This window comes from Falco peregrinus, chromosome 8, assembly GCF_023634155.1.
Source record: "Falco peregrinus isolate bFalPer1 chromosome 8, bFalPer1.pri, whole genome shotgun sequence".
NCBI lineage: Eukaryota > Metazoa > Chordata > Aves > Falconiformes > Falconidae > Falco > Falco peregrinus.
Window position 1 is genome coordinate 59,102,791 of NC_073728.1, and position 133,658 is coordinate 59,236,448.

At 56.9% G+C, this 133,658-nt stretch overlaps 10 protein-coding genes across 17 annotated transcripts in view; 5 read left to right on the forward strand and 5 right to left on the reverse strand.

The window, feature by feature from the left end:
* Positions 1 to 1,210: 1,210 nt before the first annotated feature.
* On the forward strand, positions 1,211 to 16,046 carry TNIP1 (TNFAIP3 interacting protein 1). Of its 4 annotated transcripts, none has more exons than XM_055812505.1 (18): positions 1,211 to 1,363; positions 7,012 to 7,182; positions 8,186 to 8,308; positions 8,604 to 8,686; positions 9,161 to 9,229; positions 11,255 to 11,446; positions 11,578 to 11,672; positions 11,748 to 11,829; positions 12,075 to 12,167; positions 12,413 to 12,478; positions 12,635 to 12,770; positions 12,852 to 12,976; positions 13,491 to 13,613; positions 13,931 to 14,056; positions 14,385 to 14,465; positions 14,646 to 14,840; positions 15,081 to 15,171; positions 15,532 to 16,046. In XM_055812505.1, exons 2-18 carry the CDS (start codon positions 7,041 to 7,043, stop codon positions 15,555 to 15,557), a joined length of 1,848 nt encoding a protein of 615 aa, XP_055668480.1. In that variant the 5' UTR covers positions 1,211 to 1,363; positions 7,012 to 7,040; the 3' UTR covers positions 15,558 to 16,046. The 4 variants fall into 4 exon arrangements, with proteins under 4 accessions (XP_055668480.1, XP_055668478.1, XP_055668481.1 ...); XM_055812503.1 differs by having other exon boundaries at positions 15,537 to 16,046; XM_055812506.1 differs by having other exon boundaries at positions 12,078 to 12,167.
* Positions 16,047 to 16,662: 616 nt separating this feature from the next.
* Positions 16,663 to 19,686, reverse strand: GPX3 (glutathione peroxidase 3). The gene is made up of 5 exons (XM_055812507.1): positions 19,486 to 19,686; positions 18,205 to 18,358; positions 17,851 to 17,968; positions 17,552 to 17,651; positions 16,663 to 17,465 (listed from the first exon to the last, which is right to left on the reverse strand). The coding sequence occupies exons 1-5, from the start codon at positions 19,570 to 19,572 to the stop codon at positions 17,229 to 17,231; spliced, it is 696 nt and encodes a 231-aa protein (XP_055668482.1). The 5' UTR covers positions 19,573 to 19,686; the 3' UTR covers positions 16,663 to 17,228.
* Positions 19,687 to 23,995: 4,309 nt separating this feature from the next.
* Positions 23,996 to 26,559, reverse strand: SMIM3 (small integral membrane protein 3). Its single transcript, XM_055811992.1, has 2 exons — positions 26,351 to 26,559; positions 23,996 to 25,692 (listed from the first exon to the last, which is right to left on the reverse strand). Exons 1-2 carry the CDS (start codon positions 26,542 to 26,544, stop codon positions 25,512 to 25,514), a joined length of 375 nt encoding a protein of 124 aa, XP_055667967.1. The 5' UTR covers positions 26,545 to 26,559; the 3' UTR covers positions 23,996 to 25,511.
* A 1,467-nt stretch (positions 26,560 to 28,026) lies between these two features.
* On the forward strand, positions 28,027 to 41,419 carry DCTN4 (dynactin subunit 4). Of its 2 annotated transcripts, XM_055811990.1 has the most exons (14): positions 28,027 to 28,232; positions 29,905 to 29,975; positions 30,406 to 30,584; positions 31,508 to 31,551; positions 32,319 to 32,426; positions 33,027 to 33,047; positions 33,981 to 34,054; positions 34,398 to 34,510; positions 35,838 to 35,947; positions 36,991 to 37,064; positions 37,484 to 37,538; positions 38,014 to 38,121; positions 38,515 to 38,612; positions 39,346 to 41,419. In XM_055811990.1, the coding sequence occupies exons 1-14, from the start codon at positions 28,098 to 28,100 to the stop codon at positions 39,557 to 39,559; spliced, it is 1,404 nt and encodes a 467-aa protein (XP_055667965.1). In that variant the 5' UTR covers positions 28,027 to 28,097; the 3' UTR covers positions 39,560 to 41,419. The 2 variants fall into 2 exon arrangements, with proteins under 2 accessions (XP_055667965.1, XP_055667966.1); XM_055811991.1 differs by lacking the exon at positions 33,027 to 33,047 and having other exon boundaries at positions 28,029 to 28,232.
* Positions 41,420 to 41,638: 219 nt separating this feature from the next.
* RBM22 (RNA binding motif protein 22) lies at positions 41,639 to 50,003 on the forward strand. 2 transcript variants are annotated; one of them, XM_013294752.3, is made up of 12 exons: positions 41,639 to 41,788; positions 42,505 to 42,558; positions 43,511 to 43,540; positions 44,572 to 44,704; positions 44,978 to 45,078; positions 45,246 to 45,418; positions 45,980 to 46,180; positions 46,694 to 46,858; positions 47,275 to 47,363; positions 47,924 to 48,055; positions 48,770 to 48,926; positions 49,789 to 50,003. In XM_013294752.3, the coding sequence occupies exons 1-11, from the start codon at positions 41,735 to 41,737 to the stop codon at positions 48,898 to 48,900; spliced, it is 1,263 nt and encodes a 420-aa protein (XP_013150206.1). In that variant the 5' UTR covers positions 41,639 to 41,734; the 3' UTR covers positions 48,901 to 48,926; positions 49,789 to 50,003. The 2 variants fall into 2 exon arrangements, with proteins under 2 accessions (XP_013150206.1, XP_005231858.1); XM_005231801.4 differs by having other exon boundaries at positions 48,770 to 50,003.
* A 778-nt stretch (positions 50,004 to 50,781) lies between these two features.
* MYOZ3 (myozenin 3) lies at positions 50,782 to 57,969 on the reverse strand. 2 transcript variants are annotated; one of them, XM_055812809.1, is made up of 7 exons: positions 57,642 to 57,969; positions 56,600 to 56,682; positions 56,033 to 56,187; positions 55,689 to 55,763; positions 55,433 to 55,580; positions 54,968 to 55,139; positions 50,782 to 52,075 (listed from the first exon to the last, which is right to left on the reverse strand). In XM_055812809.1, the coding sequence occupies exons 2-7, from the start codon at positions 56,628 to 56,630 to the stop codon at positions 51,913 to 51,915; spliced, it is 744 nt and encodes a 247-aa protein (XP_055668784.1). In that variant the 5' UTR covers positions 56,631 to 56,682; positions 57,642 to 57,969; the 3' UTR covers positions 50,782 to 51,912. The 2 variants fall into 2 exon arrangements, with proteins under 2 accessions (XP_055668784.1, XP_027634609.1); XM_027778808.2 differs by lacking the exon at positions 57,642 to 57,969 and having other exon boundaries at positions 56,600 to 57,622.
* A 98-nt stretch (positions 57,970 to 58,067) lies between these two features.
* SYNPO (synaptopodin) lies at positions 58,068 to 73,237 on the reverse strand. Its single transcript, XM_027778807.2, has 3 exons — positions 72,763 to 73,237; positions 61,650 to 63,547; positions 58,068 to 60,403 (listed from the first exon to the last, which is right to left on the reverse strand). Exons 1-3 carry the CDS (start codon positions 73,235 to 73,237, stop codon positions 59,624 to 59,626), a joined length of 3,153 nt encoding a protein of 1,050 aa, XP_027634608.2. The 3' UTR covers positions 58,068 to 59,623.
* Positions 73,238 to 93,709: 20,472 nt separating this feature from the next.
* NDST1 (N-deacetylase and N-sulfotransferase 1) lies at positions 93,710 to 116,107 on the reverse strand. The gene is made up of 15 exons (XM_055813180.1): positions 115,940 to 116,107; positions 103,169 to 104,077; positions 102,079 to 102,561; positions 101,777 to 101,864; positions 101,394 to 101,548; positions 100,064 to 100,249; positions 99,551 to 99,679; positions 99,192 to 99,374; positions 98,760 to 98,856; positions 98,483 to 98,606; positions 97,820 to 97,994; positions 97,426 to 97,596; positions 96,439 to 96,548; positions 95,484 to 95,586; positions 93,710 to 95,370 (listed from the first exon to the last, which is right to left on the reverse strand). Exons 2-15 carry the CDS (start codon positions 103,676 to 103,678, stop codon positions 95,251 to 95,253), a joined length of 2,634 nt encoding a protein of 877 aa, XP_055669155.1. The 5' UTR covers positions 103,679 to 104,077; positions 115,940 to 116,107; the 3' UTR covers positions 93,710 to 95,250.
* A 4,439-nt stretch (positions 116,108 to 120,546) lies between these two features.
* On the forward strand, positions 120,547 to 124,172 carry RPS14 (ribosomal protein S14). Of its 2 annotated transcripts, none has more exons than XM_055813185.1 (5): positions 120,547 to 120,695; positions 122,069 to 122,219; positions 122,545 to 122,706; positions 123,198 to 123,274; positions 124,060 to 124,172. In XM_055813185.1, exons 2-5 carry the CDS (start codon positions 122,071 to 122,073, stop codon positions 124,125 to 124,127), a joined length of 456 nt encoding a protein of 151 aa, XP_055669160.1. In that variant the 5' UTR covers positions 120,547 to 120,695; positions 122,069 to 122,070; the 3' UTR covers positions 124,128 to 124,172. The 2 variants fall into 2 exon arrangements, with proteins under 2 accessions (XP_055669160.1, XP_055669159.1); XM_055813184.1 differs by having other exon boundaries at positions 120,654 to 120,699.
* Positions 124,173 to 129,673: 5,501 nt separating this feature from the next.
* The window catches only part of CD74 (CD74 molecule), a 4,581-nt gene continuing 596 nt past the window's right edge, over positions 129,674 to 133,658 (forward strand). The window contains exons 1-9 of the mRNA XM_055813183.1: positions 129,674 to 129,822; positions 131,205 to 131,380; positions 131,491 to 131,570; positions 131,677 to 131,730; positions 131,959 to 132,057; positions 132,312 to 132,402; positions 132,799 to 132,987; positions 133,322 to 133,411; positions 133,614 to 133,658. The exon at positions 133,614 to 133,658 is cut by the window's right edge and continues 596 nt beyond it. Of these exons, the coding sequence (XP_055669158.1) occupies positions 129,752 to 129,822; positions 131,205 to 131,380; positions 131,491 to 131,570; positions 131,677 to 131,730; positions 131,959 to 132,057; positions 132,312 to 132,402; positions 132,799 to 132,987; positions 133,322 to 133,407 (846 nt within the window). The 5' untranslated portion in view covers positions 129,674 to 129,751 and the 3' untranslated portion in view covers positions 133,408 to 133,411; positions 133,614 to 133,658. The remainder of the gene's footprint in view (positions 129,823 to 131,204; positions 131,381 to 131,490; positions 131,571 to 131,676; positions 131,731 to 131,958; positions 132,058 to 132,311; positions 132,403 to 132,798; positions 132,988 to 133,321; positions 133,412 to 133,613) is intronic.

Sequence of the window (133,658 nt, forward strand, 5' to 3'; positions counted from 1 at the left end):
CTCTGGGATAAAACAAGCCCTTTGGGGAACAAAAAGGAAGACCTTGCCTATGCGTGGGGTCCTGCTGCCTCATCCCCTGTTGAGACCTTGGACACAAGGACAGCTGAAGAGCACATCGGAGTCCCAGCACCCATCGAGCTGCCTCATAACCCAGCTGGGCTGCCAGGGCAACACCCTGGCTGAAGGGCGGTCAGAGAAAGGAGTTCAGGGTTTTTTTGGTTTTTGGCGTGTATGGGGTTTTTTATTATTATTTTTACAACCCAAAACAACAAATCACTGAGCAGCAGTGGAACTGTCTGAACAGGGCTGGGACAGCCAGAAACAGCATGACCACCAGCAAAGGCCACCTCCGCAAGCCCAGCAGCGGCCACCCAAGGAGGGAATGTCAGTACAGACAAAGAGCAAGCAGCACATCTGCTCACAGAGCTGTCTTTGCTTCTGGTTTGTTGGGTTTATGTATAGAGTTATATATAAAATACACCTTCCTTGTGGCAAAACCAAAACAAGAAAAAATCAGATAGCTATGGAGCAAATCCCAAAGAAATCCACGAAACCAGAAGGCGCTCCCTGTGGTTCTCAATCTTCCGGCCCATTTTTATACATGAACGCACAACAATCAATGCAGCAGCACAGAGGAAAACGATCCCCTATAATAAACACTCCAGCTAGGGGTGCTATTTCCTTGTGTAACATTAACTCAAGGAATGCAAGACTCCATGGCAAGCTCCCCTCGCCTCAGCTGCCGAAGAGGAAGATCTGGTAAGCCTCAGCAGGCCCACAGGAGCACACCAGCCTGCTTCCCTGGGCACCGGGGAGCGCCTGGGGCTGCCACAGCGGCCGAGGGCCTGGGCCCCCCCAGCACAGCCTGCCCTCGGCTATCCCTGCACCCCCCGAGCGGCACCAGGGGTGCAAGGCGGCTCCCCCGCGCCCCAGCAGGACGGCGCCGCGGCCGTGCCCTGCCCTCCCCTCGGCCCCGCCATTTTGTCTCTCGATAAGCCAGAGGAGCCGCTGCGGGCTCAGGCTCGCCACTCCCCAACGAGCCCAATCCCCACCCCGAGGAGGAGGCAGGCCGGCTCTTTCCGCCCCTCGGGGCCCCCCACGCCCGGCGGGCCCACGGGACCCCACGCAGCCCCACGGAACTCGAAGACGGCCGCAACACTGAGACCACCCGCCCGCCATCACACAACACCCTACCCTGGCGCGTCCCTCCCGCCTCCCTCTTTATACCCTCCGCTCCGCGCCGATTGGCTGCGGCGCCTGTCCGTCAGGCTGGGAATTTCCCAGGGGCGGAACCGCCGACCACCCCCAGCTGCCCGCTTCTTCCCGTGTTGGCGACGGAGCGGAGCGGCCCCGGCCCCGGCAGGTGAGCTCGGGGGGCGCGGGGGCCTGCGGGTCCGCTGCCCTCAGGGAGGGAGTGGGGGGTGGTCGCGCCACCCCAGGGCAGGGTCCGGTGGCGGGGCGGGGTTGGCGGGGCTAGGGGCTGCGTGTTGCCCGTGCCCGGCCGGTTCCGGGGCTCTCGGCGTGCGCGGGTGGTGGTGGGGAAACCCTGAAGGGGGTCGGGACCGCGCCGTCCCCTGAGGGTCTGCTCCGGGGCCGGGCCGGGTCGCGATAGTCGTACCGGGCCTTAGTTTCCCCTGTCCCGCGGCAGGGCAGGTGCTACCGACTCCCCTCGCCGCTCCCGAAGGGGCGGGCGGCGGCAGGGCGGCCCGGGGGAGGAGAGGGGCTCGGGGGGTATCGGGGGTGTCCCCGGCCTAGGCGGGCTCGGGGTGCTGCCCCCCGGCCCGGCCGGCGTTTTCCCGGGCCCAGGCACCTGCCCGCTGGCTGTGCCGGTGCCGTGCGTGGGTCCCGGCCGGGGGCCGCGGCCCCAAGGGGCCTCCAGCCGCTGCTGCTCCCCGACCGCTGCGGGTCTTTCGTCCCCATCCTGCCGCTGGCCCAGCGGTGCGGGTCCGCCTCGGCCGTGGGTCCGGAGGCTGGCATAGCCAGCGCAGGGCTAGCAGCATCCCCAGCTGCCTCCCCGCCTCCTGTGGGGAGCGGGTGCATAGCTTGCCGCCCCATCTCCCCTGCATCGAGTCCAGGCTAAGGCCCCTACTGAGGGTAGAGTGAAAAAAGATGCAGCCTGTCAGCCCTGCTGTTGGGTGAGAACAGCTTCAGATGGGCCGTGGTGGGATGTGCAGCCTCTCAGGGATCTGGCTGTCCTGCTCCCAGTGCCTCTGGGTACTACGGGCTGCTCCCGGTATCAGGGAAGCCGAGGCAGCCTTTCCCCTTCTGCTTGTTATTTCCATCTGCTGGGGTGAGTAAGAGCTGTTCTGCTGCCACAAGCTCTTTTGGAGTGCAGACTTCATTGACAGCGCTGGCAAAGTCAGCTGAAGCGTGCTGGAGCTGGGAGACTGGACTTCGGGCGCTGGGGCAAGTCCAGGAGGCAGGAAGGCGCCAGCCAGGCACATCCTTGAGAGCCATCTCTGTGACGAGGTGAAGTAAGCAAGAGGAAAAGAGGAGAGGCTTTTTGCAGCCTTTGGCATCGTTCCTGGCTCTGCAAGAAAATCCCACAACGCCCTTTCAGCCTGACCTCCACCAGACAGACCTATTTAGCACAGGGCCATGGGTCATTGCTTGCCAGCAGCTGGTACAAAGCAGTCGTGGGTGGGTAAAGCTGAACCATCTACTCCTGTGGCATTGCGGATCTTGTTTTAAAGCAACAGTTCTTACGCTTTGGGTGACAGAGGTAGCTTTGCTGGTGTGGTTTGCAATGCCACTATTTTCTGCTGCTTGGTTGTTGCCTGGCTGAAGCGTACCAGGTTGGACAGGAGTAGCCTGGGTTGCGCTGGAGCTGCAGGGACAGGGGTGGCTGTGCCTTGCTCTGCTTTTGAGTGCTGTGATGAGCAGCCATGATGCTACTGAGCTCTGCAGGGGGGAGGAAGCAGAACAGGCAGCATGAAGAGAGATGTCTTTGCAGCAGAAGACAGGGTATTGCGTAAAACATCACCATGTTGCCCAGAGAAGCACCACCACCAGGTCTGGCTTCCTGTCCTGCCTGCGCTGGAGCTCGGATCCATGGCAAGCTCTGCAGCTGTGTGTGGTTACCCGTGTTTGTAAACCTGGCTCCAAATGTGGAAATGTGTTATTTTCCTTGTGAGCAGCCTCACCGGAAGCAGGTTGTTTTGAGAAGCCTCTGGGAGGTGGGTTTCTCAGACAAGGGTGGGATTTCTGGCCAGAGGACATCTGTAACATCTGCTGCATTTTGGATGGGGCTTCTGCCTTTCCCACCCTTTCCCTGCAGCTAGCCAGGCTGGGAAGCAAAATGCTACAAGTGGAGGTTCAGACCTTTCCCTTTGAGAACTGAGCCTTGCAATATCTGCTTTCCTCTTTTATTACTCCCAGCACAGTGGACTGCAGTGCCCAGAAAGTCTCCTTATTATTGCTTCCTCTTAAAGGCAGCTCTGCTTTTGCTTCCCTGCAAATCAGACCAGCCCAGCAGCCCAGGAATGGTTCTCCTTGGTCTGGGGAGCTCCTGGAACTTTGCAGAGGAAAAGGAAAGGGGCTGGTGGCTGTGGCATTTTCTTTCCAGTAAGATGATCAAACAAAAAGAATCCCTCCATAAGGTCTGTCTGAGTGGCTTTTGGTTTTCCGAGGAGGAGGGATGCCAGGGGCCTGGCAGCTCTGGTCATGGGAAAATGACGCTGGCAGTCTGCAGGGATTTATTCATGCCATCCTGGTGGGGAGGAGACTTCCTGGGAATGTTGCACGATGGGGCAAGGAAAACCCCGCTCTCCTAAGGGCTGGGCCAAACCCCCACCATGGATTGCAGGATGGGATTTGATGGGCTGCCAAACCTATGGCTTCGAGAGGCTGGTCTCCACCCCGGGGCTCGCTGCCGAAAGCAAGCCTCCAGAATGCCAGCCCACTCTGCACAGGATTTGCATCCTCCGCCTTAGTGTCTTCAGCTGTTCGGAAATTTTAAAACGGGGATCGTTTCCTCCTGCCACTTCTGCGTGGCTGGCGCAGTGATGTCTGCGGTGCTGGTGGCTGAGGCGGTGATGCACATCTTCCTGGGTGACAGCAGGGACCAGCCTGGCCATGGCTACGAGGCTCCAGCTCGCTCTCAAGCCGCAGCACAGCTATTTAAATACCACCCTGCTTTCATCTTCACCTGGGAGTCTCCCCTGCCTGCTTGCTCTCTCATTCTCTCCTGTTGCCGAGTTGTCATAAAAATTTACTACCTAAAGGTCTCGGTGCCTTGCTTGCAACCAGCAACGCCCACAGGCGACCATGGCATCTGGCAGCCTCTCCCGGTGGCTGGATATGGAGCTGGTGAGCTACAGCTGGGCAGCTATGGTCAGTGGCTGGCCCTCAATCCCTGGGGCTGTGAAATACCATCAGATTAGCTTGGAAACTGTTGATTGGCAAAAAGTGTTTTCTGGTGGTTCAGCGGTTTCTTCTGGAGTTTGTGGTAGTCATGTTTTCTTTGCGTTTCTGACCATTGTTAGGTGCTGGTCTGTAGTCCTCTCTCTCCCCTGGTGTTTTTATTGAAACATGAGATTTTTTTCACTGCAAATCTCACCTTTCAGAACTCCTAAGGAAAAAAAAACAAACCCAAACCAACAAACCAGGACTGGGAATAGTGACCTGGTCCAGGGTCCTGTCCCCAGGGTGACAGCTCAGTGCCAGCAGCCCTTGCAGAAATGGGGCTGTTCCTCCACCCTAGGCAAACCTGCCCTGATGCCAGCAATGGGCTTGGATGCTGCGGAAACCCTTTCCCATTGCTGGGTCTTGCTTGCTGGTGAATTAGTGGCTTGTCTGTGCTTCTGTCAGCTAGAGATAGTTCAGTTCCTCTCCCCGGCTGCTGTTTGAAAACAGCTCCCATGACCCCTCTGCTGGTGGGGTGCAGATCCTGGGTAGAAAAATCCTTGATAAAACCTTGAGAACTGGGAATAGCAGGGGCTTTTGGTGGCTCCATCCAGCTGGAAGAACATGGGATTGTCATGAGTGAGCTCTGCTGGTCAGCAGGGCGGGTGGTCAGTGCAGCTGGCTGGGATTTGAGTGTTCTGTGCAGGAGTGCACAGGGGCAGGGGACCTCCTGTGGGTGCTGTGGGGCAAGGCAGAAAACCTCCTGGCTGGGGGTCTGAAGTGCAAGAAAATGGGGGCTGGGGAAGGGATGCCACGTGAGGGGGCAGCTTGTCCCCACGTTCCTCAACCCACACCTGGGTTCGTCCCACTGGAGGACACGGATGCCCTGCAAGGTGCTCACTGCAAGATCACTTTGTTCACCAGTTCCTCCCAGAGCTTCAGGGTTGGGATCTGGAGCAGTGTGTGGTGACTGGACACCAGTGAGAAACAGGCTCAAGTCCCCAGTCTGCCTGTGACACTGTCCCTGTCCTCCACCAGGCTGGCCAGGCAGGTAGTATGGCCACAGGTGACAGCATTTCCCTGCGGAGGAGGTGCCATCTGGTCCCTGGGCCACATGCATGCCACCATGCTGTGCTCTGTCCTGCCCGCCAGCAGGTCTCTACTGGGAGTTTTCCTCATCCCGTGGCTGGGGGCTGGAGGGAATTTCATACCGGCTGCAGCGATGCTGCCCGACACCAGGATCCATGGCACAAAAACTGCCCCGGTTCTCCTGCAGTTTCCCGTCAGCTGCCGTGGGCTCCAGAAATAGCTGCTGCTCAGCCCACCCTGTGCTGCAGCTGGGCTCACCCAGTGCTCACCATCTCCAGCTGCTTGGGATGGGGTGCTGGCCCCCCAGAAGGGGACACAGGCGATGGGGGGGCTTGGGAGCCCCCACAGAGCAGGGGGACGGTGAGACCTGCTAAGGGTTGCATCTCCCAAAAGCAGAGTGCTGCTGAGGCCATGTGTAATTACCTGCTGCTGAGGTGGATGTTAATTGCCGCTCTAGTTGCAGATGATGCCAGGTGGCAGTTGTCATCTGGAAAGTCCCAGCCGCTCCCTGGCAGGCAGGTCATCTAAACTGGTGATCAGCCCAGATCGCCTGTGGCGTGAGCATTAGTTTGAGGTTGAGATGGTTTCGGGTATGGGCTACCCCCCTTCCCCTTTCAGAATGCCCCCCGTCGGCTCCCTCCCACTCATGAGCACCCGTTTGCCTTGGCTGGGTGGAAGAGCTCTTGGGGGTCCCCCCAGGCAGCACCCCAGCTCCCCCTGGCATCATCCCCTGGGGCCATCTCAGCTGCTGTGCTGCTCCACTGTATAACAAGGTAGCTTGGGGAAGCAGGGGGGGATATTTTTGATAAGTTGTTCTGTGATTCACAGCAGCTGCTTTATCACCCCCAGGAGATGGGTGAGACCTGGAGCCAAGATCCTGCCCAGGTGTCCCTAGGCTAGACCTCAGGCTCTAGGGCACCTGCAGATGCAAGTAATTAAAAAAGCAAATAGATGCTGCATGCGGGTAGTTCTTCAGCTCATACTTTGCTCGCAGCCTGCGTATGCCATTGACAGCTGTTTTTTGTGGCTAAGCTGGAGGGAAGAGCAGGCCCCTGCCTGGCTGCTGGGACTCATCACCCCTGCTGCTGCCCAAACCACCTGCTGGCTGCAGGTTAAGGCTTTTTGGAGCTGCAGATGCTGCCCCCCCCCCAAACACCGCCCCAGAACCCTTTCAGCCCCCCAGAAATATTCTGTGGTGAGCAGGATGCCCTGGTCACAGTGCCCAGGTCCATGCTGCTGGCTGGATGCTCCTGGTCTGCAGTGGCGGGCAGCTGCAGCCTCTTTGGAGACTCCTGTGCCCTACAGGGATGAGAGCCAGCCCTGGCTGCTGGTGATGCCTTTTCGCATGACATTTCTCATGGCCATGAGTCACCCCAGCACATTCACCCCACGCAGGGTTGGGGGGGGGGGGGGGGGGAAGTGCCTTCACCTGGGACACTTCTTCGTTGGCTGGCGAGCAGTGAGGCAGTGCTGCCTGTGCTGGCACAGCACCCCAGACCCCCTCCCTGGTTGGGACCGGGGGACTGCAGCATCGTCTGGAGCCGGAGGAGGGTGACGCTGTGCTCCATTGCCTTGCAGGGATGCTCAGCTGGGAGGTAGGCGCCTGAATGGCAGGCATGGAAGGGAGAGGACCTTACCGCATCTATGACCCTGGTGGGGGCTCGGAGGAGAATGGATCCACGGCCTTTGAGCGGCTGGTGGAAGAGAACACCCGGCTGAAGGAGAAGATGCAGGGGATCAAGTCTATCGGTAACTGCTGCGTGGCTGGGGGATGAGGTTCACCTTTGGGGCAGCTCAGCCTGTGCACACTGAGCCTGGGGGTTTCTTTCTCTACTTAGTAAGGGTTCTGTAAGAAGCTGGGGGTCTCGGCACTGGGGCAGCAGTAAAGCTTTCCCTGTCCTGGGAGGTCAAGCAGGATGTCTGGGCTTTTTCACACAGGATTGCAAAGGGAGCAAGACTTTTGCTGAGCTGCTGGGGTGCTTTATGGTGGGATAAATGGCTGGAAAAAGAAGGCAAGTGATGGGGCAAGGTCAACTTCTTGGAGTCCTTCAGCCCCAGGTCACAGATGCTGGGATCTGTTCTGCTTTTGATGAAAGCCTCCACCTCCCGCAACCCCTGTCAGGTCAGGGGCTTTTCTGAAGTGCTGCTCAAAGACCTTGGTGTTGGGTGCTCCCTGCAGTGGCAGAGATGTGCCAGCATTGAAACACTCCGGCTGAGTTGTGCCACCCCCTTTCTTCTCCTTGGCCACCTTCCCCCACCCACCCCTGGTTTTGCTTTTGGTCTCGTGACCGAGCTTCCGCTTTCGAGTCCTGCTTCTGCAGCTGAATTTCCACCTGCCTCATGATGCACGTCGTGTCACCATGCTCTTACCTGGGACTTGGGACCCACTGGTGTGGGAGCAGCCACCTGGGGTGGGGAGAGGATTGCATTGCTGGTGCCAGACCCCACAGCAGGCAGGCTGGACACCTGGGTCCACCACCTAGGCTTAAACTCATTTCTTCTGGGAAGCGGAGGAGACCTCTAAGCAATGCAGTGCTGCCCTTATGCCTCCTGTCATCTGTGCGTCAGCGTGACGGACTCTGCAGCCAGTGAGCCACTTATATAGCTTTGTCGTTGGGTCCATTGTGTCTGGACAGAGAAGGACCATGCTAGGCACTTCTTCACCCAAGCAGAGCTTGGTGTTGGTGGATGGGGCTGCTGCGGGACAGGTGCTTGGGGAAGGAGGTGAGCATCCTTCTGTTGCCCACAACAGGAGAGCTGCTGGAGGAGTCCCAGGTGGAGGCATCCAAGCTGCGGCAGAAGGCAGAGGACCTTGTGAAGGACAACAAAATGCTGATAGCATCTTCTTCCTTGGAGGACCTGCTAGAAACTGGAGGTAAGAGATGCAAGGCTTGCAGGGGAGAAATAACCTGATGGCTCAGGGGAAGGAAGAGGGCGTAAAGGAGACTTTCATAAAGGTTTCTTTCAGCTCTGTCATCTCTGGAATGTATCAGACCACTGTTGTCCTCCCTTCTGGAGGGAGGTTTCTGTCCCATCCCCATAGCTGGCATAGAAACCATCCATCAGTGCCTGACCTTGCAGGGTGTCTACTCTCTGCATCCCCCGCACCAGGCAGGGAGAAGCCCTGCTCTCCAAAAGGCTCATAGCTACATCCTCTCCCCTCTCCGCAGCCATCGGCCCAGATCCCAGCTCCACACAGCCTGCCCCAGGCAGCGCCCAGCCGGACACGGAAGCACGGAAATCTCCTCCAAGTGTGAGTCTGGTGAATTTGAGAGCTGGTGCTGGCATGGTCGGAGGGAGAGGCTCTCCATCTAGTTAAACTGAAAGAGGGTAGATTTAGATTGGATATTAGGAAGAAATTATTTACAGTGAGGGTGGTGAGACACTGGAACAGGTTGCCCAGAGAAGCTGTGGATGCCGCATCCCTGGAAGGGTTCAAGGCCAGGCTGGATGGGGCTTTGAGCAAACTGGTCTAGTGGAAGGTGTCTGCCCATGGCAGAGGGGTTGGAACTAGATGGTCTTTAAAATCCCTTCCAACCCAAACCATTCTATGATTCTATGAAAGCAAAAGGAGGCAGCATTTAGCCTCTAGAAATGGGAATAAATCTGAAGGGAGGCATCAGGTTTGCCTGCTCTGCTCCCATCCTGGCAGTCCCTGCCCTCGTGCAGTGAGCATCCTGGGTTGCCTTTCCCCAGGGAGACCTGACCTGGCTGCTTCCCCTTGCAGGGATCCTCTTCGGAGTTCGAGGTCGTTGCTGTTGAAGCGCAGGGCTTTCCCCAGGAGAGCGGGAGAGTGGTGAGTGGCCCTGGTGCCTGTGGGATTTGGTGGGGGGCTGGTGGAGATGTGGTGTGGTGGTGGTGCTGGGGGTGTGGGAGGGTGTGCGGATGGGCAGCAGTGTTCCCAGTGGTGTCACTGCTGGCAGGCACAGGCAGGGCTGGGGGACCCGTGTCAGGGCAGCCCTTGGGCAGACTCTAGAGATGGGATAAACTGCACCCAAGCATTCCCAGAGGAGCAGAGCCAGCCCTACATACACCCCCCCAGGACAGTGCTTGTGCTGCGGTGGCCAGCCTCTGCCAGTGATGAAGGTGAGGGGACATGGCTGGTCTGCAGGCAGGAGAGAACCACAGAGCCCAGCCCTGTGGCTGCTCCTCCCCATGCCTCGCTGGGGCCAGAGGGCTCAGGAGTGACAGCATGTGTGCCCCAGCGTGTACCACTCCTCTTGTCTGGCCAAGGCAAGGAGAGGGGACAATGTGCAGGCTGCTCTCCAAGGGCAAGGGCTCCCCAGTACCAGTGACCTGGGCATGGGCCAGCAAAGCAGCCCCAGTCAGATGGAGACACTGGTGTCTCCAGATGCCACGTGGCAGTGATAAGAAGGGCTGTGACAACTCCAGGAGCTGTCATCAATGCTCTGACACTCCCCTTCTGATGCCCCCACTGGGTGGGAGGACCAGATCTCGAAGCCCTGTTGCTGCTGACAGGGTCTGCCCCAGCCAAGGCACTTCCATGTGTTCCGTTTGCTGCCACCTGAATGTCTCCCCGGCTGGCACTGCCCTGTCCCGTACTGCTTTGGCTTTTTGTGTGTGCTGGAAGGGAGGGGAAGCGGGACTGGGGAGCCCAAGAGGGTCAGCTTGTACCACATGGTGCCAGTAAGGGGACATGCTGTTGGTGCACATCCTGGGACAGAAAGGCTCCAGGAGGGGTTGAGTCTTGCTGGACCCTCCTGGGGTGCAGCTGTGGGGTGGTGGAGGATGGGGTGGCATCTGCTTGGCAATTGGCTGCTGGCATCTGAGTCAAGCGCTAGTCCCATGCTTGCACCCAGGATCGCTCAGGTCCTCACTGCCTCCCCTTGCCAACCGGCCATGCTGTGCCCTGCACACACCCTCCCGTGGCAGTTTTGGGGCTGTAAACTTGGGGTGCCAGGGACACACTGGACTCCTGGCCCCATGTGGCGCTTCCTGGGGCATTCCCATGGGTGGCAAGCTGAGTCAGCGGGGCTGGGAGCAGAGCAGGTGAAGGTGTGCCAGCATATCCCCGCCTCCTCCCCAGCAACGTGGCATGTGCCAGCTGGGCCTTGTTGTGCCAGCAGTGTCTCCTGGGCAATGGAGGAGTTAACCAGCCACACCAGAGGAGGACAAGCCTGTTGGGGACACCCTTCATGTGTGGGTGGGGGTGTGCCCTCACCTGGGCTCTCCTAGCCAGCATTTAAGTCCTGTGCATCACCCTCTTGGCTGCTGCTTGCCAAAGATCCTGGGTTCCTGGCACCTGGCGTGCTGCAGCAGCAGGGGAGCCACAGGCAGGGGATCTGCAGAGGGAGGACAGGAGGAAGGAGAAGATGGGGACTTGGGTAAGACCACCCCTCACGTGGGAAACCTCTGCTCCCAGTGCACACCAGGGAATCCGTGGAAAGGACAGTCTCTGTCCAGAGAGGAGCTGGGATTTCTTGTCTTGGTGGTGCCAGCTGGAAGGGCTTGAGGGGGAAAGCAGCCAGGGGTAGAGATGCCTCCGTTACTATCAACGAGCCAGGAGGGTGTTCTGCTCTAGCTGCTGAAGGGCACAAGGACTGGATGGACTGGGGGTGCTGCTGTAATGTCCCCCTCCACCTGGGCACTTGGTGTCCCTTGTCCGGTGGCTGGGAATCAAACCTTCACAAAGCTGACACAAATTTTTCAGTGTACCGAGGGCTGTTGCAGAGTGTCTTGGTGCTGACCCAGCTACCCACCACAGCTCTGGATGGGAGATGAGGCTGACCTGCCCTGAGAGGGAACTTTGTGATGCTGCTTGAACTGATATGACCATGCTTCATCCCTTCCCCATCCCCAGGACTTGGAGCAGCCACCAAACGAGGATGCCAACCTGCTGCCCCAGCTGCAGCAGCTCGAGAACACACTGAGCGGCTGTGCCAAGGAGGCCAGCAAGGACCAGGTCTTCGTGCGCATGGGCTACATGGCCTCTGAGCTCAAGCGCCTGGCCTCCAAGGTGCACAAGAACGAGCAGAGAACATCGTTCCTGCAGGTGAGTGAGGGCTAGCCTCACCCCAAGGTGGACACCCACCTCCATGCCAAGTGGCATGGTGGAAGGTGGGTGGCCAGGCAGGCTGCTGGGGCTGGCCATAGTCCTCATGCTGCCGGCGTTTCCCCCCCCAGACACTGTGTGAGACGCTGCACACTGAGAACAAGGAGCTGCGAACCAAGCTGGAGCGGGACCTGGAGCAGAGAAACCAGGCGCTGGAGAAGCTCAGGTGGGGGTGGTTGCTGGGGAGTGGGATGTTGCTGCCTTGGGTTCTTCCTGCTGACCCATCCCTCCCTGCCTGCAGGTGTGAGAACCAGGAGCTCCGGAGGATGGTGACACTGAGCAGCCAGGACAGTGGGAAGAGGGAAGCTGCTGAGCTGCAGCAGGTGAGGAGGCAGCATCGCCCTCAGAGAGGGCTGGGAAGGAGGCAGGGAGCCCGCCGCTGACACATCAGCAAAGGTGGCCTCATTTTAATTGAGCCCCCAGTTTGTCCCAGTATGACCAGCAGGATTTCTCAGGGTCTCAAGGGGATGGGGGAGGCCATGGGAGGGGAACCGGCTCGAGTTTAGCCAGCCTCGGGCACAGGCTCCACAAAAGCCCTGAGGGTCCCGTCCCCCACGTGCGCGTCCAGCAGAGCGGGGCCACGGTGGAGAAGGCGCCGGGCAGAGGAGAGCTGGAGGCCAAGGAGAAGAAGGTGAAGATCCTGGAGCACCAGCGCAGGGAGGTGAGGACCAAGCTGGGAGGGAGGCACCACCAAGGAGGGGGGAAGCGGGCAGCGGGTGCTTGTGGCTGGGACCGCACAGGGAGACTGGGGCAGGGCTGTGGAGCTGCAGGGAAGTCCTGCTGGAGCTGGGATCTCCATCCAGCTGGTCCCTGAGGTGCTTTTGCAATGGGAGGCTGCTGGGGACTGCCATGGCTGGCTCGGGGCAGGGGTTGGGCTCTCATTCAGCTATCCGTCTCTGTCCGCAGCTGCTGGAGGTGAATAAGCAATGGGATCAACACTTCCGAGCCATGAAGCAGAAGTATGAACAGAAGGTAGGGCTGGGTGCTTGGGGAGCGCATCTCTGCTGGGTGCTGGCTGGGGGTCCTGGAGGAGACCAGGTGCAGGGGAAGGTTTTGGGTCTGGCTGCTCCTCCTTCCCCCCAGCATGAGTCCCTCAGGCAGGCCGACATCCCCGCTCCCTCCTGGCAGGTCACAGACCTGCACCAGGAGCTGGCCGATGCCCGCAGGGCAGTGACTGAGCTGGAGTCAGAGCGGGAGCAAAAGCAACGGGATTTTGACCGCAAGCTGCTCCTGGCCAAGTCCCGGATCGAAACAGAGGAGGCAAGTCCCTTGGGGAAGGGTGGTGGGGAGCTGCTGGCCCTATCGCCCTGCCCTGGCTGATCTGCCCTCTGGGTCCTGCAGGCAGAGAAGGAGAGGCTGGCCATGGAGGTGAGGGACCTGCAACAGAGGATGCGGTTCCTGCAGGAGCAGCTGGCTCCAGTCACCAGGCAGCGGGAATACCAGGAAAAGGAGATCCAGAGGCTGAACAAGGTGGGGGCCAGGGTGCAACCCCTCCTTGCAAAATGTCTTTTATGTTCTCCAGCCTTTTCTCTCTCAAATCCAAAACTGACCCTGATCAACTCCCTCCTGCCCAGCTCTTTGCCCAGGCAGAAGCTCTTGTCAGACAATGCCCACCACATGCCTCTAGGCTCCCAGAAAAGGGGGTTTGGGCTGGGGGTGGAGGGGTCTGTAGTCCCTCTTGCTGTTTGCCCATTTAACACCCACTTCCCACACTGGGCATATGCCCGTGGTCCTGCAGAGATGCGGGCACAGTGCCTTACTCTGACTCCCCCTCCTCTTCCTCCTTACTCTGACTCCCCCTCCTCTTCCTCCTTACTCTGACTCCCCCTCCTCTTCCTCCTTACTCTGACTCCCCCTCCTCTTCCTCCTTACTCTGACTCCCCCTCCTCTTCCTCCTTACTCTGACTCCCCCTCCTCTTCCTCCTTACTCTGACTCCCCCTCCTCTTCCTCCTTACTCTGACTCCCCCTCCTCTTCCTCTCTAGGCACTAGAGGAGGCCCTGAATGTTCAGGCTTCTCCGCCACCCATCTTCACCAGTGCCATGGAGCTGGCGGGGAAGATTCCGCAGCAGGAGCTGCTGACCCAGAATGAGCTGCTCAAGCAGCAGGTAGGGCAGGGCATAAAGCTACTGGAGGAAGGGAGGGAGCTACCTGTTGTGGGCTTCCCTGGCAGAGCCTGTGTGGCCAGGAGCAGCCCAGCAGCCCTGGTGGGTGTCAGTGCTGCAGTGGTGGGGAGTGGGGGAGCTGAGCTCAGCATCCTTGAGACCTTCAGCTGGAAGGACACAGCCATGGACCATCATGCCAACCTATGTGCCTGGAGCTTGGCATAGCTGGTGGGGTCAGGGATGATGACAGTGACAGGGGTGCTTGGGGGGGGGGGGGGGTGTGTCCACCCTCAGCCAGGTGCATCCTTCCCTTCTGCCAGGTGAAAATTTTCGAGGAGGACTTCCAGCGGGAGCGGAGTGACAGGGAGAGGATGAACGAGGAAAAGGAAGAGCTGAAGCAGCAGCTGGAAAAGCTGCAGAAGCAGCTGGTCCTCTCCAACAACCAGGTGAGCAGTTCTGGGTGCAACCAGCAGCACTCGGGGAGCCCTTTGTCTGCCCCAGGTGTGCCAGAGGTGCTTGTCCCCAGCATCACAGCCCCCATACCCATCTCAGAGCAGGGGCTGAGGGGGACAGAAAGGCCAGAGAGGTGTTTTTGCTACTGCTTGTCCCTGCCAGAGCATCACCTTTCACTTGCACCTTCCTTCTGCACCTCGCCTGGGGGTCTGAAAGGGTGGGAACCAGTGCAGACATTACTGCAGGACACTGCAGCAACCCTCGCCCCACAGACACAGGAGGTGGCAGGGTGGGCTCTGCACTAACACCTCTTGCTCCCAGCTGCGAGCCTCCAAGGACGACTGCCAGAGGGAGAAGGAAGAGAAGGAGAAGCTGAAAAAGCTGCTGAAACAGCATAAACAGGTAGAAATGGGGGAAAAACCTGGGTTTTTTTGAAAAACTGAACAGGTGGAGGGGCTGGGGGCTGCAGCCTGGCCCCAGCCCATTGACTCCCATTGTGGGGGCAGCTCCAAGCCAGGCGATGGTGGGTGGTGGTGGGCTGCCCTTGGGGGTCTCCTCAGCATCTCCCTTGGCTCCTCGCAGGCTTCTGGAGAGAGGCTGCACCCTGAGCCACTGCCGGGGCCGCTGCCCCCTGCCTGCCCCATGTACCAGTACCAGTACAGTCCCCCCATGGCTCACCCCATGTACCACGGCTTCGAAGAGTGGCAGCAGATCCGATACCCACCAGCGATGCCAGGCGAGCACACACCAGGACAAAACTTCCACCACTTTTCCCCAGTGAGTATCTACCTGTACCAGCGTGAGGGGGAGCAGGTCTGGGGCTCGCTGCTGAGCGAGTGGCTCCTCCAGGGCCACCGAGTCACCAAGCAGGGAGCTAAGCACATGTCCTATTGGCACATGAATACTCAGTCCTCTTCCTCCCCCTCCTCCTCCTCTTCCTCGCACCCCAGCAATTGAACACGGAGCACAGCCTCATGTTTCGCATCCCTGGTAATTCTGTTCCTTCTCCTCCTGCAGCCTGAGTACCCTTGGCGCCCGCCCTGTGCCATGGCTCGCAGCCAGAACGCCCAAGCAGTGGCTGGGGTGAAACAGGTCCCCAAGGACTTGGGTAAGGCTCAGACCCTCGGGGAGGAGACTGCCTCTGTCCTTCGCCCTGAGACCCTGGGCGGTTGGCCAAACGTATGTGGGAGGGATGGGGGGGCAGCTTGCCAGGCAGTGGCCATTTCCCTTCAGCCCCCACCTCTGCTCAGCTGAGGGGATGGTTCTGCCATAGGATCAGTCACTGCTGCGTCCCCTGCCACCCACCCCACAGCATTTGAAGACAGGTGCAAGCCCCAACAGCTCGTGGCGTTATGGCAGTCAGTGCTTGGGGGTCATGGCCATCCCATGGCTGGCATCCCCTCCTGTGGGGCTCGTCTGGGCACAAAGAGCCACACTCACCCCATGCCACCCCTCTCTTGTGTCTCAGAACAGGCAGGTCCCAGACTGCCCTAATGCCAAGGACCGGCTGTGCTGCGCTACCAGCAGAAGAGGAGTAGGGTGTGTGTGTGTGCCCGTGTGTATATATCTAGAAGCTTCCTCCGGCTGCCTATGCCTGTGCACGGACATGTGGGGGATGTGGCCGCATCCCTGGCCTGGACAGTTCGGCAGTGCATCCCCACAAGGAAGGTGTGAAGGAAAGACTGGAGGTGCCATCGTGGTGGTGGCCAATGCAGGGTCAGTCCCCTGCAGCCATCCCCTTCCTCGTGAGGCATCAGGCCTGGCATCGCTGTGGACCTGAGCCAGGTCTTCAGGGAAGAGGAGCTGGCATTTCCCAGGAGCTGCCCTTGTGCCGGGGCTTTGGTTCAGCCCTGGAGGAGCAGGTCACGGCAGGGACTCTCCCCGAAGTGGGAGCGCCTGTGTTCCCAGGCTGGTGCCTCCTGCAGCCATGGCCCGGCCTGATGGTGGTTGGTGTCTTTGTATTTATTTAAGGACTGAAGTGTAGCCGAGTCTCTCTGGTTTTATCCTGAAGGCTGCCGCTCCTGGGGGGCACCCTCTGTGTGGGGCCTGGGAGGGATGCCAGGGCTGCTGGTCCCCCATGCTCAGGTATAGCTGTGGGGCCAGAGCGAGCACAAGGTGAACCTAGCACTTGTGTGAGCACCCCGGCATCTGTTGCCCCAAGTGCATGCCCCCTGCCTCCTCCCCCCAGCCTTTGCCAGGGCAGGGAAACCCCTGCTCCCCGCTCTGCATTTCTCTGTACCACTTTCAAATTGCACAGAGCAAATCTTGCTCCAGGAAAACAAGTCTGCAGGGTAAAAAAACAAAACAAGAAACCACCACCCTCTTTCTGTAAACGTGGCTGTCACGTGCGTGACCGCAGGAGACATGGCACCCTAGCTGGGGGCTGGTGCCTCCTTGCAGCCCCTTGTGCTCTGCACTGATGCTACCCCACCACGTCCTCTCCCCCAGTTCTGGCCTGTGCTGATAAATCCATGTTTGCAGCTGCACTGCAAGAAAATGGCATTTCTCCAGCTGTGAGCCATCCCTCCCTGCTGCTATGCCCAGGCTGGCTGCTGTGCCCCCCACTCTTTCCCCCTGACCCATGGCCAAGAAGCGGGTCTGCGCATTTGCAGAGCCTTTATTTGGCGTTTCTGTGGTGGGGGGGTGAGAAGCCGGCTGCCCCCAGCTGGGAGAGGAGCACATCTCTATGCCAGGACCACGGGCAGCTTGAATGCACTGAAGAGCTGCTCCGTGCATGGCAGGATCAGGCCAGGCCCGCCCCACACCGGGGGCTTTCAGGCCAGGTCTTCATGGAGATGTGGTCCTCTGCTCTGGGGGCGGCTGGCCCCTGCATCCTCCCACTGCCCAGCAAGGCAGATGGCGGAGCAGGGGGGCAAGCTGGGGACCAGGAGGAGATGTCACTGCTGGGGGTGGAGGTGGGACATATCCCCCCCCCCCTCCCATCACTGATGTCTCTGCCACTGGGTTACCCAGCCCAGCATGCTGGCTGGGGGGTGCCAGAGATGGGAGTGATGGAGGGGGCAGCGTGCTGGCTCAGCATCCGGCTCCTGTTGCTTGGGGAGCATCCTGGGAGGAGATTGGAAGGGGAGCATCCCCGAAGCAGCTGGGGTAGGGGTGATGCCAGCAGGGGCGAGAAGCTACCCATCAGGCTGGCAACCCTAGCCTCTACTGTTCCTCCTGCTGTTGCTGCTGCTGCTGCTGTTGCTGCTGCTCCCTCATGTAGGCGATGATGTCGTTCTTCACAACAGCAATGTTGGCACGGTGGTACCAGCGCATGACAGGCACGCCATCGGGGCCCACCAGGAACTTCTCAAAGTTCCACTTGATATCATGGTTCCGCAGAGGCTCCCAGAAGAGGTTCTTGGGGTTCCCAAACTCCTCTGCCACTGGAGGACAGGCGTTCTGCAACAGAGGGCCAGTGCATCACTGCCTTGTCCAAAAACCAAGCTGGGTGCTGCCCTCTTATCCCCCCTTGCCATGGCACCCACCTTCAGGAAGGTGTAGACTTTCTGCTCCTTGGCCCCATTCACGTCCCCTTTCTGGAAGAGCTGGAAGTTGGGGACAAAACCACCCCCTGGCCGGACATACCTGCAAGGGGAGAGCAGGCAGAGCGGTTGTGCAACAGGCAGCTCTTGGTGCTGCACAGGGGTAGTGGGGGAACCCCAAACCCCATGCTTTCAGGGGCCACAGCCAGCAGAAGCTGCAGCCTGCACACCCACTGCCTGGCTAGGGACCCCCGCACAGCCGGGGCAGGCAGGTCCCCCACAGCCCCCACCGTAGTACTCACTTCAGCGCAGGGAGGATCTCCGAATTTTGGCCAGGTTCCTGCTTCCCAAATTGGTTGGAGGGGAAGCCCAGGACGACAAGCCCGTAGGGCCCCAGCTCATTTTGTAGTGCATTCAGTTCTGCATGCAAGCAGAGCCAGGGATGGGTTAGCAGGGGACCAGGCTTACCCCCACACTAACCCCCTTGGAGCATCCTTGGCCGTGCCAGGTCCTGGGGTGCAGGTGTTAGACCTTCCCCCAGCTCCCCAGCGCAGGATGGACCATGGGGACCTGCCAAGGGCCACATGCCTGGGTGATGCCACCCTCAGCTGGCTGTGCTGTCCCTCCGGGGTGCCTGTGCCCCACGGGACCCTTACCAAGGTACTGCAGGGTGAGGCCTCAGTACGTGGCCACGTTGACGAAGAGCACCATCTTCCCTGCGTAGTTCCTAAACGGGACATACTCATCCCCATCGATGGTCAGGGCCCCGTAGTCATAGATGGTGCCCTGCACCGAGCCGTAGCATTTCACCTGTGGAGCAAGGAGCACCCCATGGGACCGGGCTGGGGGCTGCCAGCTGCCTCATTCACCCACCCCACAGCTGCCCACACCCACTGGAGCAGCAGGTCCGGCCCTTGCACTGGCTGGGATGGCAGCTACCAGTGTTGTGCCTCCTGCCCCGAATGCTGCTGGCAGCAGCCAGACTCCAGCACGCCAAGGTCACGGTGGTGGGACAGGCTGGCTTGTGCATGCACATGCGTGTGCACACCCACCCAGCGGGGCTGGCCGCAGCTGGAGGGATGTTTACCCGGCCAGGATCAGGCAGGAAGGCGAGAGGCTGGAAAACAGCCTGAGCTGGCGTGACCAGCACGGGGTGGGGGGGGACACACCAGCCCCAGCCTCCCCGGGGCCACGGGTGGCAGGACCCCGCCACCCCTCCGGGGCAGGGGCAGCCGGGGTGCCCGGGAGCGGCTCCAGCTGCTGCTCCGTGGCCAAGCTGAGCCCAGGCAAGGCAGGGACCGGGGCTGGATGCGACCCGTGAAGGGAAGAGCTGGGGTGCAGCGGCCTCTGCTTGCAGCACTGCAGGGGTTAACCCAGGGAAGCCCATCTCCAGTTCCCATCAGGGGACCCAGGCTCACCCAAGTGCCACCAAGGGGCTATTTAGCGAGGTGACAGGAGCAGAGCCAGAGGGGCTGTGCCGGGGGGGGGGGGGGGGGGGGGCGGCCGGATCCCGGCGACAGGGCTCTGCCTCGCCCTCCGGCGTGGGGGGCAGGCGGGGCTGGGGGGTTACAGCGGCCCCTGCACCCCCCCAAACATGGGTGTGTACCCCCCTGGACACCGCATGGAACAAACCCCCGTGTTCAGCCCCTATGGGAGTCACGGCGGGGGGCACCCACGCTGTCCCCCTCTGTTCCCCAGCCCCAGGACGGCAATTCCCCCTTTGCAAGAACTAGCTCAGAAAAAGACACACACACACCCCCGCGATCCAGGCACCAGGACTGGGGGGGGGGGAGGTGGGGGGTGTCACAGGGCCACCGTGCCCCACTCCTGCCCCTGGGAGCTCTGCAGCCAGCCTCGGGGACAGGCGGGTCCCCAAGGTGCCACATTCCCCCCTCCCCCCAGCCCCCACGGGGGTGTCTTTCCCCCCCCCCCCTTACCTTCTCCCTCTCCTGGCTCTGCCCCGGCTGGACGAGCCCAGCCAAGAAAAGGGGCAAAATCCAGGCGCTGCGGGACCAGCGCCCCATGGCCGGGGCGGGGGCGGGGTGCGGGCACCCTCCTCACAGCCCCGGGGGCGAGCGGCGGGACGGGGGGACACCGCTCCCGGTCCCTTCTGCCACCTCCGAGCCCGGCAGCCGAGAAATAGCTGCGGGGCTGCGCGGGGGGAGCCAATCGCCGGAGGAAGGACGGGCCGAGGGCTGCGTTAACCGTGTGGGCCCTGGGACGGAGCCGGAGCCGGCGCCGGTGGGGGGGCCGGGGGCGGAGGGGGTGGCAGTGCCATGCTGGCACCTCGGCCTGGCAGGGGCCTGGGGACACCCGCGAGCGCACGGGGCAGACGCGTGTGCCCAGGGTTTACGCAACGTGTTACATGAGCCAAGGACCTGGAGATTAAAAATCCGCCAGGGTGGGAGAGGGGCCGGGCAGTGTCCCCACCCTGCCCGGCGGTGACATCCACCCCGGAGCGGGGTGCTGGGACCCCAGGAGCAGGGACCGAACGCCCCAGCAGCATCCCCTGGGAGGCTGGGGTCCGCCACCCTCCCCTCCATGGCTGTGCTGCTCAGGGCTGGGGAAGGGCTGAGCAAGCTCCTCTCTGCACATTAGGGTGCTCCTAGGAGTATCTCTGGAGTAAGGGTCCCTCCCGCGGGGGCTGTGCTGGGGTTGGGGGGCTGTAGCCCCATGGTGACCCCACTGTGGCCAAGGGCAGGGCACGGCTGTCCCTTAGCCCTTCGTGTCCCCAGGGGCAGGAGGTTCCAGGGCCCTGTTTGCATACCCGGGGAATGTAAACATTTACCCTGGGCTGGCTCCAAGAGAAATAGCCATGGTGAGGTGTAAATTCCCTGAAATCCTGCAAAAAATTTATTTGATGGGAGAATGAACTGGATGGAGAGGGGCTGCGGTTTGGGATGGGAGCTGGTCTGGGACAAGAGGGCAGGATGGGGTGGCAGCGGGTGGGTCCCAGGAGGACCATGGGTGCCAGCACCAGGCTTGGCTTTACTAGAAAGCAGGACCAGCTCTGCCAGGGTGCTGTCACCGAGCCGGCTGCCGGAGATGCCGCCAGGGAAAAGAAACAGAGGACTGTGGGCTTGGGGCAGGCTGGGAGCAATCTCCCATCCCATGTCCTTCACCAGCAGAAACGCCGTGTCCTGGGAAAGGCTGATGTTGTTGGGCTCCAAGTGCAGCCTCAGCTGGCATGGAAAGGCTGAGGGTCAGGTATGTCCCCCAGGCACCTGGGGATCCCATGGAGCAGGGGAGCTGTGGGTCACTCTGTCACAGGCAGCATTTCCCAAAACTTTAAACCTGCACTTCTATTGGAGAAGTGGCTTAGTGGCCCTGACATGGGTCCCCAAGTGGTGTGGGGTGCTCGCCCAGGCCTGGGCAAACCCCTGAAATGCTCAGCCGCTGCCTGAGGACTGCCCAGAGCCCAGCACAACGTGCCAACAGCTGGGCTGGCCACAGGGGTGCCCTGGTCACCCCTCATGGATGTGGCTGTGGGTGGCATGAGGCAGCTCCTTGCCAAAACCAGGGAGCCTGTGGAAGCCAAAACCAGGGGCTCGACCCTCCCCACCCACTTCCCAGGCTCTGGGGAGATTTAGGGCCACGGGGCCATAGGGGTGCAACTCCTGGCCAGCACACTGCTTGCACTTCACTGCATCCTGAACCTGACAGGGACTAGTGTGTGCCCAGCATGGTACCACACTCCCCAGCCAGCTCACACTGCTGACCCCAGCCAGGGCTCAAGCCACCTCCTGGGACTGAGCTGGGACTAAGCCAAGGAGCTGCTCAGGGCTGCACTCCCTGCCCTGCGAGTTCCCACCATGAGAACAGCCACCCGTTTCTAATTATATCCCCTAATTGCCTGCGTTGAGCTTTGGTGACTTTCCCGTGATTAATAGGGACTTGAGGGCTGGGGGGAGCAGTGTGACCCATGCAGTGCTGGCACAGTGTGGTTGTGTCCCTTCCACATATCCTGGATCCCTGCCATGCACAGGAAAGGCTGAGCCACTCTTCCACTGTGTTTTCCTAAAACCAAAATAAAAATAAGGGACCTGTTTCTCCAAGTCACCCCTCCTTGGGTCCAGGCACCAAATCAGCCTTGGCAGAGGCAGGGAACAGGGAAGGATTTAACGAGCCACAGTTGATGGACCCCATCTCTGCCACTGAGCTTCCGCGGGACCCTAGGCATGTCACCCAGTGTCCCTGCCATGCCATACCATGTCAGAGGCAGCATGGGAGAGCTGAGGGTGCCAGGGGCTCCAGCAAGACTCTCCGAGGGCAGCATGCTGCTCTGCCCTGCTGGGCTGGGGTCCCCCATCCCAAATGGCAGGCATGCTGGGCGGGCTGACCCTCGCATGATCCTCCCTCCTTGGTTATTTTTCCACAACAGCTGAGCTGGAGCCAGTCCCCGCCTGCTGCAGATGTTTGGCAGCAGACTGGGAGCGGAAGGCCAGGCGCTTCCAGCCCCCTGGCCACCATGCTGCCACTGCCACCAGTCTCCCCGGCTGTCCCCAGGCCACAGGCTGGGGGCTGCAGAGACCTTGTGCCAGGCTGCAGGGCTGTGGTGAGCACAGGGAACTTGAAAGCAGCGATGGGGACCACATACTGCTGCTGGCTGGGGTTGTTCAAGAGCCAAGTGAGGAGCTTCTTCCATGCAGAGTGACGGGGACAGCGCCAGCAGTGTGCCAGGGAGGGCAGCGAGGAGCTCAGGCAGCAGCAGGCAGCACTGCCCTGGCTGGCAGCAGCGCTGCTTTCCCTTTGGCAGCCTGGCACGGCATCAATCCTGGGGCAACCTCTGAACTTTTGTTCTAGGTGTGCAACAGGAGGCGAAAGCAAAACAAGCTCTGTCAGGCGAGAGGCCCCAGCTCCCCCAGCACCAGGCTTCCCTCGCGCTGCTGCCTGCACAGCTCCACAGCCCTGCACCAGCCCCTGTGCTCCCGCCTGTGTGTTTGCCACAGCCTCCCCGCTGGGCATGGTGCTCCATTTGGAGTAGAGACCCCTGCTCCCCAACTGTCTCCACACCCCCAGGCTATGGCTGCAGGTGCTGTCCCCTTTGGCATCCCCATCCCTTCCTCCCCCAGGCAAACATCTGCCCCCTGCAAATGCCCCTGGGCTGTTGCCCCCCACCCAAGGGGGACAGAGGCACACAGGACCTCCTGCTGCCAAGCAGTGGAGGGGAGATGGGTGGCTGCTGAGTGCTGCTGCCCTCCCCTCCAGCATGAGGAGCCCACCGAGTGCTCTGACTCCACAGAGATTTGTTCCTCCTTGAGGCTGGGGAAGGACCAACCCACTGGCCATGATGTTTGCAATGTGATCCTGGAGACCCCACTGCAGCCTGGAGTGCAGAGGGTGGTTTGGGACCCCATGAGCCTCTCTTTGGGGCCACGGGGCTTGTGTTTGGGTCCTGTATCAAGAGTTGCTCCCAGTGACACTTCCCTCAGAGCACCCACGATGTTCAGGGTCAGCTCCTGCTACACCATTTCTGCTGGGGCTCCCCACAACTTTCCGGATGAGCCACAGGGTCTGCGATGTCCTGTCCAGCAGGGATAAGGCAGCCAAACAGGGTGCTTGCATCCCTGGCATGGCTCATCGCTGCCCAGAGGCGAGGTGAGAGCCAGCACCCTGCATCACCTCCTCCCTGCTGGGGATTCCAGCATCTGCCTCTCCCAGCAGCAGTCCCCGCGGCTTGGCAGCCGGCTCCCACCACACTCCAGCACCCGCTGGCGCTGACAGGGAAGCATCCCGGCAGATGCTGAATCACCCGCATCGCGCCTGCCTGCCGCAGCGTCACCGCTGCAGGACCCGTTCCCCAGTGGGCAGGAAAACGCTGCCTCCGAGCCTCAGCACTGTTCAGGCACTGAAGCCAGGGCCACGGGGGGATTTGCTCATCTTGCTCAGTCTTGGAGGAGGAATTTCCAACTCATCAGTCTAACTCCATCCCCCTCGATTTTCATGCTTTAAGAATGTCCCGGCTTCTCCCTGCTCTCCCCCCACTGCCATTTCGCTCCGTGCCGTTTGTTGTCAGGAGTAAACCTGTCTTTCCAAGGCTTTGCAATGCCTTTCCTGGAAATGTTTGCCACAGGCTTGAAACTTCCCAGAAAACTCCTACCATGAAAGGAAACCTCTCACACACCCCGGCTGCTCATGACAAGGGGCAGGGGGAGGTGGGAACAGCCACTGGGCATGGCTGCAGGGACTGGGGGGTTTGCATGCTTTTCCTCAGGTGTTTTGCTCCAGATCAGGCCTCCTTCTCAAACCTCTCTAGTATTTGTGGCTTCTTCCCTATTCCTCTCATAGTGAAGATGTTCAGCTCCAGTTCGGTGTCCCCAGGGAAGGGATGCCGGGGTGGAGTGCAGCGGGGAGGCAGAGCTGGGGCTGCTCCCACCCAGCACAGCCATGATCTCCTCCAGCTGCAGCCACCATGCATGCCAGCGAGGGAGGGAGAGAGAGGGAACAAAAGAAAAATAACTCTGTTTATTTGCTTCAAGTTCTGCAACTTGAGAGGGGGGAGAGAGAGGCGATGGCTCGAAACAGAAATTTATTTTGGGGCCAGGCAAGGAATACGTGTCTGCTCCTTCCCTAGTACAACCGCAGCCCACAGCTCCAGCGCAGGCGTTTCCGTTCCCGGGGAGCTGCGTCCGGGTGCTGGGCTCCCTCCCTGGGGAGGGAGGCGTTAGCCCAAAATCCTCCTCCCCTGGGAATCGCCTGCCCCTCTGGCCCCAACACCAAAAGCAAACCCAATACCGGCTGTCACGGATCAAGCTGCACGGGGATGGCATGAAGGGTTTCCAACACTGCAGGGCTGGTTGCTCTTTCCAGTAGTCAAAATGGGATTTAAACAATTCCCACCAGCATCACCATAACATTTCCCCATATCCCAGCCTGATTCATCTCATTATTCATGACCTTTCTCACCGTGAGTCACCAGGACGCTGTTTCAGCCCCAGGACTCCTGCCACACACTAGAGCTCAGCGTGAGGCTTGTGGCAGGGAGCAATGCTGGTCAGCCGAGCGGGAGAAAAGCAGTCATTGCTGCTGTCAGAAAGATCCAGGGGATCCTTCCCGCTCGCTGACTGATAGTTGCTGCTGCTATCACAGTCATATTCGGATTTGCACCTCCAGAGTGTGGGGCTGGGCTGGCAAATGTGCCTCCTGCGGGGCTGTTGCCACCGGGATAACAGGCTGGGCCAGAGCCCTAGGGACCTTGAGCCAAGGCAGCGCAGGATGTCAGCACACGGAGGGCTCCTGGAAATGCTGCAAGGTATCTCCCTGGACACCATCTGTAGCGTGGACAGATCTGCACGAAACGCCCATGTGTAGAATTAAAGTCCATTTATTTCACAGCAAAGGGCAATGTAAGAGCTTGCATAGTCCCTTGCCACTGCCTGGGCACAAACCCCTCTGCTCCTCCTGCTTTGCTGGCCCAGGCGAGGGGAGCACAGACCCCTGCAACGGGGTCAGTGTGCTGGGGGTCCTTGCCATCGGAAGGAGCGCCGAGCACAGCTGGCCTGCAGGCAGGCAGGCTGGCAGGGGCTGCCCACCCTCCTGTGCTCCACGAGACCCAGAAGAACCAAGCGCCCCATAGGGTCTTCCTACAATTTCGGCAGATATCTGATAGAGGAGAAGCCGGTGCCAGCTGCATGTCTGCTGTGCTGCCAGGACTGCCTCTGTCTGTTACTGATGCTTTTAGCCGAGTCTCTGAACCCACAACCAGAAGCCACATCCATCTTGCTTTGACCCTTCTCTCCTGACCACCCTGACAGCTGGGACTCCAGAGAAGAAGTAACTTTGCCAGGCATTTCCACTCCTTGCTACTTGCCTGGAAGGAGACAGGGTCACCAGTGAAGGTGAGACCAGCCTGCCTACCTCATGGGAGCGAGTTGTTTCTAGCTGGACACATCCACAAAGTCACGCATCTCTCACAGCTGTGGCCACCCGACCAGCAAGCCATCTGTCCCTCGTTGCCTCTGCCTCACACGATGCCATTGCGCATGGGGTGAGTCCGTACCCGGTAGATGATGACAGCGGTGGCTGGGCAGAGCACCATGGCTGTCATGATAAGGATGGTGGCCAGGATGATCAAGACAATGACCCAGATGTCCAGGATGTGCTTGGGGAGGGCGGCAGGACTTGCAGAGTCAGAGAAGTCCATCCTGCAAGAGAGGCAGAGAGGTGATGGGGCAGCCCCCTCCATCCCTCCCATAGCCAGAACACCCCCACCACGGTGCACCCCGCTGCTCTCTCCAGTGAGATGCCAACGGTCACGTCCAGCCTCCTCCTTCGAGAAGCCCCAGGATTTATAGAGTGCTTTGATGTAGCTGGATAAAAGCCCAGGGAAAAAACTTCCCTATTAATTGCTATTGTTGTTAAAGGAGCTGATAAAGCAAAGTCACAACCAGGCGCCCCACTGGTCACTCACAAGGGGTCATCGGGTGGGGAAACGGTGGAAGCAGGGCTGCTGGAGCCCCCCGGCTTCAGGGGAGCCTCGCACCACCCGCCCACCCCCCCACCCCCGAGGTGCCTGCTGCTGAGTCACGGAGTTAACGGCTTAATTAGCAGCAGAGCTCGGGGCTGAGGGGCCGGGCTGCTCCCCCCGGGTCCCGCAAATGCCCTCGGCCGGAACGGGGCTCCGGGCAGCTGCGTGATGCGACCGACAGCACCGGGCTGAGCCCCCTCCCCGTCCCGCTCGCAACCGCCCCAGGCTCCGGCGGGCCGGTGGGGCACAAGCCCCCGCCGCTGGGGGGAGGCGGCGGCAGCATGCCTGCCCTGCCCGCCCTGCTCTGCCTGCATGCCCTGCCCGCGCCCCGCTACCTGCGGCGCTGCCCGGCTCCGGCTCCGGCTCGAGGCGGCGGCAGCGGCAGGACCCCGCCGGGGGAGGGAGCGTCCGCCTGGCCCCGCCCGGCCCGGCCCGGCCGGCGGGGGGCGGCAGGGGAGGGGGGCCGGGAGAAGGGAGGGCGGGCAGGCAGGACCTTTTTCTTGCACCAGGATAAAGGACTGCGGCTCATGGCCCTCCAGGACGGGGGTCCCACCGGGTAAAGGCCACTTGGAGCAAACCCGAAGGTCTCAGGAGCCAGGGAGGCACGGGGGGGGGGGGGGGGGGGGGGGGATGTTTCCCAGCATAACAGCTTAATGAAGGGCTTTTCCTCTCACTTGTTCCCCTCCCGCCTCACCACCAGCAGGGCTCACATGTGCCCACTTGCCTCTGAGGCCCGGGGCAAGAGAGAAAAGTAAAACCACCAAAAACCCCAGCAGTGAGGTGCCAGCCAGCGCTCCCCGGGGCTTCAGGGCAGGACTGATTTAGAGAGACGCGGGTGCAGAGCGTCTCTAGGGAGGCAGCAGACCTCAGCCCAGCTGGGAACGGCGCATCCGCTGCCCAGTGGAATATTCTGCTCCGCTCATGATGCTTAAGGGCAAAGCCAGCAGCAGCTATTCCTGGCCGGCCCCAGAAAGCAAGGTGGGATGCTCAGATTATCCCACTGGGACACAAGCCTGGAGTCACCCACAGTGGGGCCCACACACTGCACCCTTCACCCCTGTTTTTCCTGGGGAAAACTGCCGGATTCCTCTGCTCTCAGACACCCCTGGCCTCCCAGCACACAGTTCCCTGCTGCCCTGGGAGCAGCGCACCGGCAGGCAGCTTCCTCCTGTTACTGAAAATCGTAACCAGGAAAACTCCCTTCATTCATCAGTTTTGACAACTTGACAGGGTGGGTGATTTGATGACTTGGAAGAGTGGGTCAGAATGACCTAAATTTTGTGTACATACTTTTTTTTTAACATACAGTTAATTTGGGAATTTAGGCAACGCTCCCTGCCTTCCCAACAGTGCATCCCCCTCCAGCTGCTGCTGTTGGATAAAAAGCACGTGGGTTTTTATGAGGAACGGCGGCAGATCCTCGAGGGCAGGGGTTTCCTCCGGAGCGGCCGGGGCGGGCGGCGGGCAGAGGCCGGGCTGGCAGCCGGTGCTGTGCAGGGACAGGCGTAGGGTGAGGATGGGGCAGCGGTGTCACAGGCCGGGCGGTGATGCCGGGCCCCTGACGGGCTCGCACAGCGTGCCCAGGGGCAGGCCGGGGGCGCTTTGCTGCTGCAGGCTGTGGGCTCGGGACACCGTAGCGGGCCCTGGCGCTGTGCTGCTGACCCCACGGCACCGGGGCGGTTGTTTCTGCCGGGATCCTGCCTCAGCGACTGGGGAAGAGAAACCACCTTTGGGGATGAAGAAGGCTGGCCCCATGTGGGTTCGGGGGAGCGCGGGCAGCAGAGCAAGCTCGGGGAGAGGGAACGGGGAGGGGGGCGCAGAAACGCGCTACCGGCAGCGCGGGGATGTGCGAACGGGCCACAGGCGGGCGGCCCCGGCGGCTCCGAGCGCAGGGCGGTCCGGGGCCTCGCTGCGGGCACTGGGCTGGGCCCGGCCGCTCCCTCACGGCCCGGCGGGGCGGGCACCGGGCAGGACACGCGGCACCGCCCCGGCCCGCCGGGGGTCACGTGAGTAGGGCGGCGCGTGACGTCTGGCGGTGACGTTTGACGGCGGCAGCGCGGCGGCGGCCGCCCCCCTCCCAAGATGGCGTCGCTGCTGCAGTCGGAGCGGGTGCTGTACCTGGTGCGCGGCGAGAAGGAGATGCGGGCGCCGCTGTCGCAGCTGTACTTCTGCCGGTACTGCAGCGAGCTCCGCTCCCTGGAGTGCGTCTCGCACGAGGTAACGGCGGCCGGGCCGCGCCGTGCCGGCAGCCCGGGCGGGACGGGGCGGGACGTTGCCCGCTCTGCGCGCATCGGTTGGGTGGCTCTCGAGCCGCTCACTCGTCTGTGCCTTGCTATTGGTTGGTACGGCGGCGCAGCGGTGCTACCATGGAGTGGGGTGATTGGCCGCGGATGAGGGAAGGGGCGGTGTCTTGCGCTGGATTGGCTCCGCACGCCTGTCAGTCGAGGGAATTCGGGCTGTGATTGGCTGAGGCATGCGCACCAGCGGTGGGAGCTGCCGTGAGGGGCGGCTTTCCCTCGGAGGGGATGTGCCCCACAGTGGGGCCCGCCCGGGGGCTTCAGGGGTTCTCCGCCCCGCCGCGGGGCCTGGCAGGGGCGGACGAGGCCCCCTACGCACACACATTTCCCCGTGGCGGCCCAGGACCCCCTTCCCACACGTATCCCGGCCGGGCGCGGGCGGGGAGCGGCGGGGACGCCCGCCGCCCCACACCCCGCCGTGCGGCCCGGCCTGGGGCGAAGGCCGAGCAGGGCCGGGGGCTCCGTTGGGGCCGGCCCTGCCCCGCAGCGGGGGGGCCCGTGGGCGGCCCGCAGCCTGGCTGGGTGCGTTGGCCTTCGCCGCCGCCACAGCAGCACCCCCGGGCTCTGGCAAGGCTGCGTGCTCAGGCCAGGGGGCGTCGCGCCCATTGTGAGAATGGAGACGGGGCTGGGAGCGTTGGCTGTGACTGCATTTACCCCCGAACAGGCCTTTTCCCCACGTTATCCAGTGGGATCTCTGGTGCGGAGGGCTGGCTCTTTGTCCCGAGTGGCTGGAGCCTGAAGCTGTAGATTAGCATCAGGCCAGAGCCATAGCCTGGTGCGTGGGGCCTGCCAGGACCGCTGCTTTTGTGCGGAGCAGAACACGGGCAAGCCTTCATCCTGGGGCTGCTCATGTCATTTCACAGCCCTCGTAATAAAACTGATTAAACTGATTCGGTGGAACTCTGGTTGAATGAAGGAATTATGATAGGTCTGAAAAGCCTGAGAAGAATGACCGTGCAACCCAGACCTCAGAAGAGGTATCTCTGCACAAATGTTGAAGCCTCTGGAGAGTAGAAAATAGATTTCTCACCAGGCTGCATCCATCATTAATTCACTTTAGTGTGATGAATGTAGTCATTGTGCATTTCCACGTTTAATAACTGGTGTGTTTTTCTCTTCACGAAGGGGACGGCCTTCTTGCTCCTGTTGTTTTAATTGACAAAATTAATTTCTGACAGCAGACAGATACAAGCGTTTTCTGAAATGTGTATATATCTGACCAGGGGCAGAATCTATTTAGATATAAATGGAAAATAACATACTAAAAGCAGTCGTTCAAACTGAAAAATGAAATTCTGGTAACTGCAAAAGGTCAACACCTGCCTGGTTGTCCTTTTCCCATTTACTAGGCATAGTTGTTTAATTTATCCTGACTTAAGGAACCTTCTGACTTATATTATTGAAGACCAAAATCTGGCTGACATGGGCTAAGATTCCATGTACCAAAAAATCTGTGGAGTCTTCCCTGGCTTCACCTGTCTTGCCAGACACAAAGCCTCATTAAATTGTGGGGCAGAGTTTCAGGCTGCTGCCAGCATGTTGTCTAGACAAATGCGTGTCAAGAAGTGTGATGTGACCGTCTTGTTCATCAGGTGGACTCTCACTACTGTCCCAGCTGCCTGGAAAACATGCCTTCAGCTGAAGCCAAACTGAAAAAGAATAGGTAAGGTTGTTCTGACTTTTTCATCAAGACTCCCTATTTTAAACAGCTCTCTCCTTAATCGACACCTGGCTGTATGTATCTGAAAGTCTTAAAAAATTCCATCACTTCTTGTTTCTTTTTAGTTTGTTCTGGGGAATAAGTGTCTTTCCATGAGGTATCATGTGTTCTTCACATTTTAGTTTTTGTGATGACCTGCTCCCCTAATAGAAAGGGTTTCTTAGTATCACCCAGTATTTCTCACTGTTGCCATTGTTCTGTTGACTCCGAATCCCTCCTGTTCCTGTTGATGGCTCTGTTGCCCATTTTCGCTAATGCTGTTGCATAAGACGAAAAGGTCCATTGGTTTAATCTTGGATTTGCTTGTGGAGAGCATTTTCCTTGGTCTGGGACTTTTTTCAGAGCACTGTCTTACAGGCCTTCGTCTTTACAGGTGTGCTAACTGCTTTGACTGCCCCTGCTGCATGCATACCCTTTCCACCCGGGCCACGAGCATTCCTGCTCCACTTCCCGATGACCCGGCCAAGACTACCATGAAGAAAGCATATTATTTGGCTTGTGGATTTTGCCGCTGGACTTCCCGGGATGTTGGCATGGCAGACAAGTCTGTTGGTAAGTGACAGTCAAAGGCAGAAACCCGAATAATAGCATGAGCCCAGTGTGTGTTTTGAAGGTAATAGATAATAAAATTAGTTTCTGGCCATACGATGTATGTAATGTCTGCCAAGGTTTTGAGTCACGGTTGGAAATCCACAGGAAAATGGTTTGTTGCTGAAGTCTCCTCTGAAGGGCTGAGATGAGTTAGTGGAACATGTGACCCACTTCCATGCTTTTGTTACTTGACTAGTGAGAAAGCTGTCAGATGAGGGGCTCTTAGTTGGTGTGCTGTCCCCATAGCTGGGATCTTGTTTGTGTACATTCAGAGTCTTTGAAGCCACTCAGTCTGACAGCATAAATATCTTAATTTATTTTCCATCACTTTTGTTTGCTTTGGCTTATTCCAGAGTTGCTTGTCAGTGTTTGTACTTGGTTTTTCTTTTCATGACAGCACTGGAACAAAGCTTTCATCTATTTCTTGGTGCGTGAGGTGTGCAGAAAAATATCTGTCGGGCTCCAGAAACGGGACTGAGTAGACCAAGCAGATCTTCTGATTTCTGGTGTTGATGTGACTGAAGTCTGGGAGCTGAAATTGCAGAGATGTGGGCAGCCACTAATAAAGAGACCATTCTTGTATGCTCACGTACCTGCTGCTGAAGTGACTTCTAGGTGCTGTTCTGAGTATCTCTCGAACAGCAGTTGTTTAAAAACACAGTATAAAAGCTGATGAAGGTCCTTCAGGCCAAACTTGCCTGTGAAAAGCTTTCAGATGTGTATATTTGTGCAGGCATGAACTTACAGAATTGCAATGGTAAGTGTAGCAAAAATAGGGAATGTCATTGCATGAGTAGAACCAAGGTAGTTGTGTGTTAGATGTGATTTCTGTGTGGAGTCTGGAAATCTCCTGAGGACTTTTGTTTTTTCTCTTTTTCATGCAGCTAGTGGTGGCTGGCAGGAGCCGGAGAATCCTCACACGCAGAGGGTGAGTGAGGGGGAGGGTCATGCTTAGGCTGAGATGCATCAGCTAGAAAAAGCTGTTAGAGGCACCAGGCCCTCTCAATTACTTTTTCTGCATCTGTATAATCCTTTAGATACCAGTTGCAGTTCCTAATCTCCACCTTGACTGAATTCAATGGAAGGAAGGCCTCTTAGAGGCTCTCCTGTGGATATCACAGTATAAAATCTCCTTTTCAGAAGAAACTCAGTTGAAAACGTCATACCTAATAGTGCTGTTAAAACGACACCAGTGAATATGCTGCGTATGTATGTGAAAAAAGCTGTTTTCCGATCAAGAGTGTGTCTGGGATCTGGAAAACAGAACTGCACCTTTACTACCCTTCCCTGTCATCAGTTAAGGCTCTCCACTAAATACAATCAGCCTCAGTGGGGGGAAAGATACTGTTTGCTCCACTAATCCAAATTGCTCAGTTTTGGCTGTATGATACTACTCTGTCCAGTCGTGGCAAATGCACAAAGAAAGTCTCAGTTGCCTAACTGCAAAGTGATAATTGAACGCTGCTCTCTGACAGACATCATTCCCAAAGGCAGTTCAGTTTGTCGCCCACAGTGTGGGCTAAGCTATGTTAAGACGCACAGGCTTCTGTAACATATATAATTCAAAATGCAGCTAGTGCTAGGAGCAGAGTGAAACAAGTAGCAGGAACCCCAGCTTGTTCACAAGAAAATAATGCAGCTGATCTGGTATTTGTTCCCCTTTCACTGGGTATCTGTTCCTTTTCATCCCTCCAGATTAACAAACTGGTTGAGTACTACCAGCAGCTGGCTCAGAAAGAGAAGATCGAGCGGGACCGGAAGAAGCTGATGCGACGCCGCAGCTACGTGCCCCTAGCCTTTTCGGTGAGCTGGGAGTACTGTGCTCTCAGAGCAGGAAAAGTGATACACAACAGCCTCAGCGTGGAAAATTAATTAGTTGGTAGTGCAGTAGGGCTGCTCAGCTTCTTTTTATCGAGAACAACGTGAATAAATTTGCTAGGGCACATGGGTTTCTTTAGGGACAAGTAGTTTTACATCCGTTATTGTGTATTACACTGCCTCTCTCTCTCACAGTGCTCTCTGATAATGCCTGAAGGGTTTACACTTGCCATGCAAAAGAACATGTTATCCAGCAGTGAAACGCAGTGCAGCCAAGTCACGATAGCAGGAGTAGCTCTTTCTTAGGACAGTTGCATACCACAGCTCAGTAACAGTTAGGATTGGGATTGTCTGGCACTTTTCTGCATGAAATCTCAACTGAAATTAACCTTAAGACTTGGTTGTGGCTTGAATGACTTGTTTATTGTAACTGGCAGGTAAATGCTTACTTTGTTTAGCTGGGTGACTCTGCATATGCTTGCTACTTCTCAATTAACTGTGCTTGCTTTGTGCCCTTGCTTGTGTCTTATGGCTGCATTTTTTGTCTCCGTTGCTACCTGCTGCTATTTTGGGGGCTCTCCACAGCAACACACTATACACGTAGTGGTAAGTCTTTTCACAGTTTCTGCTGGTGTTAAAGGTCTCATGGTACCAACTGAAGGGGAGTAACAGATCCTACTCTTCATCTTGCCTCAGGGCCTCTTAACTGGGCTGTGTCTAGAACAAATGCACATGAAGGCTAGTTAGTTAGAGGGTAACTTACAAAAAAATTATCTTTGTTAGTTTACAAACAAGGCAGTGTCTTCAGGTAAGTAATGTACACTTGAAAAGCAGTCCTTCACAGAGCTGGGCTGAGACACAGCCGTCTGTCTGCCTGAAGCAAATGGCACTACATTAATCTGATCCTTGAAAAATCACCAGGGTAGGCTGATGCTCAGATTTCTTGTTTGGTGAGAATTCAGATTTTCAGTCCTGCCCAGAAAGATTTCTGCCTCCAAGCACGCTGTGTACAGTTCAGCTGTAGAAAGCTGAGGAGTAGCTCAGCTATTCCTGCCAGCTGGTGGTGCCTGGTAAGAGAGACCTGTAGGCAATAAGGTCTGCAGGAGATTGAACCTTCCAGCTGCTTCTAGCAGTGCTGCAGAGTGTTTCAGATGGATGCATACCCATGTCAGCCCAGTTCTTTTGGTAGCTGAGCTCTCATTCTGTACTACCTGACATGCAGTTGCTCTGAAGAGAAGATCAAGGGGAAGTGTGTCAGTAGTGCAAGCTGGTGACTTAAGGAAAGAGCAAAAGCTTTGTAAGCAGGAGCTGCATACATCTGTCTCTCCCCGTCTGCAGTGCAGTGGCAATTGTTTTCTCCTTACTAACATTTTGAGCAGAAAAAAAATATCTTGGAAGGCATTGAATACCTTCCCCTGTTTGCTTTCCTTTGCTTGTCTCCCTATGCTTATCATGCACCTCAGAGGATGAGTTTGCAGTAGGTCTTTTTGTCCTGGCAGGAAGCAAACCTGAAACTGACAGTTCCTTTTTTCCTTGTAGGACAAATATGGCCTTGGAACCAGGCTTCAACGCCAGAGGCCAGGAGCACCGATCAGCGCCCTTGCTGGACTCTCGTGAGTCTCAGGATTGGGGTTACCTTTGTGGGAAGGATAGGAGGTGTAGGCAAGAGACCAACTTCAGAAAAATGACAAACGTATTAGCAGATAGCAGTGAAAGGAGCTTTCTTCTTTGGAGCTTTAGAGAGATGTCAAATCCTCAGGCATCTCTGTGCAGCAGCTCTAGATGTTTTACTTTCTCCTCAGAAAAAAGTGATTGCTCACATCTTTGTGCAGTTGCTATTGTCTTGCAGTCTCAGCTCTCACTGCCTTCTGTGTTACAATGCAGTCCCTGCTGTTGCTGTCCGCCAAAGCATGTGTGCCATATTTTATGACCGAGTTGTCTCTCGTTTTGCTTCAGCCTGAAAGAAGGAGAGGACCAGAAGGAGATCAAGATTGAGCCAGCTGATGCAGTGGAAGAAGTGGAACCTCTTCCTGAGGATTACTACACAAGGCCAATCAATCTGACAGAAGGTAACACCATAATATTCTGTCACCTTTTGCCCTTGCATTTTATAACATGAGCAGTGCCTCGAAACTTGTCCATGGGGTTCCTAACGGCCTGAGATTTTAGTAATTTTTATGCTGGGATTGAAACGGTGGGGAATTTGTGACTAGATGGTAACTTTGAATGCAGCCTCAACTTCATGTTGTACATGGAAAGCTCAGAGCTAAATACATCAAGCCTCTTAACAATTATTTCATTTTCTTGCTGACCTTACTTTCTTTGCATGTCAAGTGTCAACTTTTGGATGGAGAAAAGAGCTGATTCCTTTTTCAAATAATAGCAGGAATTAAGGAAGTAGCTGAGCTGCTGGGGGAGTTGGAACCAAAACTGGCCTGTTAAGTAACAATTGCGCATTACTTTGACATCAGCTTGGACCAGCTTGCGTACACTTGCCAGTTATTTAGCTGGCTCATGATTTAATCAGCAAATATTGTAAATTGATCAATCCATCTTGGGAGTGAATGGGATAAAAGAGCAGATACAGGATGCATTGTGGACTTCCTGCTGAGGTGGCTTTAAGTAGGACAGATGTTCTCGGTGGTCCTGCAGGCCTATAAAGTCCGCCAATATTAATTCATTCATGAAGGGTTTATGGAAGGGGGTAGATCATCTTGGTCTCCTTTTCTCATGAGACTGTCAGCATTGTGAGAGTATGATGCTGGTAAAGCAGACAACTTTCATGGTTCCCCACAGTGAGGGAAATGGTGCCAGGTGGCTCACTGCATCTTGAACACTGGGAAGAGTGAGGAGCCTGGGTTTTTTGGGAAAAGTATGGGAAATTTTGGCTGCTGGAAGTTCCTTGCCTTGGGAACTATGTAGTCACTAATTCTATGCGTGAGTCCAAGTTCTGCAAACTCCTTGCTGAGAAGCTGTGTATTGTACTTGTGCAGCACCCAGCTGTGAGCGTAACAAAGCTATGAAAATTTATTTTCCCTTGGGGAGGAAAAGAACTTATTTTCTAGATGATTACAAAATTCTGTTTCTGCCCCAGCTGAGCTTTGAATAGAGATCAGGGTGCCTTGTTTCTCCTGGGCTGGCACTGATGTTGCAGTTGTGTTACTGTGCCCCATCAGGGCAGCCCTTTATACATCTCTTGCCTTCCATTCATTCATTCACTGCTATAAACAATGATACTTGCCAGTGGCTTCTGAACTATTGGGTGCAGGTGAAATTAGCATTTCGGCATACAGTGCGAGGCATGCTTGCTCTTAGGCCAGTGAGTGTGTAGAATCTAGCTCGAGTTTCCATGCCTGAATGAGACATAATTTGTCTTGCTTTCTGTTGTGCACCCAGTGACGACTCTGCGTCAGCGTCTGCTGCAGCCTGACTTCCAGCCGATTTGCGCTTCCCAGCTCTACCCACGTCATAAGCACCTCCTGATCAAACGTTCGCTGCGCTGTCGGGTAGGTAATTAAATATTAAAAAGTCTTTTTTCATGTTTGCAGAACTTGGGTTGTGGGAAATGGGCTGTGTATTTCTTTTTAAAAGAAACTGCTCAAATGCTTCTAGTTGTTGAAAGTTCTCAACCAAATTACTGGTAACAGCACTAGGAGATGAGGGAGGCTGTCCCATCTCTGATGTGATAAAGATTATGAAAGGGGGACAACATCATCAAAGGTACATAAAGATACAAAGGTGGATTTACATCAGGGTCTTTGTGCTCTGCTTAGCCAAGGAATCATAGAAGGCTTCCAGTATAAATCATAGAAGGCTGCCAGTATAGTTGGAATTAAAAAAATATTCTGCTATTGCTAAAGACAAAAATCAAGTCAGCAAACAAAATATTAGTGAGAGGCAGTGCAGAATACTGAAGATTGTCCTTAGAGTGAAGGCAGAAAGAGGATATTTCAGAGAATAAAAACGGAAAGTTGGGAAGTGAAGACAAGCAAGAATTAAATCAAAGCTGGTTTGACTACACGGTCTTTAAAAAGCTGTTTGCTTTCTCAATGAAACAGGAATATTTACCTAGCTCCCAGAGTAACAGAGCAAAATTCTTGTATTTAAGATGCAGAATGCTTTGCAAATGCAGAATATTTTCTCAGAAATAAGTAATGTCTGGCTGAGCCTGTATATGAAGAGTAGCTTATGAGATCAGTCTTGAGTTCCAACAGTTTGGGATTTTTTATGGATTCTGGGAGCATAAGTCAAAGGGCTTGCAGGTATTTGTGCCTTCTTCCAGCTGCAGCCACTGAGTGTCCAAATGTTTTTTAAGTCAAGTTCCAGCTGTCATGTTTTTGAGATTGCGCTGGTAGTGCTGGGTCATCATTTTCTGAGTATCAATAACTTGACACAATGATGGCTACACGAACTCCAAGGTATTTTTTTATGTGCACTGTGCTAAAGGCTGGTAATGTTGTGGCAAGTGGCACGGTGCTCACAACTCTGATTTTTCAGTGTCTGACTGCATGCTGTCTTTTGGTGCTAACAAAAATATTTTTGTCTCTAGAAATGTGAACATAACCTGAGCAAACCAGAATTCAATCCAACATCTATCAAATTCAAGATCCAGCTGGTTGCTGTGTAAGTAAGATATAGGGACTGGGGAGAACAACTGCTTATCTGTGCTTGCTTAATGCCTTCTATTTTAATTTCTTTTGTACTCTTTGATTTGACTTCTTGTATGGGTGTGTCATTTCTTAGGATGGTGTAATCCCATTTTTAAATACATTTAGTTTATCTGTAATAGGTTTGCGTCCTGATCTACTAAAGATTTCAGCAGTTTGAAAAAGACATTGCATGCTGTGACAGCCCCACACTGTAGTAGGAATTTGTAGGATTAAGCTTATATAGCAAAAGGGCACTTCATTTTTCTGTTTGACATAAGCTACGCTCTGATAGTATCAAATGAGTTGGATGTCTGTGAATACATCCTCCTTCAAGAGGTAGGTTATAGGCAGCAACACAGTCAATCACGGTCACTTGCTTTGTTCTTTTTGTAGTAACTATATCCCTGAAGTGAGAATCATGTCTATTCCCAACCTGCGCTACATGAAGGTCAGTAGTTTTTCCAGACACTCTTAGGGTGAGGCATAGCCGGGAGGTGTAAATGTGGGATGTTTTTGGAAGATGACATGATGTGATGATTGTTCCCTGAGGGGTTTGCTCGCTCTGTTTAGAGAGGGTGCAAGCTTTAAGGGAGTAGTCAGAGTAACACTGCATGTACTTACCACTCTGCAGGAGTAGATTACCATGCAATGTGACGTCTGGCATCCCAAGCACATGCCAGTACCTGAAGAATAAAAGGTGTGGGGTTGATCTTGGCTACGTTCCAAAGATTTGTATTTCTTCTGTTAAGAGAGTGCTGCATGGCATTGGCACGTTTCCTGCAGACTGGGGGTGTTAGCTATCCATCCCTTAAGTGTATGTGATGCAATTTTTGAAGGTGTTGACACAGAAGATGGAGGTGCTAACAGTAATGATGAATTTTAGAATAATTGCTCCTTGAACTGTGATTCCTGAATCTCCCCAGGAGAGCCAAGTCCTTTTGACTCTGACCAATCCAGTAGAGAACATCACGCATGTCACGCTGCTGGAGTGTGAGGAGGGAGACCCTGACAATATCAACAGCACTGCCAAGGTATTGTACCCTTCTGTTGTGTGAGCCTAAGCCTCTTCAAAGGCTTACTACTGCTTATCCTTCCACAGGTCATACTTTTCATATGTCCTTCAGTCCCTGCTGACTGTGTTGCATTTTCCTCCTTGGAGCTTAAATGACTGTTACCAATGTAAACATCAATTCATAAAGTATTTTGAAATGGTGACTGTTCATTGAGACCCAGAACCCAAGGGAGAAATAACAGTCTTTCACTGGCCGAGTGGTAACCAGGTGGTACTGGAGGAAAGCTGAGGGTGATTCGCTTTTCCGTTAAACTGTAGTAAAGCAGCCCTCAGAAGGGGAGGGTGCTCTCCTGGTTGCAGCATAGGTGGTGATCAGTGCTGAAAGGCTTCTTCTCTTTGTGTTCTGTTTCAGGTGGCTGTTCCTCCCAAGGAGCTTATTCTGGCTGGCAAAGATGCTGCAGCAGAATATGATGAACTGGCAGAGCCTCAAGACTTTCAGGATGACCCTGAGTGAGTGTTCTCTGTCCTGCGGGGATTGTGTCCCTTAAACACTTGGCACTTCAGCCAAGGAGCTTGCTCTTCTCTCTGTCTTTAGTGTGTTTTGCTGGTTTTTTTTCCATGTTTTCTTGGGTGGGGCGGTGGGGGTTTTTGGTGGGTCAGAGATCAGCAATGGAGATCTTTCTTTTTGTGGTTTAGACTGTTCAGGAGTCTTTTCTTCCCTTTGAGGCAAGGTGTGCCGTTACAGCAGTTGAGTTGTAGGTGGTGGTACTAATTCTCCCCGGGAATACTCTGTGTGATCCTTTTGTTTTGCAAGCAGAGGGTTCATGGTAGCAGTGAGAACTACACACCAGGGTGTGTGACAGAGTTGCCTCCAGCCTTCACAATGGAATATGTTCTGCTGCAGCCTCTTACAGAGCAACTTGACCTGTGTACCATGGTCCTTCACTGTTGCACAGCTGTGTACATAACTCCCATGGCCAAAGCAAGCATGTTCTGTTTGACAGATGTGTCAGCAGCCGTCAGCATAAAGCGGGTGCTGATGTTCTGATCATGAGGCAGAAAGGGTTGTGGGCCTCCTGCAAAAAGAGCAGCAGGGACTAAGCTAGAAACCGGAAACCAGGGCAGCTGTTCTGGCAGGGCATATTCAGCCATAAACTGAGTCTCTCTCTCTCAGAACAAATCTCTCAGAACTACTGCTTGAAAATTTGGCTGACCCAGCATTCTTTTGTTTTCTGCCTTGCAGTGTTATTGCCTTCAGAAAAGCCAATAAGGTAGGCGTTTTCATCAAGGTCACCCCACAGAAAGAAGAGGGCGAAGTGACCGTGAGTTTCAAGATGAAGCACGAGTTTAAAAACCTCGCTGCTCCAATCCGGCCCAGCGAGGAAGGTGATCATGCCTCAGAGGTCATCTGGCTCACCCATCATGTGGAGCTCAGCCTCGGTCCAGTGCTCCCATAAACGCTCCCAATGCTTGCGCCCCGACAGCTGGCCGCAGGATGGACTGTCACAGTGAAGAAAGCACCTGGTGAAATGTTCTGTGAGAGCTCCTTTGTGATGTGTGGGTGTGTGCCACAGGCCCCGGCCGGGTCATGAGGAGGTGGTTGAGGTGCCGTGGTTTGGGATGGTTTGTTCTCTCTCTTCTTGTTGTAGTGCCCACTAACTACCGCTCTGCTTCCCCACACCGCCATGGGCTAGTTTAACTCGCAGCACGTGTTTCAACACAGAGAAAGATCTCGCTTTCTCCAGATTTGCACTACACCTGGCTGAATTTGGTTTTATCAACACGAGAAAACCCTATTGTTTATTTCTTCATGTCAGCCCACAAACCTGATGTTACATGCTCAATAGTGAACAACTTCTTTGCACGCAGAGCTATGTCCTTCCCAGACAAACATTTTAAGAGGTGGCCGTGTCTGCTGTGTTACTGGCAAGTTACTGGCAGCAGCACGATGCTTGCTTTTGGTTTTCTGCTTCCTCATAGAATACTTCAGCTGTGGGGGATTGGGACATAGAATGCTGCCACTCTGGCATACATAGCTTGCTTAGCCGAGGTGATAGATCTGTTATCACAAAGGACATGATCAGTTTGCATTTAAACTCAAACTGTAGTGTATTGTAGTGTTCATGGATTTGACTGGCAGCTGAGCTTGCTGTCAGCCTGCTGTTGTGCAGGTCGATGTGATGGCATGATGCGCTGCAAGCTGGGAATTCAGGTTCTGCTACAGCTCTTGACTGAGGCAGGCATGCTCCAGAGGCTGCCTGGCAGTCTTCACACCAGTAAACCTGTGTTAATAGGGGTAGTGATCAGAGTATGAAACCTGGAGAGTTACGATTAGGTCTGGTATACATAAAAATACAGAAGCTGTTTGAGTTCATACTCTTTTTTTCCTGTTAGGGTGGGTGGCAGGGAGGTATAAAGGTGGAAGGACAGTTATATGTTAACTAGCATACACTGTACTGTTAGGTAACTCTTCTAGGGTGTAATTTGGCTGTAGTCCAAGCTAAAATCAGTAATTAATAGCAGCGTATGCAGGGCACTGAATTACTAGTTACTGCATAGCTTAGTGCAAGCAGGTGAGATCTCTCTTCCTGCAGTGCATTCCCAGTTCAGACATTGACCTTTGTTAAACATTTGTGATGGGCTTTGATGTGCTGTCATGCTGCGAAGGGTGTGAATAGCAGCCGGTTCTGCCAGCCTGGGTCTGCGCATCCTCTGCTCGGCCGGGCGGGATGTGACTGCCTGCTCTTGGGGGAGGTGGTGCAGTACCCGAAAACCTCTCCCTTGGTGCGAGGAACCTCGGTGTGCCCGGGGTGGCACGCACCTTGCAGCCTAGATCCTGCAGCAGGTCTCTGAGCAGCGAGGCGTCCTGTTTACAACTTCACGTAGGTGACGCGCAGATGCACAGCATGAGTTTAAGACTTGTAGTTCGTAGTTAATGTGTAGTGCTAGCCCCTGCTGCGGCTTTACCTGTCCAGGTAACAGAGCACTTAACCTTTGGCCGCCACTTTTCCTCTCCAGTAGCCGAAACAGGCGCTATACTTGTGACACTAATAGGGAAACAAGTTTTCCAGGGGCGAGCTGGGCCTTTCTCACTAGGAATAAAAAGGTGCATTGATTCATGGTATTCTGAGAGGTCTAATTAGCTCGGTGAGTTGTTTTTTTCCCTTCCCGTAGGTGCTTGTAGGCGACAGGAAAGGTGTCGGCATGTCCCTGCTCCCTGGCGCGTGCCCCTCCGTCTGCCCCTTCCCGACAGGCGGCTGTTGCCTTATGCTTGACGTCGTGTAGTGACCCTCAATAAAGCAAACGTGGCTCTCGGATTCTTTGCGCTGGTTCTTACTTTGTGGTTGATTATAAAATAAAATTCCCCAGTGGTCTCGCCCGTCATCCCCCCAGCAATGTTCCCGGCAGTTTCACCCGCCCCGGCCGTTCCCGCCCTTTTAGCCCAGCTCTATGGTTCACCGTGCCTAGCGCGCCCCCTGACCCGCGGCGCGCTGCTGATCCGGCCGCCGCACGTCGCTAGCGGAAGTGATGTCACTTCCGGCTGCCGCCGCCTGCCGGGATCGAGGCGGAGCGGCGCGAGGGCTTCCGGTGGCTGAGGGGAAGGGAGCGGAGCCGAGCGGGGCCCAGCCGCCATGTCGACATCGCTGGGCTCCAACACCTACAACCGGCAGAACTGGGAGGACGCGGTGAGTCCGGGGAACGGCTGGGGAGAAGCGGGGCGGGCCTCTGCCGGCGGGGCCCTCCGCTGCCGTGAGGGAGCGGGTGGGGGCGGCAAGGCCGTAAGGCGAGGTGGCGCGGGGCGGTGGCCCCGGGGAGCTGTGTCCCTGCGGGTCCCCTCGGCCAGGAAGGGGCTGCCGCGGTGACCTGGGCGCTTCTTATGGGCAGCGCTGGCTGGGAAAGGAAACGTTCGGGTTTGGGCGCAGCCCACCTCCCCGCTCCCCCGTCGTTTCCCTGCCGGGGGTTGGGGTGTCCGGTAGCTGGGAGGGCTGAGCTGGGCCGTCGTGCGCCCCTGGCTGCGTTCCGTAGAGCTGAGGCCTTTCTTGGGTGGGCCCAGGGCAAACAATAGATGCTGAGGGATAGTTGGGGGGGGAGGGTGGGGGGGGTCATCTGCTGCAGTCAGGTCGCTGAAGAGGTAAGATGTCAAGAGTACGGTTTTGGCTTGTTTGTTGTTTTAAGTTTTACTAAAGACTGGAATAGCTGGTAGCTGGCAGTTCTTTCATAGTACGGGCCTCGGGTTATGGCTTGCAGCTCTCCCAGGGACTTTTTGAATGAGGCTTTTTGCATCTTTCAAACGGTCTGATTAGTTTAACTTGATAATGTTAGTTCAAATGTGATTTGAATGCGGTTGTGGTGATAGAGTTTGTTGCAAATTTCTGATTTTCTTTCTTTTTGCTCTATTCAGGATTTCCCTATTCTGTGCCAGACATGTCTTGGAGAAAACCCATATATTCGAATGGTATGTGCCTGTTTGACCATGCAGTCTTTTCTTCTGTGGTGGCCCTAGAACTGTTGGGTTTCAGGGACTAAAATTAGCCTGGCTACAGGAGGAGATGCTGAGGTGGGCATGCACTGCTAATTAGATGGTTCTGCACAACAGGATTTTGTTCCAGCCATTGTTGGTATGTGTTATCATGGCATTAGGTATGTGACTTAAGAATAGATCAGTCAAAAAGTAGAGCTATATGGTAACAGTCCAGTGTCTAGAGTGCAGGAAATACTAGAAAACAAAGCTTTAGTACTGGTAAATCGTGTGACATGGAGAACATTGAGCTGCTGAGACATTAAATAGCTTTGTAAAATTTCTAAAATGTGAAGAATATGCACCTGTAAAAATAAGTTGAAACTGGTTTATGAAGGCTGTCCGATGGTAGTTTCAGTCCTTGTTTACCTTCGTTTCCTCTGTGCAGGGTGAGTCAGTCCATTTTATGTTGGTTTTCTCTGTGCTCAGTCCAGTTGTGTATGACCTACATTTACGTTATCTTCCCTTCACGTTTCCATTCCACCAAGTTTGTTGAAAGGTGATGATATTTTTTGTGAAACATAACCCTAATGCTGGTATAGGTAATATTTCAAAGCCTGCTTATTTTCATGGACCTATTTCCTGTAACATCATCTTTGTTTAAAAATAGCTATTAATATTCCATTTAATTTTCGCTTTTCATCACTACATGACGTGGGACTTCCAATACTGTGTCTTAATGAATGTTTCTAAAACAGAAATGGATTGAGAGTTTTTTAGGATTTTTTGTCCTGTTGACCTTCCAAGGTGTAAACCCAAAACACAAGAGTGGGTGAGTCTAAATGCAGCATAATTAGGAGAAAACCACTGTGCTGTAACATCAGTGATATGTTTTATGTTGAATTGATGATATTTCATATTTTGTTTTATTTTTTTAATTATATTTCAGACCAAGGAAAAATATGGAAAAGAATGCAAGGTATGTTTGTTGTCTTTTGAAGAAAGAACATCTAAATTGGTACACATCTAGGAATAATACATTTTAACATTAAAAAGCCTGTCAGCTTCAGAAAAGTGCTTGTCTGGGTTAACAACTTAAAATGTTTATGTAACCACAGACATTTTTAGGTCAGCCTACTGTGTGCTTTGTTAGACAAAGTCAGTTGGTCTTAAAATAGTAAAATTACTGAAGACTCTTCAGACAGACTTAGGATTTGCTCATGTTTATCGGAATTACTTTTTGCAAATATTGTACTATATTTGGAGGTATTTCAGCATTTTACGTGATCTCATATGTTCTCTTGCAAGTTTGTTTTTACTTGTAAGAGGTACATAACTGGAATTTAGGTTTTGCTATGAATATGTTATTTGTGGCTGTGTGGTGGTTTGTGTTGTCTAAGAAATAAGCCACTTCCATTTCTGAGAGAGCATGAAATATTTAGTGTTGTCTTGACTGAGGGGAAATTAAAGGAGGTTTTTTTGCCCCTTTTTATCAATTGCCATCTGAGGAAGGGAAAAGGTATGTGCTGAAATCTTGCTTCCCTTCCTCAGACTGTACATGCAACAGAAGCAGATCATCGCTCTACCAGATAAGAGAGAGCAGTAGTCTTCTTCTGGACCAAAAGTCTCAAAAACCCTCTCACTGGGCTTGCTGTTATGTTCGTGACTGATTTACACATAATTGATAATTTATCTGCAGTAGCTCTATACTGACATCACCTGGAATGGAGGAGAATTTGTTTTTACTTGGTGTAGGTCTGCTTTCAGCATTTGTGTTACTGTAATAAATCAGAAAAACAACAAGAAAAAAACACCTTCCTAAAACTTTCTTCTGTCAAAGTAAGGCACCAAGTAGAAACAAATATTTCTTGAGGTCTGAATCTTTGCACTAAGATGAAGAAGTTGTATTTATGGTTTAAAGAAATTAGATGTGTTTGGATGTCATGTTTCCATTTAATAACCTTCATTGCTGCATGATAGTGATACAAGTGTTGACTTTCTGTCTTCCAGATTTGTGCCAGGCCTTTCACAGTGTTCCGCTGGTGCCCTGGTGTTCGTATGCGTTTCAAGAAAACAGAAGTATGCCAGACATGCAGCAAGCTGAAGAATGTCTGTCAGACCTGTCTACTTGACCTGGAATATGGTGTGTACCAAAAAATGTACACCAAGAGAAGAAGGTGGTCTGCTTGCCTCTGAAATGAAAGTTGATGAAATGTCTTTAAATGTGTGCATGTAATTGGCGTGGTTGTCTGGACAGTCTTCAAAAGGAACAGGTCTTGACCACATCTCTTCTGAGGTTCAGGGGCAGCGTGGTATACCTGAGTAGTAGATGAGTTATGTCTGGCTAATGAAGACTGCAATAACTATTTCTGCTCTTTCAGCTTGTGCTTCATACAGATTTGTTGTTTCATTCTAGGTTTGCCTATTCAAGTCCGGGATGCAGGACTTTCCCTTAAGGACGAAATGCCTAAGTCTGATGTCAATAAAGAGTACTACACCCAGAACATGGAACGGGAGGTAAGAAAGTGTAGTTCTAATCATGCTTTCTGTGTGTGGATGTGTATGGGGGAGGAAACGGGAAGAATGACCTAGCTTATCTTAAAATCATTTTCTTGCTCTGATTCTGTGCATCAGTTTTCAATGGTGATATATACATAATTATTTGTGGTTTAACTGCTGTTTAGATATCCAATTCTGATGGCACTAGACCAGTTGGTGCACTAGGAAAAGCTACTTCTACCAGCGATATGCTGTTGAAGCTGGCTCGGACCACGCCTTACTATAAACGTAACCGTCCTCACATCTGTTCGTTCTGGGTAAAAGGAGAATGCAAGAGAGGAGAAGAGTGTCCCTACAGGTACAGATACAGCTTAAACAGTGAATCTGTTCACTGGGGTCAGAGACAGCTGCTCTTGGGGTTTGGGGAACAGGAAGCGCTGCAGTGGACAGGAGAGGTAGCACTGCGATTGGGGTCAGCGTGAAGCATGCTTTCAGTTGACATGCAGGGCCAGTGAATGAATCTTTGTTGTGGCATGTTTGTGAGGAATTAGCTGTGTGGTCTTGTGTAGTGTTTTGCTGAAGCAGTGACTACATCTCTTCTCTTGCGTAGTTCATTTTTTCCCCTCGTGGCATCAGTCCCCTCAATCAGAGATCTTTGTATTTCAACAAGAGGCTGTTTGAAATCAAGCTCTTGTATTTTGTAGCGTTGAATGCTGAGCTGTCAGAAGTGCCATTCATTCAGAACTTAAGGCAGTCCTGGCTGCAGTTTAAGTTCTCATGGCTTTTTGTTCCATTTTGGGATGTTATGTGACTAGGGTTAAGCATATAAAAAGAGGCCTTGAGAAGGGAAGGCAGCAGATACAGTCATAATCTGATGCAGCTACGACTGGTGTGAAATGCTGTGTTTGCTGAACCTTAGACATGAGAAACCTACAGATCCAGATGATCCTCTGGCTGATCAGAACATCAAAGATCGTTACTATGGAATTAATGATCCTGTGGCTGATAAACTTCTGAAACGAGCATCAACCATGCCTCGTCTAGACCCCCCTGATGACAAGACTATTACTACACTGTATGTTGGAGGGCTTGGAGATACTATCACTGAATCAGATCTCAGGTGTGTTGGTGAATTTGTATTGCCCTGGCTTTTTATTTGACAGTTTGATTACTGCTCATCTTCAAGTGAGGAAATCTCTCTTGCAAGGAAAAAAATAAATCTGGCTTTTAGTTTTTCCTTAATGGGGACTGGTTGGTGGGGAAGTGCAGAGGAGTGCCAGCTTGTTGGAGAACAGATAACCAGGCACACTTCAAATGCTTTGATTAAAATTTCTCTCTTTAAAGATGAGTCATCCGTCTGAGCTGTTGGGGTTACTCTGTTACCCTTTTGACAAGAAAGTCCCACAGCCTCCCTCTAGCTAGCTGCTGAGAAAAGCTGCTGCAGTTTTTATTGCTCCTTAATTGCACAGAGGGACAAGAGATCTAATTTGTCACGGTTAGTCTGAACCGGAGACAGAGAAAAGAAAGGATCTGAGCATATCTGTTTCAACATGTGATGAGATCCTCCTCCGCTGTGCACCCTGCAGCTAGGAGGAGTAGTGTTTCATAATAATTTTTTTTTCCCCTGACACAGAAATCACTTCTACCAGTTTGGGGAGATTCGGACAATAACTGTAGTGCAGAGGCAACAGTGTGCTTTCATCCAGTTTGCCACCCGGCAAGCTGCGGAAGTGGCTGCTGAGAAATCCTTCAACAAACTCATTGTCAATGGACGCAGGCTCAATGTCAAATGGGGAAGGTGAGTACGGCAGGGAGGAAGCCTTGAGGATACTGCCACAAGGTTCTTCTCTCTTTGTGCAATGATGACGAGCAGGATTGGATATTACACTGGAGTAGATACTGATTTGGTAAATAGTTGGGGTCCTTTTACAGTTTGGTTTTCTTTCAGCAGTGGGATCTGGGTTGGAGATTACACATTTGTGTAGGGGATTTCCTGGTTGAGGGCTATGCATGAGTTTCTGTAGTTTTACTTCTAATCTGTCTCCTGTAAGCACTGTTTGCACACTTTGTACCAGCTGTCTCTGTTCTGTGAATTTTTCATCTTTGGCCTGAAGCAACAGGTGCAGATTAGATAATGTGAAACTATTGTGGTATGAATATCTGCTTATCCTGCATTTTCTCATCCTTGTTCTCAAACTTTTTATCTGGTTTTAGGTCCCAGGCGGCAAGAGGAAAAGAAAAGGACAAGGAAGGTACTACAGAATCTGGGATAAAGCTGGAGCCAGTTCCAGGACTTCCCGGAGGTAAGTGAGCTGGTTTAATCTCTGAAACTTAACACTGACCTCACCTGCTTCCATGAGAGGGGCTGATGTTAAACCTTTGAGAACTGTAACATTGCTCAGGACAGTAGAGGCACTGGTGAGCCCAGAGCAGGCAGTTACTACTGTAGTAGTAGTAGGTTTGCAGCAGATCCAGCAGGGATGGAAGGCAAACTTTATCTAGAAGCAAATTCTTGATGATAAAGGGAGTTCTTTATGTGGTGAATGAAAAGTTAAAGCTGAGTTAAAGTGACTGAGGTCTGAGATACTGGCAACCCATGCTTTTTAAGGCTTGGTTAATGTTTTCCTAATCCACTGAGTATTGTATGATTGAAAAAGCAAGGCTGGTTTTGGGTGAAGAAAAATGGTGACTGGTTCTGGAGTTTCAGTGTGGTCCTGCTTCTCACTCTGGTTCATATGTGCAATAGTAGCAACAGTTTGCCCTTGTGGAAGAACTGATTGTGCCTCCTCACTGAAGGCTTACACCACCATACAAGCTTATCTTGACAGAGACTTTTCATAACCACCATGTACTTTTTCTGCAGCTCTCCCTCCTCCTCCAGCTGCAGAAGAGGAGGCTTCTGCAAATTACTTCAACCTACCTCCAAGTGGCCCTCCGGCTGTGGTTAACATTGCCTTGCCACCTCCTCCTGGCATTGCTCCGCCACCACCTCCAGGTACTTGTGTTTCACCTTCAAGTGGGGGTGTCTGACTTGGTGTTAGACTTTCTAGTCCTCTTACTCGGCTGTGTTGTAGCACTGAGGCATGCCCTGAGTTGATTTTCCTCGTTCCCTGATCATACAGTGTAAACTGATGATCTGAAACGAGCTGTCAGCACAGTTTGATTAAACTGAGCTGCCTGCTGTGGTATGTATTCACTTGCAAACTCTCAGGCATGTCAGAAAGCCCTGTTACTGGTACTGAGACCTGCTCAGTGCTTTTGCTGGCTGTGTAAATGCCACATTAACCTGAACTTTAAAGGTTAATTTTGCAGCTGGTTGAATGCCAGCCTGTTTGGCTGTGTGTATATATATCTGTATGGAGGCCCTCTGTTTTTGTGGGGTTTTTTTCATGGGACATCAGACTCCTGTGGATATATTTGCTTTGCTCCACAGTTCAGTAGGAAGCATTTAGACTGGCGTTACAGACGCGTGTCCAGTCCCCCCTACCAGCTTTTATCTGTGAGTAAGGTTGTATGTTGGGTAGGGATTGCTTCCAGTTGTACTGGCAAGAGGAGGAGGAGTTTGGGGATTTGAAGATTCATGGAAGATGTGCACCTTTCTAAGGCATAGCTGTAAGCCAGCTGTTATCTGTGAGTAGTTTCAAGCAGCAGTTCCTGTGCATTGGTAGTTCTGTTCCTCTGTCTGAAGCTGCCAACATTGTTTCTGCAGGTTTTGGACCACACATGTTCCATGCCATGGGGCCCCCGCCTCCCTTCATGAGAGCCCCAGGCCCCATTCACTACCCGTCTCAAGATCCCCAGAGGATGGGTGCCCACGCGGGAAAGCACAGCAGTCCCTAGCACGTCGTGCCACCGTCATCGTTTAAGTACATGTTATTTTCTAGTTACCATGGTAGCACCGTATGTTGAGCTGTGGGTGAGCTAGAGAAGCCTTATTTCCCTGCTTGCAGACACTGGGCAAGCTGAGCTCCATGTCTGTGCTAGCTAATCAGATTGTTGATACATCCCAGGTCTTTCATTTAGTGTTGGGGGCGGGGCAGGGGGGCAGACAGAAGGGCTGTTAAGGGTCTGTGGATCAGCTGTACCAGAATTACAGTGCTCTCAGTGTATCCTGTTTGCACACTTTTGAAATAAACTTCTGGAAAACCAAAACCAACCCCCTTTTCAAGCCCATTTGATATCTTCAGTCTGAACACTGTGGACTATTTAAATGTAACCGGAGACTCTTCTCTGTCATGTAACTAATGACTTATTATTTTAATGAGATATTAAACCAGGACTGAATAAGAGCTGAAAAACAAGCTTATCAGACATGCCAAACCCATGGCTTTGCTTTACTATTGCCACAGAATTTTTCTCCCCCCTTTTTTTTGACTTCCTGTTCAAAAAACCAAAAGCAAACCCTTTTTGTTGCTTCATTTCTGATCCTGCACGTCCTGAGCAAGACAAGTGTTAAGTCATGTGAGCAGGCCCCAGGTAGTGCAGGCAGGACATGCAGCGGCCAGTTCTAGCCCAGCGAAGGCCCCTCCGTGGCCCCGGAGGCTGGGCTTGTGTGCTGACAGCTGCAGGGGGAGGATGCAGTGCAGCTGCAAGCTTGTCTGGGGTATATTTGGTGCATGATTGGGGCTTTTGAGGCCTGTGGATGCAGTCTCCTCTTAAACTGTGAGATGGATCCCGCTTCATCCTGTTTTAAGACCTGAAACTTTTCTTTCTGTGCCCCAACTATAGTGATTGCCCAGGAGCAACCATGTCCTGCATGGAGCCTACTGTTGAGTAAGATCTATGTGCACGTGGCTGAAGGATTTTAAGTTTATCTGTATGTCAGCTGCTTTCACGCAGTGGATCTGTGGACATCTTTCTGTAAGCAAAACATGATGAGACCTGTTCTGAAGCTTCATTTGCTTGTTTTAAAAAAAATACATTAAAATATTTGAATTTTTCAATGCTTTGCTTAGACTGCTTCCTGGAGCACAGTGTCTGAGGACTTTCATTTTTATTTGGCTGCTGCTGAAGCCAGGGTGCAGAGTGGGCAATGACAGCAGGTCTATGTGCTGTATAATGCCACTGGGTCCCGCTGGTGCTGCCAGCCCTGCCAGGCTGTTGGAGGTGGCATAGCACATGTGGCACAAAGAGCTGGCAGGCAGGCTGGCTTTCTCCAGAGAAATTACCTGCTTTGGGCACAGGTAATTAGCTTAGCATTTGTCAGGTGGGAGCCATCCTAGGGCAGTGCTGGAGGACGGGCAGAGGCCTGCTGGTGCGTGGGGGCTGCAGCATTTGCCACTGCTCTGGGTCCAAGTCTCTTTGGCTGGGGCCGTGAGTGCTGTGCAGACAGATCTCAAATGCAGACAGGCTTTCCGTTATTGCAATTTATTTATTGTTTCCAGCCAGGTCCCCAGGGGTACATGGGTTCTTCAGCTGATGGACAAAGAGGAGAAAGGTGGGTTTGGAACAGGACATCAGTTGAGCATCGTAAATGTTTAAGGAACAAAACTTTTTTCTTTCCATTTGCTTGTTGCCTCCTGCTTCTGTGGGTAGAACAGAGCAATGAAAGCTTCCTGCCTGAATGGTGTCTTATGGCAGCAGAATTCCTCTGTGGGATTTGCTCTGTGCATCTGTCTGCACAGCATTACAAATACGCTTACAAGTAAAGCAGCTATTAACTGCATTTTTACCACAAAATTTACTTTTCTGATTCTTTTCTCATCACTATGGTTAAATCTTTTATGCTGATGCTCCTGCTTTTGCAAGATTAAATTAGGGTAACATTAAGAACCTGACAAAAGCCGTTGTAGAAAGCCTCTGTTACGGTAGAGATTTTTGTTAGCTGGGTTTGCTAGATGTTCTGACAACTGTCCTATAGACTGTTAGCTGCGCGTCCCACTGTGTGTCACTGCTGAAAACGTTTGTGTAGGTGAATCCTCAGGTCTGATTTTCACGTTGATGGGGAAGCCCGTGCTTGCTCTGGAGTCACGGCTGCACTGCTTTTCCTTCCCGCTGATGCTGAAGTTACCAGAATACCCTGGCAATATCTTCAGACTGGTGCAATTCTGCAGTGCAGCAGGTTCAGACAGAGCCTGATCCTTGATGACCAACTATATGAAGCAAATCTGGCTTAAGTCAGTCAAAAAACTTAGATCTTTAAGCAAGGCATGCAAATAACAGTAGGAAGGGGAAAATATCAGCTGCCAAGTGCTAGCCACTAGCTTGTGGAAAACAGAGCACAAGTTTCAACTCCCAGTGTTCCTCTCCTGTATGGTTGTGTTGTGTTGGTAAACGGGCAGATTCCCAGCTCCTCATTAGTTTCTGTTGTCCAGCCAAGCCCAAGGTAACTGCTTTTTAATGTGCCAATGCCTCTGGTAACTTGTTCTGTTGCTGCTCTTCAATTATCACCTCCTCTCGCTGTCCTGACTGGAATGACTGATGTAGAGTTGCCCTGAAGATGGAATTTCCTTGCAAAGGCCTCAGCTGTTGGAGCAGGTCTTGTGTGTCAGTGAAAAAGCAGTGAGACAGCTTAGTGTGGTACAGCTGGTGGTCCTGCCATTTTCCATGAGGCCGGGAAGAGGACAGGCTGTATGGGATGTTTTGTACGGGAGCTTACAGGGATCTGCCTGTGTTAACGATGAGAACTTGGCTGGTTAGCTTAGCACTAAATGCCCTTGTGACAGTGGCTGGTATGAGGGGAATTCAAAATGGTCCCAGACTTGAGCTTCTTCAAATCCTGTTGAAGATGACAACCCGAGACCACTAGCTTAGCTTTCACAGAGAATACTTACTCCCCTCTCCCCTACCGTGCGAAGTATGTTTGAGTCTAGCGAGAAAAGCATCCGTGGCGATGGGGAAGGGAGACATGTACTACAGCTCATCACTTTCTGGCAGAATCCGTGCCCAGCCCTGTGGCACTCTGTTGAAGTTGCGTCTGTGGGAGATCACCTCCAGAGCGCTCAGGTTATCCAGCTCTGTGGCAGGCATGGAGAACAGGTCGCTGACCAGTGCTCTGTCAAATGGGGTGGGATTCCTGCAGCACAAGAAGCGGGAGACACTTAGCACAGCAGGCGGAGAGGTTATGCGTGTTGTGAAAATGATAAAAAAAGCAGGTCTGGATTTACTGACTGAGCCCAGCAGCAACCTGGCCATGCTTATAGCAAATGACAACCCTCCTCTTCCTCCTTGGGACACTGTTAGAGCCTCTGCTGGCTCAGTGAGGCTCTTCTCCTGTACAGAGCCAACCTCAACTCAAGCTCTGGCAAGCCTGGAGAGTGGGGTTTGGTGCCTGAGCGTCCGTTGCCCTGCAGGGGAGGGAGGAAGCGTGTTGTTACCTTCACTGTAGTCTCTCTTGATGGGCTCCACCAACAGCAGTAGAGATGTGGTGCACGTGAAAGGGGCTAGATTAAGAGAGCAGGTGACAGTGACAAACGCCCTGGTCTTTAGAAGGTGACTTGTCCACAGCTAATGTGTTCTGCAGAGGGCTGAGGCTGGTGGTGCTGCCTCCTGATCGCTCTAGCACATGTGCGGCAAATGTCTTTCTCTTGGCCCTGGCTCCAGTCTGCCTTTTGGGACAGCTTCTCTTGAACTATGACTAACAGGAGGAGCAGTGCGGGGGCAAGAGCTGTCATCCCTTTCTGGAGAAATGTGAAAAGGGACCAGGAACAGAGTGCCAGCCCCCGAAAAGCCAAGAATGTTGGTTTTGGAGCAGCACATGGAGGCTGAGCTATCCATGAGGCATAGCTGGGAGTGTTTGCTTTGGGAAGTGCTGCTTGAACATGAGTAACGTGGCACTGTTTTGCAACAGAGGAGAAATAACGGGGGGAGAGGTAAATGAGAGGTTTATTCCGGAAACTTTCTCCCTTCTGGGAAAAGACAAGTCTTTCAAAGCTTGGTTTTCACTCTCTATTAAGGCAGCACACCTTAGCAAGGTGGCCAAAGGTCTTTGCACTGCAGCCTGCACATTTAAACTTGGGAATAAATCAGTCTGCGTTAACAGAGTTGCTGTTGAGATGGTGAGCTTGCCTTTGCCCTGTGACCCATGTGGGCTGTGCTGGGATTCACCTAGCTTTAGGCAAGATCACTGGCATTTTACTAGCCGATTTGTTCCAAAAAACTTGTTTTTCTGCAGTCTAGTACTTGATGAACTGAGAAGTGATTTAAAAGCCAACAGCTTGCAAGATCATGACAAGCCCAGTTAGAAGCAGATTGGCTCTCTGAATCTTCATGCCTCAGTGAAGAATTAGAGGAGGTGGCAAGAGGCTTGGTGTTAAATTAGCATCCATCTGTATTAAATAACAGTTCAAGACTTTAAATAGAAAAGGCGCATGTGAGAAGGGAGAAATTGTACGGGGTAAAGCATTATTCAGAAACATGCCCTTGCTTCAGTCCCTGTCCATAAATAAATATTGAGGCAGGAGCATGGCTAAATATTGAAAGAAAAGAGCCAAGTGTCTGCAGCAGCTCCTTGCTCTCCCCCTGCGGCACCTCCTCGGATGTTACTACGCCGGGAAGGCTCACGATGGCTGAGTACTGGGAAGGAGACCCTGAGCGAATAGCTAATGCAGCCCCTTTGCTTCCTCGGCTTGCCTGTGCCTGCCCGTGGGGTTTTGTCCCTTCTGTTAACCCTGCCACCTCCTTTCTCTCCCCCTCAGCCCTACTCCAGTGCAGAACCAGTGCAATGTCATGCTTTCACTGGTATGGAAGGGGGAATGGGGGCTGGGTGTGCGGCAGCCTTGTGCTGTGCATCTCACCAAGTCTGCTCAGCAGAGCCGGGGGGCTGAGGGAGAGGAGAGCAGCAAAGGGATGGTGGGACCGTCTGGGACGCCGTTCCCATGCGGAGGGGTTGTAGTCCCCCACAGCCCCTTCTGCCAAGCATTCAAAGCACAGCAGTTGTGTCCCCCACAACTTAAATCCGACCCTGGTGTGGGCGCAGGAAAGCTGCCACCTGCAGAGGCCCAGCTCCGTGGCAGCTGGTCTGATGGGCAGCAGTGCTGTGCCCTGGGAGGGAGCTCCGCTGAGAGCTTGCCTGCTGGAAGGTGGCTTTGGCCAGGCCACCATGGCTAGTGGACTTTCATCCTCATGAAAGAGGCTTTCAGTGAGGAGGAGAGCCAGGACCTTGGTTTGCAGATTGCCCGGCATGATGTTCAGCTTACAAGTTCAGTTCTCATTATTCTGCCTTGGGCTGCTGGTGCTTCACTACCATCAGGTCCCATCCCCTGGATCCCCACCAAACACCTTTCCAGAAAGGAGATTTTCCTTGGCAATCTCTGTTCCAGGGTCCCAGCCTTGATCTCGGTGTAATTTGGAGGTGCAAGGAGGCATCCACCATGCTCCATTGGGAGCAGCCACAGGGCATGGAGCTTGCCAGCCTGAGCCACCAGAAATGCCCCAGCCTGGAGACTTCAGTCTCAAGCAGGTGTTTGGAAGGAATCTGGTGACCTCTTGGCACCCTGTGGGAAGATTAACCTTATACCCCTACCACTTCCAGCAGCTGCTTGGATACCTTAAGGAAACTAGGAGAGAGGCTTGGCACCATCTGTGTCATTCCTCCACCCAGCCCAGAGCTGAGCCCAGCTGGGAACAGCAACAATTCCTTCTCCAGGACCATGTGCGTGAGATTTAGTCCTCCCAGGTTTCATCCCTGTGGTTACCCAGTGCGATCAAGCTGCTTAGGGCTGTGCAAGCCAAGTGGTGGAGCTGAGGGGAGATCTGGGGAGCTGCTGGAGGTAGGGACCTTTGCAGAGGAGCCATGGAGGAGCTCCTGAGCTGGAAAAGAGCAACCTGAACGCTTTCTGCTCCCCTGTGGCGTATAAAGAGGGCATGGACCATTGCGTTTCCCTGGCAGGACGGTAGGTGCTTCTCGAGGATGAGGGGTTTGGCCAGGGGGTGGACAGGTTGTCGGTGCCTGCTCAGCCAGGATTACCTGTTGAAGCTCCTGAAGTCCCATGGAGAGGGTCTCATGGGCAGCTGGTTCTCACTGTGCACAGCATTGTCCTTGTCACCGAGGAGCTCATGCCACGGGGAGCGGTAGCCCTTGGGGATGGCGGTGATGTTGAACTTCTCTGGGGGAACTTCTTTGAGGGGGCTCGAGTACCCTGCACAGGGGGAGGGGTGATGTGGGCTGCTGTGGCCTCGGCTGGGCTGGGGCGATGTGCCGAGCAGGGGAGAGGGGGCTGGGAACAGCCCTGCCTTCGCATGGCCACGGAAGACCTGCTGCTGGGGGCAGGATTACATATATATAACGAATATATGTTATGCATTTATATACATTAAAAACTCTGAGGGAGGATTTTGGGGAGGACCCCTCGGCAGGCAGCAGTTTGCTGCCTCCAGCCCTGTGTTCCTGCCGTTACCATGGTGTTGGCTTTGGGGTGTAGGTGGCATTTACCTGGGGCCAGAGCGTCAGGGTTGAGGACTTTGCTCATCTGCAAGACTTTCTCTGTCTTCTTGGGCACTTCAGGGGGGCTGCCCTGGGGTGATGCTGCCACGTGGAGCTCAGAGTGATAATTCTGCTGGTCCCCAGCATCCTCCCCTGCCTGCAGAGGGGAGAGTCAGTGGGCAAGTGGGCATGGGGAGCTCCCCCTGCCCTGGTCAGGACTCAGGAGGCTGTCAAAAGTACTTTGGAGCTTCCTCCACCTACTCACCATCCACTCATTTGCAGTTCCGTCCACGTCACCTTTCTTGGTGCGGTATGAGCCACCCGCTCCCGGCCCTGGGAGCTGCAGGAGGTGAGGAGAGGGGTTAGCAGGTGCAGAGGAGGACCGGCGCCATCCCCGTGTTCTTTGGTGGGTGCTGAACCCGATGCTTGCCTATCTTGATGCCCAGGCCACCAAGCCATCTCTCCCTTCATCTCAGTGTAGCAGGCAGCTGAGCGCGGCTGCCCTGCTGAGAGACTCCCAGCCCTGCCAGGAATTGCTTCCCTGCAAAGGCTGTGAGAGACAGGGCATGGCGCTCCCACTCGGAGCCGAGGGATGAGCTGCAGACCCACCTCCCTGTAGTTGCTGGGGTGCTCGATGATGAAGCGCTGCATCCGCCTCTGGCGCTGCTGGAAGAGCTGGGAGCCACGGTTGTTCCGCAGGGAGAGCTCCTCAATCATCAGGTCCTGCGATGTGCTCACCTTCTTGCCCAGGTCCAGCTGGGGCTCTGGGGAGCCCAGGGAAGAGCACAGCCACAGCTGAGGCTGCTGCAGCGCTGGGGACCCCCATGCCCAGCGCAAGGACAGTGGGTCTCCTCATTGAGGTCCCACTTGCACAGCTCAGCCATGCACCCTCACCGGGAGCTGTGCCAGGCACTGGTATTTCCTCAGTGGGGGGATTTCTCAGGGAATCATCTCAGCCCCAGAGGCTCAACCAGCCTCCACTGCCCCTGTGCACGGACCCCTCCAGCCTTTGACATGCAGTTGCCGCCCCTTGGGGCTGTAGCGTAAGATGGGACCAAGAAAGGCACAGGGTCCCTGGGGAGCAGGGCCAGTGGCCTCAACCAGAGCTGGGTCTGGCCCCTGGGCAGGGCAGGCAGTGCTGCCCTGGGGCTGGCAGCACTCCTGGCTCTCCCTTACCGGCTTCAGGGCCCGGTCTCATGATGGTCATCACTTGCTGCCGTGCTCCTGGGGCAGCTCTGTGGGAGGGGGGTGAAGCCTGCCTGGACGGAAGAGAGAGGCAGTCTTAGGGTGACACCAAACATGGGGATGCATCAGCCCCAGGCATGCCATGGGGAGAGGCCAGGCTTTGGCTGAGCATCTTCCCTGGCCAGCATCATCCCTGAGCATCTCCCCTCAACAGCATCATCTCTGTGCTGCTCTCCGTTCTCTTCAGTGGATGTAGGGAGATGTTGCAAGCATGCTGCCACTCAGCCCTTGCCTTGTCATATTTCCTCTCTGCCTTTCTTTAAGGCAGAAAATGTCCTCAGCTCTATCCTTGTCCGCAGCAAGCTGGTGTCCTCGTGTCCTGAGCCCCCTCGGAGCAGCACCCACTGCCTGCCGCCTGCTGGGCAAGCAGGGGCCCTGGCTGCCACCCCACCAGCACCCCCGCCTCCACATAGCTATTTTCAGCTGCTGGCCCTGAGGGTGCAGGAGCTGCAATGCTGACCCTGCTGGGGAGCTGGGGAGCCTGGCCAGCGGCAAGACAAGATGGGGTGCAGGGCTGCTGGGCTGGGTTGCTCCTTTGCAGGGAGAGGGCGGGAGACCAGCCCTCAGCCCCCCGGGCTGCCCACCCTCAGCAGCACCCTCCTGCGCTGCTGAGGTGTTTGGCTCAGCAAGCACAAGGAGCAGGGTGGTGGCTTGGCCCTGTTCCGTGCATCTGGCATCCCTCAGCTCAGCCTGATGCTGTGCATCTTCCCCTAAGGTCCCTGGGGAGCAGGGGGGCCCGTGGGGCCGCAGGTGCCTGGCATGCAGCTCCCTGCCAGCTCCGAGACCAACATTCACCATCCACATGGTGAGCCTGGGACCTGTGCCCCATCCTTCCCTTGACCCCCCTCCGGGGTGACCATACCCTGACCCCCCCGGTCGTGAATGTCCCCACCACCAAGGCTGGGACATCCCCAAGCCCAGTGTACCCACCCGTCAACCCACTGACCGCAGCCTGGGACCTCACCTCACCTACCTGGCCAGGGGACGCCTCAGACGCTGGGGACTAAAGATGCTCTCCTGCTGCACAGAGGATGAGGCCAAAGACAAGCTGCAGCCACCAGTGCTCGGTGGCCCTGACTGGCCCTCTGCGGCACCCCCGGGCTCCCTGCTGCTCGCCCCAACCCGTGCTGGGCTCCAGCCCAGATGCCAAGGTCTGTCCCAGGACAGCAGTTATTTCTGGCTGAGAAAGGGGGCGGAGCAGGGCTGACCCTTGGGGACCGGGATGCCGTCACCCCAGCACGGAGCAGGGCTGACCCTTGGGGACAGGGATGCTGTTGCCCTGGCATGGAGCAGGGCTGACACTCAGGGACTAGAATGGTGGCTGTGCAGCAGCAGCAGGAGGTGGCCACATGCCACATGTGCCCAGGCCACCTCGGGAATGGATCAGGGCCAGGCCGGGTGGGATAATGGCAGTTTATTTCTGAGCTGGGTATACAAGTGTGTGGCAAAGGCGAGTCGTGGTGCCTGGTGGAGTGAGGGGGAGTCTGTGTCCTGGGAAGAGCAGGCTGTGGGGTGCGGGAACCTGGGGAACAGGGATGGGCTGGCTCCAACAGTGTGTCCTGCGGAAAGGGAGGGGGTGACAGGGGCTCCCTGAACAGGGAACATGCCAGAGCCCTGGCAGCACAAATGCATCCTCCCTTCCTGGTGTTGGTCTTACTGGCACCAAGGCTGTGTCCTCTGGGTGGGTGGCTATGGTCACTGCCATAGCGCCTCTTGGCACCCCAGCCAGCTCCTGCTCACTCCGGGGTGTGACAAGTGTTTTGGGGACCCATTTCCCTCCCTGGACACCCGCTGCTCTCCCCAGGCTCTGCCACATAACTGTGTCCACCGTGATGCCCTCCTCTCCCCATCGCTCCCCCGCCCCAAACCTTCCTCTGACACTGCTGCCCTCAGAGGTGCCTCTGCCCACCCCCCAGCCCCTTGCAGGGCTCCCCATGGGGACAGCAGCTCGTCCCTGAGACACTCTAAGCATTGTCTCCTGCACTGACACCTTCTTCAAACCTTCTGCAACCTGTACCACTTCCTTCAGCCCCCCAAGAGCTCCCCACCTCCCACCCGCCCTGGCTACCACAGCACCGACTGGTCCCTGTGTGTCCCTCCCCTCCAGCCCATAGGAGTGGGGACAGGGATGGGGTAAGCCTGGGGATGGGGACAGTGACACGGTAATGGGATAGGGCTGTCCCTTTTAGCTTGGGCAGGGCGGGAGGGCACCTGTAAACGGTCCCCTTGATGTGGCAATAAATAACTTTGGCTCTCTTTTTGGTCACCAGGGAAGGATTTGGGGGAATTTCTTTGAGAAGAGGTCAAAAGTAAAAAAAAAAAAAAAAAGCCATGAAGATCTGGGGGGCTGGAATACAACATTAACTTTTCCTCTCTGAAAGCTGGTTCCAATTGTAACCATCCAGATCTGGAGGCTGGGAGAGGGTGCCTGGCCATGGCATGCACTTGGTGCTGTCCACCCCTGCCAGGTACACCATGACCCCCCGGGCAGCAGCAAACAGAGCTGCGGTGACACCCTGGGATGACACCTTGGTACTGGGGGCAGAGGGCTCACGGGGGACCGCCGAGTCCATCCCCATTGTGGCTGTGTGGCATGGGGCCAGCTGATGGGCAGGGGCTGCAGAGGGAGGGGGCTGTGCTGGGGGCTGGCTCCCCCCATGCTGCCTGCTCTGCCTGCTCTGCCTGCTCTGCCTGCTCTGCCTGCTGACCATGCAGTCCTGCCCCAAAAGGTTAAGGTGGTAAAAATAGAGCGGGGGCATGGGATGGCAGGCAGGCAGGAGGCACCTGACCCTGCTGGCATGCCAAGGGGCTGTGGCAGCTCCTCCGGGGACTGAGGATACGGGGTTTTGGAGACCTCAACCCTGAGCGTTGGGGTCTTCCCAGTGGGGATCTGTGGGTGGCATCACCTGGGCTGGTGGGGCTGGGGAGAGGGTGGGCTGGCCAGAGATGGCTCGTCTAGGAGGTGCAGGGGGCCCCTGAGGGCAGCCCCCCTGGCTTCAGCCGCAGGCTGCTGGTCCAGCCCCGGGGGCAGAGGTTGAAGCTGTGGATGCCCGGGCTCTTGGTCCCCGAGTCTTCGGAGTCAAGGGAGACGTCCGAGTCCGTTGGGGACCGCGAGGTGCAGCGCTTGGCCAGGGCCCGCCCGCCCACCACGGGGGATGGCAAGGGGCTCTTGGGGCTGGGGGACAGCCGGGGGATGGGGCAGGAGGACATGCTGGGTGGCAGCACGAGCCGGCGCCCCTCTGCCCAGGCAGCTCGGGGCAACCCAGGGGAAGCACAGAACTGGGGGCTGTCCGCCCGGGGCGATCGCAGGGGGCTTTTGTGGGTGGGTGAGGGGCTGCCCAGGCTCCCCGGCACACTGCTGGCAGCCTGCAGTGCCATGGCTCTGCAGCCCTCCGGCCGCGCTGGCCAGGGGGACTGGGGCAGACTGGGGGGGCCGGCAGGGATGGGGGTGAAGGGCCGGGAGCCCTCCGGCCCCACGGCTTTGGGAGAGGAGCTCTTCCTCCGGGCAGCGTTGATGATGTTCCTGGCGAGCCGCGCTTGCATCTGCCGGCTGGCCCGGGGGTCGGCGTCCTGCCGCAGTGGGGACAGGGACCTCTCGCTCCATGGAGGGGACGTAGGGGGTCCCTCATCCAGCTCGGGCACCGAGGCCGGGCTGGCCCAGCCGTCCAGGCTGCCCGGGCGCCGCACCAGCCGGGGCATCCAGGTGGGCGAGGCAGGGAGGGACGGCCGCCTTTCCTGGAGGGGGACAGACAGCGGGTTAGTGCCGGCACTGCTGGGGGGGGGTGAAGGGGGGAGAGCAGAGGGACAGGAGCAGGATTGGTGCTGGGGCAAGCTTCGTGCTGGCTCAGCCCCACAGGAACTGGGGATGTATTCTCACGCATTGCACCCCCTGCAAGGGCTCCCCAAAAATGCATTTGCCTCTGCACCCCATCACCGACCAAGGAAGCTGGGTCAGGCTGAGCCTGCAATTAATCATCCTTGCCCAGAATATCACCCTGGACCTCTCACTACCTGCGGCTTTCCAAAGCCTCCCTCCAGGTGATGCACAGAGACCCCCGTGCTGCCCCAGGGATCCATCGCCCAGCAGCTGCTCCCCAGCCAGCAGGAAAGAGAAGAGCCAGGTCTGACAGCGCAGAGAGTGTATTCAGAAAGGGGGGGGACAGGAAGAAAAATGCAGGAGAAATAAAAGCATAGTCGAAAGGCAACTCATTACCACGAGGGGAGTGGTGGGAGCGAGGGATGACAGAGGCACAGCTGGACCAGGAGCATCAGGCCAAGCATCAGCCAGCCCTGCCCTCCTCTGCCTGGCACATCCCTCTCTCCCGGTCGTGCCAGCAGCGCTGCCTGCCCCCAGCTCCAGCACTGAGCTTGGGAAGGGACAGGGACCTTGCACTGTCCCTGGTCCCAGCACCACGGCGCTCTGCCATTCCCCCGGGGATGCGGCTCTTCCTCCACAGTGTGGAAGAAAACGAGGACAGATCCCAAAGGAGCAGCAAAAGAGAGAGGAGCAGGCACAGTGAGGCAGAAAGGCGAGGTGTCCCCTCCGGGTTTGCTTTGGTAGGAGGCCGATAGGAGCCGGCAGGACAGAGGGACTGCGGGTCAGCGGGCAGAGCCGGCGGTGGCTGGCTGCGAGAGCTGGAAAGGCAGGAGGCGAGGAAAGGACAGAGCCAGCGATGCGATGCTCCATACAGTTTCCAGGTGAGAGAAGAGAGAAAATGCTGGCAGCCCCACAGGACGGGCAGGCTCCAGATGGCTCTTTGGGATCCCGCGGGCTCTATGCCCCCTCTATCCACTGTCCCGGCACTGCAGCCTCCCAGCTACTTCTTTTTTCTATTTCTTTTTCCCCTCTTTTCTGTGGTTGGTTTGGCTTATGGCACACCTGTGAGCAGTTAGGGAGGACTCGGCCAGTGCAGAGAAGCCTAAAACCCCCATGTGTTTCTCTCTGCCACCACTACTTGTAATAAAAAGAAGGTTTCCACACCTGCGGCTCGATGCCGGCATTCCTGGTGGAGTAGGAGGGTCTGGGTGCCTGGAAGCCTCCCTTCGCTCGGGGTGGCAGCAGGCGGCATGGGGAGGCCAGCAGCACCTCGGTCGGGGCTCCAGGACCAACATGGCTGCTGTGATTCAGGGCCAGAGCCCCGGTGGTTCCAGGAAAGGGGCTGGAGTTGGTCTGGCCGGCACTGGGCACAGCGGGAGGATGCCAGACAGGGGAAGGAGGCAACGGAGAGGTCGGGCAGGAGGTTTGCTGGGGGTAGGAGTAGGCATCAGGAAGAGAGGGTCTGGGTGGAGGCATCTCCCGGGGCATGGACCTCGCTGGACTCTTGGATGGAGAGAGGATGAAGAGCGAAGACTGGAGCTGGTAGGGCTGGTGCTTGGAGATCTCCAGCTCCTTCTGGGAGACCTCGTTCTCCATCAGGTTGCTGCTGTACAGAGAAGCTGGGGGGGTTTTGGAGGGTCTGGAGGGACTCTTGGAGGGGTGTCTGGAGACCATGGGTGACAGGCAAGCACTGGCATCATATTTCCAGGAGGGAGGCAGGGACATTGTGGGTGATGGGGACCGCAGCAGCTCTGGCTGGGAGGGAGCCTCAATGATAAACTTCTCCATCCTGGACTGCCGGCGGGCAAAGAGCTCGGCCCCCTTCCCTCTTGCTTCACTGAGGTTGTGGCTGGGCTGCGGCTTCGGCTTGGGCTGGATGGTGGGAGACTTGAGGCAGGAGGACCATGCTGGAGCATCATCAGCTGGCGGGATGTGCTGCTCACCCCTGGCTGTGCTGTTGGGGACAAAGTTGGCAGCTTCAGCCCCGAGGGCGAAGGGCTCATCCTCAGCACTGGGCTCCCCCTGGTCCTTCTGCTTCTTCCTGCTGTCTGCACTCTGAACCAGGTCCAAGAGATCAGGGTTAGGGCCCAGCTTTGGCTTCTCAACAAAGGTGAACATGGACTTTTTGCCAGCTCTCCGGGCGGCTGACTCCTCCAGGATCCCCGTTTTGGGCAGAGGGTTTGGTCCGCTCACCCCACAGCCCATGGGGGGACCTGGCAGCACCTTCTGCTCCCGGGGTGGGTACAGGGCTGAGTAGGCAGGGGGTGAGCGGACACGTGTGAGCGGCGGGGGGCTGCTCAGCGTCTCTGCATAGGTGGGCGGTGGGGGCAGGTCGGCGGCAGGGGGTCCCTCTGTGGGCTGGCCACTGGTGCGGGGTGCCTGGGTGCCAAAGGGTCTGGCCGTCCGGTTCTTCACTGGCTTGGGCTTGGCCAGGGTGAGATGGACCTCATAGTACTGCCGGCCCTGCGTCCCGTTCTGCCGCTGGCCAGCTGGGGATGCCATCCCTGTGGCTGTCCCCACGGGTGCACTGGGCACCTTGCCAGGCACCTCGCTGTTCTTCCCTTCCTCGGGGCTCTGCGGCAGGGCAAGAGCCACTGTGCTGGGCCCCACAGGGGCTCCCGCATCCCTGAGCCCCTCCCCCCCACTCTCCATCCCACTGGCCACCCTCTCCTGCATGCCGTTGGTGGTGGCTGATGCCATGTTCTCCTTCAGGTAGACACTAAGCGGGACCTGCTGGACATCAGCAGGCGGCTCCCGACACGGGGAGGCGTTTGCCTGCAGCCCCTCTCCTGGCGCACTGGGCTGCTCAGGCTCCGGCTTCATCCCAGGCCCCTCGCCCTCCTCCATGGCTGCTTGCTGAGGCTGGGGTGCGGGGCTCAGCGGCAGGCCCCCACCATGCCCAGCCCCGGCGAGCCCATCGACGCGCTGCTTGCGGCGGTTGAAGAGCAGGACGCCCTTGGAGCTGGGGCTGGGTGCCGTGGTGAGCTGCACCGCGATCCGCCGGCTCCGTGCCTTTGCCTCCTTCAGCTCCTTCTCAGAGAGGCTGGCGCTACGGGAGAGACCTGGGCAGAGGGGAGAGGGCAGTTAGGGGGACTCAGAGGGGACGTGGGATTTTAGGCCTCCACGCCAGCACTGGCAGCCCTTCCTCCAGGTATCCCCCAGCATCCCAACCCCTTCTTCCCCAGCAGCTGGGTGAAGGCAGGAGTGATACTCCAGAGCTGGGGTACCCAGGGGGGATATCGTAGTCCAAGGGTGATGGGGACCCAGCGCGGCCCCCGCCAAGATGCTGAGCTGCAGCTCTGCATGCTGGAGGGACAGATGGCAAAGCCCAGGGGACACCCAGGGGCACACAGGACCTTTTCTCCCATCCCGCCCTGTATTTTGACTGGGTTCTGCAAGCCCACTGTGGTGACCATATGGGAAAGGAATTTCTCCAAGGGTTTCAGCAGGTCTCAGGTTGCAGCTTGCATGGTTTTGGCCCCTGGCTCAAAGAGGCGGTGGGCAGGGAAGGGGTCAGATCGCGTTCCCCAGCCCCTTGCCCTGAATCCCGGCACGCTCAGCCCCAAACAGGGCAGGAAACAAACCCAGTGTCAGCCAGAAGATGCCAGCCCGCCATAACCTCATGGCAAGACCGGTGGCCAGCCCCATCTGGGGACTGATTGATGGAGCAACACGAGATGGCAGCAGCCGACAGAAGCTGTGCAGATCCTGACCTGCCGGACACAGACACAGCCCACAGCAAGGAGCCAACCTCATGCCTCGGGAGCCTACACAAGTGCTAAAAGCAAAGTGCTAAAAGCCAGGAGAAAGCCCCGCAGCAAGCAGCCAGAGTGCTGCTGCGCGTCTCGTGTGCTGGCCAGAAGGTCAGGGCACCAGCCCTTCCCGAAGGCCAAAAGGATGTGGAGCTGCCAGGAACGCATTTTCTCAGGGTGAGCAATTTCCTACAAGCTCACCCTGAAGCACCCGCGGGAAGGGCAGTGTCCCCAGCCCTGCCGAGGCCACTGCTTGGGGACAGACACCAGTGCGGAGCACCAGCACTGCCCCAGTACCCACCAGGGGTGCAGCCCCCTCCCCAGGTGATGCCGGGGTGGCTGTGATGGGGTGTTCCCACTCCAGCTCTGGCCAGGAGGTGGGTGGCCAGGGCTGCCGGCCCCGAGCCTCGCTCCCCCAAGCGTTGCCAGCACCCGCTCCCCTTCCCTTCCCATCCCTTCCCTTCTTCCCTTCCTTCATGTGTTTCTCATTTTCTTGCCTTCTGTGCCGCTTGGGAGCCTTCCAGGATATTTTCAGCAGTGGCTCAGCCTAGCAGCGAGGGAAGGGATGGATGACTAAGCCAAACACTTCCAGCAAGCCCACAGTAAAGCGGGAGGGCTGCTGCAAACTGGGTACCTCTTCTTCCTCACCATTCATCCCTCCTGCCTCCCTCAGCACCCAGCAAGTCCCAGCCCTGGCCCCAGCACCACCAAAGAGTGCAGGATGGCCCTGCCTTCCCCAAGTGGCTAGAGAGGAGGAGGAGAGTGGATGAAGCCTTCAGGCTGCCCGACAGGAGGGTTTTGGCTGTGCACGGTGGAGAGAAGGCAGAGATGCCAGTGGAAACTCTCTCCTGGAGACAAGGAGCCTGTCCACAGTGGCGACGCCGGCGGCCAACATCTCCCCCGGTTAGCGCCCGGTATTGTTTAATGCCCCATTTCTATTTGCTTTGGCGGCAGCACAGAGCGGGGCCGCGGTTTCCTCCGGCCGGGCTGGCTGGAGGGCAGCCAGCACCACAGCTCCCACTCCGCGGGGTCACCCTCACCGCCTTTATCTCCGAAAAGGAGGAGAAATACGGCCAAGGAGCTGTTGAGAAACAAGCCACAGGCTCCAGATGTCTGCAAATTTCATGCTCCTAGCCGAGCATCCCTGCTTCCTTGGAGGCCGAGGCCGCCTAAGAAGCCGAGCTCTCGGCGGAGCCATTTCGCAGCCTCTCACTCTTGCTACTGCCTTTTAACAGCAACGGAGGGGCCCTGGGGGATCTTGTCTGTGCTGGAGGGATGACTCAGCTCCTGGCCAGCCAGTTCCTGCTTGGACTAGCCGCCGGATACACTCCTGTGTAGCCAGGATCAGTGCCGGGATCTCTCCGCCAGGATTTTGCCCCCAGGTATCCCCATCCCTTGCTGCCACCCTGGGCACAGGCATCCCCCTGGGCCAGGGTGTGCTAAAGGGTGGGAGCCCCCACCTGAAATCCCCCGCCTGGCATCCATTCTCAGCATTGCCTTGTGGCACCCCATCTCCTACTCTCTTCCAGCAGCCCCTCTGCACCTGCCTACCTGGTACCCACCATTCCCTGCTGGAAATGAATCTCTCGGGATACTAATGGGGATGCTGGGGGTAAGAAATGCTCTTCACATGCAATTTTTCTCTCACAGATGGGAAGCACCAAAGCCTCCAGCAGGCCAGAGGAAATTGCAGAGGCCAACCTGAACACTGCCCTGCTTGCACAGCCACACACAGCCCAGTGGACAGACGGATGGACAGATGGACGCAGGCACCATTGCAAATGTGGCTCATCACTAATCAACCGGGGGTGACGTACCATCCCCAACAAAAGGACAGAGACCACCTCCCTCCCCTCTCTGCTCCAGCCTGAGCCGTGGGATCAGCATATTTGACCTGGTGCAAGAGCCTTTAGTCATCTACCATGGTGGCCCGAGGGACCCTGTCACCCGGGGTGGCTCCTGCACCCCTCGCTCCCCTCCCAGATGGAGGGAACATCCCTTCATCCTTCCCTGCCAGCCAGGGAGCCTTGGGCGGGCTCCGGCTGGGTGCTTCCTTCCTGATGAAAACATCCAGGTGCTGTGGAGGAGAAGGAGGGGCACAGGGCCTAAGGCAGCCCAAGCAGCACAGGGAGGAGGCGAAAGCAAAACTGTGCATGGCTGAGGGTGCCAGGAGCTTGTGCAGCACTGGAAACTGTCTTCCGCCCATTAACGCCAGTCCAGCCCAAAATCCGAAGGATAACCGGCACTTCTTGCGCTCTTCCACTCTTCCTTCCTTTCCACGCCACGCACCGGCTCGCCACCACGCTGCCCTTCGGGAAGGAAATGTCTCCCCTCTCCAAATGTCCCGGCTTCTTCCAAGAACAATGAATCCAGCCACGCCAGCCCTCTCTGCTGCTGCATCCCCGTGTTGGGGGTCCCCTGGCAGCCCCCAGCCCTCTGGTCCAGGGATGCTGAGGAAGGAGATGCTCCCTGTTCCTCACAGGACTGCTGGACTCCTGGCACACATGAGCAGCCGGCCAACAGCCCTGGAGTGCTAATTCAGTGCAATACACTCCAGCTCTGGCCAGAGAAGCCTATAGATATCTATATATTTATATAGGCACTTGCTCTATAGGTTTGCCATTGCTCATGGGGTGACTTCCAGCAACATCCCCCAAGTATAGATAGGGCTTAACAGCTTCTTACCAAGCTGTCAGTCATCCTTCCTGCAGCAAGTACTGTGCTTTCTCCTCCAGAGTGAGGATGACGAAGGTGATGAAAGGCATTTCTGTTGCTCTCCCTTCCTGGCCAGATTGGGGAAAAATAATTCCTTCCAGCTCAGCTTTCCGTGCAAAGGATGGGTCCCGCCCCACAGCACTACTGTAGAGCATCTGAAGTCCAGCCAGGAAAGGCTGGAGTCACCATCCCACCCCCAATGATGGCAAAAGATGTATCAGACCCTCCTTGTGTCCCGCCCTGACCTGCCATGGACTTCAAGAGCTGGCATGACATGAGGATTGGGCCCCAGATTGCAGGGAGAGGAGATACCCAGGGCTCTCTGAGGCTGACAGATTCAGTGGAAGCTGCTGGTCTTGATGTGGCTGGGATGTCACAAGAAGAAAAACAATGACTTGGAAGCTGTCACCTTGCAGGTGTGGGTGGCTGCAAGCATCAGGCATGGTGGTGAGAAGCCCTTGCATGGAGAAGCCCAAAGATACCAGAGTCCCCGTAGGGCCAGCAGGATGAAACAAGCCATGTGAAATCTCGGCCTCAGGGCTGGCAGGCGACTGCAAAATCTTTAGTTTGGGCTCTGTCCCTAGCCTGCTCCTGGTCTGGATGCTCGGCCATCCCAGTGCTGCAGCCCACCTTGGCAAGTTCACAGGAGGATGCTCAGGGTGTCCCGCTGCCCCGCCCCCCCCCAGCTCCCCGGCTGTCCAGGGCCAGGCAGAGCACGGACCAGAAACCCCAAATCCACCTTCGCGCAGTGCAGCAGCTGTGATCCATAAGGAGCAGGAACCTTTCCCCTTTTCCCAAGCAGTTTCCCAAGCCCAAGCAGTTTCTTGGGCTGCTGTGGGTCAACTCAAACGGTGCCTCTTTCTGGCAAAATCCCACCAGCAAAACCAAGAATTAAACCAAGACAAACCCATTTCCAGAGGGATGCATGCCACCATGCCACCTCCCTGCCACAAACCCAAATGCAAATCTAAAGCCAGGCGGTGCTGGGGAGGGTAATCCAGTGTTTTCACCCAAACACTGCGGGCTTTGGACACCGAGGAAATGTAAGCAGGTTTTTTGGCAGAGAAGCCAACTGGCCTTTTGCCCCAACTACAGCTGTGCAGGATTTTTTGCAATGTGCACTAACTCACACACATTTAAGTCTGCGCTTCCCTCCCGCTCACAGTTATCCCAAATAATCTGCTGCTAGGAAAACAAGGAGGGTAGCGCAGACATGCAGTTGAGCTAGCTAGGAACAGATACCATTCAAACACATGGATGAAAAGACGACAATTTTCTGCCTCGTTCCCAGCTTCCAACTCTCTTATACCCCAGATATAAAACCTCCATAAAGTTTTTATCCATGCTACCCCTCCAGACCCCAAAATCCCTGGCTCAGGCAGTGGGTGCTGTGGTGGGGGCAACCTCGCCTGCCTGGCAGGACGCGCTGTGCTGGGCCTCCCCTCGCGGGCGCCTTTGCCAGTGACAAAATCTGGCACAGCGAGAAAATTCGATGCGCTTGCAAGTTTTCCCTGTGCTCTGTTTGCAAGGGCTTTGCTGGATTTGGAGCTGTTTGCCTCCCCAAGCTCCTCCCGGCTTGCAGCTGTGCCCCTGCCTTGCCTAGTGCTCAGCACCCAAATCCTGCTGGAAATGGCCCCACAGTCTCCAAGCAGCAAGCCCTGGGGCACCCATCTCCCATGTGGGGGAGGAAGAGATGGGGCTGGGGGCATTAATATTGAATGGAGGCTGGCTGCCCCTGCCCCAGCCCCACTTCCCCAGGCTCGTCAAGCCGAGAGGATGCAGTGAGCAGCCCCAGCCCTGCATGCATCCGCAACGGGGAAGAACAGGCTGCTGCTACTGCAAAAGTGGAGGCAGCACCTTCCCCCAGCCAGCCAAAATTAAGCTTTTAGCTTTGCAAAAGAAGGCTGGAACCTGACAGACTTCCTCCAGGCTGCTCTGCCATCCATCTGCCCAGAGCGCAGCAAAGCCAGCCCATCCCATCACCAGGTAGTATGGGGACCCGATCCTGGCTGGCAAGTGAGTCCCAGCCCTGCTGTGCCTGCTGGTGCTTGGACTCGCTGCGACACATCCCAGGCGGTGGGGCCCCGGTGACAGCCCTGCCAGGCTGGTGCCACGAGCCAGAGGCGCTGGCTTGGCAAGAGAAGGTCATCTGGCTTGGCTTGTCCCCATGGGATGGACGGAGCAGGGAGGGCAGTGGGATGAAACGGGGCCTTCGTCTGTCCCTTGCACAACCCCCGAGGGATCCATCCTGCTGGCTGCCAGCCCCAGGGACAGACCTCGTGTCTCCAGCACCGGGTGGCACGGCCAGGGGAGATCACGTCCCAGTCGCAGGGGTCAGGGGACATTGCCTTGGGAAGAGGCTCTGCAGAGCTGGAAGGTGCCACGCTGCCGAGCCCCCCACGTCCCCCCGTGCCGGACCTCCGAGGGTGGGCAGAGGGAACCGGCACCCACCCGGCTTATTTATAGAGAAAGAAACGCTGCCTGCCCCGCTCGCCTGCCCTTTGCCCACAACCGGCACCCCTCGGGGGGTTCCGGCCGCCCATGCTCCCCTGCCACCTCCATACACCCCCAGACCCCCATGCACCCCCAGCACCCCCCGTGCACTGCCAGCCCCCGCCACCCCCGGACATCCCCAAACACGGTACCCCCCTGGCACCCCCTGCTGCCCTCCGCCCCCCCGCCCCCCGCTTGTGCACTGGCACCCTCGTCCCCCGGCCCCTGCCCCGGCCGCCCCAGCCCCGCAGCCCCGCCCGGGGGCAGCCCCCGCCTCCCCAGCCCCGGCCCTACCCGCGGTGCCGGTGCCGGTGCCGCCGCCGCCCCTCGCAGCCCGACTGCACCGGGGAGGAGGCGGCGGGCAGGAAAGTTGCGGCAGCTCCGCCCTCGGAGCGGGCCCAGGGGGGCGGCGGGCGGGGGCCGGGGCCGGGGGGTGGCGGGTCCCGCCGGCCCTGCCCCTGCCCGCCGCGCCCGCCCGACCGGACGGGATGGGTCCCCCTCCCCGGCGGCACCGGCAGCCGCCCCGCCGCCCCGGCTGCCCCCCGCGGCCCTGCTCTGCCGCTTCCCGTCCCGGCTGGGTCTGCCCTGAGCCCGCTGCCAGGGTGGGAGCAGGCGGGGCATCCCCCTACCCAGCCCTGCGCATCCCCCTACCCAGCCTGGAGCATCCCCTTATCCAGCCCTGCGCATCCCCCTACCCAGCCTGGAGCATCCCCCTACCCAGCCCTGCGCATCCCCCTACCCAGCCTGGGGCATCCCCTTATCCAGCCCGGAGCATCCCCCTACCCAGACCTATGCATCACCTTATCCAGACCTGTGCATCCCCCTCACCCAGACCTGTGCGTCCCCTTTAGCCAGCCTGGGGCATCCCCTTACTCAGCCCTCACCCCCTTTCCCTCCTCCCAGCAGTGCTGGGGACCTGCAGCACCTTACGTTTCAGACGCTGGCAGGGAAGCAGGATCTCCCCTTGCTGCCAGTTTCCCCAGTGCTGAAAGGGTTGGGGCGCTTGGAACAGGGCAAAAATCTAGCACTGGTGTTACCACCCTGGGGACCCTCCGGGAAGAGCACCAAAAGCCCTCTGCCAGGAGTGGTCTGCTCCCAGTGACAAGGGGACCACAGCCCTGGGACGGATGATTCCTGGGGAACCAGTATCACCTTGCACCTCCACCACCCTGCTCCTGCTGGGGCTGCAGAGTCCTTGCTGGCTGCAGAGCTCCCAGGCACTGCTGCAGGTGGGACCAGCCTCACCCCCTTCCCTTGCCTGTCCACACCACAGGATGAGCTCTTGGCCTTATTTTTTGCTTTTCTAATTTCCTTTCTGCCTGTCCCTCTTTGCTTTTTTGTGCTTTTCTGGTTTTTGAGGGAGACTGGCGCTGGCTCAGCAGCCCCCGGGGTGTGAAACCTTCCGTTTATTTGCACACCAGACAGAGAAACCAGTCCTGCCTCCTGCATCTCCCAGCTGCTGCCTCTACCCGGGGCTCCTGCGCTCCCCAGCCTGCCCCGAGAGGTGCCAACCAGCTTGGGCCGCTGTGCCAGATATTTGGGAGCAGCCAGCCTGGCCTTGGGCTGCTGGACGGGGACCAAAGGGGAACCTGGGACCTGCCTGGGTGGGTCTGCAGCGCTCGGGGGGCACCCGCTTGGCTCCCGGCTCTCAGGGCCACCCCTACACAATTGTGGGGGTGGGTGGATGCACCTCTTTCTCTTGCAAGAGCTCCATGGGGTTGGGGGTTCCCGCACCCAGGACCAGCTAAGGAGAAGAGGAGCAAATCCCTGACATCTCCTGGGGATGCTCCTACAAACATCCTGCTGCAGAGGCAGCCCCGATGCCACCTGCACGGGGACCTGCCCTTCCTTCCCTCTGCCGCTGTCCCTGCTCTGAATTAAACCTCTCCTTTGCAAACCTGCAGGGTTTTTGCAAGGTTCTGGCGCTCCTCCCAGTGCTCAGGACCCTCAGTGACATCCTGCCCGGAGGCTCTGGAAAGTCTGACGGGTCCCGCAGGCAGTGGCTGGTGGTGATCTCACTTGAAGGGGGAGGAAACGGGACAGACAAACTCTTTCCAACAAACCTGTTGAGTTACTTTAAAATTCCAGGCTGGCAGCAAAAGTGCTGGATGGCGGTGCGGGTTAGGAAAATGCTGAGCCTGGACAGAATCAGGCCTGACCTTTCCCTGCCACAGATCTGCCATCCCAGAGCAGAGTGAGAAATGGGAAGACTATTTGGGTCCATCTGGTTTGTGTGCTGAGCCCTGAAACACGACGCCCGTACGGCCGAGCGAGCTGCTGGGGCAGCAGTGAGCCAAAGGGCTTGGCTGAGCTTCCCAGCCCTTGTCCCATCCAGGGAGCTGCTGGTTTTGAGGATGTCTGACACCCCAAAAAGGCGAGGGGATGGACTCTGGACACCAGGTTCATGCTGAGCATCCCCAGCCGGTGCCGTCCCTCCTCATCCTGGGAGCTACTTGGGGAAAACCAGGCTCTGAGCAGAGCAGCAGCATCTGATAATGCCATCCCATGGGGACAGTGACACACCTGCCTTGGCGCCGCGTGGCAGCTGAGATAACAGCTGGGCAGGAGGAAAATAGAAAGAAGGGTGGAAACAGGGTTTAAAAATGGGTCTAATGCCTGTAAAAGGATGAGTCTAATCCTGTGGGAGCATCTCCCCTGGGTGGGGAGGTCCAGGCATGGGAGCGGCCACAGTAACCCTAGATATGTGCCTGTGCTTGTGTCACCATGGCTGAAGGGACAGTCATGGGCAGAGAGGAACGGCTGCGAAACAGGGCTGTGAAGCGAGGCGATGGCAGAGAGCATTGTAGGAAGCAACCAGCCTGAAATAAAGTGCTTAATTTTTAAACCAGGGGCTGAAAAGAGATGGATGGCCCCAAGCCACGTAATGAATGCTTGTCCATCGCCACCCCAACTGAGATGTCCCTGTCCCAGGCAGCACCCCAGGAGCTGGCCCTCATCACCCCCCCTTTGCAGAGTCCTGGCAAGCCCCACGGCCAGGATGAGGGGTGGGAAGCCCACCCCTCTTGTGCCCCACTTGGGGTTTGGTTGAACTCGGAGATCACAGGAACCCTCCCGCCGTCTTCCCACCCCCCTCCCGAGAAAAGCCACAGATTCCTCCTTATTTTCAAGGCCAGAGAGATCATCTCAGGCTAAAAAAGTCCCAGCGGCTGGGCCGGGAGCCTGGAACGTCTAATCCAGCGGCGGCCCTGGGAAGAGCCAGGCATTCCCACCACCATGCCAGGCAGCGGCAGCCCTGGCCCCAGCGGCACAGCAGCACTTTTTGGGAAGGGGGGGTGGCCAAAGGGGGTTTCTCTTACCCACTTTCCTCGGCTTGCTGGCAGGGTTGATGAGGACCTGTTGGATCTTCACCACTTTCCACTCCTGGCTAGGGTCGGCCGTGGGGCTGGCTGCTGTGGGGGGCAGCTCTGAGGCAGAGCTGGAGCATTCTGGGGGGCCTGTGGGCTCAGCCACCAAGGCCAGGTTGCTGCCATCCAATGTGGGACCCGGTATGTCCCCACCGAGCCCCTCAGGCCCCCACTGGCAGCTCCTGCTTGCCTTCCCTCCCAGTGGCCCTGAACATCCCTCTTGCTTGACCGGCTCAAAGGCAGGGGCATCCCGGAACTGATGGCACCTCTGCTCCCCTCTGCTCCCCCTCTCCTGCCAACAGACAGTGTCCCCCTCGGGGTCCCCTTTGGCCGCCCCACAGACACGGGATTTTTGCACAGCCTCGCTGGGTGTGGGGCAGCCAGGCTGGGTTTGCAGACAGGGCTGCCGTAGCCTTGCCTTCAGCATCTTTGCAGCTCTCCTTCACTGGCACTCCATGGACTTTCAGACCAGCTCCGCATGGCCAGGGGGCTGGCTCCTCCCTGGCAGTGTCCCTCAGAGCATGGGCAGTGTCCAAGAGGGAAGATGGCCACACGCTGGGCACGAGCCCAGCTTTACTCCTCTTGCAGGCAGTAGGACCAGGCACGATGCCACAGGAGCAGGCAGCTTTCAGAGACCCAGCTGTAGGGTTCTGCCCAGAGAAGACACATCAGCAAGGAGGATTTTGTAGGAATTTCTCTTTTCTAGGCAGGCACACAGAGGAGCAGTGTCCAAGGACCTGTGCAAAGGAAGGAGGGGGAGCATTGAGGATGCTTGTTCATGCACTGGTTTCCTCTGGCCACAGCTAGCAAAGCAGCTCCCGGTGTCCCCAGTCTGGGCTCCAGCCATAGCACTGCTCCCTGTGAAGAGGGACCCCTGAGATGCAAACACTCCCTAACAGATCATTTGGAAATGCCCCCTACCCCAGCCCCCTTGCCCATCCGTCCTCCCCAGAGCCCGATGCCCAACTCCCTTTGCTTTTGCAGCCCAGGGGTGGCTGTGGACACCCTTGTTTGTGGCCAGTGCTGGGGGACAGTTGCTGCTCAGGAGGTGGGAGCATTTAAGGAAGAAACCCATTCCCTGTGTAAGAGTTTGCTCAGGGTTAGCAGGAGCCCTGGCTCCCACCTCCGTCCCCTGGAAAGAGAAATTCCCAGCATCCAGCTAACAAAGCTGTGTTTAACCATTGAGTGACTCACACGGCACTGGGACAAGCGCAGACAGACCTGCTTCCCTTCTGCCGAGCATAAATCTTTCTGAATGACAAATGCACGCACCAACACAGCCGAGAGGCGAGGTATCAGCTGGGAGAGGGGGATGTCATCACTCCCAGGACAGGATACAGATTACAGCGTATGGGGGAAATTCCTGCGCTGTGAGTCCTCCACAGCCACTCAGCGCAGCGTCACCCACCCCCGCTCGCTGCAAGGCTGGGTCCCAGTGAAGCACCCACTGAGCATCACTGCGGCCAGGAGACCCACAGCACATGGACCATGGTGGATTTCCCAGCCTAACAGCTAGCCAAGGAGGAAAAGAGGCTTCTGCTCAACCCAACCCCCTCCCTGAGTTATTGCAAAGTTTTTCAGTGAGATAAGAAGATGCACCAGGTTCAACACCACAGGCTGAGCTCAGGCAGGAATACGACCTGCAGCTCCATCTGGGGCTCGCATAGCTTCTCCTCAAAACTTTTCCCATCCTTAGGAAAGTTATTTTGGAAATGAAGGCAGGTTTGAAAACAGCCAGTGAAAACTTTGCTGCTGAACAGGCACTCAGGCATTTCCCAAATGCAAGGCTGCATTTTTTTGAGAATGCCCAAAGGAAATCTTCTGCCCTTTCTGAAACCCTTCCTCCCGCCTTGCTCTGATGCAATTATTCAGTATGGATTTGCAAAGAGATCCTGGAGGGAAAATTTCAATGTCTCTCTCTAAAAAAGGAATCTCACCCTGCTCTTTACGTAATTCGGGGCCCCAATAGTTGCGGGAAGCCACCCACATCTTTCCTTAGAAACATGGCAAGTTTTAGGAGCTGGAGGGGGCTGGCTTATCTCAAATGAGGACAAAGAGAAAGTTGCTGAAAATAGCCCCAGCCCAGCCCCGGTCAGCAGAGATCCTCTCGGAACGACTCTGCCGTTTCCCCACTCCCTTGCCCCATCCTTAGGGAGAAGGTTTCTCAGGCAGCACGACTCCTGTCCATCCTACACCGGAGCTGCCTTGGCAGTTTGCTGGATGAGCCCGTACCACTCTGAAAACCACCTTCCAAAGCCACCCCCTTCCATTTCCGGAGCGCTTTCTGCAGATGGGCATACCCCGGCGAGGGCGTCCACGATCCTGGCGCTCCCCAGACAAACCCCTCTTTGGCGAGACCCGAGTGATGGCGTTCCCCGAGGACATGCTGCTGGGATGGGGCCACCCACGCCACCGAAATACCGAGTCACACGTCTTCTGCCTCGCTGGGGGCCAGTCTGAGCCCGGCACGGTGGCGGGGGAACGGTGGCAGAGCTGCTGGCAGGGTAGCCACCTCCCTGGGGGACACAGCTCTTGGGCTCTGCAAGCAGCAGAGGAAGGGAGTATTTATGGGTAACATGCAGCTTTACAAAGCTGCGGGGCTGATCCTGTCTGCTCCAAGACCGGCTGGGTAGGATGGGTATAAATGCCCCGGATGCATCATTGCACCAGCAAAGAGGAGCAGCATTACCAGCCACGTCCATAAAATCAGGCTGAGATAACAGCCCACCTGTGCAGACCCCTGCCTGCAAGATGAGGCTGTAAAGGAGTGTGAGGCTCATTCTGGGGACCACTTCAGGGGTGCAGCACCAAACCAACAGGTAAGGGATGCCTGAGTCAGGCACCAGTGCCCAGCTCAAAGCCCCAGCAATCAGCTGCCTACTGTCCCCCACCCAGGGAAGCACCTCATGCTCCCCAGCAGCAGTGAGTCCCTACGAGAAGCTGCAAAATGGTGCCAGGGGAGGGAATAATAATAAAAAACTATTGAATTCACAAAGTGCTGAAATCTGGCAGCAGGGAGACCTTTTGCTCAGCTTCTTTCCCTGCCCACCACTTGCTGACGGGTGATGCACAGCCCCCCCACCTGCCTTTCTCACACCCTGCCACCCCCATTGAAAAAAGGAAAACTAAAGTTAACTTAGTTAACTCCCACACAAATATTTTTGGCAGGCGTTGCTGGCATTCAGGCTGATGAGCCCAGGGGAGACAGGGTCTGCAGAAAGTCTTCATCTCCATCTGCTCCCGACACCTGCCTGGGGGACCACAGTGCCTGGGCTGGTCCTGTCCCAGCCACAGCACAGAGGCAGAAGGTGGCACAGCTGTAAAAAGATGGGTGCACCTCCAGGACAGCCCTGGGGACCGTGGGTGGCCCAACCACAGGGACGCCATAGAGTTGGGGCTGGATCTGCACCCAAGCCTGGGCTCTGTCCCTGGTTTCCTGTGTTGTCCCCAGCCATGTCGCTGCCCAGCGCTTGGTTTTCATCATCGTTAAACAAGCTGGGACGGGGTGGGAAGGGGTGCGAAAGCTGTCCTCAGAGCAGTGGGGGCTCTCAGGTTTCCTCGAGGTCAAGCAGCAGGTCGCTGTCACTCAGGCAGGACCCTGATGTCCAGACTTCCAGTCCCCAGCTCCAGTCACAAGATCAGCTCTGTCCCTTTCCAAAATAGCCCAGCCACAACGTATACATCTCAGGATCTTCACACCTTTCCTGTGCCAGCAGCTGAATGTCCCCCTGGGGGAGCTGGGCACCTTCCCCCCCCGTGGCACCTTCGCCTTGTGGCACTGCACAGGGCAAGAACCCTGGGCCAGTTGCATCCCCTGGGCCAGCTGCATCCCCTGGGCCAGCTGCATCCCCTGGGTCAGCTGCATCCCCAAGGGGCAACCACATGTCCCTGGGGGGCCCCGTGTTTCTTTAAGGGAGCGCTGCCTTTGCAGATGATACGGGAGATGTCTTTGAGGTTTAGCTGTCAGCTAGCAGCATTTGGAGCCACGCCTGGGCCACCCTGTGCCCAGACACTCTCCCATCTGCTGCAATCCAATATCCCCCCCCAGCCCCCTGGGTACCTGGCCAGGACGTGCTGCTGAGCTGTGTACCAGGGAGAGGCATGGCTGAACTGCCCCCCCTGCACAAAGACCCCATCACTAAACCCCAAAGGGCTGGGGACATCTCGGTGTCACTCCATGCCACCCCAACATCCTTCCATAGGAAAGCAGGACTGCTTCCAGCAGGGAGGGATGCAGCTGGGCTGTGCAGGATGGATGGAGGGAAGCCTACTCCTCGGGGGGCCAAGGGCTCTCTGTGGGGGTCTAAGGCCCAGAAAAGTGGCACAAGTAAACTGTGATGTGATGTGATTGCTTCCCTTGGCACGACAGGTCCCCAGCCTCCCCAGGCCAGGATGGACTCTGTACCTGGAGCAAGCCCTGGGATTGCGGGCAAGGATGGCCGCATCCTGGCTCCTGCAGGCGAGGCAGGGGCTGGCAGGCATAGCAGCCAGCAGCATGCTGTGGAAAACAAAAGCCTTTTGCAGTGCTGATTTACTACCTTGATGGAAACCAGGATGGAAAAAACAACATTCCTGAGTGCCTGTCCCCATGCAGCCCCCGCAGTCCCTGACACCCCAGCCTGCCTGTGGAGACATGGGCTGCCAGTCTCGGCACGCAGGTGCCCACACTGAGCTGCGCCCTCATCCCTTGCCCACAGCTGGTGGGGAGAAGCAGCAGTAGAAATGCTCCAGGACAGCACGGGGGCTGCGGGACACCAGAGGAATTGTCCTGATTAAGCAGTGAGGAGAGCAAGGAAGAGGAGGATAGTGGTATCCTGGACAGCTAGACCATGTCCTTTCCTCCTCCACCCCACGCTGGAAGCAAGGACTGGACGAGACTGTAGGGGCTGCTCTGCACCCCCTTGTGCTGCTCTGCATCCCTTTGCACCGCTGCCTCACGTAGGTCCTGGTTTTGGCCCTCCACATCCAGGGAGGACAGGAGTCGCCCTGGGTAGCTCACGTCTCTGCTCCCCAGCACCGCGGCAGCTGGCAGCGGGCTGGGGAGGAGGACAGGGGGCTGGGGAGGGGGATGCCTGGCCCTTTGCGGGCAGCATGGTGTCAGCTGGGCTGGGCTTGGGTGAAATGTGTTTTGCATCCCAGGACAAACATCCCATACCAAGCCCGGGCGGGTGTTTGCAGCCGCTCCACCGCCCCAGCTCCCAGGAATGCTTTTGGTCAGGTTACAGCACCCAGCAAACCTGCTCCCTTCCTCCCCTGCTCAGACCACCTCCTGGCCCCAGGCTGCGGGAGGGGGCGGTCCAGCAAACTCCAGTGCTCCACTGAGACTTACATCCATTGAACATCACCTGTGCACTCCAGCTAAGCAACACTGACCCTGCTCAGCCCTGCTGGCTGGATTCAGAAGTCACCTGACCCCCTCCCGTCATCCCTAAGGGGGGCATCTGACCCGGGGGGTGCCATCCAGACCACCCCAGGAGCCGCCTGTGCCCCGGCTGCACAGCACAGCCCTGCGTGGGGCAGGTCCCAGCCTGTCCTGCCCTTTGCTTCTCTCAGACCCTGACTTCAGCTTCAGCTGCTGCGTTCCTGGGGGTGAGGACAGCCCCAGCACGGCTGTCACAGCTGCCCCGAGCTCTTCTCAGTGCAGTTTCAGGGAGCAAAGCAGCAAGATTGCCACACGCTGCAGACCCCAGGCCCCACCAGCTGCAGCCCAGTGCAAACCCAAGGTGCCACTGAGACGGGTGGCTGTCCCCAGTGACCCCTGGCCAGCTGCTGCTTAGGGACACAGGGCCATCAGCTGTGGGAAGCCAGGGATGAAATTGAAGCTCTGCCTTGTCAAAGATGAAATAAGATGTAAAAAGCAGGGACGTCTGAGAGAGAGGACAGCTTTGAAGACTAAGCTCAGGGCTGGTGGCAGCCGAGGCAGGCAAGCCTGTCCCCGCTGCTATAAACCTACTCAGGGCTGAGTGGTGAACCTGGGGCTCCTTCCAGCCCCTGGGACACACAAAGCGGAGGCAGCCATCCGGGAGGAGGCAGGGCAAGGAGGCTCACGCTGGTTTGGGTCCAGCAGCCTGGCTGGCAGCCTGGCATGGCTCTCCCATGGCTGGTACCACCGCGGATGCAAAGCAGAGCCTGGCCACGCCAGAGTAAGCCGGCTCGGCAAGCTGGGTACCGGCAGTTCCCGGGCTCCCAGGCTCCCCACATCCCTGCCTGCCCCGGGCAGCTCGTCTTCATTACCCATCACACGGGATCAGCTCTGCCTGTGCAGCCACCGGCTCGCCGGCACAGCAGGTCCCACACCCAGATTTCTCCATGGAGCTCCAGCAGCAGATGCTGGAGGGAGGGCTGGCACGACTGCGCCTTCATGCCTTTCCCAAGTGATACCACTGAACGTTTTCTGGGGAGTGATGACGAATGCTCACTCATTAAATTAAATCCCAGTACTGCAGGTGAGCACAGTGGGGATGGGGTCACCCCCAGCTGTCAGGGTGCTTGTCTGTTGTGCCAAAAGCCTGCCTGGGTGGGGAGGGCAGGCCAGCCTCCTGCAGCAGGGTTGGGACTTATCCCACAGCAGGGTTAGGACTTGTCCTGCAGTGGGGTTAGGGCTCATCCTGCAGCCGTTAGCCCCAGGGAGCTCAGCCTTACCAGATTTAAAATAGGACCCATTAACTAAACCCACAGGGGCTGAAAAAGCCAGTTTAATCAACCCCTGTGCATTCAGGGCTGCCCAAGCTGGGACAACCGGCAGACAGAGCATCGCAGCCTCCCAGGGCCCAGGGGCTGCGGAGCTTCCTGGACCATCCTGGGGGCCAGCGCAGCGTGAGCCACTGCCTGACTTCACAGCCGTGATTGCCACTGTTGCAGCCCCACCATCTCCCCCTGAGCAGACAAACAAGGGACCACGACCCAGGGCTGCGGGGATCACAGCATGCGACCTGCCCACGCATAGATGCAAGGTCAGCGGCAGAGCTGCAGGCTCAGCCAAGGTTTACCGAGCACCAGCAGCTCTGTTCTCCCAGCAGTGACCTGCCCCTCCAGGCATCCCTGAAACCCTAAAGCCTTGAGGAGGCAGATGGGGAACAGGACCATGCTGGTAAGAGAGGGGGAGCGGGTCCCCTTCAGGTCCTACAGCTGCAGCCCTGACCGGTCCCTTGGTCCCCAGCTCTAATCCCAGAGAGGCAGGATGGGACCTGAGAGTAGAGATAGCTGCACACAGCCTGGGGACTGCCAGGGCTCAGATAAAGGACATTTTAGCAGCACAGTGAGAAGACAGTGACTGAGCACAGCCGACTGCAGGGTCTGGCCCCTCTCAGCCCCACAGGCAGCACTCGGGTCAGTCCATGGGAAACAAAGAGCATCCCAGGGAGGGAGGTGTTTTCTTTCCAGCCCAGGAAAGCAGCCAAACCCCAGCACATGCCCGTTCCCAGGCCTTGGCCCCAGCAGCACAGCAGGCTGGTGGCCTTGGGACACGAGGTTTGCTCCCATCTGGCTCGCCCGAGGCTGCAAGCCCAGCCAGCACAGGCAGGGTAAGGACAGGCGAGGCGGGAGAGCAGCCCTGCTGCTGGGCTGGGCTCTGGGCGTCCCGGAGGCCAGGGCACAGCCACCAACCATCGCTACTCAGAGGGGTCCCCGTGCATTTTGTAATGCAGGGGGAAATGGGCAGGAGGTGGAAGAGGAAGGGTGCAACTGGGGAAGCATTTTAGGATGGGGCTGTGCATGCATGGCGACAGCAGCAGTGTATATGTGTGTGCGCAGCATGCTCAGCAGTCTGGCTCTCGTTCTGGCAAAAGTGCTTGTGCAGTAGGAATAAACACGCTGAGGACACATCCAAGCCAGTGCAAACAGCCCCCTGACCGAGCTGCTCTCTCCCAACCCTCTGTTTTCTTTCTCTGCTTTTCCTCTCTTCTCTTAACCCCTTCAGGAGCCCAGGGGACCAGTGCCAGCAGCCCTGGGAGCTGCTAGAGCCAAACCCTGCAGACCCCCAGGGGACCAGCCAGGATGAAGGGCTGTCCCTGTGAGGAGACACCGATGGAGTGCCGGGGTCCCCCCAGGGCACAGGGCTGCCTCCCTGGGCTGGCTCTGATGCCACCAAGCCCCCTGCCCGGTGCTGCTCTCCTCCTTCTTTCCCCATCTCATCTCTTCTCTCCAGCACAGTTCCACAGCAGCTCATCCTATTCCCGGTGGTTCCAGGGGGTCCTAGGGAAAAGGTCTGCTCCCGCCCTCCAAATCCCCAGCCCTCCCGGCCAAGGGCCGGCTGGAGGCTGGCAAGGAGGCACCCCATCCCGCATGGGATCGAGGAGCCAAGAGAGCCCCCATCCTGGGGAAAACATGCCAGGGGTCTTGGGGAAGCCCACCTCCACCCTCTGCTCTGCTGGGAGGCCCCTCCGTCCTGGAGTCTGCCGATGCTCGTGCCAGAGTATGTCCTGCAATGTTGCTCTGCCCCAGCCGGCACTTAGTGCCATCCCCGGCCAGCATCCTGCTGGGACGGCCACGGAGCCCAGGGCAACCCCGGTAAGCCCGGGGATGCTCGTACTCGCCATGCTCACCTCTTTCCCCTTCCTTTTTCTCCCGTGGGGAAGCAAAGCTTTCTGCTCTCCATGTGCTCCAGCTGGGCCGGGGGGGGGGTGGGGGTGTGGGTGTATCAAGCCCACGCTCCCCCTGCCGTGCCCAGAGCCCAGGGTCCTGGCTGGGAGCTGGGGGCCAGCAGAGCCCAGGTCTCCTCGCCTGCTCTCCTCCAGCCGCGCTGCGCAGGGCAGGGTGTACAGGGGGAGAGGGGCGGGAGGAGGGGAGTGGGGAAATGAAACTTTAATAGCACAGAGCCCCTTTTGTTTCCCAGCATATGGGATATTTCATACATGCTGAAGGCATTAACCACCTATATTCTTCAAGCGCTCGCAGCGGCTGGGAGCACAGCCCCACGCTCGGCTCTGGGGCACAGTGCCTGTCCTGGGGGGCTGGAGGCGGCAGCAAGTGTCCCCTCTGCCCCGGCACCCCTCCCTGCAGGGGTCAGGGGGGGAACCCTTAATTACAGGCTGGAAAACTGCTTGGCTTCACTGGGATCACCTCCCTGCATGATTTTGTCCCTCCAAAAGAGCAGCCAACCCCCCAGACTCAAGGCCAGGAAAGGGGGTCCGTGTTTTCAGAACATGTTGCATGTCCCTGTTCCGAGGTGGGGGGAACTGGCCCCACCGTGCCTGGGGGTCTGAGACCCCAAACAGCTGTCCTGTCCCGGGGACACAGCAGAGCCCCATGGTCCCCACAGATCTGTGACTAACAGTGGCAGAGAGGGGCTGAGGAGGGTTGGCAATGTGGTCCCTCCCTGCCTGCACCCTGAGGACACAAGACCATCCCTGGGAGCAGCAAGCAGGCAAGGTGCCATCAGGGAAGGGATGGAAAATATCCATGTTGCTAACCCTCATGCTGTTCACCCATTTTCCCACTCCATCTCCCTTCGTGGCACCCGGGTTCAAACCATGGTGCCTGTCAAAAAGGGTGACACAGCTTTTGCAAGCAGGTAAGGGACACCTCCAGGTCCCTAGAATAGAGGACGGCTGGCACTGCTCACCACTGGCCACCTCAACGTGGGATGGGGACATCTGGTGTAGCTAGCGTTGCATCCCTCCCTTATTCCCATAGAAGAGACATTGGCTTCAACCTTCTGGGCAGAAGAGGACATCAACTGGTGTCAAATCTCCAAGCAGGGGCTGAGACAGAGGGGACCACTGATGTGCTCTGTTTTGGCCAGATAGGGTGGATCCTTCAGCACTTGGGGCCCTTCGGTAGAGCCCACCACCTGCCCTGGCACCCCCTGGGGCTCCTGAAGCAGGTTCCCCTTCCCCAGCCCTCGGGTTTTTGGCCAGCCGGGGTGGCAAAGGCATCAGTCCAGCTCGGCCAGGGTGAAGGACATGTTGTCCATCCCACGGGACCACAGTTCAGCCTGTCCCAGAGCCCCCAGCTCTGCACTGTGCAGGGTTGCCCGGTAAATCAGTACTTTGTCCGGTGTTTATCCAGTCACACTCTAATTTGAAATAAAAAACGCAGCCAGTAAAAGGCCTTTATAGCTCTTCAGAGCTCATAAACCTGCAGCGCCGGCGGATGGGGGCCAGCTGATTGGGGGCCGCTAGGAAAATTTATTGCAGATTTTGGTAAGTTAAACATTACAGGTCTGTGAGCCCCGGGACTGGTTTGCTGAGCAGCTCCCAGAAGCAGGGATGGAACAAGGGATGCTTTATTGGGGGAGGGAAGGGGAGGGCTTGCAGGTCTTGCCCAGACCCACAGTTAACACCAACCCAATTTTAGACTGGCTCATTTTTAAAGGCGAGGCAGGCTTTGCACAGCCTGGATCCATCCTCGTGCCAGGGCTTCTGGACACGAGGCTGCATCACCCCAGGAGCAGGCAGTCCTTGCAAGCATCCCCAGGGCAATGGTGAGCAGGACTATGCTGGCACCTCTTCATGCCACAGCCCCCCCTCGGTGGGCAACCTCGCATCGAGCACTGCCACAGGGCAGGAAAAGCCGGGACGGGACAGCTGCGTTTGTCGTGGGAGTCAAGAGAATTTGGAGAGAATGAGAGGAAGCGGTCGGGGCGGGGAGCATGCGAGGGAAGGCGGGTAGCAGGAGGGAAGGCATTTTTTCCTTGCCAATGTCTTGGCTGCTTCGGTGTGAACTGCTATAAATTTGCTCCTTATCTCTCAGGCCATTTAATGTTTTCATGAAAAGAAAATAGTCTGCAGGAAAAAAAACCTGCTGATAAAATATCCCTTTGGCGTTAGGAGGAATGTTAAATGTCTCTAATCAGTGGGGTCTGGGGCTCAGGGCACTCCTGGAGCTGGCGGGGAGCTGGGAAGTGGTGGAGACGGGGCAATGCCTGGAGCAGGCTGGCCCAGTGCCCTCCCGGCATCTGCACCCCTGGGTGCCCCTTGCACCGTGAGAGGGGACTGGGAGAGCTGCGTGGGGGATGTGGTGGCCAGTGTGGGGTAGCAGCAGCTACAGCTGGGATGCCTCCAGCCACACTGCCCCACAGGCTCCAACACCTCACCAGGGACAAATCAAACCAAATACTGCCAGAAAGAATAAAAAGTGGGAATCCAGGGGGTAAATTCTGTGGGAATAGGAATATGGATCCAAATACTTCTTGGCGGCTGTGCCGGGACAGGCAGGGCAGGCAGGAGCACAGGCTGTGCCAGGGACCCACACATGGCTTAGCACCTCTGACACCCACAGCCCTTGCCTGTGCCCGTACCCGCGGAGGGGCCGGGGTGGGGCCCTGAAAGCCCTGCATGGATGGAAGCATCCTTCCCCGGGAGAGCTGGCCCATGGACAAGCTGCTCTTTTGATTTATGGCTGCAAAAGCGAACCCTGCAGGAGCTTCCCACCACACAACCATGCTGTCATACCAGGTCAAGCATGATGGCATGAATAACTTGGAGCATCCCCCCCCATGCCTGTGCCAACTGCCCCTTGCTCCTGCTGAGGACAGGGATGCAGGGCTGGGGGCACCCGCTTGCAGCCCCCTGGCATGAGCATCCCTCGCTGCAGGATCAGGTACTGTTTGGTTGCACTCCTGTAACATTTGGGCACTGAGCTACATCCATGAGGTTTCTTCCTTCCTCCAAACGCTGGGTAATGTGACTGTTGTCATCCCGCATGCCGGGACATCCCTGGCCAGGAGCATCCCCGCAGCGTGGCTTCTCAAAGACCATCCCCTCCTGGCAGCCTGGGGGTGGCAAAGCCACAGCACAAGCACAGGGACATGTGAGCCTCTGAGGCACAGCTTCACACCCAGGCTGAAAAACAAACAAGCAAGCAAAAAATGTGACAGCAAAGGAGATTTTTCGTGGTGGAAAGGAACAGTTAGTGCTGATTTTTTCCCTTTTCTTTTTTTCTTCCCTTTGGTAACGTTTCGTTTTGTATCCCAAGAGACCAGAAAAGCCATTTCAAATGAAAAAATCAAACCCTTCTGTTTCAACACACTCCCCAGCCCAACGTCCTCACGCACTAACACACCCACATACCAGCTTTCCTCCCAAACACAGCCCCAGTCCAGCCAAGCCCGTTTCCAGGCAATATTTCTCCTTGGCCAGCCCCATATCTGAGCACCCTGCCTCCCTTGCCAGCCCTGCTCCCGACCCCATCCCGCCATCCACATCCCCTCTACACCGGCAAGCACATTTTCTTGCACATCCATCACATGGAAATAGGATGTGCGTTTTGGTGCCAAAACATGCACGGATGGCCACGCCAGCAACGCCTGTACGGCTGCACAGAGCTGCTTGTGTGTTGGTGGGTCACACAGCTGACTTTTGTGGGAAGGTTTTGGCTGTACCTGGCATTGTGGGGAGGAGACGGGAGCTGGCACTTGCCAGCAACACCGACCTGCCAAAATTGGTGTTGTGCCAGGTCTCTCACTCTTTGCTTTAACATCTGCCTGTGTGCCTGCTCCCACCTTTCCACGGAGCATTTTTGTGCCTTTCAGAGCCAAAAAATAAAAATATTTTGCGAAGCTGGGGGTTGCTTGGCTTGTGGGGTACACTGGCGGCACCGCTGGCATCATGGTGGCATCATGGGATGAGGAGAGCAGCCATGCATCGGCCCCAGGGCACCCAGCGTCCTCCTGGCAATGGCTGTGGGCGGCCTGGGGCTAGGGGCATCAGGGTCCCGAGGTGTCTCCTCTGCAGAGCTCCCAGCAGCAGCTCCCCCGGGGGCTCTGGCACAGCCCCGCTGCCGCTGCCGCCGCTTTTCCTGCCCTCTGGAAGAACCCCCCGTCCGGCCGCTGTCTGCCTCTGACGCAGGCGGCTTCGTTTCCAGACAGGCCGTGCTCCCCTCTGAGCCCCAGCTGAAAGAAAGCCCCTTTGTTCGGCTCAGCAAACGGGGCCCATGCCACCGGCTGACCCCACCACCCTGCACCAACCTCCACCACCCGAAAACACAGCCCCTGCTGTCCCCCGGGGCAGGCTGTGCATGGGGATGGGGACGGGGGCAGCCCCCGAGTCAGGATCAGTGCCCCAGGATGCCGGTGTAGGTCGCAGAGGATGCACGGGTATGAGGCAGCTCTGTCCTGCTGGGAGGGATGGACAGATGGATGGAGGGATGTTCTACAACTAAATCTCTCATCTCGTGGTTGTCTGAGACAGGCAAACCATCACTGGGAAATGCCAGAGCTGCCGAGCTCCCCAGGGTGGGACGCGGGAGTGGGGACGGCGCTGGCTGAACAAGCAGCTGCTAATGAGAAGCAGGCGGAAAGCCCAGCATTGCCTCCCCCAGTCCTCTCTCACCTCTCAGGGTCAGTTTGTATTTTCTTAAGTCCTGATTGCCGAGAAATTGGAGGCTTGTGTGCCGGTGAGGTCTGGTTAGCTAACGGCTGGCCTGGGGCAGAGACCCCTGATGCCGCAGAGCTGGGTTATGTGCTCCAAAGCAAAGGGGGCCTGATGGGAGCTGGATTTAAGATTTGGAAAGGATTTGGGGTGGATTCTGGCACCTCGCACCCAGGTTGAGTGGGGCACAGGACCCATGGGATGCTGGCTGTCCTGATCCTGCTCCCGTGGGAGCATCATGGGTGCATCAGGTTGGGAATGGCAGCAGCCCATCTGACAGTGCTCAACTTGCACATTGGAGAAAACGAACCCCGAGCTGCCGAGCTGGGGAGGAAACGAAAGCAGAAAAATGTGATAAACAGCTGTAAAGCCCGGCCCTGGCTCTGTGCTGCTCCCGCCGTCGCTGGTCGGCCCCTCAGACTGTTTATGGAAAGCCCAGTTTGCCGAGAAATCCATCTCCCATTTCCTGTTGATTGCTGGAAGCCAAGGTCCGCGCTCAGCCAAGGGCTGCCGCCGCCTGCGCACGTCTCCCAGTAACACAGAGGAAGGGCTGAGCGTGGGTCAGCTCACCCGAGCATCCCAGGGGATGGGGGGTAATGGTTGCAAGGGGCCGGGAGCCGTATCCCCCAAGGAGCAGATCAAAGCTTTTGGGTGAGACAGGGCATCCCCAGCCCTTCTCAGACCCCCAGGCAGTGGAGGGGCTGGGTGCTCCCCCCGAAGCTGCTTAGCACCAAGGGGGTGCGGGTGGGATGCTCGCACCCACCTGCAGAGATCTGGGGCTGGCTGGTAACATCTACCCGCTTCCAGCAACAACCCCTTCAGCCCTCGGTGCGTGCAGGTGTTCACCAAACACTCCTAAGTGCCCCAGCTGGGGACAAGCGATGGCTGGCCCCCTTCACTCCCTCCCTGCTTCTCCCTCCCTGTTCCACTGGTCACTGCCTAAGTCAATCCCTGCCGGGTGCGCAGGGAGCCGCTGCTCTGCAAAAGCTTGCTCAAGGCCAACATCATTGTTGCTGAAGCTGGGCGAGTGGAGCCAAGCGGGGCCAGCACTGTGGATGCCGCTGCTGTCGACTGAGTCATTAACCCGGAGGAGAGCCAGGTGCTGACCCGAAATCCAGCCAATTTTTTTCTCTGAATCATGGCAGGGAGGAAGGGAAAAAGGTGGGGGGAAAGGGGAAGCAATGAGTGGGGTCAGGCTGCCCAAATCTCTCCTCCTTCCAGCTGCTCTGGAGGGAGATGGGGCCACAGCAGTGGCCAGGGTGATGAAGAGGAGCTGTGGAAAGCTGCGATGGGGACAGTCACACGAGGGTCTGCAAGGAGAGGGAAGGGACTAAGTGATGCCAGGGGCGTGTGTGACCACACTCGCTGTGCTCATCCCAACTAATGCTCGGAGGAGGAGAAAGGAGGGAAAGCAACGGCAAGAGCTTCCCACACCCTCTGCTGGGTCCTCTCCCTGCGCTGTGGTCCCCATCAGGGCACGGATGGGGATGCTCGCCTGGCACGTGCCTCGTCTCATCCCCACAGTCCCCGGGATAGGCAGAGCCGGGGGCCGAGGGCAGGTCTGGCTCCTGCTGGCTGAGGAGGGATGGCTGCATCCCGAAAATCACCTCTGAGCAGTCAAATGGGTAAAACAAACCCACCCCACAGCCAGCCAGGGCCATCCCTCCTTGTCCTCTCTCCTTCGTCCACCCCAGCCTCTCCCCTGCCAGTTGCAATGCTGTCTTCCCCAACTCCTTCAGCGATAAGATAACGTGGGCCCCCAGAGTGGGGCTGTGTGGGCAGGAAGCCAAGCCCCACCCCCCACCCCCCACCCCCCTGCTGTCCCCCAAACCCCAGCAGCGCAATCACCATGGTGGGAAATCCTGTCTCTAGCCCTTCCATGTGGCTTCACAGACCCCCCCAGCAACCCCAGCACCACAAGCAGGGGAGGACACCCACCCCCAGACCCCCCCCCGCTCTCTACCCCTAGGCTGGTCCCCATGCGTGGGGAGGGGTCCGTCAGCCCAGTCGGGGAGCAGGAGGGGACTGTCACCCATGTGGTCACCAGCTGCTTGGAAATCTTTCCCTGGCTCTGGGTCATAAGTACAGATTTTTATAATTATTAGCCTTGGTAATTTACCATAAAATATTTATTCTGGCTCATTCTGAGGCATTTGATTCGTGTTGGGTCTGTGTGGCTTTTGAGGGGGAGCACACGGGGAGGCACATGGCCGTGTGGGGCTGGATGCTCCACTCCCATCCTGTATAAATATCTATGTGGATGTGTGTGGCCCAGGGAAGAGACCCCGGTGGCAGCCTGGAGCAGGGGTCTGGCTCACCGTGCTGCTCCTCACCCCATCCCCACTGCAAGCCCCCCACAAAGGCCCCTGCGCACCCATGGACTGCACCCGCCTTTGCACTGCAGGGCTCCCTCCCAGTCCATCCTGGCTGATGGGACCCCAGGGACAACCTGCTCACCTGCACGGGGGTACGCAGCTGGGACCCCCCCGGGACATCTGCTGCAAGAGCCAGCAGGTCTCATCTCCGGTGCCGATAGCACTGCACACTCCGGCACACCAGCCAGTGCCAGCGGCTGTGAATCCGTGTCGAGGAGGAGCCCAGAAATCGCTCTCCCAGCACTGCTGAAATAAGGGGGCAGCTGCTGTCCCCCCCCCTCAGTAAGCAGGCTGCAGGCAAGGGTGGTCCCACTCTCACCCTCCTTTCTTTCTGGGGCTGAGGAGGAGATGGAGGGGTTTGGGAGCTGCGAGCAGCTGTGAGCTGGGTGCCCAGGGCCTCTCCCCAGCACAACACGTGGAGCAGACCAGGGAGACAGCCTGGCTCTCACAGCTGCCGGCATCATCATCCTCCTGCCTGGCTCCCTGTTCCCACCGTGAGCCCATGCAGGCAGGATGGGCCGTCAGAGCGTCTCCCCAGAGGCCCTGGGGATGGTGTGTTGCATGCACGTGTGTGGCAGTGGCATTGCACATGGACAGGGACCAGCCTGTCCCCTCTCTGCTGCAGGGTCTGGCTGTGGCACTGCCGCCTGGCTGCACAGCACCTGTGTGGCCACCAGCCCTGGGGGACTCAAGGTAGGGGAGGATGGAACGATGCCCTGCATGGAAGGGTCGGTGTGGGGAAAGCGCCCCGGCAAACCCAGGCAAGGCTGGGTGGGTGGGGGTGGCAGGGAAGGACGAGGAGCTGGAGGGTCCCAGGGTGGCTGCGGTGAGCCCAGTACACCTGGGTGGTCAGCAGGGCTGGGCTGCTTGTGCTGGCTGCAGAGGAAGGGCTGGGAAGATGGGGGCTGTGGTGGGCCCTCTGCCGTCCCCATGCAAAGGGGGAAGACATCCCTGAGCACCCTTCCCCAGCTGCCTGGATGCTGGGACCCACATCACGGCTCTCCAAGCCCCAGTGGCTCCAGCAGCATTGCCCCCGCAGTGCGTGGGTAGGGACCAGTGGTGAAATTCAAGCAAGCTGTGAAACACTGAGAAACCCTTTAACATTTCCCTCCTCCGTACCTGGAGCTGGAAAGCCCCTCTAGCAGCCCTGGCTCCCCAGTTTCTCCTCTCTCCCTCCCCAAGTGCCCTGCAAAGGGGCCATAGGCATGGTCCCGGGAAGGAACGAGGACAGGGGGATGCTGCAGCAGCTCTGGGCAGTGCTGAGGTCTTTGGAGAAGACAGCATCCCTGTCTGGGGCCAACGGGCAGGGGAGAGGCAAGCAGCCCACGGCTTGCTTTGCACCAGCAAACAGTGCCGAGTCGTTGCAAGGCTTAAAAAGAGGAGGAAAACTATTAAAACGGTTGAAGCCTATATATTATGTGGGTTGAATTACACTTCCCCAGCAGTGCCAGTCCCTCGGCAGTGGGAATGTGCTGGTACCAGCATAATTTTTGTCACTCCCTGAGCCCAGAGAAGTTACATCTGCATTTACGTGGCTAGAAACTGGGTTTGCTGAATGAAAAGTTGCCAGGACAGATAGAGCCACCCGCATCTTGTCACCCTTTGTATACCCTCAGCGCCTGGAACCTTGCTTGATGTCTGCTTTTGCTTTCCTCCAGGGCTCAGCATCACCTCGCAGCCCTTCCTCAGCCTAAAGCTGCCCTGAGCCTCCCAGCCTGGCCTCGCTCCGCCTGCCTCCCAGCTGTCCCCTGCATTATTAAACCAGAACCACCTTATCAGCCCCTATCTTTTTCCACTCATGCAACCCCACCACCACCCCCCCCGCCCTGGTTCTAGCTTTGCCAGCCAGCAGCTCTTGCATCAGGAGCCATCAGGACACCCCTTCATCACTGACTCCACCAGCTCTGGCTGCGAGAGCCACCGAGCACCGGGTCCCCAGAGAGTCCTGTTCCTTGGGGAGCTGGAGTTGCCCCCCAGTTCACACACCCCCACCCCCTGCAGCCCCTTTGTGGGGGGACAACCTGCCGCTTCCCTGACCCGAGACCCCTGGGAAGCAGCTCCAGCTCCCCCCAGGCTTGGAGCTGCTCCGACACCTGGTTTTAATAATAAACGGCGCAGGAAGGGACAAAGGCGCCTTGCAGGAGGGCGGCGGGATCAGGATGGAGCTGGGGAGAGGCAGCAGGTGGGGAGAGAGGGGGGACGTGTTGCTGGGATGAGGGGAAAGCTAAGGGGGGGCATCAGCCCAGGAGCTTTGTCGGGCTGGGGGGGGTCCGGCTCCCAGCAGAGCTCCCCAGGGTCACAGCCCCAAGCTGCTCACCACCGTGTCTGTCTCAAAAACTCACAGAACTGGGTTAACTACAGCCACCGGAAAGCCAGGATTAATAGGAAGTGGTTACAAGACAATTTTCTTGGGTGGAAGAAACATCTTTTTATCATCTGTCCTTTGACATTTCAGATCTATTTTACATCTCCAGCGTTTTCTGATTTAGGCTGTGACATTTAAATAGGCGACTCATATTTACAGTCTTAGGCGTTGTAAATATCTTGTATATAAATGTCTTCTAATGCATAGGAGACATTCTATACATTTGTATCTTCAAAACAAGGTCTATAAATCTTTACAGGAAAAGGTGCAATTGCTACAAAAAGATTTCTATCAGCATTGTAATCCAGGGGTAGATGAACATATAATAAAAACACATTGATATTTTTCAGGGACCAGAATTTAGCATTATTTTATCGCAAATTGTAAATACGTCACTTCAAAATCACGGGAGACATTGGGAGAAATATTTTGCATGGCTCTTATTCAAGGACTTAGTGCCTTGCACAATTCCCTCCCTCCCCGTCTAGAGTCATTGTCCCTGCTCTGGTCACAGGTCCCACGACAAGGATGCAGTGAGTGCCAGGGCTGGAGAGCCAAGGTCGTGTCCCAGCAGCTGCAGGGGTCATGCAAAAGCACACAGCCCTCTGGCAGGGCCGGCACGGTCACCGTCATCTCCCAGCACACAGCACTGCTGGGTGACATTGCAGGGTCTCAGGAGGCTTTCAGCTGCCCCAAAGCTGACCTTCCATGAGATCAGATCATCCATCATCCCAGCAGGAGCCTGACCACAGCCAGGGCCCCACCAGCCGCAACTCTGCCACCTCCCCATCCACCGAGTCCTGGTATGTCACACCCACACCCCACATCCATGACAATATCCCCTGGGAGGAGGTCCCCGGCCTGGAGGGAAGACTTGTGGAAGAAGGCAAAGGCATCACTGCTTTCGCAATCCTGCCGTGGTGTGAAATATTTGCATCATCTGGTTTTAACCTCCAGCCATCTGGTCTGGGGATGCCTTTCCCCGGGGAGTAAGGGGCTCCTCCGCGGTCAGCGATCTCTGTTATTTATAGGGTGCAAACCCACCCTTGCTTCTCCCCGTGAAAGCTGTTTCCAAGGCCCTTCCCGACTCCCTCGCTAGGTTTCCAGAGCCAAGGTCTTGGACGGATTAGTACTTGCCAGACTTGGCCCCTTTCATGTACCTCTTCTGGGGGAGCAGAAAGAGGAGGTGGTTAGCTTGGTGGGGAGGGTCACAGTGAGATTTCTCCAACATAAAACCATAGTATAGACATCTTTTCGTTGAAATAATTCTGACCCCATGCAAACAGCAGCCCGGGCTCCACGTCCCTCCTGCAGCTGCCTGCAGTGGGGATTGACCAGCACATCCCCAAGCAGCCGGGGAGGATGCAGGATGTGTTGGGGCACGGACATGGGATGTATCAGGACGTGGACAAGGGATGTGTCAGGGCATGGCCACAGGATGAATTGAGGTGCAGAGCGCAGCCCCCAGGGCTGGACCCGACCCTGCAGCGACACATCACGGGCAGGAAAGCCAGCCCTCGCCATGGCCACCACAGTCCCGCCGGCAGGCTGGGGCTGCAGGGGGCTTGGAGCAGCCTCAAGCTCAGCCCTGTGACCTTCAGGATGCCCAGGAAGCTGCTGCCTCCCACCTGCTACTCCATGCAGCCCCCAGCCCCCAGGGGCAATAAACAATTGCTTGAGTTAATTGCTTGGGGCTGCCTTGGGCTCTCCAGCGCATCTGCAGGATGAGGCCACAGCAAGTGCAGCCCCAGCAGCCCCCGGCCACAGAAGGGGAGCTGCTCAGGGCCATGGAGGGTTCGAGCCCAGAGTGTGGATGCTGGCCAGGGGTCCCACTCCCCCTGAGGCCCTGCCAGCCACAGCCACCCGGCCCCTGTCCCATGCCCAGCCCGGTGCAGATTTCACCAAGGCTGCATGTTTTCGGCAGACACAGAAGCTAGAAAACATGACCAGTGCCAAGGCAGGCCATGGGTGAGGGGGACAGACCTTCCTCCCCCACAGCTCTCCTGAGGCCATGGGAGGGCAGAGCACTCCTCATCCTCCAGGGCAACCAAGGACCATCACATGGGGCTGAGCTGTACTTCTGGCCCTGTTAATTAATAAGCAATTAACTCAAGGCTAAGCTGGGCAGCAGCTGGTCCCACCTGGGGCAGCCCGCGGCCCATAACCCAGGGCTGGATGGGGACGATGGGGGCCAGGGAACAGCCCCACCGCTCCCTCCTGGGCTCGGGGACACCAGGAAGGGAACCGTGCCTAAGGGGTTGGTAGGGTGCCTGGCTTGGCTTTGTTCCAGCGCAGCCAAAAATTAAAAGCCTCCTTGTCCAGGCAGGCAGCCCACAGCTCTCCCCTTGCAGCCCCCTCTCCTCCGTCCAGCAGCTCCTGCGGCACCGCACATCGTTTGTCACTCCGACAGGTTCAAACAAATCCGGCTGGGATTAATTAGGCTCTGTCTTCGTTTCCTCCAGCGCTTCGCAGGGGCCAGGCTGCGGAAGGCGGCGGGGAGGCAGCAGACAGGCGGGCAGGCTCTGGCAAGCAGGGACTGGCTAATCGGGCGAGGGGGGGAAAGCAAGCAGGATCCCCCTCTTCCCCCCCAAATCCCTGCGCCATCGCTAACGCAGCCGGCGCTGGATGCTGTCCCGGGAACACGAGGCTGCGGGCAGCTGTGCAGCGTGGCCAGATCCAGGACTAGACAGCTGCTGCCACCTCGTGCACGGAGGGCTGCTCCCACCCACCCCCCCGTCCTCCCCAAAGCCCCCCAAAGATGGGCCCAAAAGCCCCCAAAGGCAGATGGGGCCCCCGGGGGGAGGACTGGATCATGCCAGGGAGGAGAGAAACAGGCAACAACCAGCAAGTAAAACCAGAGCCCCCCGTTTATTAGCAGTTGGTTCAACAGGACTTTACACCAGCGCCCGGGAGCCCCTCCCAGTGTAACCCCTCCGAGGGGCAAAGGGCATGTGCAGCCCCCCACGGCCCCACGCACAGCTACAGGGGCTGCTGCAAAAATAACCGGGTGGGAACACCCGCTGCCAGCGGGGACCCTCTGTCACCCAGGGCATAACACTGCATCCCCCCACGCCGTCTGGGCCCCGCACCGGTGGCGAAGGAGGCATCCAGGGTACCGTGTCCACCTCCTGTGGCAACCACTGCCATCCCACGCCCTGCGGAGCAGCTCCAGCCAAGGGGAAATTTGGGCCTTTATCCCAGTAAACCCGTGATGGCCCAGTCTCATCTGCCAGCCCTGGCAGCAAAACCCAGGGGACAGGACGGAGCGCGGGAGCGGCAGAGCCAGGGCTGCAGCTCTGCACGGCACCACCGGTATAGACGCATCTATGGCTGGGAAACCGTCCCACGTTTCCCCACTGACCTTCGTCCACGTCACATGTAACAACCGAATCGACCACGTAAAACCCTCGGGGTCTAGGTACAAATTCTGGTACCGAAGAAAAACAACACCCTGCAAAATGGGAACCAAATGACACCACCCCCACCCTCCCCTGCACCCCAACATTATTAAAATACTTTCACTTTTAATATTCAAGAGGTTTGAAGTTCTCAGCATCCTTCTGATTGCCATTATCCCAACATCTGCCCTGTCCCCGAGGGTTGGCTCAGCTCCATGCCAGGGGACGCCGGGCACCGCTCAGCTTTACCACAGGAAACACCACGCGTGTACAAGGTTGCAGGGTGGGCTTGGGGGGACAGGAGTGCACTGGGGGCAGCACACCAGCCCCTTCTCCTGCTTGGCCAGTGGAGCAAGAGGTTGAGGAGCTTGAAAACTAATGGAGATGACAAAAGAAATTGTGCCTGAGTCTCTGAAAGAAAAATCCACCTTGTTTGCAGCTTTTCCAAGTAAGCATCAGGGGAATCCAGCAAACTCTCCTGTTTTCTGTCATGGAGCTGATGGCAGGAGTGGGCCTGGGTCCCTCTGTGCCTTGGGTCTCCACCAGATCCATTCCTCTGCTCCAGCTCAGCAAAGTCACCTCCAGTGTGCGCAGAGACGCTCCTCCACCCTTGGATCAGGAGGTGAGGGACGGCTCTGCTGCTGCCCGTGGGCCCAGAGGAGTTGGAGCCCATTTTGGGCAAAGAAAGGGGGAATTTGTGCCACTTCCCCATGTCAGAGCAAGGCGGGAAGGGACCTCGCCAACAGGCCCAGGGATTAAAAAGGAAAAATAAAATGGAAGAGAAATGGGTGCGGGGTAGGCGGAGAGGTGACAGGGCAGGGACAGCAGCATCAGGCTGCTGCTTAGGCAGCCTCTTGGCGCAGCCATCCGCTCCCGGGGGTCTGCTCCCGGGGGTCCCCTCCAAGACGGCGGCCAGGTATTGCTGAGGAAGGTCCCGCCGGCTGCAGGGGCTGGCCCCGCTCAGGGATTGCTGGGCGGGCGGTGGGCAGCAGCTACCTGGTGCTCTGCAGCTCCTCCCGCAGCCAGGTGGGCAGCGTCTGCCCCATTTTGTACAGGAGCTTGGAGAGCTCGATGTTATGGTCCCTGTAATAGTCCCGCAGGAAGGTGCGTGACTGCAATGGGAGAACAGAGAGAAGGGTCAGGGGGACCAGCTCTGAGCCCACCGCCCCGGCATGGCCCCTTGCCCCGCCTCGGGACCATCCCAGGAGGCTTTCCGCATACTCACATCTGAATCCATCTCAGGGTACTTCCTCCCTTTGCTCTTTCCCAAGCATTTTGTTTTCCCTCCATCCAGAAGCTGACACCAGAATCCTTTCTTTGGATCAAACCTGTGAAGTGAGAGCTCTGCCTCGCTCCTCTTGCCCCTGCACGCCTTCCACAGGCAACCACACTGCCCAACAAGCCCTGCTGCTGCTCAGCCCTGCTCAGGGCCGCTTCTCCACCTCTTTTTAATCCGCAGCCCAGCTAACATCTCATTATCAACGCCCTGGCACAACAGGCTCCCCGTGCAGCCGCACAATAAGCAGCCCGCCAAGGTTCATTCGTCACCACACTGCCCTGCTGAGGGAGCACAGGCGTCTGTGTGGGTTCATTATTTTCTGTGGCACCTTTGGCCCTGGATGCCCTCAAGAGCCTCACAGCACCTGGGTGCAGACTCAGAGCAGCTACGTATACAAGCAAGCCTGCACAGAGGTAAATTAATATTTTTCTAGGAGCTCTGGAGACTCTTGCTTCCCCTGGTGGACTCTAATGTTTGGAAGGTTCTGAGCAAGGTGACACCTGCAGAGGTGCCACACAGCCAGCAGCAAGAACTGCTCTCTGCATTGCGTGCACGAGGAGCCAAGGTGTCAGGGCTCAACACTGTCACGTGTGGCACAAATGCAGCCCTGAACTGCAACAGAGTTGCTCCTGGGCTGCCCAGAATGACACCACTGTCCCCACCGTGGTGTCTGGACAAGCACAGCAAAGTGGGGTGCTTGCTGAATGGTATTTCTGACTGCAGCTACCCCAGTGTAGGTCACAGCAACGGGGAGCTGCTGTTCCAGCCTCAGGTGAAACCCTGGTCTCATCAAAACCAGCAGCAGCTCTGCGGTGAGCCCCAGTGCTGGGGGCTGCCCCAGGCAACCCACCGCCCCAGGAGCAATGCCAGGTTGGAGGAAGAAGTTTGGGAAAGGACTCACGCCAGGGTCTTGTGATAATCAATGAAGTTGGTCACACCGAGGAATTTCTGGACCGTCTCCATCACTTTGGCGGGTTCCGTTCGGAGCAGCTTGCCGTCCAGGACCAGGATCTGCAAGGAGCAAAGCAGGGCAGTGAGGTGCCACTGGCTCCCAGCCCCGCTCTCCTGGGGCACAATGATGCCCTCGCCACACTTTTTGCCATCATGGAACGAAATGTGCCACCAGCCCGCACAGGGTCCACTTTTGAATGCTAATGTGCCCCAGCGTTCACTTACACTGTGTGTTGGAAAATGAAATGCAAATAAAAGCCAGAGCCAGGATCCATCCAGGATAACATCAAAGCTTCAACTCAGGGCTGCCCAACCCACAGCCAGCCAGGACTGCATTATAGCAATTCCCCCAGCAGAAGACAACTAATAGGGTTCATAAGGTTAAATGACGGTGGAAAAATCATTCAGGGACCGAGCCCGTATACTGCCAGCAGTGCTGCACTGTGCCGGTCACAGCAGGGCTGGCATCCAGCTGCCATTTCCCCTGCAGACAGTTCAAACCACGGGCAGCTTTGCCTGCCACTTTTGTTCTGCTTCAATGCCGCAGCAGCACCAGACAGAGCAGCCCTGCGGGGGTCTGTGGCCAGGAGTGGCAGGCGAGTGGTGGGTGCCCCTGTAGAGCCACCCACCGCCCTCCACCCCACGGCTCCCTTTCAACCCTGTTTTGCCAAAGGACTGGCACAAGGACATCTTCATGCATCGCCCATTACCAACCTCATTCAGCCAGGGCTTCCTTCTTGCACAGTATATCCCCTCTGCCCCTTCTCGGAGTACTGTCACCCTTCCCCTGTGGTTTTTAGGGTATAAGAGCAGCAGCTCCCACACGAGCACCCTCACAGCTGACTTTGGACCCAAGCTCTCTTCCCCCTGCATCCCTGGGTGAGGGGGGCTCCCCAGGGGTGCTGCCGCTGTAGGAGTGGGGTGCTCCCATCCCTACCTGGTTGGCATGGTAGCTGTTTAGCCAGCGCTCGATGTGGGTGGCGTACCAGCCTGGCACCAGGCAGCGATTCTGCAGGGTCCGGAGCCTTGGAGCAGCCTCGGGTCCCGCTGTGATCACCTCATGGAAGGTGTATTTCAGGGCAACTGGGTCATCGTGAGCTCGCTGGTGCTGTCAGGCAGGAGCAAGGCAGGTTTGTTCCTGGGGCAAGCCAAATCCTGGGCTGCCCACAAGGCACCGTGGCTCCCAGGCCACCGTGCCACGTCCTCACGCATCTTGATCAGCCAAAAAGCGTGGTGTCCACAGCCATCCCACCTCCCAAACCAAGCTGATGGAGGGAAACCCTTTGCCCCAAGGATCCAAGCTGGGGGACAGGCAGAGATGGGCGGCTCACCTGATACCAGGAGTAGGCTCGATCTGCAGGATTGATGAGGATGGTGATGACTTTGGCCTTGGAGAGCAGGGCCGCAGCTCGCCGGGGAGCCACTTCAGAGTCAAAGTAGTTGGCACTTTTCTCGAAGTAGAAGTCAGAGGTGGTGTTGGAGGGGATGGGGAAGAACTCCATGTACCTGGGGGAGGCACACTGTCAGGCAGGCGCTACCAGATGTCCCTGGCACCCACCCTTGCAGGTGACATCTCAGACACTGTACCAAGCACTAAACCTGCAGAGTCCCTCCAGGTCTGACATGCTGCCTGGGGCTTCACAACCCCCTCAAGCCATTCTGGAGGGCCAGACCTCACTAGATTCCCCAGGCAGACCCTGAAACCAGGGGGTAGCAGATGCACACAAGTCTGGCTTTTCTGCCAAGGGCACTTCTGAGTCCTGGCAAGCGGCCTTTGCCTTATGGACAACATCTCGGGGATAAGCCATGGTGGTACGATGGCCTGAAGGCACAGGGCAAAGCCTGTGTGGGATTCATCCAACCTTGCAGCACCCAGGTGCCCTCCACCAAGAGCCCGGCAGTTACAAGGCCAACGGGAAACCCCACAGCACCGCTGCTCCTGTTCCTGAAGAAACTGGTGCTCCCAGCTCAGCCCCTGCAACACGAAGACCTACCAGTCAATGCCCTTGTGATAGTTGTGTCCGTTGAAGAACTGTATCTCCTCGAAGGTCTCCGAGCTGGGGTAGTTGCTGCTCAGGTCCGGGTGCATCCCCAAGAAGAGATAAAGGGCAGTTGTTCCTTCAGACAGACAGAAAGCGAGAGCTGACTTGGGCCAAACCTCCCTCCAAGCTCTGCGTCAGGGCAGGAGGGCTGAGAGAGGCTCTCTGGGGCGTGGAGGGGACTTGGCAAGTCCCCCAGCATGCTCACAGCACCGAGGGTGAAGGGAAGCACCTGTTTTTTGAGGCCCAATTATGAGAAGCTTTGGGAATCGGTCACAGGTCTTTTCTTTGGACCAAATGTCTTTGTGACGTTTGTCTTCACAGGGATCCTGAAACGCAGGAGGGAGTATTAGAGACAGGGCAGCCCCAATGGGACCGTGCACCACTGCTCAGCCCCCTCCAACCTGAGCAGACACACAGGGAGGCCACACTGCTCAGCGGGCAGGGCCAAGACCAGGCTTATCTCCACATCTATGGGGCAAACTTTCCTGGCACTGCCCGCAGAACCACAGAGAGGTGAAAAACTGCTGCTTACGCAGGTGATCAGAGGGAAATCCAGGTTGGAAGGGACCCGAGTAGCTCAGAGGAGGGCCAGCTATACCCCACGTCCCTCTCCCAGCACAAGAAACAGGGCTGCTCTGCCCATTCTAGGCACGGAGGGTACCTGCCACAGAGGGTCCTTCTCCTCGGAGAAGATCTGGAAGTATTTCTGTGCCAGCTGCACGGGTGGTAACGTCTGCAGCTTCAAGTTGGTCCAAGAGTTGAGGAAGCGGACCAGGTGCTTGAAGGTGTACAAGCCCAGGCGGTCGTTGCCATAATTGGACAGATGGGTCATGAAGATGCTGATCTGAAGCAGAGAGGACAGAGCAGGGATTAGCAGAGCCTCACCTGGCAGCTGTCCCATGCAAACGGCTCCCACCCTGGCTGAGGACATCAGGGACAACTCCCACAGCAGCGCTGGGGGACAGCTCTGCAAGCGATGCCTGTCCACCTGTCCCCGGGCAGCTGGACGGCAGGACTCACAGGGTTGAGGAGCACGGTCAGGAACAGTTCACCCCCATTGATGATTTTGTCCAGCTCACTGGAGCCACCGGGGTATTCGTTGTAGAAAATGGTGTGCGTGAAGAGGCCACAGGTTTGCCGGGGGAGTACCTGGGATAGAAGAAAGATACAGATGGAGCAGGCACAGGAGCCAGGACAATGAAACAGCCACACAGCCTCTTCCAGGCATCTAGGTCTGGATCCCCTTCTCCTCCCAAACGAAAAGGGGGTCCTCAACCCCTCTGAGGTCAGGACCGCTCCACTGCCCCTCACCACCTCCGACTTGAACACTGCTATCCACAAGGGCTGGAGGTGGACAGATGGAGAAGCCAAAAATTGTCCTCACACAAGCTTCCTCTATGCAGGACGAGCAGAGGGCACAGCTCCCTTAAATCAAATAATCTGAGCTGCCCAGAAATCACCCACTGAGGTTCTGGGGTTTGGTGGGGGGAGGCAAGAGGAGAGAAGAACCAGAGATAAAGCCTGGCCACATACCATGATGCCATTGTGGATGAAGCCACGGCGATAGCGAGCAGGTTTCAGGTGGGGGTACTCCTCCGTGCTCGTCACTTTGATTGACCAAACCTGCTTCCAAGCTTCGTACAACTGCACATGGACAGGGTACACGCCCGAGTGGTGGGGGGCCACGGCATACCCCATGTCAGTGGGGATGCCGTGCTCCTGCAGAGAAGAGAGCAGGGAGTGGGTGATGGTGGAGACCCCAGAACCACAACATCCCAAAGCAAGCTCTCCCCATGGGACTGCCCGTTCCAAACTACAAATTGTTTATTTGTGCCTCTGGAGAGCAACCAGGGCAGGGCTGTGCCCACACATCATCTCCTAACCAGGGCTGTCTCCATGAAAAGGAGCCCCGGAGCAGACATGCCCGGTGGGCAATCCCTCCTCTGCTTCACAAGGACCATCCTCATCCCTGCCAGTTCTGCTGTCACCAACAAAACAGCAGCAGCAAAGCTCTTCTGTGGAGAACGAGAAGATATATCCATACAGAACGGTGAAGTGGTTTGTATCAGTAGATACAAAACTTCCTGGAAATTCTGAGCTGGACAACCGCCCTTCCCAAGTAGGAATGGTCTGATCTCTCTCTAATCAAGCAACTCTAATTACCAAACAAGGCATTCAAATTAGCCTGAAGATCCCTCTCTTAGGCCACAGGATCCCATTATTATTACTGGGCCTGGCTTTACTCATTTGGATTCAAGACAGCTGTGAGCAAACCAGTCAATCCCAGTATGACCCATTCTCAACGCTGGCTTTATCAAGACACGTGAAGGACAGTCCAAGAGGGTGGACAACCCCTTACCAAACTGAAGGCCAGAGCCTGCCCTTATAACAAAACACGTCCCCAACAGCTCAGCCTGCAGAGGGAGTTTCCATCAGCCAAAGCCTCCCAGCACATGGCCCCAGCTCCAGGATCCTGCACCACTGCCCAGCACAGCATGAAACGGCACCTGGCTGAGCACCCAACCCGCACCCCCCTGGACTGGGCTGCCGCTCCCTCCACGGTGCCGGGCCAGGGGAGCACAGCTGCAATGCACACATGACGTCTCCCCTCGAACAGGCAGCGGGGCAGCTCCCTGCCACAGCAGCGAGTTGGCTGGTGCAGGTAAATCCTTCTGCTCCAGGTACTAGAGTATAAATGAATTTACCCGTCTGGCTGCAACATGGGCGACATGACTTAAAGTCACCACGTCCCTTTGGTCCAGCAAGCAGAGACCATCACCCGGGTCCCCTGGCAAGACTCTTCACCACCCTTCTCCCATCCTCCCCCCACCATGAGCACCCCCACCGGCGGCATCTTACTCACGACAGCGAATTTCTTGTTTAAGGTCATCTGCTCAGCAAGAACCGACTGGTTGTGGAAGAGGTGAGGCTGCATGTGGCTCCACATGTGGGGGAACCACCAGAACTCCCTCACGTAGGAGAGCAGCAGGTCATCGCCTTCGTCCTCGGCATCGGTACCTGGGGGCACAACGCTCGCCGTCGCCACTGGGCATGCAGAGCCACACGCAAGCAGTCGGGGCAGAGGGAGGGGGAGCCCCTCTCAGTGATCGAGTGATGGGGAGCAGCAGGGTGGGATGCCTGAGGACCCTCCCGCAGCCCCGATGTTGGCCCCTCTGAGCACTGGTTTGTGTCCCAACACCAGCCATATGCCACAAACACACAAAGCGATGCCCTCGTTCTCCTCACCCGTGTGGAAGAATTTCCCTGAGTATCCCAAGTTGAAGGTGAAGTTCGGGATGTGGGTGCGCAGCTCATTCTGTGTGTCAAACAGCGCCTGAGAGAGTGAGAGAGCAAGCAAGATGTCCTCAGCATCTGGCCACAGGGATGGCTGCCATGCCAGGGCGAGGACCCGTGCTCCCAAGAGCTTTGCAGGGGACCAGGGGATACTCTGGGGGCAGCAAAGCTCATCCCTGGAGCATCCCAGAGCAGGCACAAGTGCCCAGCCCCACACGTCCCCCGCCCACCCAGCCAGGACGTCACAGCCGCACCTTGACATCTTCCACCTTCATGCGCGTGCCCTCCTTGCCCACAAAGATGTCATCAATGTCCACCAGGATGTAGCGGTCGAGGGGCAGGGAGAGCCTCTTGCCTGTCAGGAAGGAGACAGAGTCCACGAAGACCAGCTTGTGCAGCCAGAAGTTGAGGTTGTTGCCGAAGAGCACCCTCTGGATGCCATCGTGGAGGCCCAGGTCCTGCATCACGGTGGTGTGCAGCGCTGCGTCTACACTCATGTGCGGGATGGATTCGGCCGACTTGGTTTTGGCCAAGAGGACAGGCTCGTAAGTGGAGTGGTTGGACTGGAAGACAGTCCAGTCCTCCCCGGGGAGCACGCCTTTCTCCACCTCGCTGGGGCGTGTGATGTACAGCAAGGGTGACTTGGGGTTGATGCTGCAGTCCTTCAGCGCCAGGTTGGAGTGGAGGAAGAGGGGGAAGCCCTTCAACTGGGCACTCAGCAGGCTGTTCTCATTGGCCTGCATGGGGGAGAAGAGGGCTAGAGGAGACGGGACACTGGGGACGAGTGCCCAGACTGGCTGAACGGGCAGGGGCTCACCAGGGGCACCAACAGCCACGGCAAGGGGCAATGTGGCTCACCACCCGCACTGACCCGGCTGCCGGATTTCCCTCCTCCCTCTCCCCAGCATGGGGTGCCCTCGTCCCCCTCTCATGCTCAATCCTGCTCGTATCCAACACGCAAAGCGCCCTGGGGCCACAAGCCCTGGGCAAGACAAGGGCAGGGGAGTACAGAGCAAAATACCTGCTCATGCTTTTGGCGAACGCCAGCAAGGGTCGCTGCTGGGAAACAGGATGCTAAAAGCAACTGGCCTGACCCCAGAGGTGTGGGTTTAGTCCCAGAACACCCAGGGGCCACACAGCCCTTCCACAGGGAGAGGGCTAAGACAGTGCCTCTGCTAGAAGCCCATGCCCCATGCCAGGCTGTGGGCCAGCTCCACACCAACTCAGGCTGCTTGCAGAAAGCAAGGGGAAGGCAAAGTCCCTGCAAGGCAGCAAGACCCCAGAACCCCCTGCTCTGGCCTGGCCGGGCCACGCGGCCTCAGTTCACTCTGGACACCCCATTACCTTGAAGAAGCCGATGATGCCCACACCGTACTCCACACAGTACTTGTCCAGCAGCTCCCGATTCCAGGCGTCCAGGTTGACATACTTGAGGATGTTCTCATAGATGATGAGTGCAAAGCGTCCCCGGTCCTTGTCGGTCAGCGTGGGCATGTCCCCCTTCCCCGGGGCAATCTCCGTCCTGTATTTGAAGCGGCTCGACTCCAAAATGGCCACGATCTCCTGGCCCAGCTGGGAGTAGAGGCTCTCCACGAAGACCAGCACCAAGGGGTCTGTGCGGGAGGAGTCAGCCACCTTGAGGGTCTTCAGTGGCAGCAAGCGGGAAGGGGCAACCTTGGGCTCGTCGCAGTCCGGCCCTGCCACGTCCCCAGAGGGCTCCAAGCCCCTTTTCCACCCATATAAATAATACGCAGAGACAAAAACACTGAGCAGGCATAAGGCAAAGAGCACGAGCAACACCACCTGCGGAGAGAGCTGCCAGATACCCCGCCGGGCCCTGGCCAGCACAGTCATCCTTGCATCCGCAGGGCGAGCTGGGGCCCCTCTCCCCTGCCCGCCCCGTCCTCTTGCGAGCCCCGGGGAGGGGAAGAAGCAACTACCCAAGCAAAAAAAATAGCTAAAATAAAATCGAATACTACTAATAAATTAAAAATACTAGCAGGCCGCCTGTGCAGACTCTCTCCCCTCCAGCAGTCTGGCGTCCCTCGCCGTCCGCTTCATGTCACCATGGCAGACGCACCGAGAGTCCCCTTGCCGAGCCGAAATCCCTGTGGTGGTGCCGGTGGGAGCAGCAGCAGCCCCACGGCCTCAGTGTGGGGAGGGGGCGGCGGGCGGCCTCGGCACAGCTTGCGGTGGGTGCATGGGCATGGCAGCTCCCTGGGGCGCCCTGGTCCCCCCGCTCCACACGGCACCCTGCGAGAGAGAGGAGGGATGAGCGGGGAGGGACAGCGTTGGTACCAACGCCACCGCTTTCATCCACGCCAACACGGCGGTCCTGGCAGATCCCTCGGCGAGCTCGCTGGCATGCCAGGGCTTGCTGCAAGAGCGCTGTGAGCTCCTGACAATGCCAGGGATGGGGCGGGAGTGCAGCACGTGCTGTGGGACCCCAGCTGTGGCCTGTGCCTGGGGCATGGCAGCATCACCAGGGTGCTCCGGAGGGGAGCTCCCAGTCCCCCACGAGTCCCAGTCACACCGAGCAGCCGGAGAAGCAGCCCTGCTCCTCCTGTTTGCCCAGCGGGAGCCAGGCTGCAGTGGGGAGAACAGGGGTGTGGGGGCTGTGAGCCCTGCATCACCCAGCCTGGCTGCCAGCGAGGGACATGGGCTGCCAGCCAGCCAGGCGGCATGAGGCCAAGCTGGGAGCCACCAGCCAAGGTCACCGAGACGGGCATGTGGGAGTGCCCACGTGGAGCTGAAGGGACCTTGGGAATATTCTACCCTTCCCTGTGAAAGGTTCATTTAAAAGAAAAGAAAGAAAAAAAATAAAAAGATGGGCACTTCTTGCCAGGAGGTGAAGCCACCCAGGGCAGGTCACTGATGTAGCCAGTGTGTTTAAGGAAAAAAAGAAAAAAGCGTTGGCACAGCAGCTCACAGCACTGTCCTCAAACTCACCACCAGCCCCGGAGACAAGGGCAGGAGTCCCTGCTCCTCTGCTGGCACCGTGGCCGAGTACCTGCCCTACAGACATCAGCCGGGGCACGTAACGGGATTAAACGTGGCCGGCTGAACGGTACCGTGGATTACAGGCTAGGGCTTGGCAGTGTAATCCTGTCATCCTTGCCCTTCCCTGTAGTAAGCCCCACTCCAGGCCCCGCTTCCCAACCCTGCCAGCACGGCACTGCTTCACCCAGGCCGCCGTGCACACCACCGGCAGCCAGTCTCCATCACCATCTCTGCCGCTCGCTGGCAACCCCCGCTGCCAGCTGTGCCAGGCACAGTGGAGCACCTGGTTTTATTGATTTGCAATTTATCTTTATGCACATGGATGATCTCCAGGCAGGACCAAAAGAGGATGCGCCTTTGCTCCTCAGCCCCCTTAGGTGTGCCCTGTCTCCGCTCACTCCTTCCCCCCCTCCAGTGGGCTTGGACCTTCATCATCCCCAGGATAACACCCCAGCTGGGCTTTCAGGGCAGGGTGCTTCTCCAGGTCTGAAACAAGCAGCACACGTGGACGCTGAATTTAGGGATGTGCCTGTGCAGAGGGAGGCTCCCCTGACTGGGTACCATCCTTAGTGATGCAGAGAGCCGGGACCACGTTATCAAGCATCTTAGCCATGCCATCCTGCTCCCCTTCCGTTTTTTTTTCATCTTTCAGGAGTGGTGGGTGCTGGCAGCCGCATTCCCATGCTGATGGGCAGGCAAGTGACAACCAGTGGGTTTGATGCCAAGTGCTGGAGCCAGAGGCTGATGGGCCGGGACCCTGTGTCCATCACTGCACCACCCTCCAAGAGACCGAGCAGACAGCAACAGGGCCCCACACCTACATCACTTGCCATTGCCAAGGGGGCTTTGTTAGTCCATCCTCTTCTGAGAGCTTTTAATTACAGTACTTAATGATCAGGCTTTGGAGACAGCATTTCTGGGCAGATGCTGGCTGACTCTCCCCAAGGAGGGAGGCTGCTGCATCAAAACACAAAGGCAACGCCTGCCTGGGCGGGGGCAGCACCAGACCCCCAGAGCAGCCAGGTGGGAGCAGGGACTGGGGCAGGCAGCATCCCGCCCCACAAACCTGCCACCGAGGCAGAAAGCAGGCAGGAATCCTGCCCTGCTGGCTCGCTGCCAGAGCAAACCCTCCATGGCAAGGATGCTGAGGGATTCAGGGTGATGCTGTGGGGTGGGGATGCTCCTACTCAGGGCTTTCCCTGTGCAAGTGGGTGCTGGCTGCACACTGCCCAGCAAACCCCTGCACAGCCCCGCAGTAGTGGGAGAGCCGACAGCTCCACGCCAGAGAAGGTTTAGGTCCAAGAGCACAAAAGAGTTCTCAACAACAACAGCTTTTCTAAAAAAAAAAAAAAAAAAAGGGAAACAGGATGGTAAAATAGAAAAAAAAATAACACACAAGAGCTGGCAGGGTGAGAGCCAGGGTCAAACTTCTTTTTAATGTGATTTTTAGAGCTGCTCAGGTGCCTTTTAAAACCACAGTGGTTATTTAAAAGGCAACAGCTGGAAATGTCAGCACCAGTATCACATGTGGACCTCAGGCTCCCAGAAACACCATACAGCACCGGCAGGCTCCCATCACACAGACGGCTGCTCAGCCACAGCCGCACATCAAGGACCACAGAAGAAAAAGCCCCAGAAAACGCTCTTTGGTAGGTTTCTGAGCAAAGCCCTGGCCCAGGCTCCACTAGAGAGGAGGCTCCGTGAGGAGGCTTAGACACAACACTCTTAATCTGGCTGCCCTGACAAACACAATCAGCATCCAAGCGGCTTCCCTGGCACAGCTGGGAGCCCGGAGCACCCTGCAGGGCCGGATCTGACCCCAGGGCGGGCAGGGAACATAACGGATGGCTGGGGAAGCCCTTTACTATATCAGCACTTCAAATCTAAGACAGCTGCAGGAAGAAGGGGAAAATGGTTGAAAAGCTTTTCTAAATCCACCCCCCAGTGCAGTTTGGGGGCTGCAGTTTCCCCTGGCCAGAGTTATTGGCCACAAACACTCCCCAGGGAACCACTGCATCCCAGAAAGCCAGAGGGGCACAGGAGGGGATAAGAGAGGATGAAACCATCTCTGTCAGTGGCTTTCAGCGCTCTTCCTTTAACCTCCGGTGGAATTTTGCAGGGATGCAATGGGAGGATTAAATATAAGCAAGGAAGTGCAAGCAGATCCGGAGGAGAGGGAAGGGCTGGCAGTCCCAGCAGACAACCACAGCAGGATTTGATTTATTGGGGGTTGCAATAGGTCTGGCCACAGGTGCAAGCAGTGAAGATCAGGCAGTTCACAAGTCCTGGCTGTCAGATAAATCAAGTGTCCCAACCCCATGGCCCAGGGATGGGAGGTAAGCTCAAAACCGCAGATGTGACACGGCAAGAAATTGCTCATGTATCTCCCACACATCACTTTGGAAAGGGCTGCGAGGGAGGGAGCAAGCATCCACCTCCATGAAGAAGGGACCCCAAGACGCTGCATGCACAAGGACCCCAAACCCTGACTCCAGGAGCTCACAGGCCCCCAAGATTCAGCCCATAGAGACTGGGCCATGTCTTAAACACCACAGCCAGATGGGTTATCTGGCTCCTCTTCCACTGGCACCCTTCGGGTGGGCACCCCTCTCCTCACCCCCTCATCGCCACAGAAGAGCCCCCCACGCCAGCACCGCTGGGTAATCACCTTGTCCCAGCCACACCATCTCTACTTCTCCACCATGTAAGCCAGCCCTGGGGGTTAAGCCTGGATGGAGGAGGATTTAGAGGCAGGATGCTAAACTGCATCGCCCAGCTCAGCGATTTGCAATCACTTCTGCTCGCTCCAATGCTTCCCTTCCCGTATCTGACCGCCACAGGGGATACGGCTGGCTCAGCCCCACTGACGCATCTGCTCTGTCTCCCACTTGCACATTTGATGGCAAAAGGCTACTGGAAGGTCTAAGTTCAGCCAGGCCAGGACCCAGGTCTGCAGTGGGGTGACAGCACTCAGCCCACCATGCCTGCTGTCTCCCATACCTCGTGCATCCTCAGCAATCATTAACTGGTGCCCTGCAGCCCCAGGAATCACAACTACCTGTAAAAGACGCACAAAAGGCAGCTGAATTATTAATAGGTTTAAGTTCCCTCTAGAGGGAATCCCCTTCACTCTGCAGGTAATATTTAGAGGGCTGCAGGTCTAAAACCACTGAGCTAAGCACATCCTTAGAGAAGAGATTAATGCCACCATATTATTCGAGACAACTGTGAGCTTAAGACAGGGGAGCTTGCTTTGAAAATGAAAAAAATAACTGGCATGAAAAACCTGCCTTTAAACACCTGTCTCTGCACCGCTGCCTTTATCAACACTGAACGGCAGCGGTCCCAACTGCAACTGGAAATATCTGCAAAGAGCTAGGAGTACTGCACGGGAGAAGAGCCATCACAAGGCACAAAGGACCACTGCCTGCCCCTGTCCCCATCACCTCCCACCCCAGCCAGGGTTGGATCCGCCGGCCAGAGAAGGCACAATCAGGAGGCGATGAACTCCTTTGCTTCAGTGCATGGTGATGTGATGATGCACACTGGTATCAAAGCACAGGAGGCAGAAGGTCACAGCCCCCTGTGCATCCCACAGAGATGCTCAAGGAGGGACTGAAACCCTGCACCAGAGGGGATCTTCATCCCAGCTGCCCAGGGAGAGGAACCCAGCACAAAAGCTCCAACCGCTGCAAAACTGTGGAATTCTACTGGCAACCCCACTTACTGGTAGCCAGGGCAAGCCTTTAGGATGGGCCCAGAGACACAGACAGAGGGATGAGCTGCATGGACACCCAGCTGCCTCCTGCCAGGCTGCAAACCCAGGGTGTCCAGGCAGGGGAGAGGGATGTGAAGCAGACAGAGAGGGGAAAACGAGCAGAAGGACAGAAACAAGCAGAAGTGAGCTCGTCCTGGCCACGTGTTCTCACTGAGGCCGCCCGCGCGGTTTTATAGTGCCAGATAAGGAGCGTCTTAGCCGTAGATTATACGGGCTGCTTAAGCACTTTGCAGACAGTAGTTACAATATGCCAGGGAGAACACCCTGCTGCTGTCAGGGGGACAGACACAGCACCGCTTTCCTAAGGACACTGGCATTTCCCCGGTGCCCTAAAGGTGCAAAATTAAAGGAGGACAACAGCAGCCCGGGCAGCTGCCCTTGGGATAGGCAGGGACAGGCAGCCACTGGCACTACTCCCACCCCAAACCCACCCAGCTTGGCTTCTCCCTTCTGTGCATAGGCTGGACAGGAGGAAACACGGGGGAGTATCAGGAAAATTTATCCCAAAATTATTCAAGGTCTAGAGCATTTGCACCCCAGAAGGAATTCGGCAGGAAAATCCTCTTTTTCTCAGCACTTTTCTAAAGATCTCACTTATAAAGCCTGGCCAGAACTGAGCAATCAGAGCATCCACCTGGACTGCTGCTGCTGAACCAAGTTTCCCCTCAACACCTTGCTCCCTTCTGGAAATAAACCTCCGGCTCCGGCTGCCCACCACCTGCCTCCTGTGCGAAAGAAACCAAGGCGAGCGATGAGCCCAGTGAAAGCCATCAAAGATGTTCACTTAAAAAAAAGTTATTTTTGGCCAAAGCACCTAGCTCTGGAAAAGATGTTTTTCACCCAGAAGGCTGTGCTAGCACTTCAGTTTTACTGGAAAAGATAAAAGTAATGTTTTTCTCAAGTTTTCTTCAAAAAACCAATCATGAAAATGGTCCTTTCCCTGCAAAGGGATGGAAAGGAAGGTTCGGTGTGCAGCAAATCACTGCAAACATTTGCTGAATTTTTAGGGGAGAAAAACCTTAAACCGATGGAAAAAAAACCCCACCCAAACTCCCAAAGAACTGGGTGATGTTTCTGGAAGCCCGTGATTAAAACTTCTTCTATGGCAGAGCAGCTGGCAAGCCCAACTGGCAGGGCTTTTAAGACCAGCTCTAGCAAACCCCACATCACAAGCCCACTCCCCAGGTACTGCCCCTGCTAACCCCCAGCCCTGAGATGCTGCAGCCCCCTGCCAGTGAGGCTGTACAGGGGAACCCCCTGTGGAGGCCACCCCATTTCTGATCCTTGGGCACTGGTGGCTGCCACCCTCCCTTGTCTTCAGCACCCTGATCTGGAAAAGCACCTCTCCACGCTCCCACACGTCTGTCTCAAACACCTGCATGAAATCAGCCTCCTCAGTAAACTAGGCCAGCAATTAGCAGCAGTCATTAGCTTTCCTGTGCCCAAGGGATGCTGGGCTGGGCAGCTGACCCCCTGGCACCAACGCTCCCCAACACCATCCCAACCAAACCTGACACCCCAGGGCCAGGTTACGGTTCGGGTCATGCCACTGCCTCTCAAAAAAACAAGCTGGAGCCCTTCACAGGTGACTCCTCATGGATATTTTTTGCCCTTGAAACCTCAGGAACAGCCTCGCTCCAGAGGAAGCGGAGCTGGGGGAATTCTCCCAAACCTTAATTGAAAGAGGCGCTTAACGAGGAGAGTTTCTTTTGTCTGTTAATTGAAACAGGTTCTTACTGACAAAACTCTCCACGAATTTTAAGTGGGTTCGCAGGAGGGGAAAAATCCACTCAATGAATTGGGTTTTCCTGCTTTGAAATGTGCCGTGTAGGTCCCTGTGGCTCTCCAAACGCCTGAGAGCCTTTTGGGATAAGCAGGGCCTGAATCCCAAGCATTTTAAAATGGAAAAGGGCAAGGGGAAAATAATCTCCCGGTGAGTTTTTATAATTCACTGGAGCAACAGCCAGCACTCTCGCCAGCAGGTTGCATGAGAACTCCTACCCAAAAAACCACACTGACTGAAAATCCCTCAACGCCATGGCTCTGACACTTTGGCCAGATTTCCCCAGCAGAGATGCTGATCCTGCCATGAGTGTGAGGGTGATGCTGGACTGGAGAGCTGCGGGGCAACAGCGATTTCCCCTGCCAGCCACGGCAGCACTGCGAGCCCCACGGGACAGGCCAGCTGCTTCATTTTCTTGACAGCTTCCCATTACAGGGAATTTGAAGTCAGTAGGAGAGCAGATTCACCCCACCACAGAAGAACTGCCAGCTGTACTGGGGAGCGGAGGCTGCCCTGCCAAGTGCCAACTCCGCCCCAAAATGGCACTTTTGCAAAGCAGCATCCATAAAACCACAGCATGAACCAGCTCACGGAGGGCAACCAACCCCCTGGTGCCTGCATTCAGGAGAAATCCCTGCAAGGACGGAGCACTGCACAAGCTGCCCCCTCCTCCCAGGGGCTCCTGAGGATGCTCCTGCCAGACCACATCCATCCTGCCTGATGTCCCAAAGCTTTGCTGAGCCACAGTCGACCTCTGCTTCCCTGCAGTCTCCCAGGACAGACCCTCCTGGGAGCCCAGTGCACCCACGGGGCTGGGTGCTTGCAGCCAGTATTGAATTATAAGTCAGGTAAGTGCCTGCCATGAGCGTAGTTGTGCTCCAGCAACAGCTCCTGGGCTGGCAGGTCCTTTCGGGAAGGGCCAGGCAGCACACGCTGACGCATGGGTGGGATGCTCCCGGGGCCGGCACGCTCCAAGGTCATGGCCAGGCCAGGCGGAGGTCAGATCTTTTATTAGACCAATGGACACTGCTGGAAAAAACGACACATCTTGGACGCGCAGGCATTCCTCGAGCCCAAGAGCACATCTGTTTTTTCCTAAAGGCATTAGTTAGGCTAATAAAAGACATTTCTTCTGCACGCAAACTTTGACACCCTTAAAAAAACCACCAGAGGCTGCAATGCCGGCCAGTCCAGGGGAAATGCAGAGAGCAGGAACAGGCGCAGAGCACAGGAGACACTCGCAAGATCTGTTTTGTTTTCACCCTCTAAGACACTGCTGGTAAAGCCCATACTTGCCCCCTGCGAGCACAGCATCAGGGCTGCTGGCACCCAAGCTGCCTCTTGCCTCCCCTATTTCCAGATCCACATCTGAGCTTGCACGAACCAAGCAGCATGTCCACAGGAAGCCTGTTGCTTTAGTTTACCTGCTCCCAGGCTACATCAGCCCTGTCCTCTCCTCCTCCTCTGCAGGGCTCCAAGCAAAGCAAACGCTCAAGGAACCAACCTCTGATGCCCCACCAGCACCTCCATTCCAGCACCACACTGCCTGCCCCACTCCCCTGCCCCCAGCTCATGCTTTCAGCCAGTGAGAGTTAATAAACCACCGGTAACATGTGCCGCTCCCACCGGTCAGTTGGGCCAGGGGACTGCACCACTCTTGGCCTCTCTAACTGGGTACATTCCCCACTCAGGTAGGCTCCCACATCCCCACCCAGCCATCAGGCAAAGCATCCCCATCCTGGGTACCACACACAGCCTCCTTCCCTCCTGGCCCCAATCCCCCTCTCGGACATAAATCCATGAGGCCAGCAGTGCACCAGCACAGCCAAGGGATGAATCAAGGCTGCTCGAGGAGATGTAAAATGGCCTGAGCCATATGTTTAGACTTCAGGCATCGATAGAATTTTGCAGCCGTATTTCAGGATTGTGCCATTAACACTTTTTAATGCATCCCTTTTTTTTTAAGCTGATAACACCACTTCAGGCTCCAAGCCCTGGGGCTGCAGGGCTGTATAAGGCTGTGAAGAAGCAGACTGTGCTCGGGACAGAGGGGGGATCGTCGGCGAGATGCTGTCAAGTAGCTGGAAAGCATTTTTTTTTTGCTGAGGCCAAGGCACGGGAGGCAGAGCCAAGGTAGCAGCAGGCCACCCTGAGGAGCTGGGACAGCCTAGGGGCTGTCATCCTTCCAGACCATACGCAGAGCCATCAGGCAAGTCACACATCTCCCCATGCAGCAGTGGGAGCTGAGAGGGATACCCCTCGCCGTACATCCAACCCTCAACATGCCCAAGCCCAGACAGACAGAAAACACTTCTTCCCTGCTTTACGTCAGCAATGAGATTTCCAAGATATTTTGGGCTCCCTGGCAGAAGGGGCACAATAGGGAAGAGCCCCTGGGAGAGAGTCTCAGTATCCCAAGACAACCTGCATCTCCTTGGCTTTGGATCAGGCCAGCAGGAGGGCTGAACTCCAGGCATCCCCTCACATAAATACCCAGGCAGCTCCTCCCAGGATACCCCACATTTCAGTATCTCTGGACCTTCCTAAACCCCTCCAGGAAGGCTCATGCCACCTGAAGGTAGCACCGAGGATCTTGTCCTCTTCCCCAGACAGAGCTGCAGCAGGGTCCCACTGCTTTTGGGGAAGACGCAGCAACCAAGGTGCTCCCAACCCCAGCCACCTCACCACCCAGCCGGCAGTCACGTGGGGGATTTACGGCTTAATATTGATTCGTCTTCTGCAAGCTCTGCCATTACAGTCGGTGGCTTTTGCAACAACATGAATCATAAGCTACAGGCCGCCTTCTCCCCGTGTCCGCACCGTGTGACTCACCGAGCCCTTCCAGGGATCCTGGCACGAGTGCTGCCCTGCTACTCCACACCTGGGGACAGGAACAGAGGGCAGGTGCAGCGGGCACCATCTCCCATGGGCACTTGGGGACTGAGTTGTCACAGCCCCCAAGGTTTGTGAGGTGGTCTCCAAGAAAGCATCACGCTTACCTTCCACCCGGGTCCTCCTTCCCCCGTCTCAGGCTTCAAAGCCACCAGCACACAGATGCCAATGGCACACTGTATAAATGCGCTTTGGCCAAAAATAGGCAAGGAAGCCAAGGGCAGTCCTGAGGTCCTAAGTGCCTTCAAGAGCAGGGCTGGAAACATCGGTGAGATAGGCTGGGAATCCTAGTCCTCCACGGCCACAAAACAACCGCAAGGTATAGAAGCTTAATATTTTACTTCTCTCTCTGTCTTGAGCCCCAACCTCATTCTAGCAGGCTCTACCTCAACACCCAAAACCCAACAACTCAATAAGGTACATCTAGAAGGTAGAATTCCACAAAAAAAAAAAAAAAAAAAATTTAAGCAAAGCCCTCCATAACCCTGTCCCGGAGTACAAACAGCCAAGAGAGCAGCTCCATTTTCAGCGCCCAGCCAGAAGCCCCTGAAATGGGGCATTTGGTGGGACCACAGCCCTCTGTCCCCGGGCCAGGCACCTGGAGATGCTCCCAGAATCAAACCTAGTTATAAAAGCCTGCAGGTGGAGAGGGGCAGGCAGTGCTGGTGACACTGCAGCAGTGACACGCTCGGCCACACCATACTTCACAGTAACACGCTACTGAAAAAAACATTAATCATTCCCGCTTCATTCCAGCCCAGTTTTTGACTTGTGAGCTGTCTTTTTTCTTCTGTTTAAATTACCACCAACAGTGCATTAAATAGTCCTGTTCTAGAGCACTGACAGCACCGTATAGAAAGAAAAGTGGGAAAAAACCCAAACCAGCCTGTAATAAAGTCTGCCTGGCTGGGATGGGTTTTCCATCCCCACCCAAACACAACCAGACCAGACCCGCCACCTTCCCAAAGGCACAGGAAGCGGGAAAAGCTTCATGTGTGTGAGCTTTCCCGTCAGCGCCCATGCCCCGTGCTGTCGGCTCCAGGTTGGAAGGGAGGAATGTGGGGGCTGCAGCTGGCGGCACGGCATGGCACACACCAGGGCTGGGTGAGATGACCATGGCAGGTAGCTTGGGGACCAGCAGGACAGTAATGTGGGAGGTCCTGGCTTCCCCATACCCATGCACGGATGCTCCAGACACAGAGGGGTGTTGTGAAACACAAGCTTTGCCTTCACCGTCCTTGCCAAAAAGGAACACCAATATAGGTGAAGGGAAGATGCTCGGCCATCCCGCCAGAGGCCAGCAAAGTTGAAGAGTTTTTTCCTGCACATAAAGCCCTCCACGTTTTTTCTATTGTTTAATTTCCTTCTTCTCCACCCACGGCAAGTTCACTCAGAAGCAAGGAACTTATTTCCTATTGAATTCATCCTGGTTGTTTTATTTGGAAAAGGACAACTTCCTCGGCCGTGGTCCCCATGCACAGCCGAAAGGAGCAAGCACGGGGCTGCCTGTCTCCTCATCTGCGCCAGCCCAGCCCCGGTAAAAAACACTCTCGAGATCAGAGTAACAAAGATGCTGCTTTGCTGCAGGAAGAGCTGCTGTTTCAAGGATGTCGGTGACAAAGGGGCATTGCAAGGCACCGGCTTCCCAACCCTGCGAGCACCGGTAGCGGGAAGAAGAGCAGCCCCATGGCGTGCTGCGGCAGCAGCCGGCTGGGACCGCGGGAAGGGAGAGCCCCGGCGCTGGGATGCGATCGCGGTGCTGGGAGCAAGCGCCAGCCTCGATGGGAAGCAAAGCCTTGCAAGCGATGCCGAAAGGTGGCCGAGCTGGCAGCCGCACCGCCGGGCATCACCGGCTGCCACTGTCGGCAGGGGACAGGCTGCTGTGCAGCGCTGGAGGCAAAACCCCAAAGACCTGGGGGGAAACCAACAATACAGCCAGGCAGGAGAGGCCCGGGAGCTCAGCGTGGCAGGGTGCGCGCCAGGACCTGTTCCAGAGGGGCGACAAGGTGCCTCACGGGGACTCCAGCCAGCAGGCGGGCGCCACGGAACCGGCCCTCCGGCTTCCCCCAGCCCTTCGCTGTCTGTAACCGGTCCCCCGCGCCCCCTGGCCCAGCCCGGGGCCGCCGCAGGCCTCGAACCCGCGTCCCGAGCGCCCGCCGCAGCCCGGCCTCGCCCCCCCGGCGGCCCCGCCCGCTGCCCCGCGCCGCGCTGGGATGCCCGGGCAGCGGCGGGGAGGGCACCCCCGTGCCGCCCTCCCGAGCCCCACGAGCCGCACAGCCGAGGGGGGCGGCGGGGGCACGCGGCGGGGCGGGGGTGCCCGAGCCGAGGGCTCGCGGGGCTGCCCGGGCCGAGGTGGGCTCCTGCGCCGGACCCCTGGCTCTGTCGCCCCGGGCAGGCCCCGCCGGAGCCCCGGCGCCGGCCGGCTCCTCCCGAGGGGCACCGGGAGCGCCGCAGCGACCTGCCGAGGGGACGGGAGGGGCGGCACGGGGAGAGAGCCGCCGTGCCCGGGGGGGGCTGGGGTGGCGACAAGGGCGGCGGGGCCCGGTTCCCCCGGCCCAGCTCCCAGCCCGGCCCGGCGGCGGTGCGAGGCCCGGCGGGTCCCGGCCCGCGCTGCCGCCGCCCTTTGTCTGCGCCGCCGCCTCCCGCCCCGCTCGGCCCGTACCTGCCCGCCCGGCCGGGCCCGCGCCGCGCCGCTCCGCCAGGCCGCCACCGCCGCCCGCTCCGCTCCGCTCCGCTCGGCTCGGCTCAGCTCGGCTCCGCCGGGCCCGGCCCCGCTCGGCGAGTCCCGCCCGCCGCCCCGGCCAGGCGCCGCCCCCTGCCGCCCCCCGCCAGGCCCCGGCCCGGCAGCGCCGCCCCGGGGCCCGCGCTGGGCTCCCCGCCCGGGCGGCGGCGGGGGCTGGTGGAGCGGGGCTGGGGAGGGCGGGATGGCGGCGGCATCCCCGCGGCCGGCGGGCCCGGCCCCGCCCGGGGCTGCCCTTCCCCACAGCCCCCGCCTAACACAGCTCCTCGGCCCCGCGACCAGAGCGCAGCCCGGTGCCGGTAATCTCCCGACGGGAGGGCTCTGATGCCCCCGGGCCTGGGGCGCGAGCGCGGATGCGGCCGGCGGCGCTCCCACCGGGTCCCTGCTCCCGCGGCTGTTCCCCGGGGCGAGCGCGGCGGGGTGTCCCGAAGGGAGAGGCCCAGGTAGCCTGTTGGGTGTAACTGGGGTGTCAGGCTGATGCCTCCCGCGGAGCCCTTTCATCTTGCTCCCGGAAGGTGTGCACCCTTCGCTTCAGCTCTTCGAAGCCAGTTAAGCCTGAGCTTGTCCCCATCCTCCTCTCCACCCGCAGGACCCGGGTGTGTTTTCCGAGTGCCCGTACATCACCTCGGTTCAGCTATTCCACCCTGACCCCAAGAAAAGCTCAAGGCACGCGTCTGAGTCACGGGCTGGCTGCCCCCCGACTTGCATGCACACACACAAAATTCCCTTCATTCCTCAGAGAGGGGAAAAACGAGCTTAACGCGGCTCAGCTGCTCTCCTCCTGCCCCTGCCCTCCCTGCGGAGGCTGCCAGGGGCTCTGCCGGCGTGCGGAGACACGCTCGGGTCCAGGGAGGGGAGCCCACGTCAGCTGCCAGCAAGAGCTGCCTGGCTCCGGCTCACCACCTGCATGAGAAGGGATGCTCGGAGGAGACCCTGCCAGATTTCACGTCCAGCCCGCAGGGATGAGATGTGGCAGCAGGTCTGCTGGGTTTGGGTTTGGGTTTAGTGGCGTGCTCTGGGAGAGCTTCCCACTCAACGGGAGTCGAGGAAGCAATTTCAATCAAATGCAACGGGCAGATAAACAAAAAGAAAAGAAGAAAGGAAATCGTAGGGAAGGAGCACAAAGAATTACAGACAATTATGGCTGCAAATTTTCTAACACACTGAAGCACTCATTGAAGTTAAGACTTTTTATCCTTAAACATTTGCTTCCCTCACAAGCCTTTTCTCTGAAGATTTCTGAGTATCTTGCCTACGCCAAAGTTACTTGAAAGCTCAGAAAACAAAAAGGGACAAACAGGAAGTTTTTCAACTGCAAACTGCTGTGAAGGGTATTAAAGAGATTTTTTTTCAGCCTTAAATGATTTGCAAACTCAGCCTGAAAATATATCTCCACCGGGAACACTTTCTGAGGCCATGCTAACCTCCGTCAGAGTTTTAGCAGAGGAGACTCATGCACAAATCACTGAGCAAAAAGCCAGCAATGAGTAATCAAAGGCACGCACTAAACTCTGAGGACAATCTGCAGAATCCACAATCTCCAGCGGTAAAGTTTTCCACTTAATAATTACTTCGGAGAAAAAGGAATTTGTTGAATTCTTGGTCTGGCATTTGCTAATAGTTTTTTGGTTTTTTTTAAAGAATGACCTACTCATTTGAAACAGAAGGCTGCTCAGAGAGGCATTGGTATTTATTAATGCCAGCTCTACTATTTTACATGAGTATCAGGTAGCTTTTTTTTTGCTTTTTTTCCCGCTATCTTCTGTTTGCAAACACAAAGGAAACCAGTTCCTTTCCTGCATGCTTTAACTTACAGGCTCTTCTTCAGTGCATCTGTCGGATAGAAGTTCAGTGGCTTTCCTCCGCGTTGTCTCCAATTTATTAATCAACACTTTCAGCTCCCTGCTGAGTTACAGCCAAATTATGGTCCCCTTGAAGTCCATGGCAGCACTTCCACTGACTTCATTAGGACCAGAAACCGGCTCTTGAAGTCTCTGCCAATTCCTTAAGTGCTTTAACTTCAGTGTTGGAGATTTCTTTTATAATCTTCTTACGCCTGTTTCTGACACATCATTTTACATGTGTGCATGCACAAACTGCCTTTCTGAAACTAAAACCAGCCTTAAAAGCAATAGGAAAAGCTGCTTTTTTTCTTCTTTTTTTCTCTTTTTTTTTTTTTTTTTTTTTACCTGTGAATGGCTGCATTCAGGGTCCTGAATTTCTCTTTTCCAGGGCTACTAGAGGAAAGATCCCATTCTGAGGGACCTGGAACTGAGAACCCTGACCGCAGACCCCGCTCTGTACCACGCAGACAGCAAGGGCTCAGCCTGCAGGGAGAGTTTTGGCCTCTTCCAGCTCCAGTTTCTGTTTCAAGGCCACCAGTAAGGCCACTGGTCTGATGGATCATGGGAACAAGATGCAGACACGAAAGTGGTATTTGCGCGCCAAACATTCCTCCTCGCAGGAAGCCTGGAGCCAGGGCCTTCGCAGGTCAGGCCAGTCACTAGCCACTGACCTCTCTCAGCCAGGACCAGTTTACACCAAGGCCAAAGCCCCGGCAGGAGAAGAGGTCGAGATCAGTGTTTCCATTTGCCTTCGCTCTCAGGCTCCCTTTTTGTTTAGTCACTGGCTGAGTTACGAAATCTGCTTGCAGCGTCACTGTGTCTGTGGGTTTCCCATGGGCTGGAGAGGCTATTACTAAGGAGCAGCTGGAATCTTAATTACCCATTAAGGAACTAAATCTGGGGGATTTCTCAAAGCAAATACATATCATCTCTGGCACTGACCCCACCGTGGCCTGAGCATCCTTCCTGGCCTGGCTGGAGGACGCAGCCCTTGCAGCCCCTGTGAGTGCCTCCCTTCTCACTCATCCCAGCCTGGGAAGGTCCTCAGCTCTGTACTCGGCTGCTGGGGCAGCCCGGCCACAGCTGGCATTCGAGCCCCAGGAACATTCTGCAGGGCAGGCAGTTCCCTTGTAGACATGCAAGTACTGGTGCAAAGCGAAGCAAAAAGGAAAAATTTGTGGGGAGTGGAGAAAGCCTCATCCAGCACAGAGCCTGGAGGGACTGGGAGCAGCTTGCCTCCCAGCTGCTTCAGGACTGAGGGCAGCACTGGGTTTTGAACTGCTGGGTTGATTTATTATTTTTTTTGGAAGCTTAACTGGTGATTTCAGCCTGTTACCCCATAAGTGGAGGCTTGCCTGTTTCCTTGCCTCTGGCTTGCATCTGTCCCAGGGGAACATCTGTAGGCTGGCGCAAGCCTCGCAGAGGATCATTGCAGCCTGCCCTGCACATGTAGCTTCTTGGGGAGGAATCCACCCTGCCCGGCTCAGGCTGCCTGCACACCCTTCACCCTTCCCACAGCTCCTTCTCAGATGGGTCACCCACAGCCACCATGGCACACGTGGCCTAATGCAGGCCGACCTTGCAGCACTTGCCTGCTGGTAACTCCTTCCTTCCCCTTTCCTTCAAATCAGGCCAAGGCCAGCCAGCGTCACTGGAGCCCCCGGCTGGAATTACAGCAGTCCCGCCAATGTATATTTTAAAAGCCTCTCCTTCAATGTTTAAACAGGAAGGTTCCTGACACAGTGGCAAACCACAAATGAAGAGAGGAGCAGGTGAGGGTTGCCCGTGAGGTCAAGACAGGCTTTATGGCGACACCCGTGAGCGCAGAGAGCTTTCCTGGGAGAGAAGGCCAGTACAGGGGAGTGCAGGCGAGCAGGGGGCCTTGCCAACCCAACCGCTTCTCCCAGGTGGCAGCTGAGAGGTTTGCATCCTGGAGGGACCAGGGATGCTCAGCCAGAGAAAGGAAAAAGTACCGTGAAAGATATCAGCCTTGCTAGGCACGTGGATCCTCCCCCAAAAACACACAGCACCCCAGAGCTGCGGGGCTGGTGGCTGCAAGAAGGGGGTCAGGAGTTTCCCGCGAGCCGGCAGCAAAGGCTGTCAGTTGAGCAGCTCCCTGCAGGTGTGTTTTCAGGCCTTTGGACTGCACAACTCCCTAGCGGGGCCGTTACCAGGAGCCTCCCTCCCTCCCTCGTCCATCTGCGTCTCCTCCAGCCGGACACAGAGCTCAGAGCGCAGTTCCTGGGTGCAGATCTGGCGGCCCGTCAGCCTCCCCATGTAGGCACCCACGGGTGGGCTCCCGGGCTGTCGCTCACCCCCAGCCCCGCTCCGAGCTCTCTGCTTCCCCAGAGCGCGAAGCGCCGGACGCGGCCCAGCACCGGGGGGGAGGCATCTGGAAGCAGGGCAGGATCAGGCCCGGGAAGTGTATCGCGAGCGGGCAGAGTGCTGGCGTTACACCGGTTTTTCTCCAGTTGTTTTTTAAACCGCTTCAGGATTACGCTTCCGCCATCCTGGGGAGGGACCCTCGGCCAGCTGCCGCCTCCATCTTGGGGAGGGACCCCTGTGAGGAAGGCGCCGCCATCTTGGGAAGGGACCCGGGAGGGCGGCCGTGCCATCTTAGGGGGGGAGGCCCGGCTTGCCCTCGGGAGCGCCGTTCCCGGCTTCGCGGCGGGGGTGGGGGCGGGAGCGGGGCATAGCCCTGCGCCTGCGAACCCGGGAACGCCGCTCCCCCCGCCTCCACCCGCCGCCTCCGGCCATCGCTTCCGGGTGAGCGGCGGTGACCTCCGCCCCCCGACCTGCCGCTTCCTTTCCAGCGGCGGCCGCCGGAGCAGACGGTAGGTGAGCGCGGGGCTGCGGCGTATCCGCCGCCATCTGCCCGCCCGCGCCTCGCCGCGGCCTCCCCGCCCGCCGCCCGTCTCCCCGGGCCCGGGGCTCCGCGGGGCGGCGTGCCCGGTGCGGGCGAGGCGCGCCTGGCGGAGCGGGGCGCTAGGCCGCGGGCGAGCCGGGGGCTGGCGTAGCTGGGCGCTCGGGGCAGGGCCGGCGCTCCCGGCTGGGGGTGGCGGGCTGGAGGAGCGGGGAGGCCGGGTCCGTGGCTCTGCGCTCGGCCGAGGCTGCGGGAGGCGGCTGCGGGCCGACCCACCCCCGGGCCCGGTGGCAGCGCGAACCTCCGCCCGCCGGGCCCTCAGCGGCCGGGGCTGCGCCCAGCGCGGCTTCAGGTGAGCGGCGGGTTCGGTGCCGCGGCCAGCATCGCCGTTACAGCTCCCACGGCTCCGAGCTTGCCCTGCCTGCCGGCTCGGTGTGGCCGGGCTTTACGGACCCCGGCTGGGGACGGCGGCGGCCGTGGACCTTCGGCGGGCTGTGCCGGGCGGGGGAAGTGGCTCTGCCAGCGGGGCCTGTAGCCTGGCCCGAGGGGTTGGTGCGCAGTGCTGTGTTCTGTGGCGTCGGGACGACCGTGTTTGTGGATGAAAGTAGGTCATGCTTAGGCTGATTTGCTTAATGAAGTTAGTGGGCTTCTCTCTTGTGCGAGGCGCCAGCTGTAGCTGGTATTTGGCAGGAGAGGGCAATAGGGAACCGTCTTCCTGTGCTCAGGAGCAGCTGCACGGGATCCCCAGCCGCTTAACCGAGCACTGCCAAGTGCCGTCTGCTGTCTTCCATAGCTGGGTGTAGGCTTCAGAGGGAGAGGAGTTACCTGGGCTTGTCCCAAGGATGTGGTTAGGACACCAGTAACGTGGAAGGATTCAAGCAAGTACTTGAAAGGTCTGCAGAGTCAGAGCTTCGTGAGAGTACCTGGGTCTTCAATAATTGTTTGGTTAGGTGTGTTCTTTCTGTAAAGTCATACATAAAATTGAGCAAGGGGGATGTCTCGGCGTTGTTGGTTATCAAGGAAAGGGGCTCCCTCTTGCCGTGCTGTGGTGGTGCCTGGGGACATCAGCTGCCATGAAGCACAGCTTAGGCAGCTCCTGCTGCGAAGTGCTGCAGAACAGACCCTGCTAAACAGTTGTGACCTGTCTGCCAGCGTACAACAAAGCTGGGAATCTTGGGTGTTAGAAGAACTCTACCTGTACCCCAGAATTGCTACCTATGTTTTGGCAATGGTAACTCATTTATCTTGCTTGGTAAAGGGTTGCAGTAGCAGGGAATTTCATAAAATCCTGTAAAAGAATGCTGAGAAATCCACCATCACTCATACTTCTCTTTTGTTGTTCAGAAATGGCACCTCGTAAGGGCAAGGAGAAGAAGGAGGAGCAGGTCATCAGCTTGGGACCTCAGGTTGCTGAAGGAGAAAATGTGTTTGGCGTCTGTCATATCTTTGCTTCCTTCAATGACACTTTTGTCCATGTGACTGATCTCTCTGGCAAGTGAGTAGTGAACAGTGATCACCTTGCTGTAGTACCTGGCTCCTTTGGTTTTGAAAGCAAAAATTAGGTTTGGCTAGAGGTTCCACCAAAGTCCTTGAGCTTCTGCTGAGCTGTAAGATGACATGGCATGTGTGCATGTGTGAATGCAGCCCTGTGGCGCTGTGTGCTCCTCTGTGATGAATATTGTGTTTGAGGTACTGGATGGCAGCTTATTAATCCAGTAACATTCAAAGCACCGGGTTCTGTCTGTATCCAGAAGCTGGTTTGTGGGGAGGAGGGAGGGAAGGGCTTTTTTCTTTCTGAACGTCACCTTCCTCTTTTGTAGGGAAACCATCTGCCGTGTGACTGGTGGCATGAAGGTGAAGGCGGACAGAGATGAGTCTTCTCCCTATGCAGCTATGCTGGCAGCCCAAGATGTTGCCCAGCGGTGCAAGGAACTGGGCATCACTGCCCTGCACATCAAGCTGCGTGCTACTGGTGGAAATCGGTACGTTGGAGGGGCTGGGCTCAGCATTCCCAGGGGTTGTGTCCAGTCTTAGAACTTTTCCAGGTTGTACCACATCCCTTTGTACTGCCTTAGTTGGTAAGGTAGGTGTATCCTGTGAACTTGACTTTTAAAATTCACCCAGAGCCTGTCTGTCACTTTGTGTGGTGGCTGGCTGATGTCATCCCTCACTGAGCACGTGGAACTTGTCCTGAACGGGCATCTTCAGTTGACTCGAGCTAGGGTGTGCTCATACTTACCTGGTAGTGGGTGGGGAGGTGCTGTCAAACTCGTGTGTTACCTGGGAATGAGAGTGAAGTGCCTGTCTGGTGGCTGATGGTGAATGGTTTGGGTCTGGGGACAAGAGGAGGTTGAGTTCTGGAATCTGGATGTTTTGGAATGGGAAAACTGGTTTTCTAAATGTCAGTTGTTTGTGAACTGTGTTCAGCTTCTGAATCATTTAAGGGGTTGTTTGTTTTGACACTCTCCTCCAGGACCAAAACTCCTGGACCTGGTGCCCAGTCAGCCCTGAGAGCTCTGGCTCGCTCTGGAATGAAGATCGGCCGCATTGGTGAGTGATGGAGAAAGTGGATAGCTAGACACATAAGTCATGGTGTATCAGTGCAGAGCCTTGCAACTTTAAAAAAAAAAAAAAAAAAGGCACCAAACCAAAACTGTTTTGAGGGATTATGTAGTAAAAGGAGCTTTGTAGGCATGTATACCACTCGGTACAATGATTTAGCTTTGGGATCTTCTTCTTAGCCTCTGTCTGACAGCACTGAAGGTACGGGTTAATTTAAACATTCTTATATTGGCGGTTCACCAGGAGGTGGTGTGAGCAGACTTCAGAAACCAGGTTTCTGTCTGTGTGATAAACCCCAGCTGCGCAGCAGGATGCTGGTGCTCCTCTGATGTAACAGCGTTTGTACCAGAGCTGTTCAGTCGCTTGGAGCATGTTGGTCTCGATTTAAGACTGTAACACAGTAGTAATGGAGTTCCTCCAGCTGTTTGAGGGCAAGTCCCAAACTTTGTAGGGGAGTCACAAGAAGTGGTGGTGATGGCTTCTCTGGAAATTACATCAGGCACCATCTGTTTCTTTGGAAATGCTGTGGCTGCATGTGTAAGTGGATGGGAGACGGGGACTTTTGCTTCCTAAACATCAAAAGCTCTGCGTAAATTCACAGGCTTCACTCCTGTGGAGCGTTTGTTCCTCCTGTGCCTGGCTCCTGTGGTGGTTGCCTGCTGAGGTGCAGCCATGGGATGTTGGTGTGACTTGGGCCTGGGTGGCTGTGTCTGGCTGGTTTCTTGGGGTACCTGTGGAAGGTAACTCTGTTTTGGATTTTCTTCTCCCCACAGAGGATGTCACCCCCATCCCCTCTGACAGCACTCGCAGGAAGGGTGGTCGCCGGGGACGTCGTCTGTAAACAGTGCTGCACCTTTCATTATTAAAGCTCTCTTTTAAACCTCTGCTCAACTGTGTTTTCTTACTGAGGTGTACTTAGAAGTTGAGTGGCTTCGGTTTAATTCCATCCATGAACAGCTTGTGCTCTGAAGCTGGTCTTCTGGTTGGCTTGGGGTTGTTACTGCTGCAGCAAAGGTGCTCTCGAATATACATGGGAAAAGCTTCTAAAAGCACTAGAATTACAGCTCCCTCGGCTGCTCTGTTTATGTATTTATACTTCCAGAGGCATTTAAGAAAAATGACTCCTCACTTAGGCACACTGCGCTTCCTGCAGCGTTTGACCTCCATGGAATGTGCTGCCATCACCTGGAATAAATGCCCTTTTCCACCTTTGCCAGTGTTCTCTTCCTAGCTCTCCAGGCTTCAGAATCACTGCTGTTCCTGTCGCTTCCTCTGCTGTAGCAAGATTTTAGACCAAGAGAACGTATGATGGGCATACTTGAGCATAGTTTAAGATTGGCGGACTCTGTATGCTCCTGGTTAAAATAACTGGCTTCTACAGCCTCTTTGAGAGAGATGGAACGGTCAGAATGCCTCCTGTGCTGTGGTGCTGTCGGCCTTCGCGCAATGTGGTGGCTGTTTTGATGGGGGTCTGCCCTGTGCTACCCTGTGATCCCGCTGCAGCGCGGGGTGCGGTGGGTAGGAGTTTGTTGTAGAGGCCGATACAACTTGCCTCACTTTGCTGCCTCAGTTCAGTGGAACTCTTGGCCATGAGCGAGTGAGCTCATCTGGAGCTGGTGAAATGTTGGGGAATAGTTGTGGTGAGGTTTAAGTGATGGTTGTGGTTGAAAAACCTTAGGATTCTTAGCACAGTTACATGGCAGATGTGAATAGTCCTATGCGTGATGTGTGACCTATAAAATGAGGCTGGAAGCTGGTGGTCTGATGTCCTGGGCTCCTGAGCAAAGTCTGCCTCCAGACCCCAAACTTTGAGAACCTCACCACCGTCGTGTGGGCGCTTTCCCACCCTTTTGCATCTTAAAACGCTTCACAGGGGTTTCCTTCGCCTGCCTGCTCCTGAGCCTCCCTCCCCACACGGGAAAGGATGCTTTGGCTGATGGTAGTGTTGGAGGCGTGCCCCTCTCAAAGCAGTCTCTGTTCTGGTACAGTTACTCAGCCTGGAATAGATCCAGGGAATGTTGCTCCTGTCAAGATTGGTTTTCAGTTGTTGAGCCCTAGCTCTTTCACAGTAAAATGGGATGAGTTTCATGGCAGAAGAAACACGGGTGTCTGGTCTGAAGCCATGGTGTGTCTCGGTCTTCACAGTGAAAACTACTTGGATGCTTGTGGTTTCGAAGTGAGTCATGATTTTTTTGGAGGTGCCTTTGCTGTGTAGAAGAAAGCCGGGCTTGCAAGCAAGCTAACTACTGCTGGGGTTTCTGCAAACTGTTGCTTAATACGCAACTTCCCCTTTCTGTGGAAAAAATCTTTGCCTGGACTGATTGATATTCCTAAACCAGCATTTCCCTTGGCACAGCTGAAGTGTTTTATTTGTAATTTTATATGTGGACATGGAAAACTTTAGAATAGACTTCCCTTACTGTCTTAAGAGAGTGTGCTATTTGGAGTTCAATCCATTCTTTTCCTGTACTTAAAAGTGTTCTTTGAACTCTGGAGAAGGTGCTGAAAACATGAAACCAGCAGTGGCTCAGCCAACGTGGAGCTGAACTGAGGAGGCGACTGGGCGGAGGAGCCCAGGGGAGAGGGAGGCGAAGGTGTGGTGTGATGCTAACAGCCCTGGTCGGGTGGTTTTTTCATATATACAGTGAAACCTGTTGCTGTTCTGGTATGTGTTACTTTGTCCCGTGTGACATTAATGTGGCTACTGCACAGGGTATGTTTGGGCAAAGCTGTACAGGAATATAAAATCCAACACAGGATCTTCGCAGCGGTATGATTTTCACAGGCCCCACTCGTACCTTTAGGTGCAGTTTGAGATGTTTTCTGCTCAGTTCCATCTCCCTTCTGTGGCCCACCAAGGCAGGGCGCAGCCACCCTGGTGCAGGCTCGTTTAGCCCTGCTGTTTTTAAGGACAGACGTGGAAATGGGAAGGTGCCTGCTCGGTACCGCTTTAAGGGCGTGAGAAGGGAAGTGGCTCTTCATCTGCAGCAGGGTCAGGCCGACCTCCGGGCAGCTTGGACCTGGCTGGTGAGCCTGGCAGTGGCATTGGCCTTGTTTGGCTCTGGAGAGGAGGTTGCTGAAGCACCAGCTGGGACCTTTCTGTCTAACCTGAGGTAGGAGGAACGCAGTTCCACCGCCCTACTTGGCGTATCCTCCCCCAGGGAGGTTTGCTGGGGTTTGCACAGGTGGCGGGAGCTTTGCCCAGGACAGGAAGGTGGATTTGCTTTATTAGCCCTCAATCTTCGGAAGCAGGAGCTCTGCTGGGTGCGCAGGGCTGTCGGGGCTGAGCTGCTGTAAGCCCAGTTCCTACCACTTGCCCTCACCATGCTGTGCCGTGGGCAGGGTGTTCCCTGGGCTCGCTGCACAATTAATAGCAAAAATGGCTTTTATTTCTTAGGCGACCTGACGTCTTTGAAACAACTTCCTGCGTCGATGTGAAACTCCCCAAGGGAGAAATGGTGAATGAGGAAGAGAAACCGGAGAGCCACACGCATCCCTGCGCAGAGCGGGCTGCTCAGCATGCGTCCTGGGGCTGGCTGGACAGAAAAACTCTCCTGGCTGAGCAGTGTCGATGGGTTTCATGGCTCTTGCCGTTCCTGCCCTACCTAGCTGCCTCGTCTTGCGTGACGCAGCGAGGAACTGCGTCACCTGCAAAGCCCCTGCGGCTGGCTGTTGCCTCCCCCATTGTGTGGGTGGGGGACACGTGTGGCTGCCTACCCCGTGTCTCCCCAGCAGCGATGCTTGTCCTGCCGAGGGCGCGGGGCTGCCCGCTGGTTGCAGCGCATCCCCAGCCCACGAAGACCCCAGAGGCAGGTCTGCGTTCGCTGGTGAGCCCTGCAGCTCAGCCGTTCCCCTCGAGTTTGTCCGGGGCTGATCCTGCGCTGCCCGGGGTGTTGTCCCACAGGCAGTGAGAGATGTGGGTTTGTTCACCAAATGTCAGTCTGTGCAGGGTCTGCGGGCTGTGAGCTGCGAGACGGAGGTTGGGCTGGTAATGAATGGCTTCACGTGAATGCCCGTGGGGTTATTTCAGTCTCCCTGCCTGAAATAATCACTCTACCAGCTTGGGTCAGGGTCCCCGTGGAACAGGCAGGTTTGGGCTGAGTCCTGAAACTTCTCCTTGCTCCAGATGGCTCCTTTTCCAACCAGAAGACGGCTGGTTCCCCAGCCTCCTGTAATGGTGCTTGTCAAGTTTTTCATGGGTGGCACGAAACGTGCACAAATAGGAAGCCTTGGGGGTGACAGGGTGCTGATGAGCCCGTGCTGTGCCTGGGTGTCAGCCTCAGGCTGTGGAGGAAAGAGCGGGGGATAAGCTGGCTGAAAGCTGCTCCGGAAAATGGTCTGCATCTTCCCAGGAAAATCAACGTACAGAATTAAAACAGCTTGGAGGCTCTGTGTGTGCATAGTGCTTGTGGTGGGGAAGGTACTGAAGAAGTTAATGGAAAAGTCTGTGTGGAGCGAGGGCTGATTTGGTGCTGACAGGCCCCCTCTGGGCTGGGGGCTCAGCCTGCCCGTGGTGGGGCTGGGGCTCTTTCCCACCCCCCTGTTTATCGCCTGTGTTTGCGGTTTGCAGAGTTGGGCCCAGCTCCATAAATCGCTGGGTGTTTTGCTCACTGAGTTCCCGTTCAGACTTTCCTTACTTGCCCTCAGCACCGAGGCTGGTCACGGAACATGCCTGGACCGTGGCCCCAGGGCTGGGGGTGGGGTGGTGGTCTCGCAGCCCCAGAGGTGCTGATTGAGGGATGGGGCTGTGAGAAAAAACCTGCATCCCCCCAAAACTCCTAGTGCCCACCGTGGCCTGAGAGTGAGGGGAGAGATGAAAACATTATGGAAGGGTTTTATGTGTTTTAACACCTCGGATGGTTTCTAAATGCAGCATCACCTAAAAAGCAGCAGTTACTTGTCTTCAAAATAGCCTCTGGGGAGGAAGGCAGGAGCTGGGGATGCAGGTGGCCTGAGGCACCTGGGTAGGGGGATCTGTGCACCCCTGGGTGCCCTGGGGCTTTCCCAGCTGGATCACCTGAGCCTGGGGTGACCAGGCTCTGAGCCCTGAGGAGGGGCTGTGACTCCCCACCTGGGAGGCCGGAGCATTGCCCCACCAGCGCCTGCTTCTCCTCCAGAAACAGCATCAGCCAGGAGGCCCTGCCCTGCTCTCTGGAAAAGCTTTTAGATTCTTCCTTAAGCCTGCTCTCCCCGGAGGCTGGCTGTGCCACCCCTGCCGGCCGGGATGGCGCCAGGGCTGGCTGGGGAGAAGGGATGGAGTCAATGGAGAACCCAAGGGATGGAGTCAATGGAGAACCCAAGGGATGGAGTCAATGGAGAACCCAAGGGATGGAGTCAATGGAGAACCCAAGGGATGGAGTCAATGGAGAACCCTGCCCCTGCTCGCCCCTCACAGCCATACCGCTCTCCGGCCCTTGGGCTGCGGTCACCGGTGATGCCAGGGCGGATTGCTTTTAATTTCACACTCGGCGTTTCACTTTTGGCTGATGCTGGCCATGGTTGTGCTGGGTCCTGACGCTAGAGATGGGGGGTGCAGCGTGCCTAGCAAGGCCAAGGCTCAGCGCTGGCGTCGGGGGCGTGTTAGCCCCCGGCTGCCCCGGGTCCTTGTATAAAATAACTGAAAATCAGCATTATGGGGGTGGATGGCTGCTCTCACCTACATAGTGCTAGCAGGGCTGTGGGGTGGCCTGGGGACCCACGCTGCCCCACTCCCACTGGTGCTTTGGGGGTTGTCCACCTTGGGGGGCTGCTTCTGCGTTCTTGGGTTTGGGGGTTCAGCCCCCTGGAGTTGCTGTAGACAGGGCGAGGGGGGTCCCGCAGGAGGGAGGGGGGCTTTAAACACTTGGTCCTTTAATCGTTACTTCCGCAGCCCAAGAGGTGCTGGCAGATCACCCCCACTCAGGGGGGTCCAAAATGACCCTCAAGGAGGGGTTTGGACCAAAGTGCAGCTTTTCCTTGGTGGCGGAGGTGAGTGAGGAGAGGTACACCCTGACAGCATGCGCCCACAGAGGGTCCTGCTCAGCCTTTGGTGTGGGGAGCCCTCCCTGTGACATCCCACCTCTGCATCCCACCCCCTTCCTCACGTGCTGCCTCCCACCTCCACATCCCCCTTTTCACATCCTGTACCCCATATCCCCCCAGGCCTACCAAAGCCCCCAGGCCCATGGCACTGGGTGTCACCAGGCTGGGCATTGTGACCAGCCTGTGGCGGTGGGGTGGGAAGCGATGCCCCACGAGTTGGCCATGGTGCTCGCAGCCACATCCAGCATCATTTCTGGACCAGAGACCTGGTAAGCAGATGTCTGCCTGGCAACAGGTGACGGAGGTGTCGGCAGCCAATGGGGCTTTTTTCTGCTGCTCCCCCCCCGCCCCGGGGGTGGCAGGGTAGGGTGGGGGCCTGGGGGGGTATTTCCAGCGACAGCACTCGGGGCACACATTGCTCATCAGGGTGCCGACAGCAGAGCCATGGCCGAGGAGCAGCGGGACCTCATCTCCGACCACGGCAGCAGCGTGTTCCGTGCCAGGGACACTCAGAGGTGATGGGGGGCATGGGGGTGTGGGGTCAAGGGGGGATGAGGAGGCCAAAGCGGGGATGTGGGGCAGAGGGGGAACAGCACGGCTGTTGCGTGGCCATGGGGTAGAAAGGGATACAGTTGGGCCAAGGAGGTACAGAGTGACTATGGGGCAGAAGGTGGGGGTCATGTTATGGCTATGGGGCACTGTGGAGCTAAGGGGGGCATGATGTGGCTGTAGGGTGGAAGGGGCTGGAGCGTGGCTGTGGGGCAGGCAGGGGCATGGGATGGCTCTGGGGTGGGTGGGTGCATGGGGTGGCTCTGGGGTTGAGGGGGGGGGCACTATCTCTGGGGCAGATGGAGGTGTGGCATGGCATGGGTGGATAGGTTTGCAGTGTGGCTGTGGGGCAGATGAGGGCACAGCAACAGGTTCAGGTCATGGCTATGGGGTGGATGGGGCAACAGCATGGCTATGGGGCAGGCAGGCTCAAGGTGGGGCCATGGGGCAGGCAGGCTGATGATGTGGCTATGGGGCAGGCAGGGACACAACGTTGTCCCAGACGCCAGCCAGCTTTGTAAGGCCACCCCCCATGTCCCAACCAGCCCTCATCTCCCAACTCCCTTGGGGGAGTCCCCAAATATTTCCAGCCAATCAGAAGGCCAGGAGCTCTGGCATCATCAGTCGCCAGGCAGACATCTGGACAGCAGGTCCAGCTCTTGACATAAATGCAGCAGCACCGGCAGCAGGGCAGCACCCATGGGTGCAGGCACCTCATCGGGCAGCAGAGGCAGCTGGCGGCTCCCTGGGGCACCGCTGCACCCCTCCAGTGCCCCGCTCGCCCCGGTGGGGCAGGATCTGGCCTGGGGAGGCTGTGGCAGCATGGCAGGTGGCTGCATGGCGCTGGGCTTTGCCCTGCCTCGGCATCCCAGTGTGATGGCAGCACTGCGCCAGCCACCTGCCCGGCCTGCCTCTGCACTCACGGTGCCCCACACCCTTGCTTTTTGCACAAAACTTTAAAAATTAAGTGTAGTTGGGCATCCCATGGGATATGTCCTCTGCCCTCCAGGACCACCAAGGCTTCAGGTGGCTTCATCATCCTGCAAAACACCCAGAGTGAGGCTGTGCCCCAAAATCCCCTGGCAGCCCCCCTGCCCGCAGCCCCCGTGCGCCCACATGCTCCTCGGGTACCCCTCCCCCGCCTCCCCCGCTCTTGCCCCTGCAGGGGGTTTCGGTTCCCCAATGCGGAGTGACCTTCACGCTGAGATTTCACTTCTGCATGCCCGCGACAGGGGAATTTGCCTTTCTCTGGTGCAGCCCCCGCCCAGGGGTTTCGTGGGCACAGTGATCCAGGGTACGTGGTCATCTCCTGCAGCGGCTGAGTTCCCTCTCCGTGTGCTGCACGCAGGTCTGCGTTGGGCAGCAAAGCCGCCCTCTCCACGCTCTCCATCCTGGTGGCACTGCTGATCGCCGGCCAGGCTGTCACCGTCTACTTCGTCTACCAGCAGAACGGGCAGATCAGCAAGCTGACCAAGACCTCCCAGACCCTGCAGCTGGAGGCACTGCAGAGGAAGCTGCCTGCCAGTCAGTAGCACCACGGGCACCGGCACGGGAGGGTTTGGCTGGGGAGGGGGGATGGGTCCTACCCAGATGCCCCCACCCCAGTGCTCCTCACACCACTCCTTCCTCGGCAGGCGCCAAGCCAGCCAAGGGTGCGAAGATAGCCATAATGAGCATGCCGCTGAGGGTCCCGTCTCTCAATCCCACTGCTGACGTGGTAAGAGATGCCCACCGCTGCTCGGCACTAGCTGCTGCCTGCTGCCCTTGGGGCTCGCTGCCAGCCCTTGCGCTCATGCTGCCCCTTTCCCTTCTCTCTTGAGGCCATGGCTCCTGCCAGCAACAAAACTGAGGATCAAGTGAAGCACCTGCTGCTGGTAAGGTCCCCTGCTCCCCCAACAATCCCTGCCCCCTGTGCTGCGGGAGGCCGTGGGACCCTCTGCTTCCAGCTTGTTGTCTCTCGGCTGGGTCTGGGGTCTCTTGAGTGCTCCGAGCTGTAGGAGCTCGTGGCCTCCTGCAAAGTCCATCTGGCCGATACAAGCAGAGCTTCACCCTCCCCTCAACTCATTTTTCTTGGCCTTGTCTCACTGTGGTGGTCTCTGCAGCAAGCAGACCCCAGGAAGAAGTTCCCGGAGCTGAAGTACAGCATGATGGCGGACAACCTGAAGACTCTGAAGACCACCATGACTGATGCGGACTGGAAGGTCAGTGCTTGCTGCTGTCCTACTCTTCCCCTTCCAGGAACACCCCACTTCAGGGAAGCAGTGGGGCATCGCCACCTGGAAAAACAAAGTCCTGCTTGAACCAGGCTTGGGTTGCTCCTGCCTCAAGGAAGGTGGTGGTGCTCACAACCTTCTTTGGCCCAAGCCGGAGCTTGCAGCATGGCTCCCACGTGGTGCACGTGCGCGCACACACACACACACCTGCTGGTTAAACATTCTGGTTCCTCCTGTTGCAGTCCTTTGAATCCTGGATGCACAAGTGGCTGCTGTTTGAAATGGCCAAGAACACCAAGCCCAAGGGGCGTAAGACAACCGCAGCAAAGAAAGGTATCGCGGTGGGGGCTGCCGACCTGGGGAGGGTTGGGACTGGATGTTTGGGAGCAATCACCCCCCCCAAGGAGGTGCCAGCATGGGGCTTCCCAAAGCCAAACCCTCCGTCCCCCGATCATGGACCTCCTTCTTCATTCCATGTGGAATGGTTGGTGGCCTTCAGGACATCACAGAGCCACTGCCTGCAGGGCATTTGGCATGAGCAAATGTCTGAAAAGCTGGAGCACCACTGTCCCTGTCCCGTCCCTGGCTAGCTCAAAAGCTTTAGAAAGGCCACTGGGGTGGGGCTTGTTTGCCTTTTAACTGCTTCTGGATGAGAAGACCCCTCAGAGGCTGCCGGGCAGAAGGGCCTGGGGGGCTCACAGTGTCTCCCCTTTGTTTTTACTGCCCTAGTGCAAACTAAGTGCCAGGCGGAGGCCAGTTCTGGGGGTGTCCAACCGGGTCACTTCCAGCCGCAGTGCGATGAGAACGGCGACTACCTGCCCAAGCAGTGCAATGCCTCCACAGGCTACTGCTGGTGCTCCTACAAAAATGGCACCAGGATCGAGGGCACCGCTACTCGGGAAAAGCTGGACTGCCCTGGTAGGTCACCAGGGAGAATGAGCAGCACGCATGGGCGCTGCCCCCCATTTTGCCTGTGCTTAGGGAAGAGAGCTGCCAGGAGGGTGCCCAAGCTGTAGAGCATCCCTCAGCCCTCTTTGATGCCGGCACGTTAAGGCTGGAGGGGACCCTAAAAACCCCAGCCCTCCTCGGGCAGCTGCAGCTAGAGCAGAGGCATGCAGTCAAACTTTTCTATGGCCACCCCCCGCCGCAGCTCACTGGGTGGGTGCAGGCTCTGCCCCACTGCCCTGGAAGGGGGGGTCGTGATGGGGTAGCCCCAGGGGTTCAGCACCCATGTCCTGCCCTCCCTCTGCAGATGATGCTGCAGTCACTACCCCTGCTACCACTGTGGAACCGGAGATGACCTTCTCCGGCGCGGAGGCAGTCAAGCTGGCTGTGTAGGAAGGTGAGTCCAAGCAGAGTTATGGGACTGGGAAGGGGAAACCTTAGGGCTGGGGCAGAGGAGGTGGGGGGGCTGGGGGAGGCCAAGGCAGCACCAAAGCACCGCAGGGGAGGTGGAGGCTGTGATGGAGGCACAGCAGAACAGTCTGGGCTTTGGGAAGTCCTGGACCCATCTTAATGACTCCCTCCTCTTTCCCCTAAAACAGCCTAATAGAAGAGGATGCCAGCTGTTGCCTGTCCTGTCTTCAGCA

Excerpts from the sequence above, each read along its gene's own strand:
- TNIP1 (XM_055812503.1), top strand. The coding sequence starts at position 7,041 with ATGGCAGGCATGGAAGGGAGAGGACCTTACCGCATCTATGACCCTGGT. Across the intron at positions 9,230-11,254 it reads CCCAGGAGAGCGGGAGAGTG|GACTTGGAGCAGCCACCAAA; the intron begins GTGAGTGGCCCT and ends CCCCATCCCCAG. Across the intron at positions 15,172-15,536 it reads ACAGGTCCCCAAGGACTTGG|GCAGGTCCCAGACTGCCCTA; the intron begins GTAAGGCTCAGA and ends GTCTCAGAACAG.
- SMIM3 (XM_055811992.1), bottom strand. The coding sequence starts at position 26,544 with ATGAGCCGCAGTCCTTTATCCTGGTGCAAGAAAAAGGTCCTGCCTGCC. Across the intron at positions 25,693-26,350 it reads GGAGCCGGGCAGCGCCGCAG|GATGGACTTCTCTGACTCTG; the intron begins GTAGCGGGGCGC and ends CCTCTCTTGCAG.
- DCTN4 (XM_055811990.1), top strand. The coding sequence starts at position 28,098 with ATGGCGTCGCTGCTGCAGTCGGAGCGGGTGCTGTACCTGGTGCGCGGC. Across the intron at positions 30,585-31,507 it reads CATGGCAGACAAGTCTGTTG|CTAGTGGTGGCTGGCAGGAG; the intron begins GTAAGTGACAGT and ends TTTTTCATGCAG. Across the intron at positions 32,427-33,026 it reads ACGTGCCCCTAGCCTTTTCG|CAACACACTATACACGTAGT; the intron begins GTGAGCTGGGAG and ends GGCTCTCCACAG.
- RBM22 (XM_005231801.4), top strand. The coding sequence starts at position 41,735 with ATGTCGACATCGCTGGGCTCCAACACCTACAACCGGCAGAACTGGGAG. Across the intron at positions 43,541-44,571 it reads AATATGGAAAAGAATGCAAG|ATTTGTGCCAGGCCTTTCAC; the intron begins GTATGTTTGTTG and ends TCTGTCTTCCAG. Across the intron at positions 46,859-47,274 it reads CTCAATGTCAAATGGGGAAG|GTCCCAGGCGGCAAGAGGAA; the intron begins GTGAGTACGGCA and ends ATCTGGTTTTAG.
- MYOZ3 (XM_055812809.1), bottom strand. The coding sequence starts at position 56,630 with ATGACCATCATGAGACCGGGCCCTGAAGCCG. Across the intron at positions 55,581-55,688 it reads GAACTGCAAATGAGTGGATG|GCAGGGGAGGATGCTGGGGA; the intron begins GTGAGTAGGTGG and ends TCCCCTCTGCAG. Across the intron at positions 55,140-55,432 it reads CCCTGACGCTCTGGCCCCAG|GGTACTCGAGCCCCCTCAAA; the intron begins GTAAATGCCACC and ends CCCCCTGTGCAG.
- SYNPO (XM_027778807.2), bottom strand. The coding sequence starts at position 73,237 with ATGCTGAAGGCAAGGCTACGGCAGCCCTGTCTGCAAACCCAGCCTGGC. Across the intron at positions 63,548-72,762 it reads CAGCAAGCCGAGGAAAGTGG|GTCTCTCCCGTAGCGCCAGC; the intron begins GTAAGAGAAACC and ends CCCTCTGCCCAG. Across the intron at positions 60,404-61,649 it reads ATGCCGGCATCGAGCCGCAG|GAAAGGCGGCCGTCCCTCCC; the intron begins GTGTGGAAACCT and ends GTCCCCCTCCAG.
- NDST1 (XM_055813180.1), bottom strand. The coding sequence starts at position 103,678 with ATGACTGTGCTGGCCAGGGCCCGGCGGGGTATCTGGCAGCTCTCTCCG. Across the intron at positions 101,549-101,776 it reads AGGGAAATTCTTCCACACGG|GTACCGATGCCGAGGACGAA; the intron begins GTGAGGAGAACG and ends TTGTGCCCCCAG. Across the intron at positions 98,857-99,191 it reads AGAAGGACCCTCTGTGGCAG|GATCCCTGTGAAGACAAACG; the intron begins GTACCCTCCGTG and ends CCTGCGTTTCAG.
- RPS14 (XM_055813185.1), top strand. The coding sequence starts at position 122,071 with ATGGCACCTCGTAAGGGCAAGGAGAAGAAGGAGGAGCAGGTCATCAGC. Across the intron at positions 122,220-122,544 it reads GTGACTGATCTCTCTGGCAA|GGAAACCATCTGCCGTGTGA; the intron begins GTGAGTAGTGAA and ends CCTCTTTTGTAG. Across the intron at positions 123,275-124,059 it reads AATGAAGATCGGCCGCATTG|AGGATGTCACCCCCATCCCC; the intron begins GTGAGTGATGGA and ends TTCTCCCCACAG.